At 39.0% G+C, this 118,746-nt stretch overlaps 1 protein-coding gene across 2 annotated transcripts; it reads right to left on the bottom strand.

The window, feature by feature from the left end:
- Window positions 1–13,261: 13,261 nt before the first annotated feature.
- Window positions 13,262–94,218, bottom strand: PDS5A (PDS5 cohesin associated factor A). 2 transcript variants are annotated; one of them, XM_074154812.1, is made up of 34 exons: window positions 94,099–94,218; window positions 93,107–93,277; window positions 61,221–61,424; window positions 60,716–60,802; window positions 59,839–59,936; window positions 59,232–59,358; window positions 54,959–55,039; window positions 53,361–53,501; window positions 52,192–52,307; window positions 51,315–51,409; window positions 50,265–50,410; window positions 44,561–44,712; window positions 41,050–41,163; window positions 40,313–40,394; window positions 39,534–39,582; window positions 39,274–39,413; window positions 37,579–37,694; window positions 36,659–36,764; window positions 35,033–35,193; window positions 32,305–32,428; window positions 30,993–31,151; window positions 30,670–30,738; window positions 29,856–29,992; window positions 29,025–29,148; window positions 28,557–28,761; window positions 27,955–28,069; window positions 24,693–24,825; window positions 23,932–24,051; window positions 22,721–22,783; window positions 19,947–20,092; window positions 18,619–18,724; window positions 16,273–16,625; window positions 15,040–15,190; window positions 13,262–14,454 (listed from the first exon to the last, which is right to left on the bottom strand). In XM_074154812.1, the coding sequence occupies exons 1-34, from the start codon at window positions 94,123–94,125 to the stop codon at window positions 14,419–14,421; spliced, it is 4,254 nt and encodes a 1,417-aa protein (XP_074010913.1). In that variant the 5' UTR covers window positions 94,126–94,218; the 3' UTR covers window positions 13,262–14,418. The 2 variants fall into 2 exon arrangements, with proteins under 2 accessions (XP_074010913.1, XP_074010915.1); XM_074154814.1 differs by lacking the exons at window positions 13,262–14,454; window positions 15,040–15,190; window positions 94,099–94,218 and having other exon boundaries at window positions 16,269–16,625; window positions 18,619–18,715; window positions 93,107–93,226.
- Window positions 94,219–118,746: the final 24,528 nt, after the last annotated feature.

Here is a 118,746-nt window from a genome sequence, read left to right on the forward strand (position 1 = left end):
TTATCCTAAACAGTGGACTAATGGGGTGGGGAAATACATGTCTGTTTGGGATTTTTGTGTAGCTATGAAGTACAAGTTGAAATAGTTTCATATTTCATAGACGGTCTGTTTATAAATCATACTAGAGGAAATCAGGAACATTATTGTTGTATCTGTTGAATATTTGGAGCATAGTGGTAGGGGAACAGAACCAGAAAAATAGAGCTGTAGAGACCTGGCTAGTTCAGGGATCTTCCCTGTGCTGCTCTGGCTCGCGTGTCCAGACTTTAAGTATTTCAGGGCACAGACAGGAAATACTTTGAACTCATATTGGTGCAATACTAAATGCATTTGCTTAGACTTTTTACTTACTGCTTTTTACGGTGCAGTCAGTGATCATTTGTTTTTTGGGTTTCCTTGAGTTAATGTAAATCATTTGCAATGATGCCAAAGGAAATGAGTTGTTCTGTCTTTCCTTGTATTTATTTATTATTTTTTTTTTACCAAGAAGCTGCTACTGTTCGGCTGGTTTGTTAGGTGAAAACCAGGGACGGTAGGAAACTACGGCAAATTGCCACTCGTTTTAATCTCAAGTTGCTGTCTTTTCTGTCATACAGGCTAAGAACTTCTTGATTACATCAACACCTTTTCTTTTTTTACCCTGGTGGTAATTATAAATTGCTGACTACTTTCCCTTGTTCTTCGCTGCTATTTATCAAAAGAACGAACTTGGAAATCATTGTCGGGGACATAAAACTTCTCAGTCACGGGCTTCTGGACGTGTCTCTTGGTAAGATTAGTCTCCTGAGAACAGCAGGTTTTTCCAACAGTATGTGAGGGGCCAAAGGAAGCCAGGGAAAGGGGGAGGGGGAGAAAAGAGGAAATGGTTCTTAGGTGAGCGTGGTCACCTCTGAAACAATGCCCTGTTAAGTTTTATTTCTCTCATGAAGTTACCTCATTTTCTTCTCTACTGTAAAGTAAACACTTGCCTTCCCCTTTCCCCTTACGTATAGATGTCGGATACTGGTTTTCGCCCTCCATCCATGTGCTTGGTAGCAAAGAGATTTTGATGCCAGCCGAGATGTTGGCAGGAGGGAAGCTTCTCAAGAGCTGAGCCGGGAATGAAACATCACCCGGCATTAAGGAGACCTCTGTGGTCTGAAGTCCCTCTGAATTTTGACATGCGAGTCCTTTATGAGGAATGTCTTTGTGTTCTTGGTAATTAACCGGCGTTGAATATAGGGATGATGTTGTACGAGGTTAGTTTAACCGCAGCTGGGGCTGAGCCCTAGGAATTTTGCCTGTTAGTGTTCAGTTTATCATTGTGAGTTTGTACATACGAAGCGGTCGTTCCTGTTTTCTGTGTGACTGAACATGGCTGTACTGGGGGCCCTGTGCATTCACCGGCGTGGGGTTGCTGTGCAGCCCGCTCCAGCTGCCCATTTACCGCTTGCTTACAAGAAGAACATCAAACGCGGGTACAGTTGCTTTCGAAGTACAAAGAAATCCTGCATTGTCTTCCTCTGTTGTGTAAGAAGACAGCTTGAAACAGTAATGTTGAAGTCTAAATGGCCCCGCTTTTCTAAGCGAGGTGTGGGTAATGAAGCTTGCTGATTGCCCGGAGCATCAGTCGGATTTCACTGCTGAACGTTTTAACATGCATTGAGCAAAGTGGGTTTATCCCTTGTTTGTTTTGTTGGTGGGGAACAAGAAACTCCTTTTTCGTCCGGTTCCTCGAAAAGTAAACTGCAGCTTTGTTCAAAGGTAGAGAAATGCCCTTTCCTGTTGCCAAAAGCCTCCGTTTTCCCATGAGTGCCAAAAGCCTTGACTGTATCCCATCCCCGCTCACCAAATTCACAGCTTCCTCCCATTGCTTCTGCGAACAGGCTGTGTTCTCAGTGTGACAAACCGGTACATTTTGGAGACGGAAAACTTGGGAACATATCCTTCTGGAAAGATGTGGCACTTACTGCTACTCGTTCTGCATATTCAAAGCTTAAATTATATTTTTTTTAATTAAATAAAAACTTGCCACAGAGTACATGGGGCCTTGACTATAATTGGTTCGGTAATGTTTATCTGGGCAATTAAGTACTAATAGTGTAGGAATATGTATCATTGTTTGTTGGTTTTTTTTAAATTATCATTGTATTTAACTGTTTTCCAAGTAAATCGGTATTGGAACACTGACATAAGGAATACAGGATCTTCTTTTTGTTGTTGTTGTCGTCTGAAAGGAGGAATTAGCCAGAAAGAAGCTTACCTTGTAACACCAAACCTGCGTTCTGCGGTGTGGGTAACAGAAACATTTAAACTATGCAAATTTAAGCTTAACAGCTGTGAATCAGACTCGGGACTGCGGAGCATATGGATTGCTTATTTAATGGGGGAAAGAAGGGGGGGCGGGGGAGGAAACGAAAACACAGCTTCGAGCAAGGGTTCTTGTTTACTGCGTTGGTCATCGACGGTGAAGGTGAAGTGTCCCATTTTCAGGGCAAGGGGAAATCCAGCCGTGTGCCTGTCCCTTGTTTCCTTCCTGACTGCTGACAAGAGCTGGCTTAGGCTTGGAGGTTTGCCCAAAGGGGGAAATGTTAAATAATTGAGCAGTGAAAGTTAGTTTTGCTTCATGCCTGCTGACGAGCAGATGCGACGAGAAGATGGGGTGTCCTCTCCTGCTACGTCTTGTTGCTGGAGTTGATGGGAAGCATCCCTTTGAGCGTGGCCACTGACTGGTCACCCTGTGTTTGGGTTTGTAGAGTTCTGATGAGCAATTAACAATAGATAGCGAAAGCGCATTTCATCACGCTGTCTGTTGTGTCACAGAACGGAAGCGCGAAACTCAAGATGCTCGTTGGGTGCCTCAGGCTTTTTCTGGGAAGACCACGTAGATGCTTTCACTGTGTCTGTCCTCGTTTTCCAGGCACAGCTCTCTCCTAGGGCTGGGCAAAGGGGCAAGCGCTTCTTTCTTGAGAGTTTTGCTGAGCTATTCCAAACCCATCGGTAGAGCATGTAGCTCGCTCCTCCCCTTTTGTGGCGGTGGTGTCATCAGCTGATTCATCGTTAAACTCGCAATTCCAGCTCTCCTTAATGCCTTTTGCTCCTCGCGTGGTTGCCCGGCCCCAGGGCTCTGTAGGCGGCGGGTTCGGTCTCAGGACAAACTCTCGCAAAGATCGTTTGCTCTGTGCCGTGACGTGATGTTCCTTCTCTGCTGCTGCTCGCTCTGTAGGCACCCAACCAGGCACCCAGCCGGCCAGCCCTCGGCTGCTGGTGCTGGGCCGTTCATTGACGGTGTCAGTTCAGGTTTATGACTCGAGGGACGAGGAAACGTGCTGTGAAAATGCTGTACTTGTCCCTTTTTACGATTTGCGGCAACTGCTGGTGCTCCGTTGTGGTGTCTGAAGGAGGCTTCAACAGATGTCAACTGTTGAAGAACCCTGCTTTTCACTTACCTTTTCCATCCTAAATTCTTGACTTTTCTAATTTAAAAGAAAAGAAATAATTACCAGTAAAAAGAAAAAAAAAAAAATCACAGGAGGTTGGCTCCTGAGCATCAGGCTTCCTGTACAGGAGGAGCGGGTGGGCTGGAATTGCAGCATCAGTGGTTTTTTTTGTCTGGAAAATAAAAAAAACCTACACAAACACTTTTGTACACAAATGATTTTTTTAATAAACACACATTTTAAAAGGTGTTGATTTTTCACTGGGAATGCTTAACAAATAAATGCACGTTTCCCTGAAAACGGTTTTCATTTTATTTCCGGTAACTGGAACTGCTGTGAGATGACAGGGTGAGGAGGGAGAGAGAGAAAGGGATGAGCATTTTCATGAGGTACATCAAAAAAGTTCTTGAAGAAGAAAATGGTGTAAATAGAAGCTGTGTAATGGAGGTGTGCGTCATTTCAACTGGGACTGCCTCGTGCGATAGCCTAAGCAGTACGTGTGTACGTATACAGCCCCTCCCCTCTCCTTTCAAAGCTGTGTCTGAAGGAACAGAGTTGGTAACTCGTGGAGGAACAACTTTTCTTTCGGATTTTCCAGCGCCATCGTCCTCATCTCATCTCTCTGCGTGTTAAACTCTGCACTTTATTTATACCGTCGGTTCTTACCTGGGGAGGTGGCAGCCTGTTGGCAGGAACAATCTGGTAGAGAGGATGACTCTGGATTTGTTTGCTGCCAGTACATAATAGTCCCTTTTTTATTTATTTAATTTTTTTTATGGCACATTTGTTCGATGGAGAGAAGTGGTGTGAAGGGAGAGCCTCTGCCCTCCTGCTCCTCCTCTGAGCAGGGAGCCGGGCTGTGGAGCTGGTTGCCACACTCTGTGTCAGATCTTCCTCACCTCCTCGTGTTGGGGGTGTGTGCGTCCCCAGATGGGTTTGGCAGGTCTCCAGGCAGGTTCTACCAGCTGTGAGGGAGCTGCAGGGTTTTACGGTGTTAAAACAGCGGTGTAAGGGGGGATTATTGTCGGTGGTTGTTTAAATTTACTGTCATCGTGAGCTGTGTTGTATTGTGGTACCTCATTCATAAGAGGGCTGAGGGAGAGGGAGCGCTCCCCAGCCCCTCTGCTGCAGGGGCGGGGGGGGGGACATGGACTTCTTTTAGCCTGCCCCTTAATTTAGGACAAAAAATTTAAAAACCCGTATTCCCTTGTTCTTGTAGTTAGACGCTACAATGACGCGAGTAACTGAGAGCTGCTGTGTTACTGAAATATTGCGAAGTTGTCCGACAGCCTTGTCGCTTCTTCCAGCGCCGGAAGGGAGCTGGTGGTTGTAAATGGACGTCGGTGCTTGGTGGCTGGGCTCCTCCTGCGCCTCCTTTTCCGTTTGGCTGGCTGCCCCCCCGGCAGGGAGCTCCCGCGCTGGCCGTACAGCACAGCCAGGATTTCAAATTGTTTTAAGGTCAAGTCTGGGTCTGGGTCTGGAGCATCCGTGTCTGGTATAATGTCAAATAAATCACGTTGCTTCACTTGGTGGCTGCTTTGTGTTGAAATGCGTAAAGCCTTTAGGTGGGTTTGTGACAGCCTGGTGTAAAATAAAGGGTAATGGGCTGGGATGGGCCGGGGGAAAAATGAGTCTGGTGTTGCTGGGAGGAAGGTTTTGTGCTGACGTTACCTGAGCCACCAGACCCTTCAGCAACCCCCGTCCCTGGCGTGGAGCTGCCTCTGCTCGCAGGTGTGGTGTCGGGGGGCATGGCCTTGTGGCCCCCGCTCTTCTGGGCGGGAAAAGGGACCCTGCGCAGCCAGGGCCTTGCCTTCCTGCCCCCGCTCCCTTTCCTCCCACCATCTCTCCCAAAGCAGCTCTTCTCCCAGCTGGCAGTTTAAGAAGGTGGTAGGTGGTGAGTAGTGGAGGCTCCTGCTGATCCTGTTGGAGAGGTTTGGGAAGTTCCTGGATCATGGGAGCAGCCCTTGCTGGTTCCAGGGCAAAGCCGGCTGTCCCCTTTTTAAACATCCATCCGCTGCCCGGGTGGGGAGTTGGGCGTGAGGGTGGCTTCCTTGAAGCAGGAGCACCTGCCTGGTCACGGCCCAAGAGCCAAGTCTGCTCCAAGGTGGATTTGGGTTCAAAAATCAGACCTGGAATGGGCTGGTCCCCTTTGGGCCGCAGTCGGTGCCAGCCTGGCAGAGGAGCCTGTCTGGTAGCAAAGCAACAGCGCTGGAAGTCGGGGCGTTTGCCACGGGGTTTAAATTTCCCTAAATGCAAGGCTGGAGAACAAACCCCAGCCACAGAGCAGGGCCCAGGTGTTCCTGGAAGTCGTCAAGCTGTGTTGGACGTGAGGTGGTTTATCTGTGTAGAAAGCGGTTTAGAGGAACCCACGCCATCAGTTCAAAGGGCGTGGAAACCCCTGGCGTTTATGGCTTTTACTGTTAAAGGGACAAATGTGTCTAAACTTCCCCGAGGCGACTGCCCTGCCGGGACAGGGGCGTGGGGAGGGATGTTCTCCCTCTTCTGCTTGGTGTGCACATTCCCCACTACACCATCTTCCACATCCAAGTCCTGAAGTGATCTGCCCCACATCAAAAATGCCAGGAGTAAGCTGTCTCTAGGCCACGCTTGTCAGAAGAGAGAGCTATTTAGAAGTAGACGTGTACGAACAAGGTAGCTACCAGAAGTTCACCGAGTCAAATGACGCAGAGGTGAAAAAAAAAAACCACAAAACCTCAAAAGGTTCTGAAGAACAAAGAAGGTAAGAGTTTTTCTTCAAGGCGGCAAGAGTTGTTCTTCATATTGTTCATGTGCTGTTCTCATCTGTGAGGAGTTCAGCAATGGGAAGTGCAGAGGAACTTGGGGCAGAACACGACCTGGTGGACACCAAGTTGAGCACAAGCTCTTGTGGCAAATGGTGTCCTGTTGCCAGCAAGTCGAGGTGGGTGATCCCACTCCTCTGCTCAGCACTGGGGAGTTTCTCTGGAAACGGAGAAGTTTTCTGGGGGCCCCTTCCAGCCCTCTGCTCCCTGGGAAGGGGCATCTCTCCCGTTTCTGCTGTGGGCTGGGTCAGGCTGGTGGCCCCAGAACCAAGCAGAGCTTTGGGACCAGGGTCTCGACCAGGTGCTTAGAGGTTCCGTGGCTCAGGGAACAAGCACTCGTCCATTCAGGCATTTAAAAAACCTGCTGAGGTGCACAGTGGGGGTCTGGTAATTCTCTGCCCCAAGGCACTCGTGAAGGTGGCACGGGGCTCTTCTTCTGTGCAAGGAGACCAAGTGGGCCTTAGGTCCGACCAACCCCAGCCAGCCCTGTGCCCAGACAAGCCCCGAAACCCCGGCAGCTCACTGAGAGGCAGCTGGGTGTGGGCTGAGCTACGTGTGGCACCTACACACGATACGTCCCCATGGCGCTGCTCTTGTCAGGCCACAGCAGCGTCCCCCCATCTCTGCTCTGCTACTCCAGTGGCTTCCTCCACACGTGTAGCTGCTTGGACGTTAAGGAAGCTGCTGCCAGCGCTGCCCCAGCAATAAAATAAATATATTGTTTTAATTATTTTTCTTTTAAGTAGGTCAAAGCTCGCTCCATTATCCTACTTAGAAGGATTTTGGTAACACCTGCTGCGTCAGGGCATTGGCAGGGTCGGTGCCTGAAGGTTGCAGGAGATTATACCAAAAAGCCCTTGCGTTACTCCCACGCGTCATCCTTGCTGGATGCGAGCGCCACGGACATCTTGAACTTGGTGTAAGGAACTGCTGTCGTGGCAAAAACCAGGATCGGCAGGAAGAGAAAAAGAGGGGAAAGCTCCGGCTGGAAGGTGAAGCTACTGACAACTTTGCAAATGGAAGACCAAGCTCAAGTAATGCTCAATGGAAACACTCATCATGGTTTTTGAGGACTCGGAGCCAAATACTGAAGTAAATGAATCAACCACCCATTTCTCTAGGGATGTACCTCTGAGCAGAACTTCATGTGTGGTCACTGAGAAGAGCCTGGCTCCATTTGTTTATGGTCTCCCAATTAGGTATTTATACGCATTGATATGCTCTGATGGATGATCTTACCAGGAAGATGTCTTTGAAACCTGGAAAGCCAGAGAGATGACCATGTCTACCTCATGGTCAACACAACAGGGCTGTAAACCCCACCATGATGTAGCATGTACAGTCTGTGAGGGTTCGGCGTTTCATACCCCCACGGAAACCAGAAAAGATTAAAAATACACATTGCTTCTGGTTGGGGGAATGCCGGAGCTCCTCTGGCAGCTGGATGAGCCAGATGACCAGAAAACTTCCCTAAAGATTTGGAGGTTGGGCCATTCAGTGCCTGTTAAAGACAGACTCTCAGGCAGCTCCTAAGGTGACTACGTGGGGCGCACAGACCGGGTGACATTATGGTAACACATGGGTTCCTGGAGCCAGGATCCGCACAGTAGACGCGCTGTGAGAAACAACTCCCCGCTTGATGAAGGGAGCGAGGAACAGAAGCAACCTGTGCTGAGTTAGGGAGGACACCTACTCTGGACATGGAGAGTCCTTGGGGGAAAAGCAGAGTTTAAAATCTCGTTACTGAAGCAGAACCTGAAAACTGTGAGTGCATCCCACCCCCCTGCCCCAGCAGCATCAGAAATCAATCCCGGCTTGGAGCCCTCTTTCTCCCCAAATCCTTTTCTGCTAGAAGCTGAGCTCACGTTAGAGGAACGCGAGAACGTAATGTAGAAGACGCAGTGTGCAGACATGGATGGATACAGCAAAGAGGGCCTTGAAGAACAGCTGGGAAACAACATGCTGTGGCAAGGAAGGCTGAGGACAGAGGACAGAAAAGGGCACTAAGGAAAGGTACAGAACTAATGTGGTCACGTCCACTCCCGGGGTCTGCAGAGTGGCTTCCTTGTCCAGGTTCCAGCCCAAATCCTGTCCTGGTGTAATGGCACGGGAACGGATGAACAGTGATCGCTGCTACCACCATCCAGAATAATTTATCCGGGCTACAGATTGCTCTCTCCTTTCCTGGGAACAGCTGGGTTTGGAAGCAGCCAAGAGGTGACGGCATGGATCACTTGCACAGTGACAACTTCTCTGAATTTCACAGGAAGCAGAGAAGATCCTACCTGTGGGCAGCAGGGAGCAGCGCGGTGGCCACGCAGGGCGTCCCCTATGTAACCCTCCTGAGAGGAGGAGACTGATGGCTCCGACCCATCCCATTTTCATTCCGAGATGGATGATGCTGAGGCACCTGAATAGATAGCAAAGCACGTGGTGTTCCGAGTCTTAGAATCATAGAATCATCCAGGTTGGAAGAGACCCTTGGGATCATCGAGTCCAACCATCTACCCTACACTACAAAGTTCTCCCCTATATCATATCCCCCAACACCACATCTAAACGTCTCTTAAACACGTCCAGGGATGGTGACTCAACCACGTCTTGACTCGTACCGCAGGGCAACATACTCTGAAGGTCCCCCTTTCCTTGGGGCAGGGTGCCAGCCAGACACTGGTTGCTCCAACTCTGCCAGGCCGAGGTAAGGAATCAGATTATGGCTATGGAGTTTCTAGTGCAGGCAGTGATAACCCACCCGCTCTACAGCAGCCGGGCCCACCCCAGAGCAACTCAGCTCGTGCCTGGGCCCGCCATAACCACCCGCGCCGGCTCTTGCTTCAGAAGCTTTGGTGCATCAGGGTCAACATACATCAATCTCCACTTCCAGGGCAAGGAGAGGAGAACCGAATGCCTGAAGTTAAGGAGCAAAACGTGTATTTCTTGTTCTGGAGCAGGCCCGCCTTGCAGCGTTCTGAACACGCATCTGAGCTCCTGTGGCTGTTGAAATAACAGTCTCGCCGTGGGAGGCGGACGCTCGGTGCACACAAAGCTATTTGGTCGCGCTTCTTGCCTCAGCCGACACGCTGCTGAGATGACACCGCTGCCAGCAGGACTTCAGCAAGGTACAGATTAGCTCGGAAAAACCTCTGTGCTCCCACTGAAGAGCAGATGTGTCTCCCGATGGCTGTCCCTCCTCATCAAATAACGCAGGACCCAGCTGCGTTGCCCATGGACATCTCAGCTCTGCTGACCGTGGATTTATCTGCGCTGATAAATCCGCCAGGTTCCAAGTTGAATGGCTTCTTGCCAAAGCTAAAGGGGTACCGACGAGTCTTGATTCTTCCTCCTCTTGGCTCTCAACACCCAGCCCTCGCACAGACAGTTCCCTGATAAAAGTTTGCCATGACTTTCGCTGGGCAGAAGCAGAGAGAAGATGCTCTGTGGTGGGTCAGAAGATCTCACCCTCAGCTTAGCCGGAGGCCTTCTCCCAGGGCAATGGTACAGTCACCGTACGCTGCCCGTTGTGGGCAGTAGGTCCAGTAACGTGCAGTTTGTGTCAAGCGCTTGTGAGTGACACCAAGGCTCTGAGGAACGTGTTCACAGCATCTTCAGGCGCGTGTGATACCGGCTGGGCTCGGGTGCGAGGCTGCTCCCACCAGCTACGGGAGTGAGCGTGGCCGCTGCTTCGGGTTGTGTAGCCCCAGTCAGGGGAAGGTTATTGCAACTGGGACAAGCCTGAACTGACCTCTTGCTGTGGTACCACTCATTTCTTGACAAGCAGCTGCACGTGCCCCAAAACTTGGTCGTTTCCTTTCGTACTGCAGTAAAATAAGGCTGGGAACTCGCACAGGAGTGAGAGATGTTCCTGCTCTGAATTCAGAGCGTTTCTAGTGAGTCAGGTTTGTGGAAGTAGTCATCCTGTGGGTCGCTGCAGGAACGTGGTGCTAAGGAATCTCTGATGGAGCTGCAGGACTGACCACCTTCAGTTAGAAACAGAAGATCACAGAGTGCGAGATTGAAGGGAGAAACTGGGGCACTCGCCCCCCCTTTGGTCTCTTGTGATAAAACTACGGGAACATGAAATTTTGGATCCACTCTCCTGACCTGGGCTGTGCAGCAGGGAAGGGAGAGGCTGTTGGCCTCTGCTGCTCTACCAGGACTTCCAAGTTCTGCTCCTGAGGAAGTCCCATCTTGTTGGCTGCTCTTCCCAGACCTGAGGCACACGGATCCAGGGAACGTCAGGCTTACAGACTCTCTAAGGAATGGAAGCTGCTGTTGGTCTCTGAAGGTTGGGAGTACTTTATCTTAGGATTAGAGCTTCCCTCTGATCGTTTGAGTACCTGGGTGTACTCATCGGCAGGACGAGTCCCTCCTGGTTAGAAATCTAAGCAGGGGAAGGCTTCAAGGGACGTATCAAGTGCTGCTGTACAGAAGGACTTTGTTAATTGCTGTTTAATACCCTGTGCAAACCTGTTCCCGCACCGAGATACAATTCCTCGGCTGAGACCAGCTACCCCGTGACTAATGCTTGGTTATCAGCCCCACACACCTGCAGCCCGGCTGGCAAGTAGGCTTTGTAGTCCAGCTCCTTTAGTTTGGGCCATTTCCTGGAGCACCAATTTGGGACTTTATTTGCACGCACAAACCAACCTATTAGTGCTGATAAATGCAATTAGGGAGCACACGTGCGACCGAACTAGGATCCACAGGGGCAGTTTCCTAAAGAAGTCAATTTCCCGTGTATTGCCAATATTTCGTGGTCCCAAATCTTTTCAGATCTTTAGAGGAGAAATGGTTCAGGTGTGGGAGCCCCAGCATTAACTCAAGAGCCGGTCTGATGTTGAACTTGGTCCAACAGTGTGCGTTAAGTATCTATTGGCTGGAAGCACACTTTAGATAAGGATTTGTTATTTATCAGTTCTGAAACTTTCAGGGCTTGTCAACATCTGCAGAAAAGATCTGCAATGCATTTATTTCTCTTGTTTAAGATTGCTCTAGAGAACATTATTATTTTGTCTAAAACCACTATTCAGATTTAATTTTGTTGAGTGGTAGAGGTTTAATTTAGTATGTTACAAAGTACGTTCTGAGAGCAGCCTTCCTGTCTTTCTGTCACGGAAGCCGTGCAGTCCAGGCATCGGAGGACACAAAGAAACAGAAATAAGCGTATGTCTGCTAAGAAACAAAGCCACACTTTTATGAAGATGGGAACTTAAAGATGATAACTTAGCTCCACCTATGTAACCTGAACGTGAAACCTCAGCGCCTTGAAATCCTATGCTGGATAAACACCATTAAAAACTGGGTTTTATTGGACTTCCTTCTTTATCACACATTGACAAGGGAAAACCTCTGAGCACCAGTTTTCTTATTACAATGAAATAATCCCCATTCTTATGTGAAATATTTAAAAAAGTCATATATGGCCAAGTACAAAACCCCCACACCTTTCTTTGGAATAAATTCCTTCAATTCCACAGATTTATGCTGACTACTCTTCAACAGGTTTTAGTTTTAAGGCAACAGAAGAAGTAATATATAAATTATGTACGTATAAAAATTATGCCTGCACTTGTTGTAAGTATCCCTGTACTTGTTATAAATGCTGATGGGTCCAACTACTCGCTATCACCAGTGGGACCGCTGGAATGACCCCTGCCCTTCGGGGATACTGTTCTTACAGAAAGATTCCCATCGCTGGGGCAACTCTGAACTGGACCATGCGTGCTCTCCAGGCTCTGGGGGGGGCCAGGCAGAGAAATTCTGTGTGTAGCCTCTTCTGGGGCAAGTTCTGAAAAGAGACCAGTGGGCCACCGGTAGACCTCTCCTATAGTATGATGCTGCTTTTTTGCTCAGCCAATCATGCCCAGCATAATTTGCTGCGTGAATGTACCGACTTTCTGTGACTATACTGATCATCAACAGCTGGGAGTAACTCAGCTGTCCCCTTAGAGAAAACAGAAGAAAGCAAGCCTGTGTAACTCTTTTTGTAGAAAGACAACTGAAACCCCTGCTCTGAGCATGGCACTGAACCTCCAGAAGCCCCTCCTAACCTAAATTACTCTGTGATGATTGCTTGAGTAACTTGACATTTGAATTGATTAGAAAAAATGGGGAAAAAAGAAAAAAAAGGAAAAAAACCCCATCCAGCAATTATCCACTTCACAAAAATCAGAGCATTTGGAAACAATTCTGAGTATTTGCAAAATTTGTCAAGTCCTGATTTCAAATCATGGTTCGAGGGACAAGGCTAGGTACCAGAACTCATTTCTAAAAGAGAGTTCCTTTTTTAGGCAGCACCTAAGAACTTCTAACAAATACACTTAAAAATTGTTTTAAACCAAAATACTGTAACTTCTGCAGGAGGGAAGTATTTGACCAGAGCACTACAAAGAAACTGCATTATGATCAGTAAATCCATCTAGTGAAATTATTTCTTTTTTAGAAATCAAAGCCCTGATGGATGTGTAAATCGACGCTTTTGAAATCTCTAGTCTCCCCCTGTCAAAAGCATTTCAAATCCTTCAAGTCAAAGCACCGCAGATTGCTCTAGAGAGAGAGTCGCAGGCACTGCTTTGTGAAGAGAGTCTGATTTTCGCTGCTACAGAGGAAAAATAACTCTTAACACCGGTTAAACACTTGGTGGAGAGACCTAGACGTTGTTTAAGAGCACACAATGGCGCCCGACCCCCGTCGGGGGAGCAACTTCAGTAACGCCAACAGCATCCACCTCTTCTACGCTGCGTCAGGGGATTTCAGAGCCATTTGCAGAAGAGAAACGGGGAACTGAGGCACCGTGAACGCTCGGTGAACTGCTCAGCGCCGCTCTGCAGACCAACCCCCTTCTTCCCTTCTTCCCATACAACTCCACCTAAAACTCCCCTACCCTTCAACCTCTGTAACTGTCTGCATTACAACCTCTTTGCTCAATGCAGTATTTCTATGAACACCCAGGACCATGCACAGATACAGCAAGTAGTTTTCTGTGAAAGAAAATTAAAAAATAAAAAAAAAAGAAAAAAAAAAAGACTGCCACATGACACCTAGAAGCGTTTATTTTATGCAACAAACTTAAATATGATCATGTGTACATAAAAGTGTACACTGTATCTATGCTGAACAATGCCAGGAAACATAATATTGATGCAACAATCTTCTAAAATAAACATTAAAAAATGAGCCTGGACAGGAAGACAAAATGCAAAACAGACTTACTTCCAATCAGCACAATGCTTAAAATTGAGAGCAATCCTAAACATTTCCAACTTTCCTTACAAAGCTGCCAAAGTCCAACTATTTTTAAAAATTGATTTTTTTTTTTCTTTACATCAATAATAAAAATCTGGTGACAAACATTATAAAATCAAATGCTGGACTGTCTTTACTCCTTTAAAATTTAGAATATTCCAACAGAACCGTAGGAGTAAAAACACTTAAAAGTGATATATGTTTTTATAAAACAAACATCAATATGTACATTTATTGCAAATTATATTAAACTAAAATGGAGGGAAAATTAAAAAAATGAAATGTCTACTTGCGAATTAATAATAATTTTAAGTGATTACTTTCCCACTCTGATAAAAATCAGAAAGCAACATTTATAAAATTGCCACCACATGACTTTTCATAGCAGGGAACTGAAATCTGTACATCTTATTTTTGCAGAAAAGTAGGCAGGCAGAAAGAATTATACATAAAACAGTCTCCAAAAGTAAAGCAAAAAAAATTTTTTGTTATTTTTTTTTTTCCTCTAGTCTTGTTTAAAATCCATTCAGTAGACTTCTACTTTTTCTGTGAAACATGGGAATACCTGGCTCTAGGATCATGAATTTTCAATGTCAGTGTAAGGACCTCCTCTGACTTTCTTTAAAAAAAAATGCAGCATGAAAATTAATGGTGTAAATACACTTTTAAACTCCAGAATGCAGGAACTGGAACCAAGTGTTAAGCAATTTGCTTAATTATTGACTTTTCATAAAAAAAGTCTCTGGGGAAATAAGTACAGATGCTTTTAGCCTCTTTCTCAAGAGTTTCTGCTTTACATTTCCATTGGATTAATTTCATGTGAAAGGGAAGCATAGTTTTCCTTCTGGTTTCAGAGCTGAAAGCTGTGTGTTTTGAAGTAATTTCAGTTCCTGTACAGGAAATTTCTGAATCCTAGTTTTTGCAGAAGCTTGGAGCATGCCTTTATTTGGCCTTCATTTCCTCCCTTTTCGAGCGAGTTTTCTTTTTACCTTTTTGGGGGGGAGAAAAGGAAATAAAAGTTAATCGTAAGGACACAGAAATTACAATTGATTCCAAATCAAATACTACACATATCATTTACAATTTAGCTTTTACAGTCTTTATATTGTGATTCTTCCAACTCCATCTTGTATCTTCTCAAGGATTACATAATTAATTGAATATAACTAAATTTCCTTATTATATAGCACAACTTCCTGATAAACTGGGAAATACACAGGTTGAGTAGTAGTAATTCCGTAACTGAGTAATGCTTTTTCAGCATAAACAGAAATACATTTATCCATAGCTTTCACTGGAATCAGAGAATAAGAATGGTAACTTGTTCTAATTAACTGTATTTAATTACACAGGTTTATAAAAATAGCCTGTCTTAAGAACAAGCACTATTTCAAATGTTTCTCAAATATTTACAGTAACTTGTACATGTCTACTTACAAGCAAAAAAAAAAAACCCTGTCAGACACAGCTATTTTTACATACATTTTTCTAGAAGACAGACAAATTTCTTTGATTCCTTGCTGTATAAGCTACAATAAAACACAGAATTGTCCTATATAAGACGCCTGCTACACCTTAAGGAAGCCTCCCTCTGCTATCTCTGTATCCTCAGTATCTTCCTGGCTGCTCCCACAGGCCTTAAAAAGATCCATTGCATTTTGGGAATATTCTGGACTTGAGTCTATCTCCAACAGTGAATCTCCATCACTTCCAAGCACCTGGCTTCTGAAAAACGTTAACAATGTTTTGGTGTTTTTTCCAAGAAACACTAAGGTATTACACATTTTAAAGAAGCTATCTGACACAGGTGGCTTATTAAAGGCTATCGATAGTGCAATTTGTTATGAAGACTTAAAGAAATATGATGTATAGAACAAGCATTGCAAGGCAGTACATAAATATCACTCTCTTGAAAGACCGAACAATTTACTAGTGCATGAACCTTGCTGTGAGAGGAAAAGGTAATTCTTTTTGATCAAGGTTCTCTGCAAGATCTTCAATTTACAAAATTGAAAGAAAGAAAGAAACCATTCCAATGATTCTTTCTTCCTTTAGATTAATTTGTTATTTCTTCCAGCACACTGGTTTGCTGACCTTCTCTTAGTGCTCTACAACCTTGGACATTTTTTGCATGAAAATTATTATTGTATCAGATTCAGCTAAACAAATTTCTCAGTGTTTATGCGCATTTGTGGTTTGTTTTTACTGGAAATCAAATTAACGCATTTAAACATCAGGGTATAGAAAAATAAATTACGATCCAAGAGCTGTTCTGTAGTTTACACAATTCCAAAATCTGCTTTTGATTTACTTAATATATATGTTAAAATATTGTTAATATTAAACAAGCACAGACCCAAAATATCAGAAAAGAATTACAGTTAGAATTACAATTTGTTCTGTTCATTAAAGATGGTCAGTTTTCAAGCCTTTGTTATCAATGAACTGAAGCAGAGTAGAGCATTCAAATTCCTGTGTGCCTGGCATTAATGAATGCACTGAAACACCCTCAATTTTTAGTTCTTTTACACCGCAACGCAAGTAAGTGGGACAGACAGAAAATGAAATTTGGTGAAAACAGGTTAGATTATCCTGTTCTGACCAAACAAAATACTTTCTCCAATTCCAGCTGCCCTGGTACTTACTTTAAAAAACAGAACAGAACCCAATATATGTTGGACCATGGTGTTTATAAATCACTATGGTTTAGTTGTATGCTAGATCTGTTGTAATTACAAATTCAGGGTCTATGTTGAGACAGGAAAGGTCCACCCCAACCATGTACTTCATTATTTATTTATTTTTACCTTTGTAGATCAATTTGTCTCTGTGCTGCTGCTGGCTTTTTTGCTGTGTCTTGCTGTTTTGGTGCTTTGGCATTACCTGCCTCTAAACTCCCTGGACTTTCTTGACTGACTGCTGCCCTTTTCCTTCCCCTGACAGGTGGTTTGTTTGTTTCCTCATTTTTTGCAGTGGTACCCTGAGGTTCAGGTTTGGGTGGACGCCCTCTCCTGGTTTTTGCTGCGAGTGATGGTCCTGTTTCATCTACATTTTTTTCTTCTGGTTTTTGATGAATATTCTCTGTTCCAGATGCTGTTGCTGTTCTTTTTTTCCCACGTTCAGTGCTGTTTCCTTGTGTAGCCTGATCAGAATTAATCTCCTAGAAAATAAAAATCATGAATGTGAAGGAAAAAAATATTTCCAAAGGCAAACTCAAATTGTTACCTCCCTCTGACAGAAACATGAGTTTATAAAAGAGAAAGTAAGTGTTCTTATAAAAACGCATCACATGGGCTTAGACCCAGTAAAAAGTTTTACTAGATGGGATTTTGGACATTAACCTTGCAAAAAGACTTCCTACATTGTGTGTAACGTTAATATCTGCATGCAATGGATCTGCCAGTTGCTTGAAAGTGAGATTACAGTAAGATTAATAATCTTAGCTCCTCCCACGATGATGGTTCTTCTGGACAAGCTCCTTTTACTGCCTCTTTGCCAACTGGCAGGAAAGATGCCAACTGGCAGGAGAGAACTGAGGAGCAAGAGTAACGATTCCGGTAGAACAAACGATATTTACTTAACATACATACAAATTTTGAGAACAACATTCAGGAAAGGTGCAGATTACTAAAACCCTAAATATAAGTGAAAGGGAAAAAACAAAACAAGGCTTGCAGGGTATAAAAGAGAGTAAGACCTGATCACAAATGAAATTTGCTGTCTTTGTTAACTCTTTGTCGTGTCTGAATAGGTATGGCCTACACGCGTGTTTTTCTCATTACACTGAAGCGATTAAATTTCATGAAGCGGCGTCTGTGTATGTGAAACAGAAAGGACACGTAGGTCTCTACACAGCAAAGTATTCATACAGAAACAAAGAGGAAGCAACTGGATGATGGACCTTCCTTTGAACACTGGCTTCCGAAACAGCGAGGAGGAGGGGCAGAGCAAAGGCTACTGAAGAAGTAGGGCTGGGCTGACTTAGAAATTGCAAACACACCAATTATAACAGTGAGTGGCCTTAAGTGCTGTGTCAGAACCAGGGACTTTTTTGTTAAATACTCTACCATTATTTCTTAAATGTTTAAGTCAAACAGTCTCCGTAATCTTTATTAGTGTTCTAGCAGCTTCATAGCACATTTATAACTTCTACTATATTGAAAGATATTGAAGGATATTGAAAGACCAATTAGATCCCCCAAGGCTTCTCTTCCCTAGGTTGCACAAACCCATTTTTCTTCATACGACAACTTCTCCAAGCCTTTATCACCTTGGTGGCCCTCTGCCAAGCACTCTCCGGTTTTTCAGTATGTGTGTTAAACTGGGGAGGACACGGTATTCTGGACACAGTATTCCAGGTGTGGCCTAATGAATGCCAAACACGGTGGAATAATCACATCCCTCAATCTGCTGGCTCTACTCTTGCTGAGGTAGCCCGGGACCCAGCTTGCCTGGACTTCACTGCTGCCAAAGCACGCTGCCGACACGTGCTCCGCTGGGATGGTCCCCCAGGTCCTTCTTGGCCAACCCACACCCCAGCCGAGCAGATCACAAGAGTGTTGTACTGCTGCTCGAGTTTAATCTATCCCAGGTGCGGGACTTCACATTTGTTAAACTTCATGCAACTGTATGTTTTATAAATTAAAAAATCATTATGATTTAGGCATGATCTTCTCTCTCTAATGGAAGGGGGGGGAAAGCATTAAAAATCTCTAATGTTTAAATAATATATTAGTTGTGACACAATCCAAAAGTTAATTTCATGCTAGAGGACCGCTTGACATTTTCCTGGCAATATCTTCAGTTAAAGCTACAGGTGTCAGCCTTCACTCTGAATCACAGCCTTACTGGTACTTATACTGGAAAGCATAGAATAAAGGTGGGAATCTTTTGGAATTTTAGAAAAAAAGAATGAAGTCCCTTCTGATTTGCCCGTGCTGTTGTTGAGCACATGAACTCAATTACTCTGGATAAAATAAACTGTAGTTTTGAAAATAAAGGGTCTTCTATTGGGGTAGGAAAGTGATATAACTACATGAAATGAAATCGGACATTTTTAGTTCCTCAGAGACCACCTGCAGTGTTGTGTATGGAATAAACTCCTAATGCCAAGCTTCTTATGGAGATACAGGCCACAAAATCCCCAGGCGTACCTTGTTTTTCACAGGTTCTGTCTTTGCTGGTGTGACTGAAATAATCCTCACAGGATTTTCATCATTTTCACTGACCCCAGTTTCTGATATATCCGAACTTTGTTCCCTGGTTGCGTAATTGAAGACAAAATAAAACCAAAATATACAAAACAGAAGGAGAAAAAGGCTTTCAATTATTTAAAACAATAAAATTTTAAAAGAAAAAAAAAAAATCAATGCAGACAGGCTAAATTAGTTAAAAAGAGAGCTGAATTTGCCTGGGTCCACACTTACATTTTCTTCCCAGAACAGGGAAAAGTCTGAAAGTGACTGGGTAGTCACTGAGCCAAATCCCTTATCACAGACACAATGCCATACAATTCTTTTTGCAAACTTAAGATTAATGCTCTAAACAAGGTCATGTTCTTTTTTCAGATGGAAAAAGCCGATACTGGCAAAGGTAGTGAAGAAAAAGTAAAGACCAGCAATGCTCAAACTTCAAGTTAATTAACACAAACATACAATAGTTTTAAATACAAAATTGTTTTTTTTTAAAAAAAATCAAGATCATCACATTATATATCATGCACACTTATAGAAAAAATTCTGAACTGACTTATATTTCCCTTTGGCCTTATGAAACGCAGCAACTAGAGCTGACTTTCTCTTACTTTCTTTAACCCTTTATCTTAGCCAGTTAATCAATTCCAAAACAAATTAAACAATCCTAAAATTTTAAAGTGTAAACTGTTTCTCCAGATTTATGATAAATTTAAAAACTTTGGATCCACATAAGAATAACACTTACTGGAAGAAAGCCCAAATAATATAATCATATGTTGCTTCTCTTCACTGAGACGCTAATCCTCCTCAGCAAGCTCTTTTTAATTGTTCCTAATCTTAAATAGGTCAGAATATTTCATCTACTTGCTACCAATCAGGATTAATCCTAATTTATACATCAAAAATGTGCGAGTTGCAAAATCTGTTTAGTATTAATTATGGCTGTTCTCTTCAATTAATATGTTTTCTGATGTAAAAATACTATGACGATTAACCACCAAAATTTCAGACAGCGCAGTGTCTCTTCTGCTGTATTGTGTGTAATTACAGGCAGACCACACCTAAACACTATCCTGAGGTTATGTCTATGTTTGCTCCAAACAAAAAGCAAAAGTGGAGATTTTACCAATAGAGAACTATTACACTTTTTTAAAACTGGACAAAGTAAAGGCACTCTTCAAACACACAGAATCACACACCAAATCATCTCCTGTTCTAAACCACGCAAACACGCTGGAGAACATGAAATAAAAAAGGTTGTTGGAAGAAATTTCACACTCCTGTACCTTGATCTGTTTCCTGCAGAAGAGCTCAGCTCGGAATTTACACTGATATTGCTTCCAGTCTCTGATCCTGTAGTTCTAATATACGGTCTCCTTCCAGTTGCAGATAATGGTTTGTTTACTGTACCTAATACAGCAGTTGGTTTTGGCTAGAAGAAAATGTTTAATCTTAAAAATGGGAACTTCAGATACGTATTTAATTTTTAAAATATTTTCTTGAGTATTCTAAAACACTTTTTCTGGATTAACAGTCTTAATCACAAAGCCATCAGTTTAGAGTACAGACCTCATCTTCACTTAAAAACCACTGTCTATCCTACTTTTATTTCCCGTCATTTAACAGCTTCATCAACTGACTTGCTTTCTCTCACGCTTTGAAGGGATAGCAGGTAGAGAAGTCCCAATGAAACCCAGAATGTTAGATAGTATTAGAGGACTATATTTGCAAAGCCCAGCGCCTCTGGGGAAGGCTTTCCAAAATGAATGCAGAATTAGGTTCACTACAACAGTAAAAAATGTATACACTTACTATAGAGCAAGCCAATGTAAAAATATTTAACACCATCTATCTATTCTGGGGTTCTCCGGTACAGTGATGGCATTTTACATCTGGTGTCTGCTGACTGATTTGGTCAGGCTGGGTAGGCAGTAGGAAGTTTTTTTATTTTGTCTCTGGAGAAAAGCCAAGGAAGTTTTCCTAACTGGCACATCACATTCTTCATGTAATTTTACATTTCCTCAGAGACTAAGTTAATTTATTGAGACATTCTCACAAGAAAAATTAATTCCCATGTGCTGAAATTATGAGGGAGCAGACAGGAGAGAGATACCACAGATGCTGGAAAACATTTGGCCAGCAAAAAAGCCAACACTTTCTTTAGAAACAACCTGTTACTGAACACACGTTCAGGAGCTGCATCATCCTAGAGCTAATACTGCACATTTACTTAAATATATTATTCTTAAAATGTTTTATTTGCTCTATTTACTGAGTGTTTTATAAAAAGTAGGAAGCATTTGATAAAACTAATAGGAGAGAGGAAATGTTTAAGGGAGAAAAGAAAGTGCTTCTGCACAAGCAGCAGGTTGCAAATTTCTGGCACCTCCTGCCACAAGAGGTTCTGAAGGCAGAGCATGGGGAGGTTCAAAACCAGAGCAGACAAATTTGTGAACAAGTCCAGAAACAGACATCAAAACCAAGAAGTGCAGATGCAGAGTTCTAGCATCCCATTATAAGAATTATGAACACTGGGGAAGCACAAGGGGGAACGTACTGCAGGAGGTGGCCAGACCTGCATGCTCTCCCCTAATCATGCCCTTTCGGTCCCTCTGGGAGAGCAATACCAGGCCAAAAAGGACCCTTGGTCTGAGTCAGTGGGATATCCTTATACATCTTGTCTTTTCCAAAATGGAAGTAGACAGAAAAAGAAGCAAGTTTTTATGCATTCCATTAGAGCATGGAATACATGTCCATTTTCCCAGAACACCGAAAATTACCTAAATAATACCGGGCATCCCCCCCCATCCTCCTCTATTGTAACAAAACACATGAGAAAAGGCTGTCTTAAAAAAGCAAGATTTCTTTAGTTAAGATAGCTTTTCTCTAAATTGGCGAATGCCTTATCAGAAGAGGAATGTAGTAAGTTTATACAACCAACTAAACTTGCTTCAAAGTTATAAATGCTTCGCTGCTTATATCTGAATGCTATCAAAGGTGAAACGACCTCAGGAGTAAGTAGCCAGAACAGACTCTTCTGGAGCTGGTGTCACAGGGAAAGTGAAGCAAGGAGAGGTGGGATTCTGCCAACTGAGCAAACCTCACCCACCTGAGCTGCTCTGATAGCAGAAACTTTTTGTGTAAGTGAAAAATCAGTGTTAGAAGAAGCGATTTTAAATGATAATGGTTATTTACAGAGACATCATTTGTTTCTACCCTTACAACGAATCACAAAGTTCTGCTCTAACTGAAGACTTTTTAAAAACTAATGCAGTACCAGTTCATTGAACACAGAACATGAAAATTAATAAAGGCATGTAAAATTTATATTAAACGTGATTTTTACTGTTCTCAGGCTTTTTATATTTTACAGGTCAGCCAGCATTCTTTCACTAAGTTCCAGGAAAAAAAAAAACAAATCACTTATAATTTTTTGAGCTAGACTAAAAAGCATTCCAACGTAATTTAACCAGAACCTAGGAAAGACAGTTTCAGAATCTCAAGAAAGGAAAGCTGATAGGAAAAATGTATAAAAATAGTTTCTGGGTTTTACGGGTTTTTTTGTTTGCTTGGGGTTTTTTTGCCCCCTCTTCCCCCCACCCTTGGTATTTTCTGTCCCCTGTGAAGGTATTAGCTAAATCATGTCTGAAGTAAAGTAAGATGTTCAAAAGGGTGTAGACATTTGCAGTTAAATTTAACAGCATTAACAACTATATTAAAAATATTAAAGATTGAATATCTAAGACCTCCAACATCAGTGGTGTCACAATTAAGTATCTGCATCATAACTTTATGCCACGCTTATCTGAATAAAGGAAAAACCTGTAGTTATGTGAAAAACTGTAGTTAATTAAGAACCTATGCCTCTGCGCAGGTAGCAATCTCGATGTTGTGTACTCACCAGGTAGGACGTTATAGTCATTAATTATGCCATCAAATAAAAGAATCACAAAGTATTGTACACAAATTCTTAATACAATTTTTGAACTACAGCAGTCCAGGACATTTAAAAAAATTGCAAGTAATATTCAAAGAAACGTAACTTCTCAAAATACAGTACCTTTCCTGTCAAAAGAAGAACCCTTGTCTCTTCTGAAATGTAATTCCTGTCATTGCAGAAATCCTGTATAAAAAATAAAATAAAAATCAGTTTGTGTTTGATCTCTCAATCTTGCTGTTGTTTTTTAATATATACACGACTGACTTCTCAAATTAGATGCTACTATCATATGCTACAGACGCTTCACACCATGCAACCTGCTGACAAATGAATCGATCCCCTAAAGATAGGTCAAACTAGTATTTTGAAGGAGATTTGTAGCGAGCGTTACTGAATGACAGAATGCCATACGTCAAGTTGGGATTAACATTTTATCTTCTTGAATAACATGAAGCATTTGAAGTGAAGCAAAACCGCCCTCCCTACTTTTTCACTTGCATCTTTTTAATGGGAAGTCCAAAGAGAAGAAAAGAGGTGCAGTTTTCTCTAAACAAGTTGAGAGTTGCTACCTTTGTCACTCTGACTACAGTTTACACAGACCAAGCCACTAAATCTGAATGCAGGTAGCTATCACAGACACCAGCTCCCAGTCAGCGTGGAATCTGCCATCTCACAGTTAAATAAGCAAACTCAATTTTGCTTGAACGGACTCTGGAAAGGCTGTTACTTAACAGCCTAAGACACTGAAAAACATGAGATGTATTCTTCAGTACAAACCATCAGGTTTGGTCCAGAGAATTACTTTGGTTCCACTTACACTTTTTAGAAGTACGCCTCTTATAGAACACAGCAGCACTACTGCTGACAGCAGAGCTGCACTCACCAGGACTATTAGGAGGCAAGAGGAGGATCGACTTGCACAGCAAGCCAAACAGCTACTGACAGATATAAACATACCACGCATAACATGAAAAACGTTCCCTTTTTCTTTGTCTGCTTTGCGTTCTATTTCAGATAGTCAAAATATACATATACTCTCACATATTCAGATGCACTTGCAAAACACTTTAATGAAACGATCTAGCAAAACATGCTAACATATCACTATTTCTCCTAATTAGCTCTCACCTGGTTACAAACATTGCTGGCACACAGTTAGAAGACATAGATAGCATAACATACAGCTGATGGTAAGAAAATTTTCTTACTGAGGATAAAATACATGTGTGTTTTCCCTCTCATGATATTGTACTATGGAGATAACCAGCTTTCAGTTATAAAAATACAAGTATTTCCCCTTATTATTTTGGAAATTAAATTAACAAATTTACCTTTTCGGGTTGTGTAAAAAATTTGGTTGGCAATACAGGGTCCTTCGGTGAATCTGCATTGCACAAAGCACTTTTGCTGTTGATTACACATAGTGCTACATCACATACTGTATACAGTTTCTGAAGAAAAAAAGAAAAGTATGCTTTAGGAATTACTTACTGTTTTTACAATGTACAGAGAATGTAGTTCTTTAAAAAGTTTAATCTATATGTTGAAATAACCACCACTGAGGACATATTTTGTAACTACATCATTAACCATACTGTTGGCTCTTCAACCACATACAGCAAGTCCCCATGTTTCATATGACACTATTTAATGAAAATCAGTAATGCTTTACATGCCTATGCTGTACAACAGAAGGTCTTGCTCAATCAAATCACCATCAATGGTTTCTCACCTCTGCTACAAACTGATAGGTTTAACAGTAGCCATAATAATACACTATTTCCTGCAACAGCAGAAGGGAAACCAGGCAGTAGGAGTTAAAATAAGGCAGGCAGGCAGGCAGGCAGTAACAGGCATATTTAACACATTTTGTTTATTAACTTCATTAGGTATTGTGTGCTGGGTAAGGTCAGAAAGGTTCTGAAAGAATGAGATTGGCAACATACAGACAATGCTCGCAATTAACGCTCTCTCTAAAAGACCATAAAAATGTCTGAGCTAGTGCTTTCAGATTTCCTGCAAATCCTGTTCATCAACTGCTTGTGAAACTCTCAGCCCATCACCCAACACTTATCTGAACTACATTTCTTACTTCATTGGCCTTTGGCTCATCAGGAGACTGAGCATCTCGGGTAAGCTTGATGTTTTCTGCCATCTTTTTCATGAAGGCATGGCTATTGTTCTCATTCTTTGTCATTAAAACTTCAAGCATGAACCACAGGCACCTAAAAAGCCATAAAACCACAAGCAATTACATTCCAGCTTTTACACTGCAGCTCCCACATCTAGCAATGTCTTAAAATTTTTTGTCAGCTGTACTAGCTTTTTCTTAAGAAACCACAATCAATTTGAAGATATCATAAACAGATAACATCATCTGAAGGTGTAAATAGAGTCCAGACCTTGAACACACACACACACACACACACACACACAGTCTTAATCGTATGCTTTGGAATAAACCTGTCAAATTATTGTGCTTCTCTATTAGATCTGTAAACACTGGCCACAAATATGAATAGAAGCAAGAATTCTGGTGTTACCATCATCCACATGAAATTCTATAATCGCTGCCTTGGGCTATGTCTATAGTCCCATCAACAATGTACCATGACCACACTCAAAACAGGCTTAAATAAATCATACTGCTGCTAGACAGTTACCCACACTACAGGGTTTAATACAAAACTCACAGAGGAGAGGAGATCCACAACCAAACAGGTCAGATTCTTGCTAATGTTCCATATGGGAGGAGAAGAAATCCTTACAGATAGACATAATGGAATTAGCTTTCCAAGTTTTCTTTCTTTAAATCTAGTTTATTTATAGGGAGAACCCATTATATTTTGACTAAAAGTTTGTTTGAAGATTTTTCAATTACGGTATAAAGCACAACTAGTCTGTCCATGCAATCATTTGCTATCAAGCTTCAGAGCTGCACATGGCTAGAGGGTCAACAATAGTCATAATATGGTAAAATAATACTTAGTTGGGAAAGACATATGGGTGGGTCTGAGAAATGCAAACTTTGCCAGTAGCTAATTTAATTCTGAAGCTCTGGAAGAGAGATTACCTTGTAGAAAGAGGCTAATAAAAAACTAGAAAAACAGGATGACTGAATATTAGTCCACAAAAGCCCCAATCTTCTTAACTGATACAAATTAAATATTGTAACGCAAGACATGAAGGAACATTGTTCTCAAAAATTCGAAGTAAAAGAGGGTTGTGCTCCATCAAAACACTTAAATAGTTATCTGATGTTCAAATAAAATATGACATCTATATTCTGACTTGCATCCAAGAGCTATAAAGGCTGTAAGTAAATGAAAGTGTTAGATGCCTTTACATCTATTTATTCACTATTCTCAAGAACTTAAATGGGATCAATACTGGACCGATAACATACACACTGACCCAGCTTCTCAAAAACCCTGTATTGTCCAAAGATTACTATTAAGGACAAACTCTGGTAATCCCACTTAACACATCTCAACTTCAATAGCTTGATTTCCTCACTAAATCAACGAATTACATAAATCTTCATCAACCCTGAACAGGACCTTTCCAGAACAACAGTAGGATTTCGCGTAGGAAAATAATCACCTAGAAGAACAGAGTCGCATGAATTAAATTTATTCTCTGTATGCATTTCAGTACTTTTGGAATATGAATTCAGAAGAAAAAGACACTGTCTCAAGATAAAAACCAAACTCAAAGCAAATATACCTCTGTAAGACAAACTTAAAAAACTGCATACGAATAAATATGACAGATTATGGTTAAGGAACTTGCTACGCATGTATTTACTTTACGTGACTGTATTTAGGCCATGTAAAACCAAGACGAACGAGGGAGACAACTACAAAACACACTGCCAGCCTGATTTTCCAAAGTTTGCAAGCATCTATGTTAACACTTTAAAGTGAACACTATGACTCTCAGAACTCTTGAAAGAAACACTGTATTACATTATATGAGAAAAATGTTTTGCATTTATCTCAGGAGACTCTTCAGAGTAGTATTCCTGCCAAAATTCCTGTACAGAGTATTCCTTTGTTTGGAGCAGTCCTCTCTGGCCAGTTCAGCCAGCCTGTGACAAACATGAGGGAGGAAATTTGACAACAAAGGAGAGCTATACAAGGAGTGTCCAAAAAAGCTCTCTGCGCTAGAAAGCACTTCTCAGAGAAAGTATTAACTCAACAACTGCGAATCAGAACTGGTTCCATGCATTTTGGATAAAGTACACGCTGGAGAGTGCTTTCAGAGGTTGCCATGAACAGGGAGCCCTGGGACAAAATGTAGACTTGATGATTAAGTAAGAATCTTCACTGACTCCAGGTTCTGACCAGGTGTGAATCAAGTAACTCAGAAATCACAACACATTAAGTTTTTGATTTAAAGAAAGAATCAGATTTGGAGTCTCATGGGTGAAGGTGCACAAAGAATTAAGATGTGAACTGGTCTACTGATGCCCAGAATTAACTGTTTTTCTGATAATGTATACTGTAGTATGTGGTTATATATGCCTTTGTAATACCAAAACAACATGGGTCACAGTTCCACCAAAAATAAAGACAAGATAAAACCAAAACACTAAAACTAAAGCTGGGGAGGAGCCTTTAACAATTTTTTTTTAAGTGTTAAAATTTATATATTTTTTTAAAATTCATTACAAGACACAAAGGAATACAAAAGTCATATTTAGGTAGGTAAGATTATTTGAGGCAGGCAGGAAGGTCTCAAACTGGAAACAGTACAGAACAAGCTTCTGTATGACAGGCTTGTGTACAAAAATCTGTGTCAAATACATTAAGAAGCACTAAGCCTGCACTGCAAATGTATAGTGCAAATCATAAGTCAGCAGCAAACTTAACAAGAATTCTAGTAGCTTTGAATAGGGGAAAAGAAAAAAAAAAAAAGTTTCCAGTGAAGCAGGACTCTGACCCAGTATCAGGGGCATTACGTTTTCAAGTCTTGGAGAAGCTCCGTATTTTATAAGTTCCAAGATATTTGAACTGACATTACTTGGCATCTCTTTAAGTGTGTTGGGAAATTCCAGAGATATTCCACAAATACAAGAATCTAAAATAATTACTTCAGTTTAAAAGAAGCCTAGACAACTCACTGATTGGGTATACTATGGTGTGACCTACAGGCTACCATTTGGGCTTTCAGAATACACTGCTAAGCAGTTGTTGATGCCTTCTTCCCCTGGTTGAAGTGTTACACATCTCCAAGATTACTGTTTTGCAAAATGCTGTTGATAAATTATTTCCTCTTCCTAATCAGTTTTTTTTTTTTCCAAGCATGGAAAAATTCTCACCATAAAAACTCTAGAATCATTTGACACTTACTCTTTGACATCACGAAGCTGATCAACATCCTGAGGTTTTGTGAAATCTGGATCATGTGCCAGTAAGTGAATCATATATGGTACCACATATTCAGGCAGCAAGGATAGCAATTTTTCTACAATAACAAAAAACCATAGATAACCTCTATATTACACACACCCCTCACAAGAAACACTTTTTCAAATATGGAATGTAAAATTTCTACTCGCATTTTCTTCCTACAAATTTTACTTCTAATGAATAATTAAAAATAAATGAGTTTTACTACCACAAAACTACTTGATCTTCTTTCAGAAAGAAGGTCATAAAGCCTAAAATATCAGAAAACAAAATTTGATTTTTTGAGCAAAGCAATTACCACATTAACTGCATTGTATTTTACACGTATAATTCTCAGCAACATACAGAGAAGTATTTCCTGGTTTACGCTAATGCTAAGCTAAGTAAGTTTAGATTTGAATGTGTCTAATATAAAGATGAGGAGACAAATTAAATTTATCCAGTGCTTCTTTACAAAAGCAATTTTCTTAAGTTTTAATGACTACTCCTTCCAGTTCAGTATTTGAATATTGTATTCTTAACAATTTTACTGTAATACTAACCGTTAGCCATGGGATTCTGTTTAATATATTCTCTTCGTATACTGATGTTTTTGAGCAAGCACTGTCTGGCGTGTGCTCTTCTCTCTTTCACAGGGTCTTTGGCACACAAAGCAAAGATTGCCATATATTCCAAAGGGAGCAGTAATTTCACAAGTGCCTTATGCAGTTTCTGGGCAAATATCTGCCTCACTTGGTAGCACTCATCCTATAGCAAGATAAAACATAAGAATGCAACCATAAAAATCTTGGTTGTTTAAAAAAAAAAAAAAAGCATTCAAGGTGCAATTATGAGGAGAGACATTTAAAAAATATCAACAGGTGCAGCACAATAAATATTTGCAATTTCAAGAACTCTTGAAAGCTGCAGTGAGGAAAAGAAAATACTCAATGTAGCAGCAACAACAGCTCAGATGCAAGGACTCTGAACTCAATTAATTAGAAGTCACCAGTTCAAATGCAGTTACTTACATTAATGACAAGTGCACAGAGCTGGAACTGTTCTGGGGTAATTATTTCATGGTAACAGGGTTCCTGTGCAAGCTTCATTATTGCACTACCAGCAGCTAATCGCAGTCGAGACATATCCGATTTACTAAACAAACATGAGAGAAGAAAAAAAAAACAAACAAAACACAACTCACCACAACTATCCTTAAATTACTTGTATTTCACGATTTCTTCTTTTTACAAGACCGATGAGCAATTAAGGTTTTTCTCTGTCAGATCAGACCACAGTTCTATAGCTTTCAGATCAAGCTAAATTAACCCAACCAAATTTGTGAAAATAAAGTGCTTCGCCTTCCCCACAAAAAACTTAACTCCAGTAAAATAGTGGAATAAGAGTCAAGTTTCTTGTTTTCATATCACTGTCTAAATGAAAGCAACACTTTTGCCACAGATTTTCTCTTTCCTTCATCTACCCTCAGAATGAAGATGAGACGCAAAGTTACCTCACTGTTGGAATGCAAAAGCTCCACCCAACATCACCCAACTCTTAAGCGTGTTAAATCTCATCACTCATCTGTCTTCAAAGATACTCCCCCTTGGTCTTTTAACATCAAGAACTTTACAGGGTTCTGAGTGAGATTATTAGTAAATTACAAGAAAGAGGGGAGTGTCAAGCACATTTTCATACTGCCATTCCACTCCTAATATTAAAACTCCAATCAGATCCATTTTCTATCATCCCATCACTGATGTTGCGCTCACCTTAAAATTCTAAAAAAGCTCCAAAAGAATTCACGTTCTTTAAAATTTTACAACAAAATTGATGGAGGCCTGAAATGAACAAAATCTGACCTGATTCGCTTCTGTTCTGTCAAGTCTCCTTCACTGACAAGCATAGCTGATAATAACCGGAGTGTGGAATTGGCGGATTTCGACTGGTTGTTTTTCATACCCAACAGCCAGCGTACCAAAAGTTTAATTGCTTGCACCTATGAAAAATGAACAGATCAACAATGAACTTACTTCCTAACATTGATAAGGCACTAAAACCTACTGCTGTCAAACTGAAATTTCCATAGACTCCTATTTATTAGAGATGATAAATTTTTAAAGGAACAGAATGAAGCAGTAAATATTTACAGAGTGAAGAAGGAAGTAGCAGTCTTTGTGACATTGGGACATTTCAACTATGGTTCAGTGTCTTCTCACAAGTGCATCTAGAGGATGCAGGATACTTGCTACATGATTAAAAATAAGAGCAACTAGATAAACATTTCTAGAAATGGCCATAATCAGATTCACAGTAAATAGCCTTAAAGATGAATGAATAAAATTCATCAGGGTCTCAATTTGCTTCAAATCTGTCTACAGTCAGTAAAGTCAAAGTACCTTTCTTGTAAGAAAAGCTAAAACTTTAGAATCTCTTAATTTTCTCAACATTCAGCATAATTACTGTCCTTAAGTGAAGACACCAAAATGCACAGTTTCTACCAGTTCTGTAACTGTATGTATAATCCATAAAAACTCTAGAATACTGCATATTCTAAGGAGACTAATACAAAAGTACTCAAAGGGATTTATTCTAATACTCTCCATTGCACAACTTGGAAAAAAGTAAATTTTTAATCTCAAATATACACATTATTACTGACAGCAGATCATTCACCTTTGCCAGTACTTCTGGAGAAACTTCTTCATCTGGAGACCACAATTTTCCATTTTTCTCACCTGTTGACTACAGAAATTCATGTAAGTTTAAGAACTGGTTCAACCCAGACAGAAAATGCAGAAGTAAAAATGGCAAAAAAATCAGGGACTAAGCTTTCTTTCACACAAAGATCTTTCCTACTGCACTTATCACTGTAATAGCCATTTACAGAATGTTCCTTTATTGACTCATTTAACAAAAAAGCTCTATTCCCCCCCCCCCCCCGAGTTAATAACACGCAAACAGAATAGCAATGACTTACCAAAAAAAGAATATCTTACCCTGTCATTCATTAGGAGATCTTTCACAATGAAATTTGCAACAACAGATTTCATTGGAGAAGCAAACTGGTCTGGAGCCAACATAGAAATATGACCCAATGAGACTAATGGAGTTATAAGTTGTTCCGGTACATCAGCATTCAAACTTCTACTAAGAGGCTGAGGAAGAAAAAAAAAAAGTAATTAAAAATTCAACTATATAAGTAAGCTAGCATGCCTAAACCCCATTTATTTTACAGCTGGATTGCTGACAAGTTGAACAGTTTTTCCATAAGAATTAATACAGTTATAAAATCAAAATGGGGAATGGATGCGATTTCTCAATTAGCCGAGCAACCAAAAATCTCACATGAGATAAGGGCAAAACAAACTTTATATTCTCTTCCTGTTTTAACAGTGAAACACATTCAAACCTGGGAGACATAGGAAAAACTCTGACTAAATTCTATTCAGTTGTTGTGAAAACTTGAATCCTAACTGCAAATGGCAGAAAATAATGGCAGGTAAAAAAAACTTGGAAACCACCAGGGACATTTCTATCAGCGATCAGCATTTCCCTTCCAGGTAACAGTCACCAGGGTAATTCCATGCTGCTGTATCACCCAGCACCCTCACGTCGTATTCTGGTGTTAGGGAGGGAACAGGCACTCTCTCACAGAAGTCTAAGCAGAGATCAAACTCCGTAAGCTTAATTCAAAGCTTTTCATACTCTTGAACTATGCATAGGTTCAAAGACAGCCAAGATTAAGAACATAAGATATTTTACAAGTGCAGATTAATAATGTTATTATTTAAGAGATTATAGTGAAAAGTAATAACCTCTCTGCTCTGTATAAGGTGACTTTTTGCTTTACAACTTGTCTAAGCAAGCAGTAAGCTAATGTCTGAGCTTATAGTCAAGTAGTTATTCTGCACCAACTTCCTCAGTGAGAAAGACCTTAAAGCATGGTAACTTAATACATTCTGAAAGTAGAGGATGTTATCTCTCATTTAGTATCTGCTACATGTGTCCTCATGGAACTTAGTGTGGATCATTCCAGCATATTTTCCCCTAACTTTTCCTGTGTAGACAAAAAGGAATACCATACCTATTAGATACCAGAATATTACAAAATCATGACTGTAAGACACAAACATTAATAATTCGCTATTGTAAAATTAATGACTTATCTCGACTACCATGCACCTGTAGGCTTCCTGACCTCATAAATTGTTATCTGTTAATAAACAGTAGGAATTAAGTTTATGTTAATTACCAGTATCAATTAAGAAAAACAGAAACAAATCTTAAAAACTGAAGACAAAGACATACCTCAAAGATCTGTGCAAGTTGCACTTCTTTATTTGAAAATATGGCATGTATACAGTGAACAGCTTGTTTTGCCTGATGAGGAGTGCCTCTTTTTGCTTTCTGATGCAAAATCGGAATTAGTGTTCTGTGAAAATTAAACAAGATGCTTCAAAATGCAAATTGCAATCTACAAAAAATAAAGCTCTTCACCTATACAAATCTATCCTCACAATCTTATAAATCACGCATTCCTTTGAAGTCAGTTCAGGAAAGATCATAATCATAAAGTGAAAAGCAGGATGGAATTGTATTTAGTAATACTTGTTGAATGTCTGACTGTACACAGTTAAGAAGAAAAAAGCCCACAGGGAAAAAAATCAAACATGAAAGAAAATAATGATCAAAATAAGGCTGTTTAGGAAGCCAAATATAAGGTGGGGGGAACCCGACAGGTTCAGCTGGGGTAAACTCCTGAGCTTCTTATCCAAGCTTGGAAGTGACAGGGCTGAAGAAAATTTATGAAAGCTAGGAAGAGCCTTTTCACATCAGTGTGTTCATAGGCTTTTACTGCTTTAACTTTTGTCTTATCACAATGTATATTCAAGTGAACAACAGCTTTGTTCTGAGCTTTTGCATTTGAATCCCCCAAAGTCTATCTGCTGATCAGAGCCCACTGAAGGGAAGAGCAGGGCAGAAGCCACCCTAGAGACCAGGTGGAGGTTGGTCAGACTGAGTTCTGCTCCTGAGAGTGTGCTGGAAGGCAGGCCTGTCCCTTGAGAGCCCATCCCCTGAGACACTAAGTCATGAGGTTTACCACACACGAGAAAGCAAAATTGCCTAGAAAGCATCTGACACAGAAACATCTAAAAAAGAAAATTCCTTACTTTCCTGAAAGGCTCAGTAACAACACAGCATTCAGTACATGGATTATTTAGCACCCAGCCTTCACTGACACATTCTACATCATCAAAATCAGCAACAAGACATGCAAGAAGAGCTTGCAGGGTTGAGAGAATGAAGTCTCAAACATTTTCCTCAAAACCCACACAAAACTGAAAACCAAACAAAAGACCTCTAGAAAAACGTTACTAGTATCCCAAAGTAGGAGAATGTCTCTTCTCAAACCTGCTAAGATTCCACAAGTTGGATGAAAACCAAAGCAAAACAGCACAGAATTTAGTAAAATCTACAGTTAAAACAAGCTTCAACACCTAACCTAGTTTTCATAGGGTAAGTACGTGCATATCGAAAGGCCTTTGCCAAGTGTCGGTGCACGTTACAAACCTCATCACACCCCAACTGACGTGTTTACATGCACCTTTACATGTTTACATGTGGTCCCGTGGCTCTCTTTGAGCATGGCCAATGCTTCCATCAGACTCTAGGGTCACACAGCAGTCGTTGCCCATGAAATGGTGTGGTGCACAAACCTATTTGTTTTCCATACGAGGAAGAGCTTGGGCTACTGCTGGTGAGCATTACTTCAACGGACAGCAGGCAGCCTGCTCACACAAGAGGTTTTGAAAACAAAACCAAAACCAAACAGGTCACTTGATACAACCTGCCTTGCTGATTTCATCAAATCTTTTGTTTATTATAAAGATTTCTGAATATATAAAACCTGCAACATCTACTTGTCCTCAGACTTCTTTTTCTTTGTGTCAGTGTAAACACTGACCTGGTTTTGGCTTTCAGAACGTTAACCTGACTTGCTTGCAAACCATGCCAAAGGGCTACCTCCATTTTGACAGTTATATTTTTAAGTCATTTGAGACTGCCCAGACTATACTTCAGCAATACCTGGCTAAGGCATGAAACCAAAGGAAACGTCAGCAATACCAGCTCCTTTGACAGAAGATGCTATACCCCAGCAACGTCAGTCTTGACTGAACTCTAGTAGGGAACTATGTGAACAATGGGGATTGCTGGGCTTTTCCTTCTTTTCACCCCTACAAACGTCTTAAAAGCCATCTCAGATGCAAACTTGTAACGTTTTTCTTTTTGCCCAAAATCTGATTCAAATCCGTAAGAATTGCTGAGGTTACACCTTCAATTCACTGAGAACTTATGGTGTACACTGGTATATATTTTAGCATGGCAATACCCGAGATACTACTTCAATATATGAGAACTTGAAACCTGTGCTATATAATCTGGATTAGTTAGTCACTAACAGGCTAATTTTAAGGTTTTAAATGTTACCCACAAGGATTTAAATAGTCTGTGAATACCTAGTAGATTATGCAGCTTTAATCAGCAGTTAAACCATGAATTGCATAATGATGACTTATAGATGGCCAATTATCCTTTGTTAGAAATTCATGCCTGTTTTTGGATCTTGTTTCCCAACTTGTTTCATAACAGAGCCGTTAACCACCAGAGATTATCTTTTCCTTCCTTACAAAGATAGAAAGATTGTGTGAGGGACAGATATAAGTAGAAATGATGCCAAGGAATTACATCTTCGCCATATTTTTGCTGTTGCTTATTTTGTAACCTGGGAAACATGATATACACTATTAAATCTAAGTACCTAACACCTCCAATAAATACACAAAAATTGTGAGAATTCAGAATTTAAAATGAAGAGATAGAGGCCAGAAAGGTAGTGAAGGAATACAAAATGATGGAGGAGAAGCTGTTCATATTTAACAAGACTATAAATTAATTTTAGGGGGAAAATATGAAGGAAACTATCAAGAGGCAGAATTCCAGTTATGAAAAGCAGCATGTAAAGAAATACACTCACGATCGTATCTGTGGCAGGTCTGTTTCTATTTTGTGACCCGTGTTTCTGAAAATCTGTATGGCTGCCTCAGCTACCTTATCATCTTCCATCCTGAGGCACTGCAGCAGAGACTCATAGGTCTCTGCAGAGTGGAACGAGGTAGGATGTGTAAAGGACAGAACCTGTAGATACACATTAAAACAAACATATATTTATTCATGGTAAATGAATCATCAGCAAAACAAAATTATGACTGTTTATGAGCATTACCATCAACATAAATAGTTATTACATGCTCATATGAGATTATTGCATTCAATAACTGCATTTTGGAGAAGGCGATACAGACAATTCATCTATGCGTTATTCTTCAGGTCCTCCCCTCCTCCAAATATTTTTTAAGATACTGCATTATTTGAAGATGTAAACATATTTATTGAAAGGAACACTTATTCAAGAGTATTCATTTATATTCCAACCTACTTAAGAACGCTTTTTTTCAACTTAACAGAACCGAAATCTTAATTTCTCTAGAATCCCTGAGCAGAAAAGACATCAAGGTTAAGATATCTACAAACAAAACATAGATTACTGTCCTTTTCATCTAAAGCTAACGGAATGTAACACATTCTGTTAAATAGGGGAAATGTCAAATAATAAACTAAGCATGTAGGGATTCAAGGCAGGACAAGAGAGAACAAAAGGTTATCCCAAAGCAAAGCTATATTAAGTATAGTAAAGTTCAGACAACATAAGGTAGGGAGAACAATGAAAAGTTGCAAGTATTTTGTGTATTTTTTGCATTTATCTTATCTTAGTTTCTTTGATCAGAGTTGCCCACTTGCGTGAGTATCAATGAGTGAAATAACATTCTCAAAGGTATCCATGTCACAGCAACAAAATTTTCAACCTTGGCAGATTTGTTTTCTGAGCTATATGAGCAAACAGGTATTACTTCCTTGCATACTTCTGTGTAACTATTTCCGCCATGGCTGCCATTACCAAATTTGGTGTGACATGTCTCCATAAATTCCACCTCGTTCATTCACACCTCTGAAAAGTCTCACTTTAATTATGTAACCTTTCTCTCTATTCCCTTCTGTATTTTATACTGCCCTTTGTAAGATGTTCGAAATAAAGTCTCATTAGTGAACTGCCAAATCCATCACAGATGTTTTCCAGATATTTCAAATCCTTTTTTCTCCCCCAGCCTTTTCTCATCACCAGTGAGAATACAAGTTCCCCGTCCCCTTTTTTATCTCTACGTAACTTGGCTCTAATTCATATTGCTTGCTTTCCTTCCAGTATCAAACAGGATCCAAAGAACGTGCCTCTCCTAATTTCTCCATTTCTCTTCCTCTCACTTTACCTCTGCACCTTCTTCTGTATGACTTCCCTAAGCAGAAACCAATTTCTGCTTTAATATGCATATTTCAACTCTTGGCACCCTTTTCAAAACATTCTTCTTCCAAAACCCCATCTCTTTCATTATTCTTTTCCCAAGTGAGTATTAATAACCAAACAATTTCATACATTAAAAAAGTAATTATCTAAATAATAACTGTTAAAACCATGCTAAGGTTCATTTGCTAGTCATACCACTTTTGTCCCTTCATTATGAACTAGAGCTGCTTTAATGTAGATTACCTTGAGAAGTTCAAGTCCTGCACGAATAGCAGTATCAGGACTTACACCCTCCTCTTCATCATCAGCTGTCCCCTCTATGGATTTATTCATTAATTTTACTAGTGCACTGAAATAACAGATACAAAAAGGAAAAAAGCAAATGAATGTGACAATGTACAATGACAAAGGCTGGAAATATCAGCAAGATTACTTATTTTTGACAATAAATAATGGAAAACCAATAGTCCATTGCGGGGGGGGGAGGTGGTATGTTTGGTTTGGTGTTTGGATTTAGTTTTTTTGGGGTTTTTTGTTTTGTTTTGTTTTGTTTGTTTTTTTTTTTAAAATCAAGCTATTCCATTACTCCTTTTCCTTCTGACTTAGCTTTCTGCAAAATTAATTCTTTAGGGAAAAAAAAAAACAAACCCAACAACAAAAACCCCCACCATGTTGGAAGGATTCAGATCAACACATAGTTGCATGAGTTTCAGAATGTAATTAGGTTGCCAGACAAGTCTCAAAAGAAATCCAAACATTCTCTTACACAATCCCACAAACGCTAATTAATTCAACTGCTATATGGAAGGCTGTGTTGCAGTTAACTATGTGAAAATAATGATCATAATTTTCACCTTAAGCCCCACAAATAGCAGTTTCACCAGAAACAACTACTATATATTTAAAATCATTTGCAGACAGCTCTGCAAAGAAGTAGCCGAAAAAAAAGAAAAATCAAACTGCATTGTCTAGGATGCTAGAAATGAAAAGGAAGACATCTACATAAAATGTTTGGGTGTTTTTTTTTGTTTTTTTTTTTTTTAAAAAGAGTATATTTACTGCTAGGACAGACCAATCTAAATTCAAAAAATGTTTTTTTTTGGGGGGGTCATTTAAATCATCTTTATAATCATTCATGAATTAGTATGATCTTTCAAACTTACCTAATGGCTTCTGAGTCAATATGTACAGGGGCAATTCTTTCCAGAAGAAATTTAACCATTTCCAGAAAAGGATTTGTTGGCTGCTTAGGATTTGCAAGTTTCCGGGCTATCTCCCTCTACAAGAATGTTAGATACAAACAAGAATTATACTCATTTTTACTTACTCCTTAAGCATATTGAATAAGCTAAACATAGCCACTTCTTTTAACCACAGAGATTGTCTATATAATCAGTGAAATGTATTTTAAGGGGGGCTGCTTTTATCTCCAAATCTTTCTTTATCACATTGTATTGAAAGCAGACATACTTTACCAAATTTTATTTAAATGTAAGATGTATTTAGGTTTCTAGTGAAAGTTCTTCAGAGTTTCTTAAGGAACTGCAGACCAGATCCAAAACAGAATCAAGGGAGAGCTAAGTGCAACATAGATGGAATTTAAATATCTATTTTCACAAGAGTAATCCATAAATCTGTAGGTAACCTTGTTGTATGTATGAGATTTCATAAGCAACAACAAAAAAATTTGCACTAAAAGCTACATAAGTGCAGATGAGCAGAAGCACTACACTACCTTGGCTACAACAGATGTTTAGATCCTATGTACTTGCCTTTGAATGTTTTGTATCCAGAACTCTGGTTTTCCCCTCTGAATGCCCCAAATGTCAAGAACATTAAATTCAGCTGCAAACCCATTAGAAGGTGGATAAGAAGCTATTTTTTTTTTGAACAGCAAGTCTAAAAATCTCTTGAAGAAATGACTTCTTGGCCTTCCCTTTCCTAAAGGGTTGGAAGCTGCAGACCCTACACACTAGGAAATTGCTCTGTTATGCTAAATTATTTTCAGAAAGAGGGAAGAAACCTTGCTCTTGAAATTGCATCACTGCATTCCCAAAGTGCAAAATTTACTAGTTTAGGAGGAGACATACATCTAGTAGATATGGAGACGTATATCTGGAGTATATCTGGAGACATACATCTACATCAAGTGGTTAGCGCATAATTCTGAAGGCCATTCTGTTCTCTTCCCTGGACAATTTCAGAGTCAATAGACAAAACCCAAAAAGCTATGTTTGTCTGTTGATGCTCTCTATTGCGATTTCTGTGAAAAAAATTGCTTACTTTATTTTGGGACCATAATGAAAAAATCTGTGATTGTTGGCACAATCTGTAAATCTCTGGAAAAATCTGATTTAATATTAAGGTGTGTACCTTCACTGAAGAGGTTAAACAGATGAGAGAGACAGAGAAAGAGAGAGAGCGAGAGAGAGAGAATGACTGATCTCAAAATAACGTACTAGGAAGAAAAATAAATGAATAATATGCACATAGTATAATGTTTGGCTTGCCAGTACTCAGAACAAGTTTCATCAGTGTCAGGAGACAGTTTAAGAAGCTCACGATAAGAGATACTTGAAATAATTTAAAAAAAAAAAAAAAAATAAATTAGTCTTTTAGACTTTACACTTGATGCTCATCATCCCAGGAAGGAATAAAACTGATGTTTTCTTATGAAGTAAAATGATGATGAAAAATTATATTTTCCATAATCTCTACAGGTTAACCAAAAAGGTATTTTATGAAAATCAGAAATATATAAAAATCATGTCAAGGTACCAAAAGAGACCATCAACTCCAAATAACTGTTTTAAGCACAAATATTTAAGGTATAAAAGTTTGCTTTTCCATTTCCTTACCACACAGACATCTGCCTGTTTACAAGAACACGTAGGGCTAATTAACAGCTCAAGCTGGGACCGAAGTTTCTCATCATCACCCAGAACCTGATTGAATTTCTTCACAAAATCTTGTGCTTTTCCAGGATCTGGAAGATTTTCTATATGATTAAACACAATTTAAGATAAGTTAAGTTTGCCCCCTGAGTATGTCAAGTTTCACAGAAGTACAATTTCCAGAAATGCCATAGTAACAGTTTATAGAACTTATTAACACTTACTTGCTATGGTCATCAGCTTTCCAAACATGGCAGCGCTGTTTGCTTCTGACTGAGGACAACAGCAAAAACAAACAAACAAATTAGTGATATCTCCTTTATAAAATTTACCTTTAAGCTGACTTGTTAGTTCTTCTGCAGCACTTAATTCTACTCTGGAATCTTTTGGTTTATGTTTTTGTTCTAGGAATAAACACTAGAATAGTATAACAATACAATTAGACACTACTACACACTATTCACTAATTTCACTAATTCACATAACAGATCAAAATCAATTGTTGGAAAAAACCTCAAAAAAAGCCCCAAACAAACAATTCCCCCAAGCCCACCCCCGCACCAAAACTCCAACGCAATGCCCTTCTATTTGAAGTTTTTGCTAGTTTGAAAACTTGCTTATAGTAAAATTCCAGTATATATATCTAAAAACTTGTTTTCAAACAAACAAACTATTGCTTTATGTTAGAACATATTTCATTCTCAAAATATGTTATAAAATGAGAAACAAAAAAGCTCTGTCAAAAGCAAACAAAAAAAGATGGAATTTTTTTTTAACTTTTTCCAAAGATATTGACCAGTCATATAAAATAATGGTAAACATAAAGAGGTCATACACTTTTAAGCATTACTGAAAGCAACTTTACTTAATGAGAAAGGAACACTGTCCACATATGGAAATCAACAGAATAATAAATCACACTGAATATATAATATTTAAAAAGCCCCAGTAAATTAGTCTAACAGGTCCATTGGATAAAGTATTAATATTTTCAAAACCGTACAGTGGGCTGCTTATGCAAGTCTAGTAATTCTCGTACGTGACTCCTTAGCATGTTCTGGCACTTCCACATCTCATTCAGTGCTCTGCAAAAGTGCAAAACCAGAAAAGAAACGCTTACTAATTTGTTCATGACAAGAACACGCTGCATGTATTGGTAAACGAGATTATTTATTTCTCTTACAAGTGCAACATCTGCTAGGTATAATCAAAACCTACCAAGTATTAGAAAATAACCATTCCAAATAAGGTGGAACTGATTTTCTCTTTTTACAGAACATCACCTCTCTTAATATAGTATTTGGAAAAATTTCACACATGCAGGATAGCCACAGTATGTCTTATGACCACACTAATTATCTTGAAAATAACATTTTCAAAATCAAAAACAGGCCACTATCAACAAGTATTCAGTTATAGGTATCTTCATCATGGATCTAATGTAGAGCAGATCTAGAAGTCATTACTTGCACATTTTTAACTCCGTATTGTTCTCATCGGATGAAAATGAATGGATAAAACCACTCTCCTCAAATATCAAGGTATCTTTTTGTCTAATGGACATGTAGAGTTTGTATATAAAAGGGAAATGTTTTGAACTACTACTTGCAAATAGCACTAAGCATCAATTACTTATATTTTTATTTTAATCTTGACAATACAAGTAGGACAATATAGAAAAGTAGGATGATTGGAAAAGCCTGAGAAAGCAGGTATTTGCTGAATACAAGCTATACTCACTTGACAGCATTTGGATCCAAGCTGGCATACAAATAGTACAAGCACTTCATTCGCTCTTCCGTTTCCAAATTGTGTGGAACGAGATACTGAGCAAAGATTTTCTCTACCAGTAATCTGCAGAAAACGAAGAGAGAAAACCCATACATTTCCAAAAATGGTGATACCTTTCAGACAAACTGAAAGAACAAGAAATGTCGGACGTCATTGAAACTAGATTTTTCAACTGAGAATAAAAAATAATGCTCTCTTTCTCATATGTAAACATCCCTTCCACTGTTGATAAAAAGATTAGCAAAAACTGCTTTTCCATGTTCTTTCATTTTCACCTCTAAGATGGAGTAATTGCTTTATTAGTCACCATCGAAATTCTCCTTATTCTTTAGGCTCTAAGAATCTCCCTTTGTTCACTCTCATACATAAGAGAAAGGGATAACGACAGTAAAAAGCCCAAATAAAGGAGAAAGCATACAAGAATATAACTCAAGGGGGAGGAAAAGTAAAAATCTGAAGTATCCTTGAGGGAAATAATATGGAATATAGGAGCTAAATATAGAAGCTAAATATATAGCTAATATAGAATTGTATTATTAAATTAGCTATATATAGCTAATATAGAAGCTAAAAATCAACATTAAAAACGTGGAGATAAAGGAACACCAAAACATATACAACAAAAAGAGCAAAAGGGAAACTAAGTGAGAGCAAACCAAACCAGCAAAACCATTCTCCACTTATCTCTTTTTTTTAAAAAACAGTAATAGATATTTAAGGTTTGACATAGAATACAAAACTTGAACTACAAAATATGACTGTATAGTTAATCTAGTTATAGCCCCCCAAATGAAGGAACATTCAGACATCAATTTAATCCATAGCAATGAGAACTGTGCACAATGTCCAGCTATACAATTTGATATTTATGGACAAGTATTTTGTGTGTTTGAATTTACAAACTTTTTCACTTATTCACTGTATGAGGCACCCTGGGAGTGCCTCATACAAAGAGCATAGAAGGCAGTGCAGGTCAAACACACCATATTTCTGCTCAAAGAAAATTCCAAGAGACATGATGGCAAGGCACAGGAGTAAAAGAATGATCATGAATATTGGATACAACTATCTCAAGGCCCACGATAATATTAAAGAAAATTTGGCTTTCTTCCTTTAAATGTACATTTTACTACTGATGACTCCAAGAACTAAATTACTTGGGGAACAGAATCTTCATATCTCAGGGGAATCCATCTCTGTTTAACATACTGGGAGACTGGAGGCATCAGAGCTATCTTACTAATTTATGAACACTGCTCTAGCCCATGTCTCTACAGATACATGTTCTAACAAAGCTGCCAATACAAATGGTGAGAATCTATCATGCCTTCCCTGGTCCATGTCGCTTAGGGTAAAGATTTACAAATACAGAACACCTCTGGGACACACTTTTATCCTGTGGGGAAAGTCACTGGTAGCATATCAAAAGCCGGTAACAGGGCAACGTTTAAGATGTGGTTATTTTAATCCATTCCCTAGGCATCTGCTGTAAAACAAAGAAGCTCAGAGCACATGGGTGATAAGCAGTTCTTACGAAGTTCTCAGTCTTGAGCAGACATGCTTTAGTCAAGTAACATCAAAAACATTATCAAGTGACTGAGTTAAGGATGCAGGGAGAAAATTTGTACTACTCCACTTCATGCCTGAATACTGTGTGATACTGCACTATTATCCTTTGAAAGAAGTAGTGTTAATCCCATGCACACAATGGAAAATACTCCGCGTCTCAGACCGCTGCTCACTCTTACTTTCTATCCTTCTCCTTCATTGTGGAAAGAAAACAGGCCAGAGTTGGCTAATTTTGACCTATGCTTGTGTGTTTAAAGGACTGGATGGACTCTGTGTTAAAGACCATAGCATTTCTACAGCTCTTCAGGTGCTAGAAGTACTAACTTTCTAATTCTGACAATGGTAACACCAAAATGCATTTATTCCTCCACTCTCAGATGGGGCAACCAACCCAATAGTGTGACTGAGCCAGAACTTCATTGTCAGCCTTAAAAGCTACTGTAATTGGGATTAAAATTCAGGATACCAAACTGAACTAGAGGAACACTAAAAATCAAACCATCGATCTTTCAGCATGGACACCCAGAAAATGAACAGCATACAATCCATGCCTATTCATGAAAAGACCAGTTTCAATGGCTTAATCAGACTTTCAGAAGAAATCACTCCAGAGAAAGGAACTTGGCTTTGATGACACAGCCTTTCCTTAAAATTCTTTGCCTTGTTTCCCCGACAGAGTTCTGCATTTCCCGTGAGCAGGAATACTGAAAACATCTGTCCCATTCACTATGGAACTTTGATTCATTCCCTATGGAACTTTGATTCATTCCCTGCTCACTGTCAAATCTGTGTACTGACAGTGAGACATCAACATGCTAGAAAAAACAGAATTAACCTCTCAATGCAAATTTAAGCATAACTGTAGCACATACATACGCAAAATGAGCTTTGTATAACCTATGTGGAGATTTCCTGATTTTTCACTATTTGGTACTTCTACCTCAGCAGACTTTCTGTTTAATTTCTGTGTGTACAATCGTTCTTCTTTTTTTAAGTAAATAAGGCAACTAATCAAATAGGTAACTGTTCCACTTATTATCAGCCAGATAAACAAAGTGAGAGCCTTCACCACTGCAGTGGTAAGAATTCACTATCATAACTGGCAACTGAAGGAGGTTATTAGCCCATTCAGACTAGACTCTACAATCACGAATCATACCGAGGTAGCAGACTGTATAAGCAAGATGCTAAGAAACATTACAAATAAATGGCTCAGTTCAGAGTCTGCTGTACTAAAAATCTAGGCTGACATTCTACCTTTGTGTGTGATTTCATAGTTTGGCTTTCCTTGTGAAAGACAAAGAATTAATAGGGAGAGTTGAAAACTATCTTCCAAAACCTCAGCCAAAATACTTTTCTCTAATCCCAAATGGTATTTCAAAAATTAAAGGGCCTGAGTGACGAAACAGGGAAGGATAGACACCAGTGGAAGCACCTCTGATATTTCTTCAGCTTTTGTTATACCTAAAAGGTCCATTTCTACATAACATACCAAAAGGAGATGTATGTGCGTGTACTGTGGTGCGTACATGCATGATGCTCACAGATCATGGATTTTAATATGCTAGCCTCTGCAAAATTCTAAGGGAAACAAGAAGTGGGTATAGTAAATGCACAATTTGACAATTTTTTTTCTATGCAGTGGTTAGTTAATGACAATCTACTATCATCACAGAACTAGTTCCATCAATAAATAGAATGAATACATGAACAGATAATGCAACCACTTTTAATAATCATTAGCACATGCACTAAGATATTAATTAAATATATCATACTTAAAATCACAAATACAGAATGTGATATAACAGCTTTCTCAGGATAAGCACATACATTCAGAGTATATCTTATCACTATATAATTAAAATTAGGAAGGCTTAGGTTGACTCACTTGTCATCAATGCTGTTTTGATAATATATGTGCAAAAGTTTATCCTTTATCCAGCTCACTTTCTCTGCAGCATCTTTTCCAGCCTCGGCATGAAGACAATACTTCTTGTACAGCTGGGCAAGACCCATCATAGCTTCTTTTCTTACTCGCCACTTGAGGAGGAAAAAAAATGAAAAGGAGGTGGGGAAGTGGTTTTGGTAAATAAATATAAAACATATACAAAATACAGTACAGATGTAGAAGCGTGCAAGGCAAAATGGCCACATTCTGACCCCCTACATTTAGACACTTCAAAAGCTGAAAAACGCTGTTTAGAGCCTCTAAATGAGAATTTGCAAAGCCTACAGCCTTCCCTGTAATATCTAGATTAAGTATTGTCTGTGCAGAGGAATCCGGTACTCTGTGCTGAGGAAAATCTGGGAGCTAGTCAGTATAAAAAAGTTAAGTACAGCTTAACATGTATGCCTGAACAAGTGCCTTCTTAAACCAGGATTTGGAAGACTTATCTATTCAGAGACAGGCAACAATCAGAGGTGGCAGAATTTTATCTCCCCATAGCCTTACACTGTCTTACAGCACACTTGTCTAGAAATGAGTGATCGGGAGCTTAGGCCTTGCTAGACCTGCCAGGGCTTGAGCTCTTAGGCCACTTTCCAGGACAGTAGGAGAGAATCTTTTTGCTGAAATCTCCAGCTAATCGCTGTAAGACTCCAGGGATCCAGGAAAAAGCCAGACTACAACAACTGCAGATGGAGTTCCTAGGTTCTTATCCTTGTTTTTGGTGGTCACTACTTTATCCCCTCATGTAAACAGGAAATGTCCCATTATTAAACACTTTAACAGAGAAGATCTGTAAGCTCTCCTACACTGACTTGTGGAAGGAATCATATCAGAACAGACAGGATTAATTTAGAGAGAATAGTCAGTGCCTCCCACTGAATGATTTACACCAAAAGCCTCAGAAGAAACTTCCTTTAGTTGAAGGGCAAAGAAAGGGCAAAGAAGAAGGGCAAAGAAAAGAAAAAAGACTATATGGTTTATGTCAGCACAACAGCCTCAGACACCAGTAGCTGCTGGAGTAAGTTATATCAAGAAGAAGATGGAAAAATAAAATTGTATTTTCTTACATATTTCTTAAACATTAAAAACACGAGTAACACGTCAAGATAGTACTGACTTTGACAGTATATAGTATACTACTTTGCTTTCACAAAAGAGAAAAATTTTATATATAAACTGATGTTATTGTTTAACTTCCCTGTAGGAATTTGTTCACATCCATTGCAATCTAAAGCACATTTTGAAGAAAATAAAGGTCTAAAAGAGAAACATTTTCAGAAAAGTATTCATCAGATCTCCTATAGCAGACGGGAAAGATGGCAAAACTATCATCAGAAGACAATGGAGAAGGACTGAAAGAAATTATTCTAGAAAATTTAAGCCTAAAATGAAAGCAGAGTACTTAACAAGAGGTTATAAGGAAAGGAGGTTCAGACTGTCAATAGATTTCTGATCATTAAAATTGCTGTGGGGAGTAGAAATCAGAGCTCACAGAAAGGCAGTTTCAGGCAGAAGATGGGAGGCACCCTTAAATGGGAGTCCCTTAACACTTTGAGACACCATGGAAGTGAGTCACTGAACAGGTAGGAGAAAAAAGAAAAGAAAAAAAAAAAAAGAGTAAAGTGCTACTGAGAATTAAAGCTCAAAGAACATACAGTACAGTAAAAGATGAAGGCAAATGATAATAAAGGGGAAGGTAAGAATCAATTTCAAAGGCAGCAGATCAATAAACACAGCTAACAATTACTACCCTGATTTAATTAACAAAAGAAATTTGACAGTCTAAGCTTCCTTGGTTAACCAGCAAAATTAAACTCTTTCACTGACGACTGCTAGGCTGAGTTAAAAAACCTGCTATTGAAAGTTCAAGACAATCCTTTACCTGTTGGAATAGCTAAACTATTCCTTCCATAGAGTTAAGAATATTAAAATCTTAAAATCTTTCTCCTTCATCTGGAAAAAGCCACAATGGTTTTTAGTACATACAGAGAAGGAGGAGTTAAAACTAACACATGAATTAAAATGTGTAATGAGAAATAGAAAATGGGAGTCTGTTCCTATGGCTCCTTGTTCTATAGCTTTTGACTTCCTGCTGATGATGTGAAAGTCTGTTATCATGATAGGACTAAGTCTCTAGACCACAAAGGCTGTTGGGATAAATGGGAACAGAAGTCAGCTGTCAAAACTCTCCTCTTAACTTTTCAGATTCTTAAGGTTACTTCAGTATAAAGGAAAAGTACCTGAACTATTTTTAGAAGCTTTTAAAAAAAAATGTTATGGGTTTTCTGTTGGCTTTGCTTTTTTTTTTTTAATGTCTCCTGAAACTAATGATTCTGAACAGTGAAGAGACTGGAAAGACCCTAGAGACAGTGCTGCAATGGAAAATTCCTCAGAATGATTCTTACCAAAGACTAGATTCCAGTTTTTGGGAAGCATCTGTTCCCAGAGTTACTTTTCCAACTAGACCGATAAAAAACAATGTGAAAACTATAGATGGTGGTGGGGTTTGTTTGGGGGCTTTTGTTGTGTTTTGTTTTGTTTTTTTTTTTAATAGCTGTAATCATTGTACAAATGCCCATGTAGATCGAGTTAGCTAAGGATGCTTTTTTAAAAATGAAGTACTGTCTTTTAGCCAAAAAACTTTTACACTAAAAAAGTCATTAGGCTATCTTTACTAATACTGTGCCAGTTAGAATATGGTCAGGAGAAAAAACACATCATATAAATGGCATAGCACTTAGTATGATTTAAATTTAAAGTTTGCTAGATTCCACATTGTTTTATAACGAAAAAAGCAGAATTGAAATGTCAGATTAGTGTGTTTAAACAATCAGCATTTTACTTCAGCCTGTTGTACAAGTGTTCTTTTTTATAGTAATATCTATACTCATTTGATAGATGATTGCAGGCCTAAAAAGAATTACATGAAGTCAAACTGATGAATGATCACTTAGGAGTCTGCAGTAGATTTGTCCAACAGAAACCTGGCTACAAGGGATAAATGCAGTCAGCAGAAGATAGAGTTCTTTAAAGCAAAAGAATAATTCAAATAGGTACTCACAGTGCAATGCTACAAATGCAAAATGCTACAAATGCGAAATGCTACATAGAAAATATAAAGACAGTTACATGAACATATCAATGCATCTCTCCCAAACTGGAGAAAAACCCTTAAAAACAATTCTGAAAGTTTACAAGTCCTTGATATTCCCTTTGTAAAGTAATTATATTTACAAAGACATGCTAAATAGTTACGGTCTACTTCAAATGCTAAGTATTTTTTGTAGCCATTTCTAGTTGATCCTCAATTTTCATTTCTCCTCGGGATGTATTTTCATTAAAGCTCTCTCCAGAGATTCTTATAAGAGAAACACAATCTAGAGATAAAGTTATTCTTCACTGATGAATGCCTGAAAAGGCACCTACCCTTGAAATGTAATATATTAGCAAACCTATGACTGGTGTGAAATCACTGAGTCAAACATATTAGGAACATTAAGTACCACCACACTGGGTCTAAGGCTATATGAACTGAAAATCCCCAAGCTTAGTAGAAATGAGTATTATAGCTGTACAACTGCCTGCCTCTTGCTGATGACGACATGCTAAAGGAGAACAGAGATGCTATGTAGAAGACACACTAACAATCATCCCATTCTGACTAGGTGGAAGTCCCTGTGGGAAGTGGTGGTTTTTAGATCTCATAAATGACTTTTTGGGCTTGTTTCTTTTAACGGCTGCAAAAGAAGGAAGGTGGTCTTAACCACTCCTGAGAAATGTGCAAGGTCAGGCTGCAGGTACAACTAACTGAAGAGCTGCTTTATAATAGTGAACATACTCAAAATCAGTATTTCTCTTTGTGCAAAGATTACATCCTTTTCTCAAAATCCATTACAGTAACATTAAAAAGGGGGACATAAAAAAGAGAAAATAATTTTAAAAGAATTAAAGTAACTATTTAGTATGACATAAATTATAGAAAGGATGCCCCTAACAAAAAGGATCAATAACAAAAAGATCAACATGGCTACGCAGCACAGTGAAGTCTGCTATTAAAACATCATTCTCTGAAGAGCACAGAGCCAAATCCGAAAGAGTGTAGACAGAAAAAAGCATAAGCTCCGGCAAGTTGAAGGTAAATCCTTGATGAAGCATGGCAAAAAGTTTCAGAACCAAATTATTAAAAGCATACTAATTAAACGTCTTCACCAAAGCCTCCAGAAGCAGGAAGCCTTCCAGACCCTTGTAGGGCTGAAAGACAAGCAAGATTTATTCCAGGAGAGAGGTTTGAAGAGGTTTCTTAAAGTGTCATTTGAAGACATTTTAAAACAAATTAATAAAACGAGTCACAACAAAACCAGGTGCTATCTCATCCACGACTTCTACAGGAACTCAGAACTGATACACCAAATACTAACTATTCTATTATTGCAATCTGTCAATGAACAGATTTAACACAGGAAATGTGAAAGAAGCCAAAGGGTCCCAAAAGGACAGAGTGCCAGTCACCAGAAAATCGGATTTCAAATGGGCAAACAGGTTGATACAAAACAGTAATAACAACGAAGAGTAGGCATTGCTGAAAAAAGAAGTCATGGGACTGAGTCATTAAGTTTTACATAATGGGAAGTTTTGTCTAAGAAAAAATAAATTTCAGCAGACCCACAAGTATATCAGTAAAATGCACTAGGGTCCCAAAAAAATCTTCCAACAATCTCACACCAAAGGATCTTAAAATAAAAATCCTGTTGTGAATCAATTATTAACTAAAACATAGGAAACAATGGGTGGAAAGAAATGACTGGTTTTCACAATGAAGGGAACCTATCGATGGAGTCAGAAGGGAATCTGTAACACAACATGAAAAATTATTAGACAATGAACTGCACAGTGTGTATAAAGTTTACTGAGGTAGTCGGATCTAATATTATAATGAGGAACTGCAGAAAAATGTCATGCTACTGAATTGTTACAATACGATGTGAAAGAAACTCAGAGTAAGGCCAGATTTTCCCATCTGCATTAACTCTGCATATATAGTACTGGGCAATGTCTCATCTGAGATTATTCAGGAACGATACTCAAGTCAACATGCATGTTTTCCAGAATTGTCAGCTCAGTGCTCAGAAATAGCGTAAAAGACAAAGAGAGTAAGAAAAGAAAAAGTTATTATGAAGTATGTACACAACATGGTGCACACCTTGAATACCATGGCAGAGTCTGGTCACCTTGACAAATTCACAGAATAAAGTTCCATTGAAAGCTATGACAAAGATGATCAAGCAGATTTAAGAAATCCTTAAATCACAAATTGCTGGAAGCCAAAACTGACCACTAGGAGAATTAAACTGGGGCTATAGGGACCTTTGGCTTAAACATATGTGGCAATTCTTATGCTCTTACAATATGATTGTGTTCCTCACAAGTCAACGATCTCATTTACTTGACAACCCTTGATTGGTGCCTCCATGACATGGAATCTACACTAAGATATTCTGGTAAGAAAATTATGCTTTCCCCCACAGCATTCTAGTTGATAGTCAACTCTAAGATTCTCTGTTTCTGTGGTTTTGGTTTTTTGGTTTTACTTTAACCAAATTACATTAGAAGCAGGTATTCCTGAAAATAAAATATTAACACTTACCCGTTTGTCTAGCGTTCTTTCCCTTACAAAGCCAAGCAGCTGGTCATTGACTAAAGAAAGATCTCTCTTGCCCGCAGTAATAATTGTAACAATAACATCATGTCGAATAGCTTCTTCTGGGTCATGTGATCTAACCTTCAAATATTCTGTTACAATCAGAAACAATGAAAAGCTTGGTGTTTTTATGCACATATGACATATTCCGATTTGTTAATAATGTCGAAACAATTAAATGTCAGTCACACATAATCAACCATATAATCTATTAAACATAACTGCCTACAGGAAACATCTGTTCCATCATTTTCTATATTAAATATAAAGCAAATACATAACTATAAATATCACAAGAATATAAATGTGAGTAGCTTTTACAAAAATCTCATTTGCAACAAGCAATGAAGTGAAATAAAGCTGATTAGAATATACTGAAAATAAAGGAGGGCTGGAGGGATGTGATAAGAAATACAAAGAGCAGACACTCTCATACTCAAAGAACTAAGAAGGTAAATAATAAATGAAAAATACTGACAAATGCTGAGGTTAGCTTGCATCAAAAAAGAACAGTATTTTCAGTTAAGCCTAAAATTCTGCTCATAGTTAAAATGATGCTGAAGTGAAAGACGAAAATTCACAGATTTAGATTTAGATCAGCACCATGGCATTTTCTAAACTCAGTGGAAGAGTACTGGGGAACACATTTTGAAAATAAATCCCCCGGATTGAAAATAAATCAAGATGTTGCATCAATATTTGCTTTGACTTGCCAAGTTTCATTAGAATCTGAAATTACTTTAGAACTCATTCTGCAATGAGTAGCTTCTTAAAAGACTCACTCTGACAAAGTCCACACAACATCACACACTCCTCTCTTTCTAATAACTAGCACTTGTCTTCAGCAGAACGCAATTACGCCGTAGTGAGCTCCTCCATCCAGCATCAAGCATTGGACTTGATACGTTTTAGAGCTATACTGCTATGTACAGAAATAATGACATTCTTCCTTGCTCTTTTCTTAAATTACTCTAAACCTCTGTATGAGCATCTCACCAGTGAGGTCTTTTGCTAAGTCTGGATGGTTCATTAAACAATGACTGGCGAATTTCACACTCTCTAATCTCACAGGGACATGGATATCATTGAACCTAGAGGGATAGAAGATGATGAATGTTAATTTTTAATTAGCCTTGCAAATCAAGATTATTCTCTATGTAGTAACGTGTTGATAACATGTTCCATTAACTATTAGAATACTTTTGTATGGCAAAATAATACAATAGAAATGTCTTGAATTTATCTCCATAATGTACCTCATACAGATTTTTTATGTATTTCTTGTGATATTAAGTCAGGACTAAAATTAAAGGATGAATAGACTATATGCGGATGAAATGCTGACCCAATGAATTTTGCTCATTGATTTTTGAACTTAATTCTGCATACACTGTCAATCATGTGTTCCTGTCTATACACATATATGAAATTATAAAAATATAAATTGCCATATAACATGTAGCGTTTGAAAACATTCACCTTTTAAAAAATGACAAATTTCTATATTTACTTAAACGGAAATATTTCTTCACTCAAAAAGGTAAATGCCAATAAAACAGATATAGTTGCAGATATAGCTGAGAAGTATGAAATTTCAAACAATGCTGGCATATCTATAGTGTAATTTCTGCTATGTAATGTGCTATCTATCTAACCTATATTCCCATAGCCGACAGCAATATAGCAGCAGTCCTTCAGGATTCTTCGTTCTAAAATATAACTGTATGCAATTGTCTGCTTCAAAGATTTAACGAAAGAACTTGCTCAAATACAAACAGTTATATCCTTTGAAAACACAATGAAAACTGCAATACTATCAGAAAATTCAGAACAAAAAGAATAGAAATTCAGATTCTATCCCCATTTCTCTTACCGCCCAAGAAAGCACTGCCAGAGAGGACGATTTTGTGTGGCCAGATCAGAATCTTTGGAGCCAAAGAGTTTAGCCAGAAGTCGAACAACAGCCAAACGTTCTTCTCCATCATTGCTCTAAAAATCAAAACATGAAAAATGAACTGTAAATCATTATCTGTAGTATCTTAATAATAATTTCGGGGTTCCTTTTCCTTCTGCTTTTATAAATTAGATTAAAAACTGAGTTTGAAATAACTTCTGACAATCCTCAGTCTCCCTAATTAGATGAGTATGAGTAAAATATACAAATACCTATTAAGGTAACACATTACAGCCCCTGACTAGATCGCTGCGCTTTGAAAACTCCTTCTCCTTCAGGAATAAAAACCCCCACACAGTACTTTGAATAACATATATCCCTATCAATTTCAAAAATGAATTATCTTATTTTTGTTTTAGAACATACTTTAAGACTATTTTATTTGTATGGAAAAGACACCAATTAAGATGCTGTAAAATACATGTGCATTAAAAAAGATATACGTAATTTTACCAAGTATCTATTTAATGGTTATTTTTGTTTATTGCCACCATACCCTATTATGTACATGCACACAATTATTTCTCTTGTCCACTTACAATCTTATGAAAGATAAATAGCTTTTTTATTAAAAAAACCTGAACCCCCAAAACAGGATGAATTAACTATTTCCAAGGATTCAAAAGAAATCAGCTGACTTATCAGCTGATTATGACAAATCTGAGAAAATATTTGGAAATATTTCCTCCATTATTAAAACATTATTTCATGAGAGAAAATTCTGCAAATCAATACTGAATCTGACATACTTGCATTTCATGAGACAAGCCAACCCCAACCTAATTACTTAATAAATTTCAGGTGAAATCCAAAGATTAAGTACATATAACTTTTGCATTAGATCATATGAATTTATCATTATAATGATTATGTATTTGCGTGCATAACACACGTTTGCCAGCACAGAAGGCACACAACTGTGTATAACTTTCCAGTGTCCCTCCTTTAATATTACATTTCTCTTTAAAATAAAGTGATAAATATTAAATTTTTATCCCTCCAGTAGAACACTTATTAAATTTACAGCTCTGCACTCTTAATATCCACACAACTTTTATTACTTTGTCTAAAGCTACATTGTTACCTACCTTCAGCTTGAATTCAAGCTGTGGCATGACAGACAGCAGTAAGTGAGGATCTATGGCAAAAAGCTCTTGTATCAAGTCAAACACATGTTCTGATAAGTCACTTACTGAAGACTTTCCCAGTACCAGAACCTGGTTAAAAAACTGGAATACAAACAGTATTATTTAGCAGATTTTCCTTCATTAATGCAAACACTATTTAAAAAAAAAAAAATTTTAACATAGGATCATTAATACTTTAAATCTAATGTACCCAACACTTTTTTTTTTATTATTACATCAAAGCATTTCACCGTTACAGTTTTGGCTCAAGCAAATTACAAACAAACATCCTTTGTAATTTGGTTCTACTACTTCCATTAAGACAGATTAATTAATGGTAATTGGATAATTTAAAATATCAATAACCATCTTGCCAGAAAAATTAAAAGGTAATAAGAGAGTTGATAATTTAAAATGCATATTCATCCAGGAAAAAACAATATAGTATCTTATTTTTAATTTTCTTACCATTTAAAACCAACCCAAATTAAAAGATCACCAAATGCTGAAAAAGAAGTATCTCTACTTTTAATCCATTTTAAAGAATGTCAGATGACTTTACGATGGGTCTTGTGATATCTGACAGTAATGTATCAAGGTTGTTAGCGATCTAACAGAAAAAAACAAAGTAGCCTAAAATATAAATTATTTCTTTTGGATTTGTTAAATTTTAATATACTTGATATACTTCCTATTAGATATTGTGGGTTAATATTAATATTATTTGAGCAGTGCAAATGCTACAAAGCTACTACATACTTGAATAAGAAAGTAAGAGTAATAATATTAAATCAACTCAAAGGTCACTCTATGCACTATCCTGTTTCCAGCTATGACTAATTACAAAAGCTTAAAGAAACAGGGGAATTGGAAAGTGGTACTTGTTAGTAAGACTCCTTGAGCTTTCAAATACTTACTGATTAATCTTTTATGATTTTCCTTTAATTCCCTTTTTAAACTACTCTGGCTTTTAACAATTCCATGGGCTTCAGCACCACAAAAAGGCAACAGAATGTATCAGGCTACATCCCCGCAAGACCATAGCAGCTATTTTAATAGGTAGAATATACAACATTGACATTCAACAGCAGGAATTACAGTAGAAGGAAGCCTTGTAAAAAAATAAATTATTTTAGTCTTTATGACTAAAACATGTTTAGGATGGGGAAAAAAAATATCTAGTAAAGAGCTGGTAGTTTGAGATGCTCCGTCCTAGAGCTCAGTATGAAATGAGGCTGCCTGGTTGCTGGACATATTAAGTACTAACAATTCCTTTTGTTGCAACAGGATTTTTTGGTGGTCACCTATTTTCACAGTCTAGATTTAGGCTTAACTTTAGACTGAGATGGGTAAAAATTAATTTCCTCTTCCCTTATTTGAAACATTTGACATACTTCTTTAACAACCAAGCTAATAATATCCTGTTTGGAAAACAGCATTCTCTTAGCTGCATTACAAAATGTGACTTTTATAAACAAACAAACAAATCTCCAATAAATCAAGAGAGGAACAAGAACACTTGTTACTTGTAGCTAACATGGATTAATTAATTTACATACATTGGCAATACACGGTTCAATGGTCTGGACGGTCCTTTTCAACAGGACTTTTGCAAGATCAAATGCTTGTTTATTAAGGTTCTGAAATAGAGAAATAATAAAATTTTAAAGAGACAAACTATTTCAGATGATTTTACTTTTCTCTCCCAGCCTTAAAAGAACATGACTTTAGAAAGGTATATTTTACCACCATTCTATTTGCTTTCAAAGCTATCTAAATTCAATTACATTAATTCCACAACTGCAGACTTAGACAAACCTTAAAACTAGAAATCTAACCCAAACCCATCACTTCCTGCACATTGTTCTAAGACTTTGTCATTCCAGTTGTTACCTTTAGCATTGTGTTCGTATCTATAGAAAGTTCACATATGCAATCACATTACAAATTTTGAAGTAACATTACCACACCTTCATACTTTGATTAACATGCACCAAGTTTTGCCATTGAAAAACGAACATTCTAACTTAGTATTTAAATGGGGGTTTGTTTCCCCCCTCACATACTCCTTAAAGGTCCACCCTCTAGCAAAGTTCAGCCTTGTCTAGAGGGTAGAACCATGCACTGACTTCTCCCTGGACTGTACTGAATGCTCTGAGACAGCCCGCAGAAAGCACCGGCGCTTGGGCAGAGTTTGCTGCAAACTTTCCAAGCAAACGTTTGATTGCAACACGACAAATCTGAACGTTGTTTTTATTACTCTCACACAAGATAAGGAATGTAGCTGCACATCTGAAAAATGTGACTGTCTAAATCTTCACAAAATCCAATATGCAGTATCTCATCTCATCTAGGGATTAATGCAGCTTGGAGGGGAGGAAAAAAAAGGAGGGGGGGGGGGGGCGGGAAAGGTGGATTAGCCGATTGGCCTGAAAATTACAAATGACTGCAGACAAAATACATCCTTGGGTAAAGCCTAGGGATGACTGATTCTTGGAAAGACAGTATTTGGCAAGTCTACGTTGAGAATGACTCCCTGGTGTTCTTTTAGCTGATGAAATGACAAACTGAAAGACAGTTCATCAACTGAGAAACAAATGGCCAAAGGCTCAAACAAGCATCTCCTCAGTCACCACAGCACTAAACTGATGTCTCATTACAGAAGACAGATACGTGTGAACTCTTCTCAAATTCAAAACAAAACAGTTTCTCTCCAAAACAGACCATGATTAAAATCTTGTTGGCACATATATGTCTGTATTAAACTGAAGGACTACCAATCTCATACAGAAAACATACTTTATTTGGATCTTCAATACAGCTTCAAAGATTCCTTGCAATGAAGTTGTGTTGGGTTTTTTTTCCCCTAGACAAGGTCTTCAGAGCTAAAAAAAACCCCAAAACCAAACCCAACAGCAACCCACACAAAAAAACATCCAAACAAAAAACCTTGAAGAACCACACCAAAATAGCCTAGAAAAGAAATATACACTGATAAAATAAACTATCAATATGTATTGATAAAATAATAATAATTTATTGTTAATAAATAAATAATAAATAAATAAACAAACAATTGGTCTGTTAGGAGGAGAAAAAAAAACCCTTGAAGGTCTGGATTGGCCATGCTGTAGAGGATGTAGAAGCAAATATTGATGATAAATACATGAAATATATGTTTTTAAGGAATAACCTTGATAGTAAGAATGAGAAGAAAAATATTGACTAAATAGCACTGGTTTTAAAGCTAATAAGAACCACAGTTTGATGCCGTAGGTGATCTAAGTAAAATGTGACATACCTTACTGCTATTGAAAACCTGGATTTACTAGAGAGCCACATTAGCACACATACAGAGAACAATATACAGTGAGGCCACTTTACTGATAATGGAGATACAAATTAATGTAATTTAGATGCTGAGGTAGACTCTACTTCATGACTAGGTTACTGGTATATTTCTCTTTTTTTATTGCAGTATTGTCTTACACAATGTAAGAGAGTTTAAAAAACCAAACCAAACCAAACAAAAACCCCAAAAAGGAATTGAACGTATTATCCAAAACACATATTTCAGCTCTGTTACAAAGACTATCTTTCATTAAGTGTAACAGTCTACCCACACTGATACTTTTATTATGTCATAGCAGAGAATGATTTAGTAGTCAATTACTTTGCACAGACATAAAAGTATTGTTATTAGATGTTCTCTAAAAAAAACCCAAATAAACTGTGCTTTTCAAGCTACGGTGCTTCTGATTTACATACCTAAAGACAAACAATTAATACAATTACAGAATTTCCTAGGAGATCTGTTCATGAAAGGAGAACATAATTACTGCAGCCAAACTCTGCTACATAGAGCAGACAGAAGAACTTTGTCTTGTTTGGTTGGTTTGTTTTGCTTTTAACTACTACGGTAAAGCACTAGTTTAAGTTCTGTTGTTACAGGAAGCAAACAATTTAAAACAGACCAAAATACTGACCAAACTGTGATACTGAGCACTGACTGCAGCATATGATTTGCTCAGTCATGATGGCCAAGAGCCAGCAAGTACTGGCCACCAGCCTAGAGGCCAACATACTAAATATCCAGCACAACCCAGTATTTACAGCAGGTTTACCTCCCTCTTTATCACAGCCTTGCTTAAGAATTTCTCTCATTAAGCACGATTATATGATTAAGCTAACAATGTTAATGCTAAAGGATCGTATTCACTTCTACTTTGTTGACACCAAGTAGCTGCAACACACTGCTGAGTTGTACAAGGTTTACCGGGTCTTTACCCTCAGAGCAATGCCCACCACCATTAACAGCATCACCCAGCAACCGACATACACATCTCCACTCCTCTATTTCCACTCCCGATCTCTACTGCCCGTAACTGATTAGAAACAACACACAAAGAACAGCATATTTCAAAAGGACTCTTTTTCTATTGTTATGAGTAAGAGGCCTCCCTTCTTGTTAGCACTTTTAATAAGACATCATCTCATTGCGGTCAATAAAAATGCATCGATAGAATGATATTCCCATCCCATGGTCACGACAGAAGGAATGCAAACTGACAATTTCACAGGTAAATGACAATGGCCACAGCTTAGTCACTCCTGTGCTATACATTTCCATGAATTCTCCCTCCTTAGGTAACCAAATGAATAATCCCTAGTTCTATGCGCCAATTTAATTTTAATTATGGAGTCATGGATGGAGCTGCCTCAATATTGTCATTATTTTAAATTAATAAATGAAAAAACAGAAACACATACTTGGTAATCAGAGTACAGTTCATTTACTCATAATTGAAACTTATGGTTCTCCATACAATTTTCAGTATCAAGCACAAGTGTTTTAGCAAACGAGTCTTCTTGGATAATGCAAGGCAACACCAGCCTGCTTCTCACTTTCCCTGGTTTCACAGCTAATGGAGCTGTGTTTATTCTCCTTTTAACTTGATTTAGCCATTATGGTAAAGGTATTCCAAAAGCTCAGCTGCAGACCCAGTGACCAGATAATAAATAACACAATGAAACCAGAAGGAGAGCATCAGAGACAGTTCATGAAGCTGATTGTAAAAAGGGTGTCTGAAAAACCTGCCGAAGTAGCTGTGTAGATGGGGCTCGCACAAGACTCCTCTAAGAAAAAGGGGGGGGTCACCTACAGTGAGTTAAGGGGATGCTGAACTCTGGAAGGGGCAGAAAGATTGTGGAACTCATAAAAGAATATGGAGCAATAAAAGCAAACAACTAACTGAAAAAAAAGTACTACACTTCAGGTAATAATTAAGTTTTATTAAAAGTTTAAGGGGGAAGGACGCTGGGCAGAGGGGAACGCAACAACTAAGGAGGTGGAGGGGAGTCTGACTGGCAAGCTGAGGCAAGCAGCAAGTCACCACAGAAGTCTTGAAGAAGTTGGGTTTTTTCCCTTTTCCTTTTTTTTTTTTAATAAAAAAAATACCTCACATCTTTTAAATTAGAAAAACAACTGACCCCTAAACAACCAACAACCATTAAGAGGTAACGTTTTCCTGTTACGTATTATATTTGCTTGAAAGTATTTTATTTCTGTTTCAGTACAGAGTTCCTGAGGTGCCAAGCAGGTAGAATCTCTTGATACTGAATAATCTAGACAAAGCTAATGAACAGCACCAAATAATTCCCAAAGGAAATTTTCAATCCACTGTTACAAGGCTGGGAAAAAAAAAAACAAAACAAAAACACCAACAAAAGCAGTCGTGACAGCTAAAGCGTGTGGAGAGATAAACAACAAGCAAAAAGCAATAAAAATCATTGTTATAATGGTACACTACTGTAATATTTTACTTTGCAGACCTTGTGTGCAGGAATGAGGTTAATCAAAATGGAGTCCAGCAGCTCCTGAGTTACTCCATCGCCTTCCATGATGATAGAACTCATCAAATCCAGCATATGCATTTGTACCTTCTGGTTGTGGCTATTACTAAGATGATAAAGAAAATTATCAATACTACATTTTCAGACCCTGACAAATATTAACAGTACCGTTAAGAAACAATGTCTTATGCTGTCCAGCTTGCCCTCCTTTACACTCTCCACATCTCAAAACTATTCTATGTGCCTTTTCTCTCTTACAGAAATCGTCAAAACCCTTGAACGTCCTAGTTTTACTTTAAGAAGTGAAACAAAACAAAAAAGAAGAAAACAACAACCATGGAAATATAAATGTAGATAAATGAGTCAGAATGAAGTATACTCTTGTAACATAGTCAAGAAGTTTTAAAACACATCTATTTTTAGACACACACCCTCCATATTGTCAGTAATTCACACTCATTTGGCTTTCCCTGTTATCTCCTCGTTTGGAGAAACAGTTCTGTTCCGACATACTTATTTGCGCAAGGATTCCCCCGAAACTGATGATATTTTGACAGATTAATATAATTGAGGCAATTCAACTTACTTGATAACTGAAAAAAGAGTCCTAAAAAGCTGAATAAAAATTTCATTGCAATCTTCCAACTCAAAGCAGATGTTGTAAGATTTAACCCAAGCTAAATTCTAAAACAAAAATAGGATATTCAGGATATTACAACTTCACATTAAGTCACATAAATATAATTGTTAGCTACATTTTTTCTATTTAAGGAGAAACATTATACAATAGCTTGTAAACTCTTTGGGGAAAGAGACTGGATATTTGCTTTGCATATAAAAAGCTCTTAACACAAAGGGGCTTTGCAATATACATCCAGAAAGAAAACTAAATATAGAATAATCTGATTTCTTATTAATAAAAGCAGATTGATAGAAACTGTTAATGTAAGTCCATGTTTCTAGACTTTTTTCTTCATGCTATGAAACAATACAGTTTTAAACCTCAATAAAAGGTTTACAAATAAGATACTGTTTCTAAATGCACACTGATAAAACACCCACATTTCTTTTTTTAAACAAAAATCTTATATTCCTTCTCCCATCATCAATATAAGCAGATTTGCATTTTAATCAGCATTTGAAGTTCTCTATTGATGAGGTAATATATCCTTAAAGGTGCATGATATGAAAAACAACATATAGAATTGTAAGACAAAGGGTAAATGTTAATAAATACCAATCATTTTAACATGTCCTCAACTATAGGCTGCATGAACTTATTAAATGCAAACAGAATTGCAACTGCTAGAAGAAGAAATTCACTGAACTTTAATGAGTTTGGTGCGATATACAGAATAAAAGAAATTTCCCACGCATACTGGCACATCTGGAGAAAGACTGATTACATTTCTTAGGCTTACAGAGCAAATATTGTCTACTGAAAGTTACAATTATTGTGTTACCTCTAACAAGTAAAAGTATCTGTTAAATTGAGGGCTCTTCGTGTCCTCCAAGCCTTTTAATTGTCTTGTAATAAACAAGAATATGTCCTGTCGAAAAAATGTTAAAGTGGTTACAAGCTTGACTCAGCAGAGAATAAAAATACAACCCTTCAGTAGTGACATCTACCCACATTTACAAACTCGTGATATAAGAACATTAAATTGTCTTTTTAGGCACTGACAGAGCTATCACCAACACAGATATTGGTTATCTAGCGTTCCTTTACACATCCCTGGCCCTTAAAGTACTACACTGATTCACAGAACTAAAGCTACATCTCTTTAGTAAACTGAACGTCAGTATTAATGCGAGTAAAAATTTTTTTTCAGTTGTTTTTTTTTTGTTTAGTTGGTTTTGGGTGGTGCTTTGGGGCCGGGGGGATGGTAGGGGAGTGGTGGCGGGATTTTTTTCCTCAGTAAAAGAATGAGGTAGGAAGAAAGGCATTATTTTGTAAAGTGTTTTTACCTTAAGTTTGTCATGGGAAGTATATGGAGCTTCAGGAGCGTAGATACGAAAGATATCAGCCAAGCAACATGCTACAAGGAGGCGCACATCTTTATTGGGATTCCTGAGGAAGAATTCAGATGCAAGGTGCAAGGCTAATGGGAGATACTGCTGCTTCTCATCTTCTGAGTCCTGGTCCATATCCATGAAGGTTTTTACCACCATCTGAAAAACACAGGAAAAATAAAATATTCGAGTGCTTTCTGCTTTTATTCCTAATTACTAAACAATACTTTCTAAAAGGATGCAATGCCATCAATACGCGTTCTACTGCATAATCCCTGTACTGGAATTTTTTTGTTAGGACAAACATCAGAAAAAGTGTTAATCTGGTGCTTAAAGGCTTATTGAACTCGATTTTTTTTAAATTAAGACACTGAAAAATGCTTTGCAGCTCTGCTTATTTTGCCAATCTTAACCCGCGGTGCAGCACAGAAACTACTGCACACCGGTGAGGCTGGAGACGGCAGCACCTCTGCATCAAAGCAGTCCCAGGCCGCTTCAAAGTGAGGACTTCTCTCAGTATGGACAGTACGAGGGGCTGCAAGCCACCTGGCCTAACGTATGGGCCCTATATAATGCAGCTGCTTTAAGAGCTATGCCAAGACTTGAGAGGAGCCTAAGAGGGCCAGTCTTATGCGCTGCCTGTATCAAGGCACAGAGCTCAAGAACTACTTTATATATGCACAATCCTTTTATCTAGTTCAAACAAACTAGACACCTAAGAATTTAATCCCAAATGCAAAATATGTCTAATACTGCAGATCTATTCTTTCTGCATATCCAAAACTGCATTAGTAGCCTCATCCATATAATGAAAATAATCAACTGTGGTTTCCTTGTTTCTTCTAGTGCAGCTAAGAACTACTAATTCCTACGAAATGACATCAAAATTGAGTTTTTTTAATTATTATACAGCCCCAGTTAATTGAAACATCTCATCTTAATGGCTTGGCAAAACTCAAAGTGAAATTTTAGTTGGAAGAAATAAAAAGTTCCAGGTTTAACTTCTGAAATAAGGTTTGTTAAAGGATGAGGGTGACTTCTAGGATGTCAGCACAGAAACGGTAGATGTGCCACAGATTCTTCGTATGACCTTAGTGAAATCGGACATTGTGTCCCATTCCTCCATGTCAGTTGAGAGCATCCTTAAAGTTAAAATTGTGATGGACAGCCATGTTGCATCCCAGTAGGATTTAATATACCCATTACACACGCAGTACACACATTAAAGAGATATAACAGAAAACACAAAATGATAAATATTGACGGGTGAAATTCACCTCTAAAGTATTAACAGTAAAATACAGAAGGAGATTCAGCTCACACAGCTAATAAACACATCTCTTGCTCTTGACACAGTTCTTTTGTTATCATGTCATTCAAATGATACTAAAGTTGCTCCTCCGTTATTAAGCATGGCCCTGCTTCCAACACGAAAACACTTTCAGTTTCACCTTCTTCCCAAGTTTTGGAACCCTGTTTTAAAGTCAATAGATCTTATAAATTAAAATAAATGTTTGATAGCAACCTTTTCTACAGTATGTTACTTAAAACTCCTCCTCAATTTCTCCAAATGTACAGCTACATTCCCTCATGAAGCAACTTACAGTAAAACCAGAAATCAAGAAAGAACCTGAGAGAAAAACAAACAACAGAAGAGAACTTTACAGCCACAGCCCATAAAAATCCAAATTCTACCTGAATCAGCCTGTTCCCCTAAAAGTATTCTTGAGCTATATTTTAAAGCATTAGCTAAAATGACAAAACCATCCTCCTACTGACAGTACAGGTCTGCCTGTCAGTGTCACACATCACCTGTTTTTCCTAGATAATGGAATTAAAAAGAATAGATAACATAGCCTTCAAAACCTACCAGATTCTTTCAATAAGGAAGGCTTAAAAATAAACAAACAAACAAAAATAACCAAACACAAAACAAAACCAAAAACCTACATGATGTAAAACCCAAAAACCCACACCACACTCTCTCTGCTGGTGGCAGGACAAAGAATAATGGCCTTCACTCGTAGCATGGGATTCAGATAACTGTTACTGAAGGCTTTAAGAACAGGTGGATCCTGTGGATCCTACCCTGGAGACTGATGATAAAACTGTATCTGTACCATGTAAACTTGTTCCTTGAACTAAAGTTCCTTCCAGGCTTTCTACTAATTGTAGAGATAACCTATGTGAGCGATCTTTTGATCTTTCTTGTAAGCCAAATATCCTTTCTCCTTATGTGTATCGTAAGCTTCATAACCAGAATACCCTCCCAGACTCAGATCTCTCTTTGGGTTCTCATATTCATATGACAATACACATAAATCTTGCCTATATCCCTTCTCCAATACTTCAAAAACAGACAAGGAAAGGCAGCACAGTGCTGTGAAAACTCACACAACTCTCCCATTCAGTAACAAAATGTTAGCATATTCTGGTATTAAAGACTTTGACACTGTGTTGCCTGTTTGAAAACACACCAGGCTGATGGATTTTCCTGTGTTGTTCTTGTACTCAGAAGGAACTGCCAGCAAATATCCATAAAACCGCATTCTATTTCCCTGCAAAGCACTCCTTGATGTTTCTTTTCTATTACAAAACAACATGGGCAGTAATTGGGCCACTGGCGAGCTGCAACTGCTATTAAACCCACTGATCTGTTTCCTCTGTTGTTTCTTTATAGTCCCTTATTTGCTTGTATTTGTGTGTTGTCTTTTGTTTTATAATAGTCTTCAGCCCATGATTCTGTTTATGGTACACACAAAAAATGAAGAGAATAATATCTTGGTCTTTAACTAGGATCTCAGATACCAAAGCAATACAAATAATGAATAATACACATGCGGTGCAGAAAATATATAGTATAATACAAATTACGAAACTAATACATAAATAAACCTTAGAGGTCTATGCCATGGTTAAAAGCATGATGTAAATTCTTGCTAGCAGCAGGACATAAAAGATTTGGGGAAAAGGGAATTAATAAAGTACAATCCATAATTCTGTTGGACTGTCGTCATAGTTTAACAAAATAATTCTACACATTCCTTGAATATATGCAAATTAACTATATCTAAAATCCTATAGCCTGGGAGTAGTCCCTATAGCCAAGCAACTACTGGCACTGACTAAGGTTATTACACAATAGAATTATTTCCAAATGCCTGCTAATCTACATAAGAGATTAATTGTTAAAATATAAGAAAAGGGAAAAAAAAAGTCCAGACATTAAGTACAATATATGCTTGGCTCTTCAAACTCGCTAGAAAGCCAAGAACTCACTCAAAATTTCACCAGTTACAGCATTGGTACTCTTGCCCTCTAGCACAACTGAAAAATCAGTTATCAAGCAACAACCAAGGAAACAACTTAAGTCTTTAGAAGTACGTGTTATTGTAAGTTTAACCAAGTCACTTACTCATAACAGAACCTCATATCCTCGAGTATAATACACTGACCAAAAACCGTTCCATGATTCCTTGGGGTACTTCTTTCTCGTCGCAGCCACCCCTTGTCTTGTTTCCTCTAAGACAGGAACTACCTTCCCTTCCTCCCCTCATGTTTATACTGAGTCTAATGCAAAGTGTTGGTCTAGGACTATAGTTCACAAATACATCCATAATACAAAGAAATAACTTCACAACATACTGCAACTTCTTCTCTGTGTTAAGGTCTGACAAAGAAAAGTTACTTCTAATTACCTGGGATTGGTATTGCTTGGGACACACAGAATCAACAGAAATATTAACATGTAAAGTCAAGCATACTTATCTTTCCCAAAATTCTTTCTTAAATTGTATTGTAGTCACAGTTTCCACTCTTTGTACATTGCCCATAAGTCCATTACACTTCCTGTTATAAATTATGGGCTTTCTCAGAGGAATTTTTTTGGGGGGAGGGGGAAGTAGTATGCAAGTTACATAATGCTTAATAAATATTCATAACACCTTATGAAGAAGTTATGACATCTTACAAAGAAATCCTCGTAATTGGTTCAGAAAGATTTTCATAGTTAAAATTTTTTAGTCATACCACTGCAATACAGATATTAATTGTGACAGCTAGAAATTGATTTATTAAAAGAATCTGCTAATAAAACCAAAAACCTGAAATAAACTCTACATATAAAAAAGACTAAAGGTCCAAATAATTTAAAGTTTTAATTTTTTTTTAAAGCCAAGCTGGAAGCCACTCATAAAACTAGTGATATACATAAACGCAACAATGAGGGAGTATGACAAAGCAAGTAAGTTCAAAAAAATTCAAGGCTCTGTTTAATATTTCATTGAACCAGAGGGAAGAAAAAATACAATTGCAGAGAGGAGATGTGAATTGCTACTGCCAGACAGATTTTAGTACAAATATTTTTTCCAAGAATCTGCACATCAAGAAAATCTTTACTAAAGTTATTCATCACAAAATATGTGTATGTATCGGTACTCTATTAAAGCAAATTACATTCAAGATGTGATCTGATCCATCATAACTATCCCTTGTTCTAATTGAAAAAAAAAAAAAAGCCCAAAACAAACAAAACCCCGCTCCAATTCATCTTTGTATTGAAGTTTTCATTTTAGGTCTAAAAGGAGTCTCAATTTCCCAAAGTTTTGATTCAATCATTACATAAATATTTCTCTAGCAGAATGAAGCAGTTATTTCAGAGTTAGGTATTAATTATCATAATCATAAACCAGTTTTTATTCCAGGAAAAAGTTATTAAACCGTAACAGGAACTCACTACTTTTTCAAATTACAGTATTATTGTCTAACTGAAGTCTTGCTGTACAGTCGAAAGAACCCTACCTAGAGCATTTATATAAAACCCTACAGACTTAGTAGCTTCCCCCACAGAAAATTCTTACTGTCCTCTGTGCAAAACGTAGGAGACAGAACAGTACTATTTAAACATATTAATGTAACATCATCTTTTTCCAAACAATTAAGCACTCAATTTAAACATTAAACTAATTGCTAGCAAATGTAAACAAAACACAGCTATTCACATTTACGATTAAATTCATTCTGCATTGGTTTTGATTTAATGCATCTCCATTAACTTTTCACATACTGGTACTTCAGCTACTTCGCAAAATAAGAGTGTTAAAACTACTCTAGAAATTTTCATTATTGCCATTTTTACCATAGTACCTTGAAATTCTAATTATCAGACCAAGGTTTCACTCTCCCAGGTTCTGTAAACATGTAAGTGAAATGCTGTTATTATAACACTGGAGAAATGCAAATGTCTTCATTCAAACTAGTGAGAACACCAGTTAAATTCAGACTGCCAACTCACTCTCGGCACATTATGAACATATAGAAAATTTAAAGCTTTCAGGGAGGTGTTCATCTGACTGCATAAAAACCACACATTGTGCAAGCCAGTCACTCTGGGCTACCCTTTCACCTGTGGAAGAGAAACACACAGACCAGGACTGAACGGAAGCACAGATGTCTGTGACATCTACAGACCTCAGCTCAGTTTTGCCCTGGAATTCTCTGGGCTGACCACGAAAGACATCTGAAATGAGGTGAGATGAACTCTACCTGCAGCTTCTCCTGAGACTGTCAGCCTTTCAATTGCACTGAAACACACACCAGAGGTTGCCAAAGCGTTGTTCACAGTCTGCCCACACCTCGTACTCAGTTTGAAATGTGGCCTGTTCTCAGAGACAGTAAATCAGCATGGGCGCTTGCCCTGGAGTGACTCAGCTGCATGTGGTTCTTGTGCAATCTTGGTATTCTCAGGAATACTAAGTTCTGCTCTTCAGATCCCGGTTTGTGTTTATTGACCACGTAGATTTAGGTGCATGGTTTGTTGGCTCAGAAAACTCGGCTACTGTGGAAACACACTGATGATTCCAGTGGCACAGGGAGGAGAGCTATACAAATACAAAGAGAGGACAGGGTAATTGTTGTAAAGACTCAAAACAGCGTTTGCAGAGAGGAAGAAGCAGGCAGATGCAGGAAAGCCTTGCTGCAATCAGCAGGACAAGCACAAACCTCCACACTAGTCACAGCATGGGGAAGGTGGGTGCAGGTCGAATCTGTTCTTACAGCAGCTTATTCATAGTATTCCAAAGAAGTAACATTGAACGACCCTCGGCTTCAAAAAAAGACCAGGGAAAGATACTCAGTATCTAAAAATTCACCTTTCAATCATCAAAAGAAGAAATTTAACAATTGAGAGAATGTGATACCATCTACTGTCAGAGGAATAACATTAGAAGTTAACTTCAGTATTAAGATTAAATACAAAAGATATTTGGAAGTAAAACTTCCCCGAATTGACGAGAGCCCAGCTGACTCTCCCAGAGCTTGGTCAGCTCAACAAAAGATGTCAAGAGAAGGCTGAAATCAAAGTACACCCAAATGCTGCAATTTTCAACTGTGCCATCACAGCACTTTTGCTTTTTTTCCTCATATGGTTTAAGCAGTATTATGGGTGACCCTTGCCATTAGCTATTAACAATAAATTATGTTGTTGACTAAGACCTAATTGTAAAACACAGCAAAATCCAGACATGCGTATCTGGAAAAAAATACTTCTAAATAGGGCAGATTTAGGATAAGAAGTCTTGGTCTCCCTCAGATATAAGTCTTATCTATCAGCTGAAGCCGGCAAACAAACATGGAAAAATGGAAATTACTGTATAGATAGAAATAAAAATATCAGGTATCAAAATATTCAAATCAGGAGGACCAGATGATTCTTATTTCAGAATCTTTAAACACCTGCCAAATGAAATTACAAAACTTAGCAACATAGGTTTTGTTTGCTTTCCTTTAAAAAAAAAAAAAATTAAAAACCAAAATCAAACAAAAAAGCCAACAACAAAAAAAGCACCACACACAAACTAACACCCAAACAAGGAGGACACCAACTGGCCAGAAATTAGCAACTGTTAACATAATCATCAAGAAAGAAGATCCTGCCAACACATCCAACAAGCTGACATCGACAGAATTTTATAACACAAACCTAATTTGGAAAGGCTACAGAAACACAGAAGTTAAGAAAAACAAGGTAACACATAAAAAGGGAATTACTTTCCTAACCTGATAAACTTCCTTTGATAAGACAATCAACTCTCTAGATGAGGAAGAACATGGCAGGCAATTTGTCTGATTGTGAAGAACAGCATTCGTACTGAGCCACATGGAAATTGAGGATGTTGGAATAGAGGACGCTTAGCCCATTATTATCTCCTTAGCCTCTTCCTAAAGTGTAAAACTGAAAGGACCTTTTGGACCTGAATGAATTTATTGGTGGAGAACAGTGTTAAAATTGACCCTATTTGCTATTTCCATAAACAACTGTGGTACAAGAAGTAGAAATGGAGCATAATGACAACAGTTAGGGACTGGCAGTAAAGGACAGGATATTATATGATAAGAACAGAAATACCAAAAATTAATCATTGCAAAAGGGTCATATGCTTAGTGCTTAAAACCAAGAACTTGTGCAATTAAGAGCTTATCAGCTGGAAACAACAGGAGAAGAGAAAGATGGACATTTACTAAGCAATTGTGAAGAGATTAAGAGCCGACAAGACTATGTGCATGAAAACAATGAAAATGCAATTGCAGGATATGACAGAATAAGTATTTCCAGCCAAGGAAAGGAAAAAACAGCAATACAACTCATGAAATGCTAAAAATACTAAATGCTGATTTGAAACACATCACTTTTAAAAAATAGAATTCAAAATGGGAAAGGTGCAGAAGGTGGCTACTGGAGGAGTCTCAAAAGCCTTTTCTTGTAAGGGGACATTATGAGACTGTGGTTTGCTTAATCTACCAAAACAACAGCCAAAGGTCTCTCTTTTAATCTGCCTTATATACAGGAGTGCCATTTATGCACCGGAAAGAGACTGCAAGTAGAAGTGGGTAGAAACGGGCCAGCAGCATCTCCAGCCTGAGAACTGGGGCTGCTTTCTGACCGTGGAAGCGTACGCTCTGGAGCACCGTTCTCTCGCGGGGTTTTGTTTTGTGGCAAACAATTCCTCTCCAAGGTCCACATTTATCAGGGCTGTAGCTAGGCAAGAGTAGATGCACAAATTAAGCAAGGGGCATATGTGAATCATAGAAACAATGAACTGGAAAGGGGTCGATGGATTTTTGCGTAGTTTTGCTGTTGTCAATAGTAAAAGAAAAAGTCGCAGCCCTCCCCAGTACTGTTAGTAACTCCTGAAAAATTAATTTTATTGCCCGGATTCCTCTACAAATTCTACCTCTAATCTATACTTTCTGACAGGCTCTGAATAACTCAGGAAAAAAACCCCAAGAAGTTGAACAAAAGATTATACAAAGCCTATTATACACTTTTTGGGGCAAAGACTATTTGCTACCTTCTTTATACCCTGCTCACCAAGCGAAGGCAATGACCAGGGTTTCTAGATGTGACTGCAGATGTATCCTAAGTGATGTAAAGCTTATGCAGGAACAGCAGTAGTAGCCTGTACAGTGATACCCCTCTAGGTAAACAGTTTAACTGCCTGTTCTACCCCTGGGGACTAACCTACACTGAGCTTTTTTTTGGAGGTACAGCCAACAAGCCAAAGAAGTCTTAGACTTGTAATTTACCACTATCTTCACAATGGCAAAACAGCATATGCTGTATTATTTTACTTACATCGAGGAACTCTGAGAATATTTTCCAGGAGTCCAGATGTTAAATTAATCTGACGTATGAAAAAAGCAGAGAGACTGACTACCATTTATAATAAAAATAGTATACTAAGCAGTTCATTAATTATTTGAAGTAGCTTTCCTGATACATGTGTTTTTAAGTAACTGCATAATGAATATAAACATCACACACATGCAGTATCATAATCAAAACAAGACAAGTATTGTCACCAATTTGGGAGAGAGGCTGTACAATTACTCACATGTTGTATCTCCATAATTAACACACAGCAGAATTCCAGTTCTGCTATAAATCTAGAAGATTCCCCAAGTAACATAAATGCAACAGATGTAGGGGAAAAGGCAAATAAAATGAGAAAAATCAGATGCCTTAATGTAAAATGTCTTTCACAGCACGAATTCGAACATTCTATTTAAATAGTGGTAGAATATTTCGCTGTGCAAAATCAGTCATGTAACTCTGACATCTTGATTACAGTAACTTGTATGGATTGCTGCAAGGAAAGGCTGCAAAAAAGCGTGCTTCCCAAGATTACAAGAGCACAAAAAGGAACTACAATGGCGTCCTTCCTGCCCAGCAAAGGTTAATCCTAATACTGTTATCACTTCATGTAATAAATCTTGTACTCTCCCATGGGCTTGTTCATGGCCAAAGAAATCAGATTCATGACGTGCAAAGAAAATGCTACATGCCTGTCCTTACCACTCCAACTTTGACAAAATACAACATCTTACTCAGAACTGAGTCTTTTAGATGGTATCATTGACTTTAAACTTATATTGTAGTAAGACTGGAAGATTCAAAACTGTTTTTATAGAACCCCAGTTCCTTCACTACTATCTATAATAGTGAGGTGCTTTTTCTTCCAAGTCACATAATACCTTAAAGTCAAGTATATTTTTTTTTTCTTTAAACAGGTACCACTATGCTTCATGTAAGAATACCCTTTAAGTTCATTTATATCCACTGCTGTCACAATATGTTTCTCAGCTTTCCTCTCCTTTGAAACGGGGACTATTTTAAGCTGTTAAAATAATAATAATAAAAATTTAAAAACCACTCCCATCAAAACAGGCTGTGCTGTTTGTTCTGAAGATGTTAGAATTTGTCATTGAGGAGTAAATAGATTATAGTCAGCTTTAACGACCAGAAATTTACCAGAACTTCCCTTGTAACTGACTGGCTGGAGCACTATCTTTCTTACAGTTCCATACACACTGACAGGGTAAGAAATACCAAAGGAAGAAAAAACACAGGCAGAAATTCAGGCCTGTTTGCCAACCAGGAGTCACAGCAGTACATAGTTCAAATCCCTAGCTACGGTTTTGGTTCCACATGACATGGAGATCCAGTTGAATCACTCACTGCCACCATCTCCTTCTCCCTTTCCCATTACTCACCCCGTCCTGCTTCTGGCCATGTAGTGCCACCGCATATTTTGCACTGGCCCCAACACTTGTTGAATAACTCCATTAGTCAACTTAACTTACTCATCTGACTGAAAGCCTCCTCAGAAAAAATCCCAGGTAGTTTTCTGACAGACATAGTTAGATCATGGACAGATCTGATATGTTCCAGAGACAGTAAAAGGGAAGGCAGATAGAATCCAATCATCAAGACCAGGGAGAAAAGAAGAATTTAGCCTTTTGGTACATAAACACTTAACAAGCAATCTAATAGTGACACAAATTCTTAACCTCAACAGTGGCAAGCACATGAAGCCTAAAAAGGGCAGCTATATCCAAATCCTACTAGTCCTCCAGAAAGTTTACCTTTACCTCTACTCATTAGAAACTGGCGTAAGATGTGATCACCCATCATTTTAAATTCAAGGTCTCAGGAACACGTTGTTCTAGTAACTTCAAAACTTGTATCTAATGTATCAATTAATTTATTCATTTTAATTTAACAATACATTTCCTGGTTTTGTACCATGGCCTGAGACAGCAGAGGTTCCCTATTTACCCTTCTAGACCATCACTTTTTCTCTGCTTTCCAGGCTCTCTTAATTCTCATCACATCCTCACCTCATACCTTTGAAGGCAGAGGTTCACTAGAACTGCAGCACTGCATAGAGCACATTCACACAGTAGTCAAAGGAGCACACATGCCTAATTTATATAAGGGAAGCATAATGCCCATAGTGTTTACCTACGTGGCTGCTTACCCAGCACTAAATTCTATTAGATTTTTTGACAGAAGCTGTTCAGTGAACAATTTCACTGAGAGGCCTAGACTGATGCACCAGCCTTCCCCGACTTAGTCTTTTACAACTTTCATAAAGTCAGCAAATAGTTTTGTTTTCTCTCACTATTCCTCACCTTGCTTTTATTAACAGTAAGCCTAAAACCTTCCACTGGATTCACCCCATTTGCTTAAATTATTTGACTTAACAGTAACTGTGTGAAATGCTCCTTGCTTGTGATCAACCAACCAACTCACTTCATCGTGTTTGCTGTTTCCCAGGCAGCTTAAAGGTTTCCAAGCGCGCAGAGTACTACCCAACCTTAGTTCACTGTATGGTTCGCCGTTAACAAAAACTATTTCTTTCAATCTACTTTTCATTTACAGTCAGCTCTTGATGCGTGACAATACTTGACAACTCAACCCAGACCTTTTAAAGTAATTTTAATGTAAGAAATGTTGAGAAAGATTGTTAGTTTGGCTTTGCCATATCGAAAACCTTTAAGTATTTTGTTACCCTAGTTTTAAAGTTTCACCCAAGTTTCTATGACATAATCCTGTGGATAAATCATACATTTTAACAATGTATACATATTTCTTCTCAAATAATTAGAAGTGGGAGACAGAGCATGTATTTATCAGAACATTATCTCTTCATACTCATGCTACTCATCACCTCTTACACATCTAAGATTTGAGCATGGTGCCACAGCACCAATTTTTATTTTACTTTTTTAAAGCAATTTAGTCTTCAGCAGTATCTAGTCTTTATTACTGGAAAGATTTGTAACCGGATTCTTTCCAATTTTCCTGCCAAAGTCTAACAATTGTTTAAGTACTCTAAAGAAGGTTCATAAATTTAAAAAAAAAGAAAGTCTTTAAGTTCTCAGAAACTTTGCTTCCACATATACAGATACATCACAAAATAGTATTTGCAGATGGACTAAAAGGAGCCTATTCTTTAGACATTCTAATGATAATTCAAGACACCATCAGTTAGAAGCATTTCATTAAATAGTCTTCTCCCCCAGGTACACTAGCAAGTGTTATATATAGCTGGGGCAACATCAAAAAATTCTTAACAGCATAATCCCCACAGTGAAGGAGTTCCTATTTCCATATGAAGTTTCCCAAGCACTTTGATAATAGACTCCAGATGTGAGAGAGAAGATTCTTTACAACAAGCTCACTGCTGTGTGATAATTCATTTCCTCTTCCAAAGAGAAGGTGGTGCTGGACAAGAATAAAAATGGCATTTTCATTTCTACTGTGAACTGACTGTAAGGATTTATTTTGAAGTGAATATTTAGGCTCAATTCTCACAACAATATCATGTATTAAGAGTTTCACATTAAAACACAACTAGAGGGCTATGCTTTCAGCAATACTGATGTTTTAAAGACTATGTCCATGTCTATTTCTACACTGCGGCACAGGTGCATCCCGTAGCACATCATAGTCTTCCCGACTGAAGTCATCCAGAAGGAAGGGGCGGGGGGTACATAAAGAACATCACGCTCTCTTTCCTGCTTGTGTTCCAACACCAAAATCAGAGATTTTTTTTCTAAGAAAATACACTTTTTATACTTCAGCAGTCTTGTAAATTGTGGTGAGTTGAAAAATTTCTATACCTACTAAAGCAGAAAATTATTCAAAATATTTGTACCTTGATCTGTAACTCTGATTGCATAGCCTGTAACAGTAAGAGAAGAAATTAAAATTTCTTTCACAGAACTCGTTCAATGACCAGCAATTACACATATTACCATCATACTCACAAAGAAGGTAGCAAGGTGAACAACAAAACACTCTGCAGCCATGGCATTCATTTTCTGGTTTCTTTAGGAGCCAGACTGCACTGAGCCTTAGGACTGAACATCAGGAGGCAAATCATGGGAAACCTTTGTGTGAACCCATATCTAATGATAAAACTGCACTGAAGAATTTTGCCTGTGTGTCTGTCGTCTACTGGAGCCTTAATACAGGACTGTCGTACTAGTGACGATTATCTAGAATGCAGAAGATGTGGGTTTCCATTCCCATGCGAAAGGCTGAACAAAAATATGAAAGAAAAAATGCTGTTGAGCTCTATTATCTATATTACTAACAATATATTAGTAGGAAAAAAAAAAAAAAAAAAAAAAAAGGTAGGCAGCTACCAAGCTCAAAAATAGGTCTAGAATGGACTGAAGGCAAAATGATGCACAGATTTGCTTACTCTGTGTGTGGCTGGTGGCCCCATTAAAAACAAAGTTTCTGGAAATTCTTGAAGCAGAGGAAAAAATTGGTGCATGAACAATTGGTCCCGAAACACATCGGGAGTGGTTTCCAGGCTATAAGTCTTATTTAATTCTTTAATAAGGAGGAAGAAAATGATGTATAATTAATACATGGAAAGTACTGTATTGGTAGAATTCATTTAACAAGTTTAAATTATTTTACTCTGAATAATGAAAAGTATCCCTAGTAATAACTGATTATTGATACATGTTAAAAGAATAAAAAAATATTTTAAAGAAATTTCCCTTTTTAAAATTCTTTAAAATGGGGTGGGAGGATAAAGGAAAAATAAAAGGCACAAATATTGCTGACTTAAGGATATGAAAGTCAAATCCACAGTGCTCAGCAATAGGATGATGCTAAAGACCTAATGATTATATGTAGAATATTCAGTTTCTGAGAAATAAGCCTGGAAAATGAATATGACAAGCCTATGTATTTTATTATAATGTAGGTAGCAAAGAATAATATGAAAAGTATTCAATAAATTGAACTTGTAATACTGCCATCATAATTGTCAATATGAAAAGTGTGGAAATATTTCAAATTGAACATATTATTTACAGAAAGCATTTTGGAGGACTTTAGATGACATCATTTAAAAGGCTATTTTTAATGATTTTATTGTTCATTTTATGATGCAGTATTTCACACAAGAATGTAGACTTTTCCATTTTGGGTACAGGTGTGAGGTGCATTTCTATGTCCAAAGAAAAAGTAAAAGTGAAAAAGGGAAAGGCAAAGGCCGGAGAGTGAGAAAAAGAAAGGAAGATAGAAAAAAAAACAGAGTTTTTCCCACTCATCTTTCTGCCTCTTTTTATTTATTGGTTCTTGATGTTTACACACAATCACCAGTCCCATTACTATGTTTTCACTTGCTTCTAACTTTGTTAAATGTTTTAATAGCATTTTCAGCCATACAGCTATGTTGAACTGATCAAAAATTGTACCCCATCCAAAATATGTATTCTATTTCCAAAATCAAGACTTTTTTTTTTTTTTCCTAATTAAAGAAACAGAATCAAATGACTACTTTTACAGAGCTCTACTATACCTTTCTGGATTAGCAATACTATTTTAGAGGATATGTCACCTCCCAGAGTTGTGGTGGTTTTGTTCATTTTCTGCAGTTATGTTAATTTCAGGCTAATAAAGCCTTGTCTGGGAATTCTCCTCTAATACTCTGAGAACTTTAAGTAACTCTGATTTCCTACACAAAAGTTCTGCAATGATTTTGCCTATCAGTTCCATCAAGTTTTTGCCTTGTGGATAGCTAGAATATGCCCATAACTGCTGTACCTGTCCCTCAACATTCCTCATATGTAATCACACAGTTTTATAGCTACTGATTTTGCTAAGATAAGAAGCAGGCAATATATCAGATATAAAGTGTATTGCAAGGATTATTATTTTTTTTTAGAATGTTTTCAAAATATGCCTGACTTTTTAAAATGGTTCCAGTAAGGAGTCTTCTTGTACTAAAACTTCCATAGTGAAATATGTAAAAATCACCTATGTCCCAGAAACCATAGAGCACTGCAATTTCTTTGCTAAAAACAGACTTCAGATGAAGACTTCATGGTATGGCTGTTCCCACTACAGACATCAGGCACCCACCATCAGACAGATTCTCCAGACCACTACTCACATCCCCTGCACTGTGCAGTGTTTTCCCATTTTAGCCTCTACATTCAATTCTGCTATATTTTGAAGCTCTCCAATTAGTATAATAATTTCATTATCTAAGAAAAAATATGTGATTTTCTGAAAAAAAAAAAAAAAAAAATTAAGTGTGCAAGGAAGAACTCAAATCAGGCAGACTTCTCAAAGTTAAAGGCTGAAAAGTCGTATAAATTTTTTATTAAAAATATGCTATTTATATATTTAAAATATTTATTTACATACACTATTTAAGTTCACTCTCAGAATTAGCCATGCTGAGTTTTGCTTAAAATAACATTTCACCAAACTGCTGAAATCAGTAACCCACAAGTACTAAGTATCATTTAAATAGCTGCCAGCAACATTCTCATAAGGAACACCTAAAACAGGAACCACAGAAAATTTTTAAAGGTCCAACATACTTATAAAAAAGCACTTGACGTGTAGTAGCTCTGTATTTGCACACTTCGTCATGTGCATCCAGAAAATCACTCGTCCTCTTCATGACAAAATTTGAGAAATTTCAATCCCAACAGCACAAAACAACATAAGAGTCAATCCACTTTTCGAGGTTATGGCCCTAAGATTACTTTAACACCTAGTTTAATACTTTATTAGAAATAAAGTATTTTGTTACCGACTAGATTTCAGTTTCTAAGAGGCTCATAGTACAGTTATTTATTCGTCAAGACAGTGCATGCACTGCAGCAGTGAGTAACTTCTGTCTTCACTTGAAATTGCCTTTATAAGATGAGACACCCGAAACAATACTAACCTGTACCCCAAGCACGAACAGAAATTTGGTAGCCGTTGGCAGAGGATTTGGTCATTTCACAAATATCTGCTTCTGTGACAAAGAGACAGTGCCAAAGAGAAACCCAAGAAGCTTACAGAGAAGGCAGCAAGCCTCAGCATAGAAAACTATGGTTGCCCAGAACACCTAAGAAAGCGCACACTTCATCAAGAGTATGGGGTTGAAATGGCAGGAAGCCACAAGCAAAAAATAACGCCGCGTTGTTTAAAAAATTATCTTTGTTTTTGTTTCTCTGACTCAAAAATTGGAGACTCAACTTCACTTGTTCAGCTGCAGTGACCTCAGAACAGTAGTCCACATGCACGTGGTGGAGACTTAAAAAGCAACTAAAAAATGAAAAATACTGTGAAAAAACTATTGGGGAAATTGGAAAAAAAGAAAAAAAAAAAGGGAAGGGAAATGTTACTTGCAAAAGGACACAACATCTTTTTCACATACAAACCCTGCAGGAGAATGATAACTAGCTGACTGGGCGATTGTAAAAATAAACCACTTGATCCTTCTTAAGCATACATGAGACATAACATAAGCACAAAATTTAACTTTTCTAATCTAAAAACATTCTAGACTGTATAGTTATTGCCTTCAGGTCCTGAACTCCACATAAATTTCTTTTGTTTCTCTCAAGCTTACATATACAACACTTAAAATACATAAAGTTCCATCGCTTTTACTCTTCAAAAGTCATGAAACTAGTTTCATTCATGTTCTGTGGGTTGTTTTTCTAGAGTGTTTTTGTGTGTGCGCGCTTTGGTTTTTATAAATTTATTTTTTTATTTGCATGCAGGTCAGCAGCATATTGAAATGCTTTACAAAAGAACCCTGTGGAAAGTATCTTGCTATGTTTGTTTTCTCACCTTTCCAACCTAAAAAGAAAAATGTAACAGTGTAATATTTTATTCTGGGTTGTACCTTGGGGGTTATTTTGGTTGGTTGGGGGGGGTGTGTGTTTTTGTTGTGTTGTTTTTTTTTTTGGTTGATTTTGTTGGCTTGTTGTTTGGGTTTTTTAATTTGAAATCAAAACACTCCACAATGCATTTTGATAGCGAGAAAGGGAGACTTCAGAAGCGCGCTTTTGCCTACAGATTGTGGATGCTTGCAACAGTCTTCAATAGCTGCAGGAGTTCATTGAACATCCTAAAAACACTGCTGGCTAAGATTTATGATCAGGAAACAAAAGCTGTCAACAATAATCTTTAGGGCCTAAAAGTCAGGCATTAAGCTGAAGCCATTTAGCACCTTCAAGAAAAGGGCTGAGACCTAGCATTTGACTCTGAATTTTATGGGAAATAAGCAAAATAGGAGAAAGAAGAAGTTGCTGCCCAAGTAACTTATACTGAGGACAATGCTTCAGTATCTACATTAGATAGTCCCAAAATATGATGTCCCATGATACATTCATGATGAGATTAATCACAAAATTCTATTCCAGATGTTGAGAGTAAATTAAATAACTGTAATCTGGATGGGGCTGAAATTCCTAGCCAAGCCAGAAGGTGTTACTCCCAGATGCTACTATTGGCAGTTTCCTCACTAGTGGTAAATACAGCCCTGGACCAAGGAAAGTCAAAAAGAAGTAAGTACTAAAGGGAAACATCCAGCAAAGGAAACTGAAGGATGGAGAAAGATGCTTCCTGCTGCCCACCTGAAACCAGTACCTTGCTCAGCTTTAACTTTAAACATCTGCCTTTTGCCAGAGCTCTGGCTGCTCACACAAGGGGTTATCTTGGTAGTGGTGAAATCATGGGGTAACAAACAAATCGGGTAGTGGCCACCTGCACATGGTTATCACTGTGCCTACAAGCAAATTCCAAGCAAATGTTAGGAGCTACGTTTGGATGTCAAAAGGAGGACTTCAGAAGGCAGCCAAGTCTTGTGAGAGTCGGCTATTGAGAAGACAAGTGGTAGAAAAGTAGTTTTGCATCACTGAATATATTTTTCCAACTTAAGCATTTTGTATCCTGGATGCTTATCACTTCTCTTGGGTGAGAAAGCAGTATCTCCTAGTCAGAGATCTCAGAAAAGCCCAGGAAAACCAGAACACCTTCCCCGCCTCATTTTCAATATGAAAGTTTTGTATGCATTCTGGTCTTTATTAAAACAGCACAAAGTCAGTTTATAGTAAAATTGATATCTGCCTCCATCTAGCTTCCCTTTGCAACATGATTATTATCTACAATCAACGTACCCAAGTTTCTTTGTGTTGGTCAAGCCTCTGAACATTTGATTCCTTGGTCATGAATGGCATCAGTTACTCACATATTTTTTTTTCGTATACCATCAGAGACTTGAAAGGTAATTAGGGATTTTGAATCAAGGCTCACTTAAGGTCTCTGGAATTTATTTACAAACAAAATGGCTGAACCCCAGGAATCCCAATATACTACTGACTGGTGAATATATGCACAGTATATCTGTACATTCATTTCTTAAGGATTATTTTGAAGCTTTCTGAATTGAAGATTACAAATAAAGATTTGCTTTAATAATAATACAAAATGAAACAACTAAAACCAACAAGCCACAAACCCACTCAATAGCACAAGATGAAATCAAATTATTTCAAAGTGAGGATTTATATAATCAAAATTATCCACACAACTTCACCCAACAGTTTCTGGCAACATTCCCATGCTGCTATTTTCATAGAAGTGTCCATACACAAACAAATTACTACTAGAGAAACAGGCGAAATTCAGTTCTGAGGTTGTCTGAAGTTTGGAAACTACAGAATTTCAATGCACACACCACCCCAAAAGTGCAAGCTCCTTGAGTCCTGTGGAGTGTTAACAATGCTGCCTTTGGGATGATACAAAAAAAAAAAAAAAAAGATTCTACTACTTGCAATTTATCAGTTCATGCTTGAGGGGGAGAAGGTTATTTATGGTGCCTATCTGCTGTGATATATGATTTTTTTTGAACGTGTGATTACCTGGAAAGAAAAGATTCGTTTCCGTGTATGTGTATGTATGCACACACATACTCCCCTACAGACAGATATACACCCTGTAAGTTAGCACAAGTCTTTGTTTAGAGAACAATCAACTGCAGCAGGCGTTAGGAGGGGAAAAAAAAAACAATAAGAATGAGAGCTGGCATGAAGACAAATCTGTTTGCAAGCACTGGCCTGTACCGCCTACTCTAGTTCAAGTCACAACACAAGACTCAGTAGTTTGGACTGCAGAACAGGAAAAGACCAGTCTAAACATCAAAGCCCACATCTCATAAGCATAATACTGGCATGGAACGGTGAGCCATTGGGCTTAGGGAAGCCTGAAAAACACGGAAACCTCAAATTATTTCTCTTGTACAAATGGGAAAGACAATAAGGGGAAAAAAGAGGAAACAAACAGTCATAGAGAAAGGAGTTGTGTATCTAAGTACCTCTCACTAAATATTACCACACCAATTCTGAATTCCAATACAAAATCAATTTATTTTGAAAGCAAACATATATTAGGATGAATGCTATGATCTATTACATCAGCCAGTCAGCTAAAACATTAGAAAATTCATCGTGGATTCTACAATATTCACATTAGTTCAAAAGTACTGGCACCAGCACAATCCCCACATTTGTGTATAATGGCGACACTGATTGTAGTTGTTTCTAACCAGAGACCATTCTCTGTATCTCAGTTTCGTTTTCAGACACAGAAGGGTAGCACATCATTCACTACACATGTTTGCAGCTCTCTGAAACAAGGGACACACTTCATTTTACATACAGATACTGGCTCACCACATTTTTGGGGGTGGGGGATGTTTGGAGCATTTCTTAGGGTGCCATTTTACGGCAGCATGAGTCAACCCAAATCTGTCAGGCCTGTCCCTCCACCACTCCAACACACTTGCGACTGATGAGTGATAATACTGAAAAAATCCCTTTTTCTGGTCAGATTACTTTTCAGATAGATTTGATTCTTGAACCAGCTCACTATATGGCTGTAAAAACACACAGGGGAAGGTGGGACTGCTTCAGCCAAATCTCAGGGTGAAGTTTAATGAATCATTAAGTTAATTTAGTAAGGTCAAACCCAATGAATATAGCGTTCCAAATGAAGCTGTCACTGCAAGTAACAGCTCTGCCACCCCAAGACTGTCATTCAACTTCTGCCAGCACAAGGAGGGGGACTGCATAAATCACATTGATCCAAACGAAAACCAACCTGGAAAAAAATAAGTGGTTTTGAACAGGATCACTTCCACAATCCACTGTCCTGCAGGCCACTGACAAACCTGAGCTGGTGTGTGGAAAAGGACAGCCCACAAGCAAGCAAAAGTCCTTGACTGGTTCCAAGGGCTGGCTTTGGTGGTTGCGCTTCCACACATTCCAGCAGAGTGAGGCACACCAGGGTCTGATGCAGGGTAATCCTCCAGCTACTGGTCGAGCAACTCTATTTTTTCCAACTATACTACTTTCCCCCTCCTTGCTACACCCATGATGTGCCTCTATTTTTCACTTTCCTCCTCTTACTCTTCACAAACTTGATTTGTTTCTAAAACTTTGAGAGGCTGCTGACTCAAATAAGGCAAATGACTTTGAATTGTATTTGAATCCCCAACCAGCAATGGCAGCAGCGGGGAAGATGAGTAACTGTTTCCTTCAGTTGCAGCATCAACTTAAGAGCACTCAAAGTAGTCGGGTACAACAGTATCAGGATGGCAAGCTTCCAAAACACAATTCTGGCACTCTGTAAAGAGGACTTGCTTTTTTTAAATTATTTTTTAGATAAACTTGCTTTTGACTAGGTTAAAATACCCGCTATGCAGGTCAGCTCAGATTATTAAACTGACTTGCAGTACTCTGCAGAACTAACCTGTCATTACTTACCCCTCCACCTTTTCAGCTTCCTGATGAAATTATTTTTGCCCATAGTTTTGTTTTCAAGCAGAAGACTGATAAAGATGATGAAAAGCAGTAAGAAAGAAAACCCTTAAGAAATCTTCTAAAAACGTTTGCAATTAACATTTTCCTCACTTATAAAATTTTGAGGCGATCGGCTAGTTCTAAAATTAATTTTATGTGGCTGTTGCACGATGCCAGGCTTTTAAGCAAAGTGCCGACAGATATTAAATCAGATAGTATACAGAAACTTAAACTCATCACAGCCCACATACAGACTTGAAGTCGGAGTGACTCTGAAGTCTCAAGACGGTGTGAACTAGGGCGCAGCTCCGCAGTATGATTTCTCAGGAGGCAGAGCCCGCGCAAGATTGTTCCTGAAGATGTCTCTCAAACCAACTTCACTGCCAGATAAAACGTAGTGGAGAACTCCCTCCTCACAGATGTAAGTGGGTATCAGAAACCAATTTTGGCATCAGAAAGGGAGTGGCACACGGAGCTGCAGCGCTAGGATGAATATGCTTTAATCCGCGTAACAAACCCAACTCAGTCAGAATGCCCCAATTTGCACAAGAGCCTAAACTAAGAACAACAGGCAAAGATGTCAAAATGAAACAAAATTAAATGGCAGCCTTTTTACTTTGTAATCTGACTGAAGGTGTTTTAACCTTTAAAGGGAAACAAAAGCTAGGACTGAAAGAGCGTAACTTTGGAAAACATTACTCGCCACCCCCGCTTTCCCAGCTGAGGTTTAGAAACATAGCCTTTAACTTGGTTTTCACTCATAGTTCAAAGAGATTTTTTTAACAACTTATTAGGCTTTCCACTGACCTACTTCCAGGTATACCAACGTGTGTATATTCTACAAAGATAAAGTTTTAGTATGTGGTGAACCCTCCCATTTCCTAAAGCAAAATTCTCATGACTTTAGAGCAGTCTAGACTACCAGTTCCAACTGGGACAAAGCTGAAATCTTATTTCCAGATTTTGCAATTTCCCTTCGGCTGCAGAGTTATACCTACTTTCATATTCTACATACATTTTCTAAGAAGAAATGTCACTAACAGCTCACAAATGCAACTCCTAGACCTTTATTTACTGACTTCACAGAAGCAAAAAACAGTACCTCTTTTCTTGCCACTGGAATTTTACTGGTGATAGCAGAAGTGGGAGCTTTAGAGAAGAGATGGAATAGAAGTTTTTCAGAAATATTGACACATGCCAACTACATTGACAAAGGACAACTGAATAAGGTATTTAAATAAACACATATTTTCAGCAAAATGCTTTAAAATTGCCTTGCAGTTCTTTGTTTCACTTCGTAAGCAATTCAGTGCTGAGAAAGAACCACCTGTCGAAATCCAAACATTTCCCACCTCCCCCCAGAATGCTGAATTCCGTTTCTACCATCAAAACTAAGTACTGAGTTTACTTTATTTCATTCTTATTACTGCAACATCTTAACAATTAAATTTCTCTTCACTTATCCTACAATTGCTCACCATTGTGCAAAGGGGCATAAATTCTGAATGATTTCTCTTCACTGTTTCATGTAAACAAAGTTTTTTAAGAAAAATTATATCCTTTCTGACTGACTAGGACATCAGGAGTAAAACCCCCAGAAAGGCACTGCAGTCAGTGGGAGTTAAGTGACCAAATATCAGGTTTTACTCTTTTAAATCAGAAGAAAAGAACAATTTTTATATTCCTCATCCTCAAAATTTAATTTCAAATAATTCCCTACTAAATTATGCATATGGTTTGATTACATTTCAATAATTAGTTTATTATGAACTATTACTGCATTTTCGATAATTAAGTACATGTATATATTTTCAAATAGTAACAGAAGAACACAGTTAAAACACAAAAGCATATTAAAATAACAGGATTTACCCTACTTTGACTACTCTATCTGGAAGTAGATTAAAAATTTTAAAGGGAAATATCCAACAGCATTTTCCTTTCATTAAATTGGTAACACAAGTAAAGCCAATCAGGGTGCTTTTTTTAAAGGAACAACTTATTTTAACAAACTTATTTTCCCATCCATGCTATGGCATCATCATAAGGCTCAAATTGCAAGTTTTCTTTATATTAAGCACTTCCTAAGTTCAACTCTACTTGCACTGCACACATTTTGCTTCAGCATTTGCAAGCCCATCATGATTCTAAGCAGCTAAAATAAGCAGAAAAAAACAATTTATGTAAGAAAAAAAACCATAGAAAACAGTAACTAAAGAGCTTAGTGATCATCTTTTGAGATTTTTAGCTACTTTTGAGTGGTTTGGTTTTGGGTTGTTCTTTTTTAATTTTTGCTTTACCCTTTGTTACAGCATATCGCATCCACAATTTTCATCAGGATGATCAAGGAATGCAGATATCATTTTCAGTTGTTAAAAAACACCAATTAAAGTTAAAAAATTAGTAATATTTTCAAATACCATGCACAACCTGTGAGTAAAGGGAGTATTTAAAAAGTTTTTTGTGCTTTATTGTAGCCGTTTATCTCCTTTACTGCTGCTATATGAAATGAGTTTTATCATAAGCAGCAAAATTAACGATGGCTGGTTTCCAACAGATCTGTTCCCCATCACTCTCCTCCCAGAGAGCTGCCAACTCACTCCCTTCTTCACCCCTCACTCATCCTCCGGCACTACCTGCCCGCTCCCCTCTGGGTGCCCTGCCTGGAGAGCTGGGAGATGGGAGGGAGCACATCCCCTACAACATTTGAAACACCCACGTGGGAATTAGTTGAATTTATTCCAGCTAGCACACAGGCTGCTACCTCTTGAAACGTTTAACAGCACTGGTCCATTTTGCTTTGTATAAACAGAATTTGCACATCTCTATTCTGCTCAGCAACGACTAGACAAACCTTGCATCTCTGAAACCTCTGCCCAGCTGCCAGCAAGTTTTGAACAGAACGTCACTTCAGGGAAGATCAGTAATAAAGAAATTAGATTGGCTGATCAGACAGAACCCTCATTTCATTAGAAAAGCAAGCTAAAAACATTTGTCCAGATGAAGCACTATCACATACACAAAGTAAAGTGAAAAACACAAATATGTTTTCTTTCAATTTTGAGAGACTAATTCTCAGGCACTTAAAACTATAGTAATAAGATTTTCATAATAAGTACAAGTTTGAAGTTGGTCTTTTGATGGTCTCTCGTGTTCGATGCAGTAATAAAAATAAAGATCAGTAGTTACACAATATTAAAAAAAAAATTGTAAACCTGCGGATCTCAAGCTATTCCCTGATGGTCAATCAGGTTATTTCCATAGAAAGCCATAAGAAAGACAGACTACAGTTGCAGAGGAAAGGGAATTCTTTAATGACTGCAAGCAAATGCTAATACTACTAAACACTAATATAACTACCTTTTTTTTTAAAGCGTGTGCATTTTTCAGGTGCTGTAACCAATGAAGAAGGGGGTGGGGAAAAACTCCTTTTAAAATGTTTTCTCCTTCTCTTTAATCTTCAATATATGTATCAGTCCAACAAACTATTTGTAAATAAAAAGACATATGTCTCTTTAATGTTTATGAATCTATTTTGCCAGTACAAAACTTTTTCTCTGCTTCAACAATTTGGAAAGTTTTGATAAATCTCCTGGAGATAGATGTCACAATTTCTACCATAAGGCATTAAAATACAACACTAAAACCATAATGTAATAAGGCCTAAAATTGCTAAAGACTACACCAGATAGAGTTTTAGCAAAAGGTGACAGGCTGTATTCATGAAAGACAATAGAGTACCACTGAGATTAGGTTATATTACTGAACGACTAGAAAGAACTAGGAACTCGAGACTAAGACATTAAAAAGGCTGACCAGTCTTCACAGTAAATTTGAATGGATTTTTCTCCCCACTGTGGCTGCAAAACTGATCCTAACACTGCAAGCTCTGACAACTCCATCAGATAAGTATGTATCATCTGTCTCACATAAATAAAACATTCATTTAGGCTATCCCACGCTATCTAGGTACCATGAAGTTTTCAACCTCCCTTTCTAAGCAGGAACATACTTTGTGCCAATTTTATCTTTGTTTACCTTTAACAGTACTTCATCATGCTTAAGACATCTTTGCAACAGCCAAATTCTGATGTCAGCACAGCAGTGGGAATACAGTTCATTAGTTTACTGCAGCTGCAGAGCCAGCACACATGCATTGCTTTGAGTGACACCAATAATAAGCATGTGTTTTAGATTTCTAGGTAACAATGGTGATTAAGAAGATATTGCAGTCTGGAAAAATTTCATATACAAAGAATGTTTAACATAGATTGGGGACTAGACAAAAGTTTGGTTTCTTTAACTACCGAAACGGCTATAATATGTACTGCAAACGAATCATCTGCTAATTATTTTGTCTTGTTTTTGGTAGCAGAAGACGCACACAGGTATTAAGCAGACAAAATAATATGAATTGATTCAAGTAGACAAGGGAGAACAGTAACCTCTGATGATGTTTGATTTCCCTTCCCATCAATCATCTCCATATTACTGTCTGCAAACCAAGGGATAATTTTTCTTTCACTTCATAGCGCTGTTGTGAGATTAACACTTTGTTTATGAGTCTTTGAGCATAGCTAAGGCTCCTGCTGTTTTGCAAACTTATGCATACAAACTCCTCATAAGAATGCAGTGATATGTCAAGGATTTTGTATCCAAACTTTATTTAAAATATTTGAACACACAAGAACTCTCCTACATTATAACATAAAAATACACAGACAGGCACACCCACCTTAAGTTAGTGATTTATATGATTAAAGCACGTCACATGCTAAACACAACATCAGTTCACCTCTGAACTGCCGCAACCTTCCAGTATAACCCTAAGAAATATTTAACTTTCAACAATTTTTAAAGTTTCAATTTCAATTAATGCTCTTTCTTCAGGAGAGGGAAGGGCACAAGTCCAGAAATTCCTAATTTACTATCTGTCATTTGTTATTTTGTATGCTTTTATCACAACAACTCTTACTCATGTCTTTTCCAAGGTAAACAATCCTATACTTCTCAAACATCTAGTCAGTCTCCTCAATCCTAATGTTAATATGGATTTGGTAAGTCATTACACACCTTTCTTTCTCTTTTTCCTTAAAAAAAAAAAAAACCAAACAACCCCCCCCAAAAAAACCAACCCAACAACAAACAACAAAAACTTGAAGCCATTACTTTGTTCAGTCCACAGAAAAGACTTGCTCTGAAGTTAATCAAGGTTGTTTGGTAGAGGAACATATTGCCCAAAGGCCAACTTTCTTATTTTCAGAAGCTGGAAGACTGTAACTGAAGGAAAATATTGAAGGAAATGAATATTCTATGCCATGTTTTAAAACAGTTAAGCCTGAAGACTTGCATGCTTGCCTCCCACCTATTACAAAGTTTCTATACGATGCCTGTTAAACAGTGTATAACAAAGTTTTCACAGAAAATGTTTGTCATTTTCTGGGTTCTTAAGCAGAGATGACGAGGTCTGGTTTAGAAAAGTGCTAGGCACTCAGAAATATAACTGAAATCAAAGGAACTTGTGGTCTGAACACGTAAAATGCAACAGAATGCACAGTCACTTCAGAACTCACATTTTAGAAATGCCAAATCAGGCATACAAAGCCAGCTTGTCTGTCTTGTGTTTGGGTTTGGTGTTTTTTTTTTTTTTCCTTTCAGTAGCTCTTCAGTTCCCCATCTTTTAAACTGTGATTAACATCGTGTCCCCACCTCACAAAAAAGCATTAGCACAAGAATAAACGAGTAATTCTTCGAGGCTTATAACAAAATATATGAGGGCATAAGGACTTATCAACTAGTCTGTCCATTTTGGTGGTTAATCATCAGAAGTTACCATTCCTAATTCGGCAACCTCTACTTTTCCCCCTTTCAAATTGGGGCTTCTTTTCTTTCACAATATATTTATCTTCTTGTTGCCAGGAAACCATTAGAATAAGATTGTACATGTGAATTGCCATTAATTACTGATGCACTTGTAACAAAAGAAAAATATCAGATACAAAAACAAAGGATCTCATCATCAATCAATCTGAAATTAAGTAACATCTGGGTGAACTGTGTGAGCTTATTTCTCTAAGGATTGATCAAATTGGGACATTTCCAAAGCAAACAGCTAATATTCCATTGGAAAAAAAAATCAGAACAAGATTTCTTCTTCTCTGACTAGTGGCCTGTCCTAGTTAATGAAAAACTTGATTGTTACAAGAGTCAAACTAATTAAAAAGATTAAACTATGAGCAAAATCAAATTAGAAATTTGGCTTTAGGCTTATGTGGCCAGCAATAGCTCAAGAACATTGCAAACTGCAGTCTGCAGTTAAATACAATTAATGGAAGTTTTAAAATTGTTAAAATAATTAACTGCAGATCATTTCTGTAACCTGGCTATATGACCCCCACAAAACTACTTATAATTCTTAAACGTAAGCATGTAAGTACATGCAGGTTGGAGGTTGAAGCCATGAAAATACCCATGTTATCTAAGTCTTGCCAGCAAATGGTATTTATTAACTAACAGAATCCAACATACTTAATATGTATACCTTTTCCCCTCAAGCATACCAAATTCTAGTGTATGACACAACATAAAAATAGATTTCTTTTTCCCAGATGATACTCTAATTTCTATTTTTCACTTTCCTTCAAAATAACTACTTAAGCATAGCCAGGTGAGATCAAAGGTCCATCTAACTACACAATCTCAGAGAGTGGCCGTTAACTTATGTAGAAATGTGAGTAAAGAGCAACTTTTTTTTCCTCTCACAGACCCCCAGCCTACTCTAAAACATTTCAGTAGCAAAAAAGCAACCTTCCTTTATTTTAACATTATGTAACAGATGCCTAAAATCCACCTGTGCGTAATACGATAAATTACTAGCATTAACTATTTTCTATTGATATGAGGATAACCTTCCAGAGATAAAGACACAACAGGCCCAACTACAAAGAGGCCAACATCTAATCATCAGAGGAACAGGCAGAAAGACAATGGGAAGGAGAGGGAGTGTTTGTTTCACTCTGGCACAAATACATATCAGATAACTAAGAAATGCCATGCGACAAGATAAGGAAGACCTCAAGGCACACTAGGAGTGCTAACTTCTCTAGAGGCTCACAAGCTAGGCCTTGGGGTGGGGTGGCAGGGGGAGAATTGGGGAGAGGGTGGCAGGGGGTGTGGAAATCAAAACTTTCACAGAAAATGCTTTGCCAGACTGCCACCACAGGAAAAGCAACAAGACTACTGGACTGACTGAAAAACAAAAGGAAAATCACTCCCCAAAACAAAACAAAAAAATAAATCAGAAAACAGAATATTAACCCCTATGATAAAGAACTACATTGCCCTCAATAAATTCTAACCTATAAAACTCCTAATTTCACAAAGACAGGTTTTTACACTGCCTTAAACCTTTGTTAAAAGCCTCTATGCTGAAACTAATTTATCACTCCTTTTCGTTTGGAAGGTTTCAGAAAGTTCTTTTTTTTGGTTTTTTTTTTTGTTGTTGTACTTTTTTAGCTTTAGTGTCACATTAAATGTGCTTTTTACAGATTTGATTAATTAGCATTGCTTACACTGGTATCTATAGGTAAAATAAAACACTGCACTATAATTCTTTTCCTTTTTTTCTACAGACTTGTCATACATTTTACCAACCTGTATAGTTGTTGGTACAAAGCTGTATCTGAACTTGTCATCGCGCATTATTTCTTTTACTTAAAACATCTAGCAGGCGAGATAGAGACGGAGACTTTCGCATTGTTTCTGCAAAACCATCTCAAGAGATAAAACGTTTGCAAACTTTCACATTCAAATTGACTCTGAAGTTCCTTCAACACTCTAAGGCAGGACTGCCACGGAAAGAAGTTGCTTTTTCTCCTAGGCCAGCAAAAGCATTTGTGAGCTCTCATGATAAATCAGGCAAGAAAATTATTCAGGCTAAAATTAACACAGGTTTGGGGTTTTTTTCCTCACAAGTTTTAACCCAGATCTGTTCACCCACCCGTTTTGGCTTGTTGAGAGGGTACGGAACAGAGGTTGGGACAGGCAGCAGGGAGAGCCACTTCTTTCAGTGGCAGTTCTGGTTTTGCCTACAAAGTCAGTCTCAGAGAAACTCTATGCATTTTGGATTGATGGGGCTATTTTTAGTATATTTGACAATTAAATACAGTACTATTAATACTACTCATTCATAACAATGACAAAGTTTTATATAAATGACATCAAAATATTCTCTTGTGACCAAAGAAGGTTGTATCTGAGATGTAATATTTACTGACAACAGTACACAAGTATGGAGTTTGACAAGTCAGTAACATACAGTCAATTCTGAAAAAACATCAAAACATAGAGAAGCTTGGCAGCAAAGCAGATGCTGAGTTTCTAAAACTTCTTTCAACCTTCGACTACCTTACGGGAAGAAATATAATATTGCTGGTACAATTGTTCTCAACTTGTATTTAGTTGCGGGCTTGATTTTGGAACTGAAGAAGGATGGCTTTGGCGCCTTAAAATTGTTTGCTATTTTCCACTTCTATCGCTTGGTTAAATAAAAGTTACCACCTCTCCACACAAGCCTTACTAAATTGACAAGCATTTGACTTACAGCCCTGAAACCAATCACTAAGTAACAGTTGCACTGTAAAAAGGAACATTAGACATTAAAAAAAAAAATCATTTCATAGTCAAAGTACAGTAAGCCTCAACTCTCTGCTACATGCCAGCTGCCTAGTTTGGTTAAACCTAATTGGATCTATTAAATGGGCTCTTGTCCCCAGTCATAGCACACCACACTTAAGATCACTTCTTCAATAGCTGAAATGAAACTTCGCATACTGTCCCATTCCAAGAAGGCGCCAACCTGTCAATGTAATCTAACACACCAGAAACCACCTTTGACTCCATTAAGCACCTGAACTGGTGTTTCATTCATCATACATATGCAATCCAGAGGCTTTTCCTTTCCACTTTGCCCAGAAGGTTGATTTTAAAATTCTCAATACTTCTATTTTCAGGACAGTGCTAATGTTATCATACAGATATATCAAAACACTGTAATCTGGCCTACATTTTATTACCCACAACCCCAAGCAGAAGGAGGAAAAGGATAGAAAAACATTCTTTTTAAAAGTCCTTGGCACAAAAGCTGCTGCTCAGGCACTCTGGGACAGGTGCCCAGAACGTCTCAAGTTCCAATAATAAGAAAAGCCTTCATTACGAGAAGAGGTCTGGACACAAAAATACAGATGTGATATCAGAAAAGTTGCTAATAAGGACACAAATTTGCAACCAATTAAGTTGACCATGACTTCAACAAGCCAGAAGAACAAAAATTTGCAGGAACTGACTGACCCAAAGCCTGGTGGCCAAAACAGCAAGTTACACATCTTCTGTAAGACACACAGAGCATCTTCAGATCATGCATAACCAAGAAGGTGGCAAAAAACCTACAGTTTCAAGGATTAATTCATGCCTGAAGTTGTACATTCTGCTGAAGCTGGCTTTTCACATTAAGTTATATTTAAAGTTGCGGAAAGTTATCTTTTAACTGAGAAAAACTTTTTCAGGCATTTCCATCCCATGCACATCATAATATTCCCCATGCCAAGGTGATTTTTTTATATATAAATCAAGTTGATATAAAGATTTTGATTTCATAAATAAAGATTATATATATATATCTCTATACAAAAACATAAGGAAAGAAATGTGTTAGTTTAGTTCTAAAGTCTACAGTACTTCCGATTTTCTTGATGCTTCAGTAAAGCCAATATCTGACAAAAACATTCCTCAAATTCAGATTAAGCAGTACCAATAAGAAAAGTCTTCCTCTGTTATTTCAGTAATGACAGGTCCTCTAGGCAAAGTATTTGTTTCCATTTAAAGTTAGTCTACAGTCCTGAGGTCATCTGAATTCTTTAACAGTAGTTCATAAAAAAATTACAGAAAGAAAAAAAATCTGCTCTGAAAATTGTGTCAAACACACACATGTGAATTGGCAAAACATGTATGTATGACTTTGAAATTCTATTACTCCTATTATCTAGGAATGGCAAGCTCACCATTCCAAGTTCTCCAACAGGGACAAAATAAAATACCCATTTCAATGAGCACCTCAAAACCGCACTCCTCCCTATTCCACACAGACTTTGATTCAAGGTCTCTGTCCAAACAATCAAACTCTAGGATCTTCTCCTGTAACTGGCAATGCTCCAGTGGAGTTTTGAAAATACTACACTGGATTTGTCCATTCGATAATTTTCAAAACTGTAGTTGGACAACAAGGCTTGTATTCAAAGAAACAACTGACATGTGCCTTGCTGCTTTGAAAGCAAAGCACAAAGCCTACATTCTCTTCACATTTATAGGTAAGACATTTTTCGATGTACTAACTGACTAGCCAAGACCATGATTTTTATTCTTCAATCTTTGTGAGGTCACTGTTGTGATGGGAAACAGATCATCAGATGAGAGAATATTTCCGATCTCTAAAAAATTATTACTACATCTCCACCCTGGGCACAGGACCAAATCCCAGGTTACGACAACTTTCTGGTCCAAAGACCATGGCATTAACAAACGAGCTGTGCCAATATTTGATCAATGCTCCACTTTATTCTCTATTTCCAGCATAGAGTTAAGAAATAAAACTACTGTATCACAGCAGCATTTCAAGTTTCCAATGGAAAAAGGGATTAAAAAAAATAAAAAACAGAGATAAGCCTCACAGTCCCCTAGGATGCTGTCAAGCAAGCAGAGAAGACGCTTTTGTAACAGTCCCTTTTGCTAATGAAAATTTAGCAACTTTGCCAAGCACCAGTTGTACTGAATAGGAAAGAAATGGTATGTATTATATCAAATTGCAAAATCTGAGGCAGGTTTTACATATAAAACAATTCCAAAATTCCATCTACAAACTCCAGAACTTCGTCTTTGCTGTTAGTGAACCATGCTATCTTTTCAGTCACGAATACCCTTAACTAGATCTACTTGTTTCCCCTGCTCAACTACACTTGCTCAAAGTGCTGGAACCCACAAAAACCAACAAAAATTTTTGCTAGCATATTGTGCAATTATAACTTATGATTCCACTTCAGACCTCTTCCAAAACTGTGGATGTATTTCACACACTAATTAGCAATTTAATGTATCAACTCTGGCTTTGAGAGAACTCACAAGAGTACATCCACGAATTACAAAAACGACTCCTCCGCTCTTACGGAAAAGCAAGGAAGTGATATTCCCATAAAGGTCTGCAGGAGAGGAGGAGACATGTCAACTATGACAAGGAAACAGTTCTCTGGCAGTTCTCCTCTCCCGCGATGAAACGTTTACCTTAAGAAGCAAAAGTTGCAGGGAAGGGGGTGGTGGTCAGGATAGCTCACCTTTAACCGTTTAACCACTTCATCGTTGGTAATTTTGTCGGTAATCTCCTTCACTCCAGGAGGATAGTAAATGATTTTACCATCGGCAGCAGGTTTTGGTTGGGTAGCAGGGAAGTCCATCCTGGCGCTGCTGGTGATAAACTTTCCTTCTCCACAGTCCTCTACCGGCCTCTATCGGTCAGAAAACAAAAGTTCAGCAGAATGGAAACGACTTTCTAACCCCTCTTTTTTTCCCCATTTCTCACCCTCAATTCGCAGAAGGCCCCGCTGATCGCCCCCCTCCCCCGCCGCCGCCCCCGTCGCATCCCCCCGCCCCGGGCCCGGGCCCAGGCCTGCCGCCGCCGCCGCTCCCCGCAACTCCGGCCCCCTCCATTCCCCCCCCTCCGCCGCCTCCTTTCATTGCGGGGCTGCTCCAGCCCAACACTGTTAGTTCGGAGCCGACGGGGTTTTTTTACAATGAAATTTCGAGCTCCATCGAAGGATGCCCCAGGGCCGAGGGCACGTTACGGCCCCGGGGGTGCAACTCCCGGCCCCGGGGAGGTGAGGGGGGGTTTGGAGCCGGCACGCCGGCCCCGGAGCCGGGAGACGAGGCCTAAACAGTTAGGCCTCAAAACTATCAGGAGGCAGAGAAACCAACAGGAGAGGGGGAGGGAGGGAAGGAGGGAGGGAGGCGGCGGCGAGCACAAACAAAACACCCCCGTCGCCCCCCCACCCCAGCCCGGCGCCGGGCCTCCCGCCCGCCCCCCCCGCGGCGGCGGGAGCCCCCCCGGGGAGGGGGCCCGGCCACTCTCCACTTTCCATTTGTTTCCCGCAACTTCATGTCCCTTCGCCCCGCAGCCCCCTGCCTCGCCCCGCCACCCCGCACCCGGCCGGGCCCACAAAGAGCCCCCCGCCACCCCCCAGCTCGGCGCACACACCCCCCGCGGGCGACGGGGAGGCGGGGAGGGGGGGGTGCGGGGACGGAGGGAAGCGGGACCCGGAGCCGCCTTTACCTCATGCAGCTCCGGAAGGTGCAGCATTGAGTAGCCTCCGTGCCGGGGGGTCTTCGCCGCTCCGCCGCCACCCCCGCCGGCCGCTGCCCTGACTGCTCCCGCCGCCTCCCTGCTCCGCGGTGCGGCGGCGGCTCCTGCTAGGGGAGGGAGGGCCGGGGGGAGGAGGGGGAGGCTGCTCGGTGGCGGCAGCGGCGGCGGCGGCCGGGGAGAGGGGGAGGCTCCGGCGGAGCGTGCGCCGCGGGGACACAGTGCCGCTCTCCGTCCGGCCGGGGAAGAACAGCTCGGGAGGAGGCTCCGCTCGGCGCCGCGCCGCCCTCCTCCCCCTTGCCCGCCCGCCCGCCCTCAGTCCTGGGGCCGGGCCCGCAGCGCCGCCCAGCCAGGATCCCCCAGCCCCAGCCCCGGGGCGAGGGGTGAGGCCGGCCAGTAAGTCTCGTAGCCCGCCGAGCCCCGCGCAGGGCGGCGGCAGCGGGCAGTACCGGGCACGGCCGCCGCAGCGCTGCCTCCCGCTTGGCGCCAAAACCCCCGGAGCGGCCGGGCCGCGGCCTGAGGGGCCGCTCTCCGGCCGGGCCCCGACCCCGCGGGACTTTCCTCATGGGGCAACGGCCGGCTGTGAGGGCGAGGGCGAGGCCTGGGCGGCGTTGGGGCCGGCTGCCGGCATTGCCGGGGAGGAGGCCAGCGGGTTGCCGGCGGCAGGGCGGTGTGCGGGCGGGGGGGGAGAGACATGTTAGTGCTTCCTGAGGGAGCCGGGCTGCTCATGGTTGCGCGGGCTCGGCCGGTCCCTCGGGCAGCCGGTGCCGGTGGTGAGGCCTGGTCGGCGCGATGAATAAGAAAAAGGGGGAGGGAACGGTGCGTAGGGTGGCCGGGAGGGTGCTTTGGAAAATCGGAGTCAATAGCCCGTCTTCAGAGAGATGAGGCGGGAAGAGCAGCATCCACACATCAACGTCCAAATTTTTCTTCCTCCTTGTTGGCAGATGAGTTTCTCAAACGCTAATTTAGTTATAAATCTTCAGGAGCGACTCGAATATGCAGACCGAAGGAGCCCTCGCCAGCCAACTCAGGAAATCCTTCCATGCAAAATGTCTTTGTAATTTAATATTCTTTCATATTTCCAAGAGATGGGGTATGTCTGGAAAGTCAGCAGCAAAGTGGGATGTATCTGTCTGTTCTGAATCTGCATTATGTGCTCTGCATGTCTTAAGTATAGGTGGCTAGAAAGCATTTTCCAGATGCCCGCCCAGCTCACAGAAGGTGCGTGACAACTGAGAGGTGACTTTTACCTGATCAAGACTAATTCAGGGCCTTCAATTGCATATTACTTGATTACTCGAACTAGCTAGAAGTATCATTCTTCTCAGTTTTGGAAATCTCTGATGCGTTTTCTCTAGAGCAAATTAAAGGCTGGGACCAGTCTGTGTGGAGGGATGGGTTTCTCCATAGGAGTGTGTAACTGGGGCCTTGCTGGGCACCTGCCAGTCACACAGGAAGGATTCAGGAGGGTGAGGGGATGAGAAAGGGGTAGGTAAGTAAGATTATGGTGAAGTATACCAAATTACAGATTTATAAAGACTGAGGAGCTCTCAGGTACTTCTGGTGTAATAGCATGTGGGTAGGAGATTGCTTTCCTGCGCTTGTACCCCTTGTCTCCCTGCTGTGTTGTCCTTGGGGAAGTGAAGCTTTGAATGTCCAGAGCCTCTATGAAACCAGCTCAGAAGGATTGTAGCGAAAATGACTGAGAGTTGCAAGGAACACCTTAGACACTGATTTGGAATCTAGAAGGGTGCCGCCAGACAAGCCGTTTAAATCTGGCTCCGACTCCAGGCTTAGATAAAATTATTCTCTCCAGGCTTAAGGTTCGATGGATTGGGGCATTCATGATGGACAGGGGACCATAAGAGTGGGATAGATGATTCAGTTTTAACAAGGTTGTACTGATTTATTAAACAAATAAAGCCAACACCAAGCGTTTAATCTTTTTCCTAATCCAAACTTCAGTGGCTGTTTAGATTTGCTTTAGAGCTGAAGCACTCAGACTAGCTATCAACTCTTATTTGTTGTCAATAAAATAGTATGTACTGTCAGAACTATTATACTTCTAACAAATTTAGGGAGGGTTTATCTTTACATTTGTTACAATAGGTACTTTTCTTCCCAAATCAAATGACTAATACAAGCAATTAATTTGGTGTAGATTCCTTATTTTTAATGCACGTGTATTAACACAATAAATCGGAAACAAATCCTAGATTATCCTGTAACTAAAAAAATGAATGTATCAAAAACCTATATGAGCTGTCTTCAATTTAAACAGAAAAAAAAAAAAGTGTAATTTAGTAAAAATTATGCAAGAAATACATTTGATTATTTTTTTTTTTTTTAAATCCTCTTTGCTGAGTTTTTTTATGACCCAAGCATAAAGCTAGGAAGTTGTTAGACAGGCTTCTCTTCAGGCAGAATTGAAGTAGTATGGCTGTCGTATTCTAGAAATTTCACATAAGTTTCTGAACTTCCTGGGTTTTAATGTTTATTTTCAAGTATTGTTTTATTTTATTATTGAAAAATGGTATTTTATGTGTATCATTAATGTGACTTACAATGTCATAATTTTTTCTTGTAGTCTTGTGGTTACAAGTTCTTCACAGACACCATCTTTGCCTAGAATTTTTTATAACAGGCCATGAAGTAGGAATAAGAAGAACAATGAAAAGATTGAGGGCTGCGCTCCCACAACTTGTTCTTAGTCAAAGTTAAGGACAAACAGTGCAGAGCCTCTATCATGCACTTCTAGTCACTTATTTTCAACTGAAGATAAACTCTTGTGTTCTAAGGTGTATGTACACTGTAACTAACATGTAGTTAGATGTGGCAGTTCAAAGATTTCACTCGAAATTGCCAGGCAAAGTTTGTTCATTTAATTAAAATTTTATTTCACTTAGAGCAAGTTGTTTGTGAAGCCCGACACTGCAGTACCCTTGGATGTGGACCAAATCTCTATCTTCTTGCAGAGTGCAGATAAATAGTGAAGTTAGCTATTATTGTGGAGTAATGTTTGAAGATTTTTTTTTTATTTCTCAGGATTTCTTATCTGTAGTATAACATAGAAAAAGTCCTGAAATACATCAGTGAAAAGCTGAGTATCTAGGAGAGGTTCACTCTAGATTTCTGCTTTCACAGGCAGTGATTGGTCAGCTGTATGAATGACCACCCCTCGCATCAATGTTGTTGGAGTCCTTAGGCATTAAACGTAGGGGTAGTTTCTGTGGGTAGACTGTTCCATTCCTGGTGTAATTTGCTGTCTGGCTGTAGGTTCTGGTATCAGCACAACCTTGCTGACATACCCTAGGTCCGCAGTTGGAGTATTTTGCCAGCATACTAGTGTAAAACCGTGAGAGCGCTCTTAGGATAGCCATTAATTTAGACGCTGTTAGTCAGATGTATGGTGTTTTGAACGAGTCTTCGACAAATCATGATCAGCACAATGGTTGGGAGAGTAGGTGCAAATTCTGTAATCATGGGATGATTAGGCAATGGTCCATCTTGGTCCATCTTTTCAGAAGAGAAGCAGCAGGATTGGTACTTCTGCACCATTTGAAATTCTAAAGGGCTAAAACAAAGCGTGTGGTTCTGATATCACACCCAATTAAGGGAGGTATGAATGAACACTTAACTGCCAATTAGCTTGAATATATGCATGGCATTTTCAGAATGTGCAAACATAAAAGCTTCGGATAATCTGACCTGTGGTACTCTTAATCTGAATAGTCCTGAAATCTGCTCACAGATATGATTACAGCTGCTAGTGTCTGGTTTGTTGCCTTTGCTTGTTTGACCTTCACCCTTCTAATTTCAGCAGACAGCTGAGATCTGACTTGGACTCTGCTTCTTGTACAGCTGTAGCCAGGTTCACATGATCCCTTGGATTTTAATGGATGACTCTGTCTAATAGTACGACCCAGACCTTTTAGTATTTACCCAGATTTTATTGAGTCCCTACCTGGACAAATTTATGTAGGAATTTATTTACTTTTGCTCCCATTATTTTTATTGGAATGTATTTACTCGATTTGGTGTGTATTTGTTTGTTTATTAATATATTTTAGATTATCACTGCAAGTGTAATTTATAAGCAGGCTGAAATAAAGGGTGCGGGGCAGTCTTGTGAGGTGCTGCTTTTTTCTCTTTCATGTCAGGAGAGGTTAGAGGAAAGTACCAAGAAAAGAAGAATGTGGTGTTTTACTGGTAGGGGAAATAACGCAGCACAAAATTTTCAGAATGAAACAGCTTTCGGGTGAGACAGAAGAGAGGATGGAGTGATTACTTTAAGCACAGAAAATCCCTTAATTCATGTTGATTAAATTAAGCTATGCGCAGGTGTTTCTAGGAACAGATTAATGGTTGTCCTCAGGTACATCCTTAGCACAGTAAGTGTGGATAGTAATAATGATCAAGAATTAATCGTATCAAGACACAGAAGTGTGTTGTGAACTGCAGAATAAGTCATATCTGTCAGTCAACTGGGCAGACAAGTAAGAAATCCTATCTGGTGGGTTAGGAAAGCACTAAAGCACTTGTCTTCCTAATAATAGCTATGCTCTTGAAAGCTCCTGCTTTGCAAAACCAGGTGGTGGAGTGTGGTTCTTTACTACTAATTTTTTTTAGTTGCAGTCAAATAGGTCAAGAGGGGAAAAAAAAAAAAAGCTTAATTACTTGTTTTCAACTCCAGCATTTAGCCAGTTTTTGGTATCTGGCAGGTTGCTTTCTAATCATGAATGCTTCCTCCCCCCTCCCCTTTTGAAAGCCTATTTATTTTTTCGATGATACACATTTTTTTCCTGCAATACAACAGTTCTTCTGAACTCAGTAAAAATCAAACCCTGGATAATAGTTTTTTGTCCTCGCTTTTGCGCAGAAGCTTTCTCTCTTAGCTTTTTGACTTTGATGTTAGTCCTTTTTTCTGGTCGTCTTTCCTCTTTGTCCGTTTCTCTCACACGTTCAGTCACGCACAGCTCTTCCAGTTAAAATTATAGCCTCTGAGTTTGCTGCACTGGATCCTCCGTGATATCCGGGAGGTTTCTAATTAAACTTTGCAGTGTAACATGTCTTTGATGACAGCACCTAATTGTTTGAACTACCTATTTTTATAAAAGAATTGATGTTTTTTACATCTGCTGTGAATTGAGAAGAGTGGTTACGCTCACCTGAGTCTAAGGTGGGTTTCTTCACAATATACATTGCCATAATGAAAGAGCTCCAAAAGGTGTCCCATTCCAGAGGGTGTTTGCAGTGAAATTACTTTCATCTAAGAATAAACCAGGAAGCACATTTTTGTCCTGAAAAGCAGGGACTTCTGTGTGTCTCCCATGATCTACATTGACAAAGCAAAATCTGTAAAAAGGTGGCGGGGGACTTGTGTGCATGTATGATCTCATGAAGACAACCAGCTGGAGACAAAGGGCTTCCTTAGAAAAGAGGGGAGTCCCACGACTTGCTGACTTTTCCTGGAGTGCTGCCAGTTCTGAATAAAGGGAAGGACCAAATACTGTATGGGTGATACACTCCTTTGTTCCCTAGCTATAATCTGTCTAAATGCTATTTTGCTCTGGTTTTGGCTTTCTCCTGTGCTGTCTGAAAATGTCTTTATTCTGAGTCATACTTGGAGATCGGGCATTTATACTTGCCACCGGACATTTGTGGTATCAAGGCACATTGAGGAATGACAAGGATTGTCATTGTCAGCATATTTAAGCCATTGTGAAAAAGTTATGTACTTGAGAATACACTTGTAATTTACAAAATACTGTATTGACAGAACAATTGCTTGTGTTTCCTTTGCTTGCAAGTGAAGTAAAATGAATTTATTGGCACTTGCCTATTGGTGATTTCATAGGAGAATTTTTAGAAGCCTCCTTGATCTGTTGCTAGTTGTGAGCATTCAGAAACTGAAGTCACAGCAGCCTACTGCGTGTCATCCATCCACCTCCTTTCTAGCTGCTCTCTATTATGATGACTTGTCACCATTCACTCCATAATTACATTCTCAAGGTTATTTCCATCTCTAGTCCTGATGTGTCCAAAGCACATACATTTACACCTATTCATTTCTGACAACCAAGTCTACTTTTCTCCAATAATATATTTAATGTGAGCATTTATCATCTTTTCTGTCCAGGAGATATGCAAGAGTCTTCGCTTGCACTACATCTCAAAAGCTTCAATTTTCTTTCTGTCACTATCAATAATTTCTCAGAAGTCACATTCAAAAGTTGCTACCAGCAAAAAATTAAGCGTTTCACCAGTCAAATCTTTCTATTTTTTGAGGCGAAATGCTGGGTTTTTTTCAGGCTTTTATAAGGGAAGCCATGGATGGATGAATATTCTTCAAATTTTTCCAGTTTCTATTGAACAGGTTCCGATTGGATAAATCTGATCCCAGATAGCTGAATTTACGAACAGTCTCTGTAGGTAGACCATTAAGCTTGAAGTTAGCTTATATTCTATTTTTATTAATTGTAAGTGAAGTTACTTTAATTATGGCACACTCAAGAATAGCCTGTATTTTTCATTGGCTCTGTGATACTTGCTGCGCAGCAGAAGCGGTTGTGACGAAGAGCATTATGTCATCAGCCTAAGGTCACCTATAAAGGACTCCATTTCAAATTCAGCTTTTCCGTTCAGTAAACTCTTTCCCAGTGTTTTTTTTTTTTTTTTCCCCAGCCAGCCTACAAGGAAATATGCAGTTACCCTCAATTGTAATAGTAACATATGGCTCTTTAAGTTTGCTTGGTGTTTTTTTTTTCAAATAACAAGGCAGATCTGGGGAATTTCTGAGCGTATGGGGCTGCTTAGAGGAAATAGCACTGAGGAAACTGAGAAAGTTTGGTAATATATTTAGCCCATGGCAGGTACCAACTGGAGGGAAGACAGTATGAGCAGAGTCTCTCCCTCTGCCCCCCAAAATGAGAACCATCCTATAATCTGGCAAAAAATGAGAACGTGTGGTACTAACAAGTTCTGATTGAGAGGCTCCTTTGTAAAAAGTATTGATTGTATTTGTGATGCTGCTATTCCTGATTCTTTCACAGGTATATTGTCTGCTGCTCGCAGTAAAGAAAAGAATGATACGAAACTTTACAAATGAATATGAACTTGGAATTTATGGTCAAAGAAAGATGTTTGATGAATGGATGTGCAGTCTCAGAGCTGTACTGTAATGATGGGGTCATTTCATGATGATGGATAAGTATGTGGTGTACTATTCAAAGGCTTAAAAAGGGGTTGCATTTGTCAAACTCGGGGAGGCATCGAAGTGTTTGGGTATGACTCTGTGAGCAATAGGATCATTACAATTTGCCTTTGAACAAAGTCAGGAAATATATTGATCCTATAGCTTTATGCTGCTGGGAAAGCAACTAATGATGATTCAATCGATGTGTCTTGTGAATGGCTTGAGGGGATAATCATTAAAACATGACACCACTATGCCATTTGGGAACTTGAATATGAAAGCTGGAATTTCAAACCCTTGTAGAGAACAATTTGTATTTGAATTTACAAAATAAAATTACTTCTTTGGATTGTGCAGCTCCAGACACTTCATCCTTACGATTCTACTTCAGTAAATGCACTGGATGTTTGCGTCCACGCATCAGCCAGCATGAGAGAGGAGCACGCTGACAGCACAGTGAGCAAGCAGCAGGGAATACTGAGTATCAGTGGAAGAAGATTTTCCTAAATTCAGGATATGTGGCAGCAGAGAAGGTAACTAAGGTTATTTGAGCCAGTACTTCAATGAGTATTTAACAAAGCGGACAAGGAATTGGTGTCTAAAGAGAGGACTGAGTATCAGGTATTGAGCAGACAAAGCCAGAAGTAGGCTAGACAAGGCAAGAGCAAATATAGAGATGACAAAAGCGTACTCTTGACAAACATGAACGCTTAGTAACACAAAAGCTGTGTTCACAATAGTCAGATTTTGAACAGAAAATCCTCCATGATGGAATATAAAAGTCCACCATGGCAGAGTGATTGTTGAAGGTGGTGATACTAAATGCCAGCAGAGGGATTACTGCTTGTAAAGTAGACTGCTATGTATCCACTTACAATTTCACCAACATCTAATACCACTATTTATATCCTATCTGAATTTGGCAAGGCAGCTCATGTGTAGTCTGTGTAATATACTATAACTACACTGTATCAAGCACATAAACACTTGCTTTCTTAAGTGTCTCTGTACTGTTCTTTTTATCTTCCAGACACTACATAATTATACCTAATCATTTATATTTTCAGGGAATGGCATGCTAAAATAGTAAACTTCCTTTATCTGAGACCATTAAAAATCAGACAAAGACTTTTAGCCAGCATTGGAACATTTAAGTCACTACTTTAGATGTACTCATTTTTTGCTTACAGAATGCCATTGATCTATATTTAATCAATATTTTTTAAACTCCCTTCAAGATCTACTCAGCTGCCACCTCTAATCCAGCACATTGGGAAGAAAACTTGAGTGAACCATTTTTTTCATCCATTTTCAGTATCATTTAGCTTGACACTAGCTGGGTGTGCGTTCCTAGGCTTGTATCCTTGCTTCAAAAACAAGGATATAACAATATGTTCTCTCACACAGTGTCATAGTAAAAAAAATTTAAATGAAAAAAAAAATGTTGACAAGTCTGTCGGATTCTGAATATAATGAGAGAACAGAACAATGTTACTTCCAGGGGAGAAAAAGTTTATCTAGCAACAGGTCCTTAAACCCCCTAAGGAAGCAGCTTATTATAGCAAGTAAGAAATAACAGTAAAGGAAGTACAGAAATGCTGACAGCATCTGTGAATAGATAAAAAAAGGGGGGAGAGGGGATTTTATAGTTTCCTGAATTTAAGCAAATTTGCAGTAATATTTAGTCTGTCTTACCAAACCCTTATTTTGGTGTATGTGTTCCTTTCTAAAAGGCTTGTCCCTTGGCCCATTGCTGGATAGGAGAAATAGGAACACAAGAAAAGGTATGAATGAAGAGGAGAAACAGGAAGGAGCAAAGATGAGCACGTGTGGTAGAGAATCTGCAGCTGGCCGAGCATTAGGGAGTTCACGTGAGCAAACAAAAAACACAGAGATAGAAGGTGAAATAAATATCCCTGAGTGAATCACAAGTACATTTTAAATATCATTATTTGTCATCAGTAAGTACAATCTTGCCAAATTTGAGCCGAACTGGAGAAGCCAAATTCTGAGAACAATATGATTAAATGTTCTGTTATATATCTTAAAACTCGTTACACCTACAGTTCATATTTACTTAATATAAAGGCTCCTTTTGAATTCGATTTTGGCTTTGCATATTTGGAAGCTACAAAAATAAACTTCTAAAACTAGCTGAACAAACTTGCAAGAAGATTTTTAAAAATCAGGGCATACTATTAAAACTCAAAAGTGAGGTTGTGGATTTCTTTTAACCCTCTTTACATATGAAGAGGAGTTCCAGGTCAACTGGAGGGCTGCATCAAAATATATTGGGAGCTTTTGTTTCTGTGTGCGTCTGTCCTGCCTGCTGTTCTGATGCTGCTCTGATTAGTAAATGGGGAAGAACATACATGTGACAGTGGCTGCAGTCGCACTCAGGAGTGACACAACCTGGCCTCCGCAAAGGGGTGAGTGAACCTGACAGTGTAGAGTGTTGACAGGTAAACGAAACAAGCTTAAATTATGGAAGTGCTTTTTGGTTTATATTTTAATCCTAATAACAGGTTTAAACATAATCCAGATAGGGATTTGCTTGTATGTGCCTTTGATCTCTGCTGAATTTGAAAAGTAGATGTATAACCAGCAACAATTAAGAGAGTCCCAAAACATTTGCCTTTAAGAGTCATCAGAGTCAAAAATTGCATAATGCTGCAGGGGAAAATAATTACCAACATGTGTATGGATGAGGGGAAAATTGGCAATTTGTTCTTCTGCTGAGTATTTAACCTTTTCACTTTCTACTCTTCAGTACCGTGTAGAATAAACAGTTTATTTTTTGTATGTGGAAAACAGACAAGTTCATAACAAACACTGATGTAAAGATAAAATTCTTACTTGGTTTTGAGATACGCATTGTTCTGTCCTAACAATCACCACTGCACAGAAGCAGCACATAGCTCAGAAATTGAAGAACTCCGTAGAAAATACGGAGTTCTCACATTTCAACGTTCTTTTGAGTTAGTGTGTTCTTTCTTCCAGGTTTTGGGGAATGTAAACAGAGGAATAAAGTAATTGTCAAGAGTTGAGTGTTTGATCATCTATTTGAAGAAAGCTTAAACATGTTTTCATGCTGGTTGTGTCAACTGTTTTGGTTTTGGGGTTTTTTTTTGTTTGTTTGTTGGTTTTTTTAACAAGTTGTCTTTTACAGCTGCGCCCAGATCCAAATGACACCACCTCTCCTCCATCCTGAATTGTGTGTGTGAGCTAAATCTGGTTACAGATACCAATCTGACTATCATGAGCTAGGACAGGGTGGAGTGGAGCTTGTCTTCAGATCGGACTCCCTTGTTTTCTGGACTTGGAATTGGCATGAATTTGGCAGGTCCGAGATAACTGATGTTTACCTAGTCCTCAAATAAATAAATCTGAAACTGCAGACTGCCCTCTTGCAAGGAGGGGCTGTCATTTTATGTCTCTGAAACCCTAAAATGGTCCTTAGCTGCTTGCAGCTTTCTAAATTTGAGCTTCTTTTGTTGCTAGTGTTATTCACTGGGAAAGAATGTGGCCCCATTTACAGTGACAGAGGGTGTGAAATGTTAAAAAGTAGAAGTGATAGGTGGATTTTAAAGCGAACAAAAAAAAAAAGAGGTCAGAATTTACAGGAAAGCAAAAGGCGGTCCTATTCCCCATTCAGCAGGGACCAAATAGCCATGGAGCTGATTTCCTATCTAAATAATTAGGTTCTATCATGTGACAGTTACAAAGAATCACTTAATGAACAAAGGATTTCCTTTTTAAAAAAAAAAGTAGTCTATACAGCTGTTTTTAAATGCACATCACTCCCTGCTCCCTTCCCCCATCTCTTCGGCTTCTTGTTTCAGCATAAGACATGCAGCATACAAGTTATTCAAGTTTAGAAACTAGACAGTGAAATTTAATTCATAAATGAGTGCTAGTGGGTTTAGACCATAACAACTTCCCTAATTTATTTTTATGAGCAGCTGGAGTAATTTGCAGACGTTCGCAACAGAGGTCAAGCACAAGGGTTGCTGTAGCAGCCACTTTTTGTGTAACAAACAATGAGTGAGGAATATTGACATTAAGCAGGATACCTGCAAGATACTTATATATCATAGAACTTTGAAGCCATTGAGTTGTGATATCAGAAAAATTTGTAAAATATGCAGGTCTGGATAGGATCTGTACTTGGAAATAAGGCCTCTATGAAACTCTTGGGGAAAGAAATAAAATAGATTTTCATATTTTCTTTAATCTATTAACTGAAGGTCAGTCACTGTGAGGTAAACGGATTCATAAATCACATGATTGGCAAGCAATTAATTTCTGGTAAATGAATTGTACAGACAATGGAGTAGAGTCTGTCTTGACAGGTAAAAGCATTTGTGCATTCAAGTGACATTAATAGATGATTGAAACTTGCCTAAAATTCAGGCTCGTACTTAACATTAAATCTACTTAGTAATTCCATTCTGCAGCAAGGTCCGATGTTTTAACATTTAAAAATTTCTGAATTGGAGCAAACAATAGACATCCCAATAGTTCTGGTAACCTTCAACATCACAAAACCCATAAAATATGAAAATATATAAACCAAAGCCAAAATTTTAGTTGAAATAATATTACATAGTAGAAAGAAAACAGTAACTGATGATAGCTTTTTTTACTTTTCTTTATAATGTTAAATTGACTTTGTCAATAAATTGTTTATTTTCAAGTGTTTAATTCTTCATCTCCGCATGACTTGGTCACATTAAGTAAACTTGGGCATTAATATATTTGAGGAAATATATTACTTGAAGGAAAACGTTACTTTAGGCAGTACAGAATACTTCAATATGATAAAATCTTAATATGAGAGAGGTAGTTTGTAGGTTTTACGTGCTATTGTGGTGAAAGCAAACAGGTAGGAACATAAGATTATTTTAACCCTCTAATACATACAATATGATATTGTTCCAACTGAAAGAAACGAACTCCTTTTCCTTTCTGCCTCTGCCCCATTTTTTCCCTAGTGAAGACAAAGTCCAACATGGGATGATTCGGATTCAGTAGCTATCACTTATGTTAGGGACTTAACTCTGGATAAGACATCCCAGGGAGAAGCTCAGCTGCCCAAGAAATAAAATCCTGAAGACTCACTGCAAATTCTTCAGTTATGTTAGTTCTGTCTTAACCTAGAAAATTTTATCCCAGTTCAGTATCAGTGTCATTTCTCCTCAGCTGTGGATGTCCTCTTAACCGCTGCCTGAGGGCAGTTACCTCGCAGATTAGAAACCCGGAGATTTTCTGTCCCGGGTTTCCCGATTTTCTGTTTTGCTCTTACAGCTCTGGCATTAGCAATGAATGGAGGCTATTAATGATACCGTTCCTTGGAAACGTTCTCTTTCTTGGTCAGCGTACAACAATTGTTTTATAAAAAACAGTAAGTAAACTTCAACATCCTGGTCAAATTCCATTTGAGATAACAGCACCCTGCTTACAGAGTTCCTACAGTTTCAGCTGGACAGCATGCTGATATCTGTTAACCTACTCAAAAGTTACAAAAGTGTCAAACGTTATTTTTTTTATTTTTTTTTTCTGTTAAGCTTGTTCTAATTACTGCAGTGGTATAAATGAAGTCTTGATTTTTTAAAATAATACAGATATGCAGTTTTACCCCTCACCTTGGTCTTAGACCATGTCTTAAATACACTGACCTCTCAGATCTCTGATATTAAATTTGCTATGGGATAGGATCAATGCAGTTTTTAAAAATAAAGGCAGTGATACTCAACAGGTAAGAACATGGCAGTTACAATGAAAGTCAGCTTATTACTTTTTATCATGTGCCAAGGAGGCATATTAAGCATCGTTTGTTTTTCCTTTCTGCAGTTTAAACAGATCAGGATGGATTTTTGATATCCATCAAATTTGACTTATCTGATTGATGAAAACAGCATAGCAGAGAACATCCAATACAGGAATCAGATTCAGCACAAATCAGAACTGAAATATGAGCTTATTTCAAATTCAGAAGGTCCTTGGAGCAGGGAGGCTTTTATCAGCTATATAAGCATGACCTCATTCTGTGCCTGCAGAGAAGGTACAATTAAGTTTAATTCTTTACTTCTTGGATTACAGCATTTGTTGTCATCCTGTCTCTGCATCTCCTTTCCAAAAACCCAAGCACCTTTGTAGTTTGTAGATTCTGGTGATCTTTAGTATATCAGGTATAATGAGCAAATTTTATTTCTCTTCTGCAATATATCTGGAGTACATCAATAAAGTACAAATATGCTGCTTTAGAATGCCTTTAAACAGTAAGTTGAAAATTTACAACTATTAGCTTTCAGCAGTAATCTTAAAAACTCCTTTGATGGTTTACTGATGGGTAGGTGAATCAAAATACTGATTTGTTAAGTAACTTGTCAATTCATTAGTGATAATGCTGAAATTAGTGTGACCTGCTCACCTAAAAATGTGATCCTCTTGAAATCAGCAGAATTTTTGCTATTGTCTTCAGTGGGGCAAAAATTGCCCCATGATTTAGATTTTTACTGTTTCTAAATACTATTTTTCCTCATTTAAAATAATGCTGAAATAGAAAGGGAATTAAGCCATTATTTTAATATAGATGTAGTTAAAATATACTATTTGGAATGAAAGAAATGCATATGTGAATTAACTAACATTACTGCAGTGATACCAGCCTGACAGTTTCCACAGTTAACTATGGAATCCATAGCTACATGGAACAAATCAATATACTTGAAGTATAGAAGGCAGATGTAGAGCTCCTTTATGGAGATAAACCACCACAATTCACTATGTATTTGATGTAAATCTGGAGAGGGGTGGAAGAGAAGAGACAGTTTTGTGACCTATTTTGCAAACATTTATTTTTACAAAGCTTCTATCCTTCCCAACCCTCCCCCTCCTTTTTTTTTTTTTTTACTTAAGGAATTAAATTTCTGCTTCGGAAATCAAATTCTGGCTGAGGGAAGAGTTATCATATGTAGGAACACAAACTCCGAGATCACGGACAAAGTAATATTAACTGGAGACACAGACATTCCAAGAAGGCAAGTTAAACATCTTAAATCAGCATTAAGGTAAATCCATTAGGGAAAAAAAAGGAAAGCTAACACTTTTTATTTCCCCCAATGGTAAATGAAACCTAAAGCTGGCAACAGAACGTGGAAGACTCCTTAGGAAGAGGAAGGGTTATAGCATGGAGGGACTGAATCAGCTTTTATGAAAATGTTTTCTGCAGGAACTAGATGAGGGTTCTTTTCATCTCTCCTTTCTGAAGGATTGAAAACCCCACAATAATTCGCGGCTTTGATTGTGTAGATCAATGGTCCAAGGTAAAATTCTAAATAGTGACAAAAACTCTACCTTCTGTTCCTGGATAGATAAATTATTTCAGATTTACTGCAGGCAGGCATGAATTTTTAACGCATCCTAATTTCTCAGGCATTTTCCTACAGTATTTATTATTCAACATGTTGCTCTAAGTAAAAATAAGTCTTTAAAACTGACAAAGTTAAACATGTCTTTCTTGCCACATCAGAATGTTCTTTAAACCAAAAGTTTAGCTACAAATTGTTCTTGCAAATTAAAATCTAATCTAATCTTTTTTTAACTATAGACCCTCAAAGATAATTTGAGCGTAGAAGAAAGGAGTAGACTTAGGCTGTATATAATCAGAAACATTAAAAGGGACTGTCATTTCCTTGTTTTTATGGCCCAACTCTGGTAATAATACTATTTTAACGTGAGTTAGAACATAAGCAAGAACATAGTGAAGTATTTTTTCTTCAAGAAGGCAGCATTGTAGAAACTGAAATGGAAAATCTGTTGTTAAAGCATTCAGTGAAGACCAGACTAAACACTTGAGCCAAACAGCACAGATTACACGCTGTACGTTCAAGCCACTCCAAGTAAAAACAAGCCAACTGTAGACATAAGGAGAAACAAAGGAATGAAAAAGACCCCCAAAACAATAGCAGATAATTGGGGATTACTATGTTACATTTGAAAAAGTTCTGTGAAAACTCAAAAAAAGGGGACACACATACTTAAAACCCCCTCTATTACAGTGATTATAATTATCTAGATACCAAAATCCCTCCTCTTCAAAGTGTTAACTGTGGTAGCGAGAAATCTGCCAGTACCCAAATTAGTCTGGCATTTTCATGGTGTCAAATACTGTAATATGTACAACTGGCAAAGAACCACATAGTTTCATGTATCAAGTGCCAGCAATGCAGCTTAATGGAGGCTATCAGACTCCAGCGTACTGAAAACCTCTCTCTTCCTCTTTTTTGGCAACCTTAAAAAAATATAAAGACACAGTCATTAGGCTGGAATTTACATGACCTATTTTTCCAAGCGTATGATTAACACATTAGCAGCATCACACCCTTAAAGAAAAACGATTTTGTTTCTGGTACTTGTCCAGACACTGAACGCATGAAGTAAGGAAACGGTTCCTGGTACAGGCGTGAAACCACCACTTGACACCACACGCACACACAAATACTGACCGAGGCTTTTCCTTCAGATTTTGGACATGTACAATATCAGTGTATTGAATAATTATTTATTTTCCTTTTGTGAGTCACGGCAAGAGACAGCTTTTTTTGAAACTTAACAGCACGTCCTGTGGATGAGTATGTATATGCTTTACGTATTGTACTAGAAATGTAAACGTTTGTCCTTGTTTACTTAAATATTTCACACCATATTACTACAAGATAAGCACCGAAATAGCAAAGTTACAGGCATGTTAGCAATGCCTAAATCATTAGATACTTTGAATACCAATTTCAGATTTTCTAGCATTTATTGTGAAATATATACAATCCTACATATAAGAACTATTTACTTTTCAGTTGCTGTGCTATCAGATAGGGACTGTGATCTCCGCAAGCTCTAGAGAAATTACTCTGAGCACTCTTCTGCAGTTTTCACAAGACAATTATAATGAGCTACCTGTGTATAATTAGTTCACCTAAAAACTAGCTATTATTTTTGCACTTGCTTATTCTTTATTGGCATTAAAATGAAAAGTTACATTTCTAATGCAACAAGTCGGTGCTGGTGGAAGAGGGAAGGAGTCTCCAGGGCCCAGAAGGAAGCAGCAGTCGGAGTGTCAGAGACACAAACCTGGCCATGACTTCTTGGTCTTTCTTGCGAAACAGGTAAGCTTGGCATGTTGTTAGTCTGCTAAAGGCTATTTCTCCTTTCCCTCTTCGAAGGAAAATGAAGGACAAATGAGGCTTGGAGATGCCACCTCGTCCTTGAATGGGATGAATCACAATGTGAGAGACCCTCGGGCTGGGAGATAACCTTACTTCCCTCGGCGGGGTGGGGGTGGGGGTGGGGAAATGCTTTTCTTCTTTCACCGGAGTGCCATTGCTTCTCTTCCCTAGGAAGATCCCAGTGGGACACCTCCAGCTTGTCCTCCTGAGGCATTGTGCCCTGATGGGAGGCGGCTGAATACAGATGGCGGGGAGGTACCTCCAGACAATGGGGTGTGAGAAGGCACCCGTCTCCTTCTGGGAATCAGATGAACAAGCAGGAAGTGGAGACCCAGCCTATTATCTTGCTCAGGCAGGTAGGGAGACAGAGCTGACTATGATGCCTATGGCTATGTAATGAAATCCTGTTCTTAGAAATCAGTAATGGCTAAACTTCATCCGTAATTTTACAATTATATTTTAATGCCCATTTGCTGACCGTAAAATTTCTCAGGTCAACAGACTTCTATAGAACTACAGAAAAGTATCCCTGTAGGACCACCTCATTTTGAGTGTTGTGTTTTGTTGTTGGGTTTTTTGTTTTGTTTTGTTTTTTTTTTTAAGAGCTTTGGACCTTGTCTTGTGTTGATAAATTCAAACCTCTTGTTCAGATGCCTAGTCCCCTTCGTGGTGGCTTCACAGCACTTCTAATTTAAGAGCTGCTTATCATAATCTCAATCTGTCAGAAGCATGTCTCCCATCTTTCCATAATCTTCCATTGTCCATCTCTATCAAACGCCCCTTGCTTGTTGCAGGTAACGGAGCCCTCTCCTGATGAGTTGCTCCTCTGTTTTCCTGTTGCAGCTCACACGCTCCATGGCACTCGCTGATGCCGGATCCCACCAGACTCTCCTCAGATTCTTTAAAAACTCTTGGTTTCTTGTCTGTTGCTGACAGGCCATTTCTCCTCCCGCCTCAGCCTGCAGATCCACCGCATCATTCTGGGCCGCAGGGGTTTTCTCTTCAGCTGTGACATTAGAAATTGTTGGTAAAACAGGGCAGCGGCACCGGAGGTTAGACATTCATCCTTTCCGTTGCAAATCTGAAGCCTGTCACTACACACCTGATGGGTTTAACTATACTCCTCTCGGCCTCCCTCACCTCCAGTTGTTTGCTGAACTCACCTACGCCCTGTAGCCATCAACATGGCCTCTACAGGCCAGGCCCATCCTTTCACACCGCCTTTCCCCGCACCGGTAGGGCACAGGGTTCCCGTTTCCACAGGCCAACACAGGAAGCCGTTTGGGCAGTCGGATTTATCAAATAACCCCTGGGAAAGGCAGCGAGGCCCTCCCGGGGCGGGGAGCTGCCCTCAGCCGGCGGGAGGTGACACCTTTCCCCCCGCTCCCGGGTCTCTTCTCCTTTTCATTCCGAAACGGCCCTTTCGCAGCGCGGGGGAAGGTGCCGGGCAGCCCCCGCAGGATCCCAGGGCGGCCGAGCCCAGCCGCCCGGGCCACCAGCCCGGCCTCCGCGGCGGCCTCTCGGGGCGGGCCCGGGGGAGGAGGGCGGCGCGGCGCCGAGCGGAGCCTCCTCCCGGGCTGTTCTTCCCCGGCCGGACGGAGAGCGGCACTGTGTCCCCGCGGCGCAGCCTCTGCCGGAGCCTACCCCTCTCCCCGGCCGCCGCCGAGCAGCTCCCCAGCCCCTGCGTCCGCCGCCGGCGGAAGCCAGCGAGCCGAGCGGCGGGAGGTAAAGGCCGGCGGGGTCTGGGCGCGGAGCGGCGGGACCGGGGAGGAGCCTCGCCCTCCCCCTGCTCGCTATAGCGCCTCGGCCTCCGCCATCTCGGGGGCGGCCGCGGGCCGTGCGGCGGCCCCGGTGGCGCGGAGGGGCCCGTCCCCCGGCGTCACTGGAGAGGAGTTGCCTGCGGGTGGGAGGGGAGGCAGCGGGGCGGGTGCTGCGCGGCGGGCCCGCCCGCCAGCCGGGGGCTCGCCAGCGGGTCGCGGGCCCCCGCCAGCGGCTTCCCTGCGCGGGGCAGGGGCCGGGGGAGCGGCGGGTGCGTCCCGCCGCCGCTCCGGCCTGCCCGCCCCCGGTGCCTTCCTGTGGGCCTCGCGGCTGCAGCGGCCGCTGGGTCGCCGCTTCCCGGCGTTGTGGTGAAGGCTGCGGTGTGAGGTGCCAGCTGCCTGCCGTGCTCCACCTTCCTCGCCCCTCGGTGTGCACGGAGGCCTTTCCTCACAGAAACACCGACTGCCGCCCCGGGGAGAGCCGCGGTGGCCCTGGCCTGCCCCGCCGGCGGCCGCGGCCTGTGCGGCGGCCCCGGGCGCTGGAGGAAGGGCCGGGGCTGGCCAGTCGGTGGAAAGGCTTCCCCCACTTTGTCCGGAGCAAACGGTGTGGAGTGTCCCTAAGCTCTAAAAGCATCTTGCGAAGAGCAGAGCCTCGCAAGATAAATCCACCGCGTGCAAAATGAAACCAAAGGGGTTTTAGTATTTCGAGGGGCTGTTCGTTTTGAACAGTTGAGAACCGCTGAAATGTGTTTATCGGGTGGTTGTGTCCTTCGTAGCCTAATATTGCCACGTGCTTTGGACACGGTCTGCAGTTCTTCTGATCAAGTGCCATAAGGTCACTGGGGCTTTGGAGGAGCCTGACTTCAAAGGAGAGGGGGAAAAAAACCCAAACGTATTTACTACTACATTTCTTAACTCTTGTTCTAAATAACTAAGAGCAGTTTGACTGTTAAAAGTCACTTAAAATGTTTTTATAGGGCGTCTTGACAAAGTCTAGTGTGCATCGCAAGTCTTTCAGTAGGACCCTGCAGTTGAAAGATGAGAATAATTAATATAGAACTTAAGTATACTGGATATTTCAGGTAAGGCAAAAGAACAGAGAGTATAATCAGGTTGCGCTTCATCCATTTCACCTTCACTGGAATAAAAACTATAGATAATGCGTTCTTGGGATGTGATTAGAGAGCCAAAGGTTGAGATATAAACCTGAAGCAAATTACAGAAGGGCAGAAAAAATTAAGCGTGGTACATGTTTGTTAGCATGAGAGTTTTAGCCCTGATTCATCCAGGTGCAGTCCCCATGACTAGGGCAGGGCTCGCTTGTGTCATGTGTTTGCAGCACTTTCAAGTTGCAGTACTTTGTGTTCCTATAGATTATGCGAAGAGCTTGTGAAATGAATTTAACAGCATCAAAGCACATCTTAAAAATATTTTAATTTCTTCTTTATAGCCTTTCTCCTGTTATGTTTTGTTTTTAACTCTGGAGTTGCACTGAGTTTTTTTTTTTTTTTGGTCTTTTTTACACTTTTTTTTTTTTAAGAAAGAACCCTTCTTCTGTTGTATTAACATTAATGCATTTCAGCTGGGCAAGGCACTGATATAGAGAGAAGTGAGGTTCTTGGTGTTACTGGTGTGAAAGTCCAGTAGTATGTGACAAAAATGTTAGCCTAGGCATGGTGTTAGGAAACATCCGTAGTATACTTACAGCTGTTTCACTTTATGGTGTAGGTGGATTGTTACCTGTGACCTTGTCCATTTTACAAGAGAGAGTTATGTTGATTTGAAGTAGTATATAAATATGTTGTAATAGGGACTTCATGGGGAGTTCTGAGGTGTTGCACGGTCTTTTGTCTTTCACTCCTGCCTGTGTACTGGTCTGTAGTCTGTGCTAAATGGCTGACATCATCAGTATAATTATTATTTTGTGTAGAGTTCTTCATGTGAATTTAGCTCTGAAGTTCCTGAATTACTAATTCTAGAGTTTGAGGAAGTTGCTGCCTTTGTTTGTCTTACAGAGGCTCTGCTACTATAAAAATGTCAGTAGGGCAGTAATTAGCTGTCAGTTACACTGCCTCTCAGAATTATGTGAGACTGTACATTGATATTTTTTCCTGAGTCCAGCAGTGGTTATGGAAAAGGTTAAAGTTTTCCAGCTGTTTCTTCTCATGACTCCACTGGGGATTTTTCATCTCCCGCTGGGTTGGTTTATGTAACTGATCTGTGTTTCGTCTCAAAAATTGCCTGTGTTAACTTGAACCACCATTAAAACAGACCTGGCTGACGTTTTTTCCAGTCATATAAGGTGAACTCATGTGAACTACTTTGTGAAGGTAAATGACAGGTTTAAGTCTCTATCAAGTAAGTAATGACAATCATTTGGAGTCTGTAGGTTTTTTGTTGATGTACAAATCGAGGTGAGGTCATCTATCTATGGTTTACATTAAGCTGAAAATAGTTTTTATCTTTTTAATAGCTGTGTAATGGCTGTGTGTGTGCTATGTTCAACTGGCCTAGTGGCTTCAGCAACAGAAGTGCATTTGATCATATGAAGTAGATATAATTGCCCTGATAGGTCTGTGTAATGTAGTTTCCAGCCTAGGACCTAGTATGTGATTTTATATTTTTTTCCCCCAGAAAATGTTTAGGATGTCTGTATGAATAAGCTATTTTCATTCCTATATTGCTTTCTTTATGTGATTTGGTGTCTTGCTTTCTTTTTTAAGATGTAATTGTATGATGCAACTTGAATCGAAGCGAGTTGAACTAAGTGATGTTCCTGTTTGGGAAATTCTGGAGTGGTTCTCATGTTGCTGTTGTATGTGGACCACCAGCAAAGTTCACAAACTGCTTTATGTCTCTTTCCATCCTGACTCCTCAGCTTCCTGAGGTCGCTGCTACTGTTCTGAGGTCACTGCTTAATAGATAACACCTTGGTGAAATATCTGGTTTGTGTTTCAGCCCACCTTGTGCTCTGATGCCCTGGCAGTCATGATCTTCTCATCAGTCTCCTGTTCTTGCAAGTGCTTTCTGCAAACATGAACACATCTTTGTTTTGTTTCTGTATTTGAGCCCATGCTGAAGTTCAAAAATTTCTTGTGCTTTCTTGTCCTGGTGTGCAACAAACCTTCATTCAGTCACAGAACTGAAAACTCTGTGAGGCAGTTAGGAGGGAAGTGGCAGCTGGGGATCACCAGAGTGCAGCGCTGTATGCGTCATGGGCTCGAAGGTCTTCAGCAGACCTTCAGGTAGGAAGAGATTATACTGCAGAAAGTTGGCCAGACAGTGTTGCCTTTGAGTCATTTTGTGTATTGCACAGAGGGGAAAGCTGTGGAGCTGAGAAGCCTTTGTATGGGGAAGCAGCAGAACCAAGACCTGGTCACATTGCAGAAGCCCTGTTAGGTGTCTACATAGGTCTGAAAGTTCATGTTCTGGGTCTGAGTCTTTAACAGCCACTTCCCTTTGATCCCAGCCTTGTTAGAATTGCAGCATCATCTGTAAGAAGGAAGTAAATCTGTCTTCATTTGCATCAACAGCTAAAGCAAGCCAAGATTTGGGGAAGTAGCATTTGCGTTTATTGCCAGCCCTGACTGCTGCTGGTGCAGAAAACTCTAAATAAGTATTCATCTGATTTTCCACTTTTCCTTCCTCCATAATGCCACCTGCATGTGCATGCCCATAATAATAAACATCACCTGTTGTCTTCAGTAATACTCCTCTTTTACAGTATCTTCTCATCTTGATGGAACCAGTCTTCACCCCCACCCCCCATCCCCCCCACCCCCCACCCCCCCCCGCTGCCCTTTTGCTTGCTTTCCAAGCACCAAAATAAGTGCTCATCCTCTGGCCAGGTCTCAGTCACAGAAAAAAAACCAACCCACAAATCCTTAAGAAACAGTAATATAGCAGAATACAGCAGCATTAAAATTAACCTCATTAGGAGAGTTTTGCTCAGCTTTATAATGTTATATTTTTCCTTTTTTTATCAGCCTCCAATACTTTGTCCATTAGACTATATCGTAGCTTCTTAACTAGATATTGCCAATTTATAAAAAATTACAAGCTATTTCCAGCAACTCAGAGAGGCACTGAGTCTTGAATTACAAGATCCAGGTGCTACTGTCTGTTTGAAGGCTTTTCAGAGACAGGTATGGAAGTTCATCTGGAGAGGATGTGAAAGGAAATCCTGTTGTGCTGAGAAACTGTTATTCTTCAGAGACGTGTTACTTTTATTCACTGCCCTTCAGCCTGACTTTCGGACGGAGCCTCTGGAAACATGGTGTGGGCAAGTTGCAGCTCCATCTGGCAGGAGTTCTCTCTTTCCAAATCGCTCTCTCTGGTTTATAATGTGGAGCAGGAATATGATTTTAAGCAGTAATACTGATTGCAGGTATGAAACTGCAGAAGCGCCAGTGTAGCTGCAAGTCCGGTCTCCTTTGCTGCAATCTGTTACGTTCCTCTGGGAGCCGGGCGAAGCAGCCCAGCTGTGTGGAGCGTGCACTGGGGGCAGCCCAGGTAGCCCAAGAGCTCTGCCTCCTGGAAGATCTCCCTCAAAGATGAGTTCAGCATGGGTAACCACACTCGACCAGGGTTGTGAGCTGTATGGGAAGCTACCAAAGAACGTAGGGGAGAAGTTATAAAAGGATTTGGTAACTTTTAGCTCTCCTAGGGCTGGAAAGACATTTTTGCAGACTCTCTTTATTATTTTCTGAAAAAAAAAAAAAAAGAAAAAATATCCCCAAAACCAAGCAACAACCCTTTCCACCTAAACAAGGAAAAGAACTGCTTGTTGGTGTGGTTTTTTTTTTTTTTTTTTTCTTGGCAGGTGCATATCTGCATGCTCCATAATCCCAAGGCTCCTTGGCTTTTTTGTTACCTCCCAGGCTTTGACCTTCAGCCCACAGCAAGAGGAAGGAGAGTGCAAAAGTAGTCCTTACCAAGCAGACCTGGTGCTGGAGAATGTGCTTACTGGTGGCTCTGCTTCCTCCTTCCTCACTGCTTTACTCATGCATCCAGCAGATCTGCCTGTCTGTGAGAAAGAGCCTTTCTGGGAGCTTGTGCTCACCTGTACGGAGGGCCTCTAGCGTGAGCAGCTTCCTGGAAACATCAAAATGTGGAGTTCGATGGCTTCTGTCCCCTGTCATACACCAGCTGACTGTCACTGCAGGTTGACTTCTCCTCGTGACATGGCATGTGGAGTCCTTCCTAGTGAACAGGGGTCTGCTCTTCCTTGAAGTTGTATTTACTTCCAAAGCATCTACTTCGGATGAGGTTGGGCTGGTTTTGTACTATTGAAATATGTACTTGATGGACAAAGTTTTTGTTTTGTACTCAAAGCAAGATTTATTTTCTGCTGCTGCCTCAAAAGAATCTGTCTCTGGTCCAGGCCGTACATAAGGCTTAAAAATCACAAAAGTGGAAAAAAACGCTCTAGGAGAGCAGATTGCATAAAGCAAGTGTATTGAGCCATATGCATCAGTGTCTTGCACTTCGATAGAATTTGATGTGAGAAAGAGGACCTTAGTTAAAACTGTTGAAATAGCCAAAGCCCTTGGAACAACCAGTAGGAATAACACTGAGTGGGAGAAGAAAAAGAGCAGAAAAGATACTTGAAATGCTTTTAAAAATTCTTTGTCTCTAGTTGGGTATAGATTTTCACATTAAATAACAAAGTGTTTAGGTGGCCTGTTCTGTTGCTGACTACTGGCAGAAATGGAAGAACACAAAAGGTTCCCAAACTGTTTCCTTTGCTATTCTTACGCTTACTGAGAAAAATCTGCTGGAAGGCATTTCCTTTTATTTCTTCTCTTTTTTACCTTGTATTTTTTAGAGATGGGACTCAAACATTTTTCAGAAAGAAAAGCTTGTGTAAATACAGCTAGAGAGTACAATGATTGGGTCTGTTTGATTTAATCAGATGCTTTTTTATCTATCTATTTTCTCTATTTCTGTTTAAACATTTGTTTTGCTCCATTTATGAGACTTCAAAGTGCATGCAAGTAAAAAATGTGGAAATAACTTTTGGGCTTTAATGAGTGTGTTCATAGAGTGATTCAGAAAGTAGAAATCTGAGTAGTGGAAATAATGTAGAGTTACAGTGTTAGCAGGTACACTTCAGCCTTTTCATTCTGTTCTACACTGAATTTATATTCAGAGATGAAATATTCTGTAAAATTAAGCCTTTCTTGGTGTGTTTTTTGTGAAACCCCATGTTTGAGAGTGGGGTGAATAGTGTTCTCTGCCTGCAGCCTGTCCTTTACTTGATAAATTTGGATCCTCATTGTCAGTTCTCACTTATGTGAAGTGCTGTGTATGTTTTGATGACAATTCTTAATGCTTTGGAGCAGTGGAATGAGGTTACATGCACAGCAGGAGATGAGGTTCTCCATCTCTTGTGAAGACTGTTACAAGGTAGTTGAGTCCTCAACCTGTCCTAGGAGTGTGA

The sequence above is a fragment of the Numenius arquata genome, chromosome 10 (genome assembly GCF_964106895.1).
Source record: "Numenius arquata chromosome 10, bNumArq3.hap1.1, whole genome shotgun sequence".
Taxonomy (NCBI): Eukaryota; Metazoa; Chordata; class Aves; order Charadriiformes; family Scolopacidae; genus Numenius; species Numenius arquata.

What these genes read in the sequence shown, in the direction of transcription:
- PDS5A (XM_074154812.1), bottom strand. Translation starts at nt 94,125, where the DNA reads ATGCTGCACCTTCCGGAGCTGCATGAG. An exon ending in ACCTCATTCCTGCACACAAG is followed by an intron (nt 55,040 to 59,231) that starts GTCTGCAAAGTA and finishes TCTCTATTTCAG; the next exon opens with AACCTTAATAAACAAGCATT. An exon ending in GACCTGCCACAGATACGATC is followed by an intron (nt 32,429 to 35,032) that starts GTGAGTGTATTT and finishes TAATTTTCACAG; the next exon opens with AACACTAATTCCGATTTTGC.